The sequence below is a fragment of the Salvelinus namaycush genome, unplaced genomic scaffold (assembly GCF_016432855.1).
Source record: "Salvelinus namaycush isolate Seneca unplaced genomic scaffold, SaNama_1.0 Scaffold69, whole genome shotgun sequence".
NCBI lineage: Eukaryota > Metazoa > Chordata > Actinopteri > Salmoniformes > Salmonidae > Salvelinus > Salvelinus namaycush.
In genome coordinates this window covers 180,602-324,780 of record NW_024061408.1, presented here as the reverse complement: position 1 = coordinate 324,780, position 144,179 = coordinate 180,602, and the positions used below count along the sequence as shown (strand labels likewise).

General features: G+C 43.3%; 1 protein-coding gene and 1 gene segment (V, D, J or C); both read right to left on the bottom strand.

Annotated features, from left to right (window-relative positions):
- Positions 1-10,613: 10,613 nt before the first annotated feature.
- On the bottom strand, positions 10,614-11,805 carry LOC120042444 (the record flags this gene model as incomplete). The annotated part of the segment is given in 2 exon segments: positions 10,614-10,661; positions 11,482-11,805. Coding segments are annotated over 2 exon segments (372 nt in total), but the record flags the coding sequence as incomplete, so codon positions are not given.
- An 81,235-nt stretch (positions 11,806-93,040) lies between these two features.
- On the bottom strand, positions 93,041-137,333 carry LOC120042446 (solute carrier family 2, facilitated glucose transporter member 1). Its single transcript, XM_038987285.1, has 10 exons — positions 137,319-137,333; positions 136,897-136,995; positions 130,885-131,045; positions 127,640-127,880; positions 122,060-122,222; positions 107,760-107,944; positions 106,558-106,662; positions 98,620-98,721; positions 95,972-96,175; positions 93,041-93,400 (listed from the first exon to the last, which is right to left on the bottom strand). Exons 1-10 carry the CDS (start codon positions 137,331-137,333, stop codon positions 93,221-93,223), a joined length of 1,455 nt encoding a protein of 484 aa, XP_038843213.1. The 3' UTR covers positions 93,041-93,220.
- Between the last annotated feature and the right edge of the window lie 6,846 nt (positions 137,334-144,179).

Genomic DNA, 144,179 nt, shown 5'->3' with positions numbered 1-144,179 from the left:
GATCACTGCTCATAGTTTTCTATCAGACAGGGTTTTTGTAGAGGAGAGGAGGTTCTCTACATCACTGTGTTGGCTGGCTGCACAGTAATACACTGCACTGTCTTCAGGTCCTCTCAGACTCAGTAGTTGAAGATAAGCCTCTTTCCTACCATTTCCACTCACTTTGAAGTGCTTTTCAAATGATTTCTCCATGGTTATTGACTCGGCATATGCATAACCAATGAGTTTCATAGCAGTGTCTCCTGTTGACTGTTGGTACCATAGTATCACATTGTAGTTTTGAATAGTATGGTTGCAGGTGAGTTGTACATTATCTTTAGATCCTTTAAGTATTGCAATAGGAGTCTGATGGACTTTGCTGCTAAGCGACTCCCCTGTTGACAGAGAGAGACAGAGAGACAGACAGAGAGACAGACAGAGAGGATATTTATTCAGTTTAATGACATTCATAGATTTGTTAGACTTCTCTTAATGAGTGATTTAATACCTGTCACCCAGAGTGGTAGAGCTGCCAGGTGAATCAGAACTCTGATCATAGTGAAGAAGACTTGATGGAGAAGATGAATATGTTTCCTCAGTGGAGGAGAGATATGAGTGTCTCCTGGATGAAGCTCTGAGGTGAAAGGAGAGGGGCTGATGTAGTAGCATATGTTATTTAGGGTGGTGGTTAGTGGGAGTGTCAGAAAGTCTCTACCGTAATGTTTGCTCATAGGACCTCACAGTGAACCTTTCTGATCATGACAATGAAATGAGACAGACATTATTAGAAGTAGAGTTAGAGGTCCCCCTACAGTACATGATGAGACCATCATCTCTTCAGATATTATATAATGTCCTATATCAACACTGGGGGTTTAGTACAGCTGTACTTGTTATATTATATCAACACTGGGGGTTTAGTACAGCTGTACTTGTTATATTATATCAACACTGGGGGTTTAGTACAGCTGTACTTGTTATATTATATCAACACTGGGGGTTAAGTGCAGCTGTACTTGTTATATTATATCAACACTGGGGGTTTAGTGCAGCTGTACTTGTTATATTATATCAACACTGGGGGTTTAGTACAGCTGTACTTGTTATATTATATCAACACTGGGGGTTTAATACAGCTGTACTTGTTATATTATATCAACACTGAGGGTTTAGTACAGCTGTACTTGTTATATTATATCAACACTGGGGGTTTAGTACAGCTGTACTTGTTATATTATATCAACACTGGGGGTTTAGTGCAGCTGTACTTGTTATATTATATCAACACTGGGGGTTTAGTACAGCTGTACTTGTTATACTATATCAACACTGGGGGTTTAGTACAGCTGTACTTGTTATATTGTATCAACACTGGAGGTTTAGTGCAGATGTACTTTTTATATTATATCAACACTGGGGGTTTAGTACAGCTGTACTTGTTATATTATATCAACACTGGGGGTTTAGTACAGCTGTACTTGTTATATTATATCAACACTGGGGGTTTAGCACAGCTGTACTTGTTATATTATATCAACACTGGGGGTTTAGTACAGCTGTACTTGTTATATTATATCAACACTGGGGGTTTAGTACAGCTGTACTTGTTATTTAATATCAACACTGGGGGTTTAGTACAGCTGTACTTGTTATATTATATCAACACTGGGGGTTTAGTACAGCTGTACTTGTTATATTATATCAACACTGGGGGTTTAGTACAGCTGTACTTGTTATATTATATCAACACTGGGGGTTAAGTACAGCTGTACTTGTTATATTATATCAACACTGGGGGTTTAGTACAGCTGTACTTGTTATATTATATCAACACTGGGGGTTTAGTGCAGCTGTACTTGTTATATTATATCAACACTGGGGGTTTAGTACAGCTGTACTTGTTATATTATATCAACACTGGGGGTTTAGTACAGCTGTACTTGTTATATTATATCAACACTGGGGGTTTAGTGCAGCTGTACTTGTTATATTATATCAACACTGGGGGTTTAGTACAGCTGTACTTGTTATATTATATCAACACTGGGGGTTTAGTACAGCTGTAGTTGTTATATTATATCAACACTGGGGGTTTTGTGCAGCTGTACGTGTTTTATTATATCAACACTGGGGGTTTAGTACAGCTGTACTTGTTATATTATATCAACACTGGGGGTTTAGTACAGCTGTACTTGTTATATTATATCAACACTGGGGGTTAAGTACAGCTGTACTTGTTATATTATATCAACACTGGGGGTTTAGTACAGCTGTACTTGTTATATTATATCAACACTGGGGGTTTAGTGCAGCTGTACTTGTTATATTATATCAACACTGGGGGTTTAGTACAGCTGTACTTGTTATATTATATCAACACTGGGGGTTTAGTACAGCTGTACTTGTTATATTATATCAACACTGGGGGTTTAGTGCAGCTGTACTTGTTATATTATATCAACACTGGGGTTTAGTGCCGCTGTACTTGTTATATTATATCAACACTGGGGGTTTAGTACAGCTGTACTTGTTATATTATATCAACACTGGGGGTTTAGTACAGCTGAACTTGTTATATTATATCAACACTGGGGGTTTAGTACAGCTGTACTTGTTATATTATATCAACACTTGGGGTTTAGTGCAGCTGTACTTGTTATATTATATCAACACTGGGGGTTTAGTACAGCTGTACTTATTATATTATATCAACAGTGGGGGTTTAGTACAGCTGTACTTGTTATATTATATCAACACAGGGGGTTAAGTACAGCTGTACTTGTTATATTATATCAACACTGGGGGTTTAGTACAGCTGTACTTGTTATATTATATCAACACTGGGGGTTTAGTACAGCTGTACTTGTTATATTATATCAACACTGGGGGTTTAGTACAGCTGTACTTGTTATGTTATATCAACACTGGGGGTTAAGTACAGCTGTACTTGTTATATTATATCAACACTGAGGGTTTAGTACAGCTGTACTTGTTATATTATATCAACACGGGGGGTTTAGTACAGCTGTACTTGTTATATTATATCAACACTGGGGGTTTAGTGCTGCTGTACTTGTTATATTATATCAACACTGGGGGTTTAGTACAGCTGTACTTGTTATTTAATATCAACACTGGGGGTTTAGTACAGCTGTACTTGTTATATTATATCAACACTGGGGGTTTAGTACAGCTGTACTTGTTATATTATATCAACACTGGGGGTTTAGTACAGCTGTACTTGTTATATTATATCAACACTGGGGGTTTAGTACAGCTGTACTTGTTATATTATATCAACACTGGGGGTTTAGTACAGCTGTACTTATTATATTATATCAACACTGGGGGTTTAGTACAGCTGTACTTGTTATATTATATCAACACAGGGGGTTAAGTACAGCTGTACTTGTTATATTATATCAACACTGGGGGTTTAGTACAGCTGTACTTGTTATATTATATCAACACTGGGGGTTTAGTACAGCTGTACTTGTTATATTATATCAACACTGGGGGTTTAGTACAGCTGTACTTGTTATGTTATATCAACACTGGGGGTTAAGTACAGCTGTACTTGTTATATTATATCAACACTGGGGGTTTAGTACAGCTGTACTTGTTATATTATATCAACACTGGGGGTTTAGTACAGCTGTACTTGTTATATTATATCAACACTGGGGGTTTAGTGCAGCTGTACTTGTTATATTATATCAACACTGGGGGTTTAGTACAGCTGTACTTGTTATATTATATCAACACTGGGGGTTTAGTACAGCTGTACTTGTTATATTATATCAACACTGGGGGTTTAGTACAGCTGTACTTGTTATATTATATCAACACTGGGGGTTTAGTACAGCTGTACTTGTTATATTATATCAACACTGGGGGTTTAGTGCAGCTGTACTTGTTATATTATATCAACACTGGGGGTTTAGTACAGCTGTACTTGTTATATTATATCAACACTGGGGGTTTAGTCCAGCTGTACTTGTTATATTATATCAACACTGGGGGTTTATGTACAGCTGTACTTGTTATATTATATCAACACTGGGGTTTTAGTACAGCTGTACTTGTTATATTATATCAACACTGGGGGTTTAGTACAGCTGTACTTGTTATATTATATCAACACTGGGGGTTTAGTGTAGCTGTACTTGTTATATTATATCAACACTGGGGGTTTAGTGTAGCTGTACTTGTTATATTATATCAACACTGGGGGTTTATTACAGCTGTACTTGTTATATTATATCAACACTGGGGGTTTTGTACAGCTGTACTTGTTATATTTTATCAACACTGGGGGTTTAGTACAGCTGTACTTGTTATATTATATCAACACTGGGGGTTTAGTACAGCTGTACTTGTTATATTATATCAACACTGGGGGTTTAGTGCAGCTGTACTTGTTATATTATATCAACACTGGGGTTTAGTGCCGCTGTACTTGTTATATTATATCAACACTGGGGGTTTAGTACAGCTGTACTTGTTATATTATATCAACACTGGGGGTTTAGTACAGCTGAACTTGTTATATTATATCAACACTGGGGGTTTAGTACAGCTGTACTTGTTATATTATATCAACACTTGGGGTTTAGTGCAGCTGTACTTGTTATATTATATCAACACTGGGGGTTTAGTACAGCTGTACTTATTATATTATATCAACACTGGGGGTTTAGTACAGCTGTACTTGTTATATTATATCAACACAGGGGGTTAAGTACAGCTGTACTTGTTATATTATATCAACACTGGGGGTTTAGTACAGCTGTACTTGTTATGTTATATCAACACTGGGGGTTAAGTACAGCTGTACTTGTTATATTATATCAACACTGGGGGTTTAGTACAGCTGTACTTGTTATATTATATCAACACGGGGGGTTTAGTACAGCTGTACTTGTTATATTATATCAACACTGGGGGTTTAGTGCTGCTGTACTTGTTATATTATATCAACACTGGGGGTTTAGTACAGCTGTACTTGTTATTTAATATCAACACTGGGGGTTTAGTACAGCTGTACTTGTGATATTATATCAACACTGGGGGTTTAGTACAGCTGTACTTGTTATATTATATCAACACTGGGGGTTTAGTACAGCTGTACTTGTTATATTATATCAACACTGGGGGTTTAGTACAGCTGTACTTGTTATATTATATCAACACTGGGGGTTTAGTACAGCTGTACTTATTATATTATATCAACACTGGGGGTTTAGTACAGCTGTACTTGTTATATTATATCAACACAGGGGGTTAAGTACAGCTGTACTTGTTATATTATATCAACACTGGGGGTTTAGTGCAGCTGTACTTGTTATATTATATCAACACTGGGGGTTTAGTACAGCTGTACTTGTTATATTATATCAACACTGGGGGTTTAGTACAGCTGTACTTGTTATATTATATCAACACTGGGGGTTTAGTACAGCTGTACTTGTTATATTATATCAACACTGGGGGTTTAGTACAGCTGTACTTGTTATATTATATCAACACTGGGGGTTTAGTGCAGCTGTACTTGTTATATTATATCAACACGGGGGGTTTAGTACAGCTGTACTTGTTATATTATATCAACACTGGGGGTTTAGTGCTGCTGTACTTGTTATATTATATCAACACTGGGGGTTTAGTACAGCTGTACTTGTTATTTAATATCAACACTGGGGGTTTAGTACAGCTGTACTTGTTATATTATATCAACACTGGGGGTTTAGTACAGCTGTACTTGTTATATTATATCAACACTGGGGGTTTAGTACAGCTGTACTTGTTATATTATATCAACACTGGGGGTTTAGTACAGCTGTACTTGTTATATTATATCAACACTGGGGGTTTAGTACAGCTGTACTTATTATATTATATCAACACTGGGGGTTTAGTACAGCTGTACTTGTTATATTATATCAACACAGGGGGTTAAGTACAGCTGTACTTGTTATATTATATCAACACTGGGGGTTTAGTACAGCTGTACTTGTTATATTATATCAACACTGGGGGTTTAGTACAGCTGTACTTGTTATATTATATCAACACTGGGGGTTTAGTACAGCTGTACTTGTTATGTTATATCAACACTGGGGGTTAAGTACAGCTGTACTTGTTATATTATATCAACACTGGGGGTTTAGTACAGCTGTACTTGTTATATTATATCAACACTGGGGGTTTAGTACAGCTGTACTTGTTATATTATATCAACACTGGGGGTTTAGTGCAGCTGTACTTGTTATATTATATCAACACTGGGGGTTTAGTACAGCTGTACTTGTTATATTATATCAACACTGGGGGTTTAGTACAGCTGTACTTGTTATATTATATCAACACTGGGGGTTTAGTACAGCTGTACTTGTTATATTATATCAACACTGGGGGTTTAGTACAGCTGTACTTGTTATATTATATCAACACTGGGGGTTTAGTGCAGCTGTACTTGTTATATTATATCAACACTGGGGGTTTAGTACAGCTGTACTTGTTATATTATATCAACACTGGGGGTTTAGTCCAGCTGTACTTGTTATATTATATCAACACTGGGGGTTTATGTACAGCTGTACTTGTTATATTATATCAACACTGGGGTTTTAGTACAGCTGTACTTGTTATATTATATCAACACTGGGGGTTTAGTACAGCTGTACTTGTTATATTATATCAACACTGGGGGTTTAGTGTAGCTGTACTTGTTATATTATATCAACACTGGGGGTTTAGTGTAGCTGTACTTGTTATATTATATCAACACTGGGGGTTTATTACAGCTGTACTTGTTATATTATATCAACACTGGGGGTTTTGTACAGCTGTACTTGTTATATTTTATCAACACTGGGGGTTTAGTACAGCTGTACTTGTTATATTATATCAACACTGGGGGTTTAGTACAGCTGTACTTGTTATATTATATCAACACTGGGGGTTTAGTGCAGCTGTACTTGTTATATTATATCAACACTGGGGTTTAGTGCCGCTGTACTTGTTATATTATATCAACACTGGGGGTTTAGTACAGCTGTACTTGTTATATTATATCAACACTGGGGGTTTAGTACAGCTGAACTTGTTATATTATATCAACACTGGGGGTTTAGTACAGCTGTACTTGTTATATTATATCAACACTTGGGGTTTAGTGCAGCTGTACTTGTTATATTATATCAACACTGGGGGTTTAGTACAGCTGTACTTATTATATTATATCAACACTGGGGGTTTAGTACAGCTGTACTTGTTATATTATATCAACACAGGGGGTTAAGTACAGCTGTACTTGTTATATTATATCAACACTGGGGGTTTAGTACAGCTGTACTTGTTATGTTATATCAACACTGGGGGTTAAGTACAGCTGTACTTGTTATATTATATCAACACTGGGGGTTTAGTACAGCTGTACTTGTTATATTATATCAACACGGGGGGTTTAGTACAGCTGTACTTGTTATATTATATCAACACTGGGGGTTTAGTGCTGCTGTACTTGTTATATTATATCAACACTGGGGGTTTAGTACAGCTGTACTTGTTATTTAATATCAACACTGGGGGTTTAGTACAGCTGTACTTGTGATATTATATCAACACTGGGGGTTTAGTACAGCTGTACTTGTTATATTATATCAACACTGGGGGTTTAGTACAGCTGTACTTGTTATATTATATCAACACTGGGGGTTTAGTACAGCTGTACTTGTTATATTATATCAACACTGGGGGTTTAGTACAGCTGTACTTATTATATTATATCAACACTGGGGGTTTAGTACAGCTGTACTTGTTATATTATATCAACACAGGGGGTTAAGTACAGCTGTACTTGTTATATTATATCAACACTGGGGGTTTAGTGCAGCTGTACTTGTTATATTATATCAACACTGGGGGTTTAGTACAGCTGTACTTGTTATATTATATCAACACTGGGGGTTTAGTACAGCTGTACTTGTTATATTATATCAACACTGGGGGTTTAGTACAGCTGTACTTGTTATATTATATCAACACTGGGGGTTTAGTACAGCTGTACTTGTTATATTATATCAACACTGGGGGTTTAGTGCAGCTGTACTTGTTATATTATATCAACACTGGGGGTTTAGTACAGCTGTACTTGTTATATTATATCAACACTGGGGGTTTAGTCCAGCTGTACTTGTTATATTATATCAACACTGGGGGTTTATGTACAGCTGTACTTGTTATATTATATCAACACTGGGGTTTTAGTACAGCTGTACTTGTTATATTATATCAACACTGGGGGTTTAGTACAGCTGTACTTGTTATATTATATCAACACTGGGGGTTTAGTGTAGCTGTACTTGTTATATTATATCAACACTGGGGGTTTAGTGTAGCTGTACTTGTTATATTATATCAACACTGGGGGTTTATTACAGCTGTACTTGTTATATTATATCAACACTGGGGGTTTTGTACAGCTGTACTTGTTATATTTTATCAACACTGGGGGTTTAGTACAGCTGTACTTGTTATATTATATCAACACTGGGGGTTTAGTCCAGCTGTACTTGTTATATTATATCAACACTGGGGGTTTAGTACAGCTGTACTTGTTATATTATATCAACACTGGGGGTTTAGTGTAGCTGTACTTGTTATATTATATCAACACTGGGGGTTTAGTGTAGCTGTACTTGTTATATTATATCAACACTGGGGGTTTTGTACAGCTGTACTTGTTATATTATATCAACACTGGGGGTTTAGTACAGCTGTACTTGTTATATTATATCAACACTGGGGGTTTAGTACAGCTGTACTTGTTATATTATATCAACACTGGGGGTTTAGTGCAGTTTGTCTCCTGTGTGAGTTTGTCTCCTGTGTGATTTCTTGAGACTTAGTGTTACTGTGATCCTTCTGTTACCGTTTCTCAGTAAAGTATTTACGTTTATTCTTAAACCACTGATTCCTCATCTGGTCTCTTCTCTGCACCTGGATCCAACCTCACCACGTCACAGAGTGTGATTCCAAGTTGAAGATGAGTACATGATTTCATTATATGTTTGTTGTCCCCTTCGACTACAGACACCCGACACAGCTGCGAGAGGCTAACTACGCTGTAACACATCTGGCCCGACTTGGAGTTGAGGAGAGCCCAGCAGCCAGCCATCAACTACCGTACCAGCCATTGATGACCGACTACTGGACCAGTCCGTGACTAACGGACCCTGCTCGGGTAGAGCTGAACAAACTATGGAACATCAACCAATGCTCTGTGAGGGAAGCAACCGCTGTGTTAGGTTTGCCCTGTACTCATAGTGCTGGGGTTACTGCTAGTCCTAACTCCTCCCTATACATTCTAACTGTGCTCATAGTGTTACTGCTAGTCCTAACTCTTAGTCTGCCTATACATTCTGACTGTTATCTGAGTGTTACTGCTAGTCCTAACACTTAGTCTGACTATACATTCTGACTGTTATCTTAGTGTTACTGCTAGCCCTAACATTTAGTCTGCCTATACATTCTGACTGTGCTCTTAGTGTTACTGCTAGTCCTAACTCCTCCCTATACATTCTAACTGTGCTCATAGTGTTACTGCTAGTCCTAACTCCTCCCTATACATTCTAACTGTGCTCATAGTGTTACTGCTAGTCCTAACTCCTAGTCTGTCTATACATTCTGACTGTTATCTGAGTGTTACTGCTAGTCCTAACACTTAGTCTGACTATACATTCTGACTGTTATCTTAGTGTTACTGCTAGTCCTAACTCTTAGTCTGTCTATACATTCTGACTGTTATATTAGTGTTACTGGTAGTCCTAACTCTTAGCCTGCCTATACGGTCTGACTAGGCGATTAGTAACTTTCAAATCATTGAAACAAATGCTTTTTTTGCTTTTTTTGTTTGTTTTAAAGTACCTTTTAACCTGGCCTTTTTCTGTGGTTGTTTGCCGTGGGATTTTATAACTCTGTGTTTGACAGATTATACAAGCTCATAGATAATCAAAGTGACAGCTCACTCAGGATAGTTATCAATTATCTAGATGCATCCCAAGTCGAACCCTATTCCCTATATTGCACCCTACTTTTGACCAGGGACCCTATGCAGCCCCTTTTCCATGTCAGTGTGGAGAACCACTGCCTCCTTGGTGGAGAAGTGAGGAAGTGCTGCAGCTGAACCCTCTAAACCAGCCACTTATAACAGTATTATTACCATCTGTTTGATATCTAATGGTTCATAGCAAAGTGTTGTTGAAGTGGTTGAAGACAGGTGCAGGTGTATAGAGCTGTAGTCAGTATTATATGAGAGGATCAGAGAGGGTTTTTGTAGAGGAGAGAGGGTATAGTGAAACACTGTGCATAAGAAGCAGCACAGAAATACACTGCACTGTCTTCAGTTCCTCTCAGTTTGGGAATATGTAGATACGCCATTTTCCCAGTTGCAGCATCTCCACTCACAGTAAAACGCTCTTTAAAGGAATCTTCCATGGTAGGATTGGTGAGTAGCACATACCCAATGAGTTTCAGAGCAGTGTTTTGTGCTGCCTGCTGGTACCACAGTATAGTGTTGTAGCTTGGAATAGTATGGCTGCAGTTCAGTTGAACATTATCTTCAGGTCCTTTTAGTATTGCAGTAGGAGTCTGCTGGACGTTGTCTGGTTGTGACAGCCCTGTGGATGAAAACAGAACAACTAAAATCTACAGTATTACTCAACATATTGACAGCAATATATTTAGTAGTAGTAAATATCTTTCATCTGAACAGTGGTTTAGTACCTGTCACCCACAGTGGTAGAGTTGCAACATGTATGAGAAGCTTGATCATGTTGATGGTTCTGGAGAGAAATATCACATGAAAAAGGAGAAAAGGGTTTTCAGATAGTCACAGATGTGATGTCATCTAGTGGGAGTGTCAAATGTATTGTTTGCATCCCAAATGGCACCCTATTCCCTATATAGTACACTACTTTAGACCAGGTCCCTATGGCACCCTATTCCCTATATAGTGCACTACTTTAGACCAGGGCCCTATGACAACCTATTCCCTATATAGTGCACTACTTTAGACCAGAGTCCTATTGCACCCTACTCCGTATTTAGTGCACTACTTTTGCCCACAATCCATAGGGGTTTACACCAAAATAATGTCTCTCCGGTCAAGAGTTTGGCCACTAAAATGTTTTGCCAAAGGGATGGGGTCTTCCAGCCAAATCTCGCTTAGGTCCCCAAAAGGCTAGAGAAACGGGATATGACATTGTAACCGCATAATTTATGTTAATTAGTAATGGCACTAAACTGTAAATACTGTTATACTGTACTAGTCCAGATACGATCAACTTGCTTATGCTGTAATCCATCTCTTTATTAATTGGCTCTGAACCAAACTCAAACCTCAGATGCAGGTGTTGTGATCACTGCTCATAGTTTTCTATCAGACAGGGTTTTTGTAGAGGAGAGGAGGTTCTCTACATCACTGTGTTGGCTGGCTGCACAGTAATACACTGCACTGTCTTCAGGTGCTCTCAGACTCAGTAGATGAAGATACGCCTCTTTCGAACCATCTCCACTCACATTGAAGTGCTTTTCAAATGATTTCTCCATGGTTATTGACTTGTATTGTGCATAACCAATGAGTTTCATAGCAGTGTCTCCTGTTGACTGTTGGTACCAGAGTATTGTATCGTAGTTTTGAATAGTATGGTTGCAGGTGAGTTGTACATTATCTTTAGATCCTTTAAGTATTGCAGTAGGAGTCTGATGGACTTTGTTGCTAAGAGACTGCCCTGTGGACAAAGAAAGAGAGAGAGAGAGAGAGAGAAAGAGGGAGAGAGAGAGAGAGGAATAAAGAGAGAGAGACAGAGAGAGCGAGAGAGAAAGAAAGAGATAGAAAGAGACAAATAGAGACAGAGTAAGAGACGATATTTATTCATTTTAATGACATTCCTATATTTGTTAGACTTCTCTTAATGAGTGATTTAATACCTGTCACCCAGAGTGGTAGAGCTGCCAGGTGAATCAGAACTCTGATCATAGTGAAGAAGACTTGATGGAGAAGATGAATATGTTTCCTCAGTGGAGGAGAGATATGAGTGTCTCCTGGATGAAGCTCTGAGGTGAAAGGAGAGGGGCTGATGTAGTAGCATATGTTATTTAGGGTGGTGGTTAGTGGGCGTGTCAGAAAGTCTGTACTGTAATGTTTGCTCATAGGACCTCACAGTGAACCTTTCTGATCATGACAATGAAATGAGACAGACATTATTAGAAGTAGAGTTAGAGGTCCCCCTACAGTACATGATGAGACCATCATCTCTTCAGATATTATATGCTGTCCTATATCAACACTGGGGGTTTAGTACAGCTGTACTTGTTATATTATATCAACACTGGGGGTTTAGTACAGCTGTACTTGCTATATTATATCAACACTGGGGGTTTAGTACAGCTGTACTTGTTATATTGTATCAACACTGGGGGTTTAGTGCAGCTGTACTTGTTATATTATACCAACTCTGAGGGTTTAAGTACAGCTGTACTTGTTATATTATATCAACACTGGGGGTTTAGTACAGCTGTACTTGTTATATTATATCAACACTGGGGGTTTAGTACAGCTGTACTTGTTATATTATATCAACACTGGGGGTTTAGTACAGCTGTACTTGTTATATTGTATTAACCCTGGGGGTTTAGTACAGCTGTACTTGTTATATTATATCAACACTGGGGGTTTAGTACAGCTGTACTTGTTATATTATATCAACACTGGGGGTTTAGTGCAGCTGTACTTGTTATATTATATCAACACTGGGGGTTTAGTACAGCTGTACTTGTTATGTTATATCAACACTGGGGGTTTAGTACAGCTGTACTTGTTATATTATATCAACACTGGGGGTTTAGTACAGCTGTACTTGTTATATTATTTCAACACTGGGGGTTTAGTACAGCTGTACTTGTTATATTATATCAACACTGGGGGTTTAGTACAGCTGTACTTGTTATATTATATCAACACTGGGGGTTTAGTACAGCTGTACTTGTTATATTATATCAACACTGGGGGTTTAGTACAGCTGTACTTGTTATATTATATCAACACTGGGGGTTTAGTGCAGCTGTACTTGTTATATTATATCAACACTGGGGGTTTAGTACAGCTGTACTTGTTATATTATAACAACACTGGGGGTTTAGTACAGCTGTACTTGTTATATTATATCAACACTGGGGGTTTAGTGCAGCTGTACTTGTTATATTATATCAACACTGGGGGTTTAGTACAGCTGTACTTGTTATATTATATCAACACTGGGGGTTTAGTACAGCTGTTCTTGTTATATTACATCAACACTGGGGGTTTAGTACAGCTGTACTTGTTGTATTATATCAACACTGGGGGTTTAGTACAGCTGTACTTGTTATATTATATCAACACTGGGGGTTTAGTGCAGCTGTACTTGTTATATTATATCAACACTGGGGGTTTAGTACAGCTGTACTTGTTATATTATATCAACACTGGGGGTTTGGTACAGCTGTACTTGTTATATTATATCAACACTGGGGGTTTAGTACAGCTGTACTTGTTATATTATATCAACACTGGGGGTTTAGTGCAGATGTACTTGTTATATTATATCAAAACTGGGGGTTTAGTACAGCTGTACTTGTTATATTATATAAACCGTGGGGTTTTATAACAGATAATACAAGATCATGGATGATCAAAATGACAACTCACTCAGGATTGTTAACAATTCTCTTACTGCATCAAAAGGCAAATTTCTTGTTTCATCCCAAGTTTCACCCTATTCCCTATTTAGCACCCTGCTTTTGACCAGGGACCCTATGCAGCCCCTTTTCCATGTCAGTGTGGAGAACCACTGCCTCCTTGGTGGAGAAGTGAGGAAGTGCTGCAGCTGAACCCTCTAAACCAGCCACTTATAACAGTATCATTACCATCTGTTGATATCTAATGGTTCATAGCAAAGTGGTGTTGAAGTGGTTGAAGACAGGTGCAGGTGTATAGAGCTGTAGTCAGTATTATATGAGAGGATCCGAGAGGGTATTTGTAGAGGAGAGAGGGTATAGTGAAACACTGTGCATAAGAAGCAGCACAGAAATACACTGCACTGTCTTCAGTTCCTCTCAGTTTAGGAATATGTAGATACGCCATTTTCCCAGTTGCAGCATCTCCACTCACAGTAAAACGCTCTTTAAAGGAATCTTCCACGGTAGGATTGGTGAGTGGCACATACCCAATGAGTTTCAGAGCAGTGTTTTGTGCTGCTTGCTGGTACCACAGTATAGTGTTGTAGCTTGGAATAGTATGGCTGCAGTTCAGTTGAACGTTATCTTCAGGTCCTTTTAGTATTGCAGTAGGAGTCTGCTGGACGTTGTCTGGTTGTGACAGCCCTGTGGATGAAAACAGAACAACTAAAATCTACAGTATTACTCAACATATTGACAGCAATATATTTAGTAGTAGTAAATATCTTTCATCTGAACAGTGGTTTAGTACCTGTCACCCACAGTGGTAGAGTTGCAACATGTATGAGAAGCTTGATCATGTTGATGGTTCTGGAGAGAAGAGTCACATGAACAAGGAGAAAAGGGTTTTCAGATAGTCACAGATGTGATGTCATCTAGTGGGAGTGTCAAATGTATTGTTTGCATCCCAAATGGAGCCCTATTCCCTATATAGTGCACTACTTTAGACCAGGGCCCTATGGCACCCTATTCCCTATATAGTGCACTACTTTAGACCAGGGCCCTATGGCAACCTATTCCCTATATATTACACTACTTTTGACAACAATCCATAGGGGTTTACACCAAAATAATGTCTCTCCAGTCAAGAGGTTGGCCACTAAAATGTTTTGCCAATGGGATGGGGGTCTTCCAGCCAAATCTCGCTTAGGTCCATAAAAGGCTAGAGAAACGGGATATGAGATTGTAACCACATAATTTATGTTATTTAGTAATGACACTAAACTGTAAATACTGTTATACTGTACTAGTCCAGCTACGATCAACTTGCTTATGCTGTAATCCATCTCTGTATTCATTGGCTCTGAACCAAACTCAAACCTCAGATGCAGGTGTTGTGATCACTGCTCATAGTTTTCTATCAGACAGGGTTTTTGTAGAGGAGAGGAGGTTCTCTACATCACTGTGTTGGCTGGCTGCACAGTAATACACTGCACTGTCTTCAGGTGCTCTCAGACTCAGTAGATGAAGATACGCCTCTTTCACACCATCTCCACTCACATTGAAGTGCTTTTCAAATGATTTCTCCACGGTTATTGACTTGTAATATGCATAACCAATGAGTTTCATAGCAGTGTCTCCTGTTGACTGTTGGTACCATAGTATCACATTGTAGTTTTGAATAGTATGGTTGCAGGTGAGTTGTACATTATCTTTAGATCCTTTTAGTATTGCAGTAGGAGTCTGATGGACTTTGCTGCTAAGAGACTGCCCTGTTGACAAGGAAAGAGAGAGAGAGAGAGAGAGAGAGAGAGGAAGAAAGAGAGCGAGAAAGAGAGAGTGAGAGAGAAAGAAAGAGATAGAAAGAGACAAATAGAGACAGAGTAAGAGACGATATTTATTCAGTTTAATGACATTCATATATTTGTTAGACTTCTCTTAATGAGTGATTTAATACCTGTCACCCAGAGTGGTAGAGCTGCCAGGTGAATCAGAACTCTGATCATAGTGAAGAAGACTTGATGGAGAAGATGAATATGTTTCCTCAGTGGAGGAGAGATATGAGTGTCTCCTGGATGAAGCTCTGAGGTGAAAGGAGAGGGGCTGATGTAATAGCATATGTTATTTAGGGTGGTGGTTAGTGGGAGTGTCAGAAAGTCTCTACCGTAATGTTTGCTCATAGGACCTCACAGTGAACCTTTCTGATCATGACAATGAAATGAGACAGACATTATTAGAAGTAGAGTTAGAGGTCCCCCTACAGTACATGATGAGACCATCATCTCTTCAGATATTATATGCTGTCCTATATCAACACTGGGGGTTTAGTACAGCTGTACATGTTATATTATATCAACACTGGGGGTTTAGTACAGCTGTACTTGTTATATTATATCAACACTGGGGGTTTAGTACAGCTGTACTTGTTATATTATATCAACACTGGGGGTTTAGTACAGCTGTACTTGTTATATTATATCAACACTGGGGGTTTAGTACAGCTGTACTTGTTATATTATATCAACACTGGGGGTTTAGTACAGCTGTACTTGTTATATTATATCAACACTGGGGGTTTAGTACAGCTGTACTTGTTATATTATATCAACACTGGGGGTTTAGTACAGCTGTACTTGTTATATTATATCAACACTGGGGGTTTAGTACAGCTGTACTTGTTATATTATATCAACACTGGGGGTTTAGTACAGCTGTACTTGTTATATTATATCAACACTGGGGGTTTAGTACAGCTGTACTTGTTATATTATATCAACACTGGGGGTTTAGTACAGCTGTACTTGTTATATTATATCAACACTGGGGGTTTAGTACAGCTGTACTTGTTATATTATATCAACACTGGGGGTTTAGTACAGCTGTACTTGTTATATTATATCAACACTGGGGGTTTAGTACAGCTGTACTTGTTATATTATATCAACACTGGGGGTTTAGTACAGCTGTACTTGTTATATTATATCAACACTGGGGGTTTAGTACAGCTGTACTTGTTATATTATCAACACTGGGGGTTAAGTACAGCTGTACTTGTTATATTATATCAACACTGGGGGTTTAGTACAGCTGTACTTGTTATATTATATCAACACTGGGGGTTTAGTGCAGCTGTACTTGTTATATTATATCAACACTGGGGGTTTAGTACAGCTGTACTTGTTATATTATATCAACACTGGGGGTTTAGTACAGCTGTACTTGTTATATTATATCAACACTGGGGTTTTAGTACAGCTGTACTTGTTATATTATATCAACACTGGGGGTTTAGTACAGCTGTACTTGTTATATTATATCAACACTGGGGGTTTAGTACAGCTGTACATGTTATATTATATCAACACTGGGGGTTTAGTACAGCTGTACTTGTTATATTATATCAACACTGGGGGTTTAGTACAGCTGTACTTGTTATATTATATCAACACTGGGGGTTTAGTACAGCTGGACTTGTTATATTATATCAAGACTGGGGGTTTAGTACAGCTGTACTTGTTATATTATATCAACACTGGGGGTTTAGTACAGCTGTACTTGTTATATTATATCAACACTGGGGGTTTAGTACAGCTGTACTTGTTATATTATATCAACACTGGGGGTTTAGTACAGCTGTACTTGTTATATTATATCAACACTGGGGGTTTAGTACAGCTGTACTTGTTATATTATATCAACACTGGGGGTTTAGTACAGCTGTACTTGTTATATTATATCAACACTGGGGGTTTATTACAGCTGTACTTGTTATATTATATCAACACTGGGGGTTTAGTACAGCTGTACTTGTTATATTATATCAACACTGGGGGTTTAGTACAGCTGTACTTGTTATATTATATCAACACTGGGGGTTTACTACAGCTGTACTTGTTATATTATATCAACACTGGGGGTTTAGTCCAGCTGTACTTGTTATATTATATCAACACTGGGGGTTTATGTACAGCTGTACTTGTTATATTATATCAACACTGGGGTTTTAGTACAGCTGTACTTGTTATATTATATCAACACTGGGGGTTTAGTACAGCTGTACTTGTTATATTATATCAACACTGGGGGTTTAGTACAGCTGTACTTGTTATATTATATCAACACTGGGGGTTTAGTACAGCTGTACTTGTTATATTATATCAACACTGGGGGTTTAGTGTAGCTGTACTTGTTATATTATATCAACACTGGGGGTTTAGTACAGCTGTACTTGTTATATTATATCAACACTGGGGGTTTTGTACAGCTGTACTTGTTATATTTTATCAACACTGGGGGTTTAGTACAGCTGTACTTGTTATATTATATCAACACTGGGGGTTTAGTCCAGCTGTACTTGTTATATTATATCAACACTGGGGGTTTAGTACAGCTGTACTTGTTATATTATATCAACACTGGGGGTTTAATGTAGCTGTACTTGTTATATTATATCAACACTGGGGGTTTAGTGTAGCTGTACTTGTTATATTATATCAACACTGGGGGTTTAGTACAGCTGTACTTGTTATATTATATCAACACTGGGGGTTTAGTACAGCTGTACTTGTTATATTATATCAACACTGGGGGTTTAGTACAGCTGTACTTGTTATATTACATCAACACTGGGGGTTTAGTGCAGCTGTACTTGTTATATTATATCAACACTGGGGGTTTAGTACAGCTGTACTTGTTACATTATATCAACACTGGGGGTTTAGTACAGCTGTACTTGTTATATTATATCAACACTGGGGGTTTAGTACAGCTGTACTTGTTATATTATATCAACACTGGGGGTTTAGTACAGCTGTACTTGTTATATTATATCAACACTTGGGGTTTAGTGCAGCTGTACTTGTTATATTATATCAACACTGGGGGTTTAGTACAGCTGTACTTATTATATTATATCAACACTGGGGGTTTAGTACAGCTGAACGTGTTATATTATATCAACACAGGGGGTTAAGTACAGCTGTACTTGTTATATTATATCAACACTGGGGGTTTAGTACAGCTGTACTTGTTATATTATATCAACACTGGGGGTTTAGTACAGCTGTACTTGTTATATTATATCAACACTGGGGGTTTAGTACAGCTGTACTTGTTATGTTATATCAACACTGGGGGTTAAGTACAGCTGTACTTGTTATATTATATCAACACTGGGGGTTTAGTACAGCTGTACTTGTTATATTATATCAACACTGGGGGTTTAGTACAGCTGGACTTGTTATATTATATCAACACTGGGGGTTTAGTGCAGCTGTACTTGTTATATTATATCAACACTGGGGGTTTAGTACAGCTGTACTTGTTATTTAATATCAACACTGGGGGTTTAGTACAGCTGTACTTGTTATATTATATCAACACTGGGGGTTTAGTACAGCTGTACCTGTTATATTATATCAACACTGGGGGTTTAGTACAGCTGTACTTGTTATATTATATCAACACTGGGGGTTTAGTACAGCTGTACTTGTTATATTATATCAACACAGGGGGTTAAGTACAGCTGTACTTATTATATTATATCAACACTGGGGGTTTAGTACAGCTGTACTTGTTATATTATATCAACACTGGTGGTTTAGTACAGCTGTACTTGTTATATTATATCAACACTGGGGGTTTAGTACAGCTGTACTTGTTATGTTATATCAACACTGGGGGTTTAATGTAGCTGTACTTGTTATATTATATCAACACTGGGGGTTTAGTGTAGCTGTACTTGTTATATTATATCAACACTGGGGGTTTAGTGTAGCTGTACTTGTTATATTATATCAACACTGGGGGTTTAGTACAGCTGTACTTGTTATATTATATCAACACTGGGGGTTTAGTACAGCTGTACTTGTTATATTATATCAACACTGGGGGTTTAGTACAGCTGTACTTGTTATATTACATCAACACTGGGGGTTTAGTGCAGCTGTACTTGTTATATTATATCAACACTGGGGGTTTAGTACAGCTGTACTTGTTACATTATATCAACACTGGGGGTTTAGTACAGCTGTACTTGTTATATTATATCAACACTGGGGGTTTAGTACATCTGTACTTGTTATATTATATCAACACTGGGGGTTTAGTACAGCTGTACTTGTTATATTATATCAACACTGGGGGTTTAGTACAGCTGTACTTGTTATATTATATCAACACTGGGGGTTTAGTACAGCTGTACTTGTTATATTATATCAACACTGGGGGTTTAGTACAGCTGTACTTGTTATATTATATCAACACTGGGGGTTTAGTACAGCTGTAATTGTTATATTATATCAACACTGGGGGTTTAGTACAGCTGTACTTGTTATATTATATCAACACTGGGGGTTTAGTACAGCTGTACTTGTTATATTATATCAACACTGGGGGTTTAGTACAGCTGTACTTGTTATATTATATCAACACTGGGGGTTTAGTACAGCTGTACTTGTTATATTATATCAACACTGGGGGTTTAGTACAGCTGTACTTGTTATATTATATCAACACTGGGGGTTTATTACAGCTGTACTTGTTATATTATATCAACACTGGGGGTTTAGTACAGCTGTACTTGTTATATTATATCAACACTGGGGGTTTAGTACAGCTGTACTTGTTATATTATATCAACACTGGGGGTTTAGTACAGCTGTACTTGTTATATTATATCAACACTGGGGGTTTAGTACAGCTGTACTTGTTATATTATATCAACACTGGGGGTTTATTACAGCTGTACTTGTTATATTATATCAACACTGGGGGTTTAGTACAGCTGTACTTGTTATATTATATCAACACTGGGGGTTTAGTACAGCTGTACTTGTTATATTATATCAACACTGGGGGTTTAGTACAGCTGTACTTGTTATATTATATCAACACTGGGGGTTTAGTACAGCTGTACTTGTTATATTATATCAACACTGGGGGTTTAGTGCAGCTGTACTTGTTATATTATATCAACACTGGGGGTTTAGTACAGCTGTACTTGTTATATTATATCAACACTGGGGGTTTAGTACAGCTGTACTTGTTATATTATATCAACACTGGGGGTTTAGTACAGCTGTACTTGTTATATTATATCAACACTGGGGGTTTAGTACAGCTGTACTTGTTATATTATATCAACACTGGGGGTTTAGTACAGCTGTACTTGTTATATTATATCAACACTGGGGGTTTAGTACAGCTGTACTTGTTATATTACATCAACACTGGGGGTTTAGTGAAGCTAAACTGCTGTGTTAGTGTTGCCCTCTACTCATAGTGCTATTGTTACTGCTCGTCATAACATTTAGTCTGTCTATACATTCTGACTGTTATCTTAGTGTTACTGCTAGTCCTAACTCTTAGTCTGTCTATACATTCTGACTGTTATCTTAGTGTTACTGCTCGTCCTAACACTTAGTCTGTCTATACATTCTGACTGTTATCTTAGTGTTACTGCTAGTCCTAACACTTAGTCTGATTATACATTCTGACTGTTTTCTTAGTGTTACTGCTCGTCCTAACACTTAGTCGGTCTATACATGCTGACTGTTATCTTAGTTTTACTGCTAGTCCTAACTCTTAGTCTGACTATACATTCCGACTGTTATCTTAGTTTTACTGCTAGTAATAACACTTAGTCTGTCTATACATTCTGACTGTTATCTTAGTGTTACTGCTAGTCCTAACTCTTAGTCTGTCTATACATTCTGCCTGTTATCTTAGTGTTACTGCTAGTCCTAACTCTTAGTCTGATTATACATTCTGACTGTTATCTTAGTGTTACTGCTAGTCCTAACACTTAGTCTCTCTATACATTCTGACTGTTATCTTAGTGTTTACTGCTAGTCCTAACTCTTAGTCTGTCTATATATTCTGACTGTTATCTTAGTGTTACTGCTAGTCCTAACACTTAGTCTGTCTATACATTCTGCCTGTTATCTTAGTGTTACTGCTAGTCCTAACTCTTAGTCTGTCTATACATTCTGACTGTTATCTTAGGGTTACTGCTAGTCCTAACTCTTAGTCTGATTATACATTCTGACTGTTATCTTAGTGATACTGCTAGTCCTAACACTTAGTCTGTCTATACATTCTGACTGTTATCTTAGGGTTACTGCTAGTCCTAACTCTTAGTCTGATTATACATTCTGACTGTTATCTTAGTGTTACTGCTAGTCCTAACACTTAGTCTGTCTATACATTCTGACTGTTATCTGAGTGTTACTGCTAGTCCTAACTCTTAGTCTGTCTATACATTCTGACTGTTATCTTAGTGTTACTGCTAGTCCTAACTCTTAGTCTGTCTATACATTCTGACTGTTATCTTAGTGTTACTGCTAGTCCTAACACTTAGTCTGTCTATACATTCTGACTGTTATCTTAGTGTTACTGCTAGTCCTAACTCTTAGTCTGTCTATACATTCTGACTGTTATCTTAGTGTTACTGCTAGTCCTAACACTTAGTCTGACTATACATTCTGACTGTTATCTTAGTGTTACTGCTAGTCCTAACTCTTAGTCTGTCTATACATTCTGACTGTTATCTTAGTGTTACTGCTAGTCCTAACACTTAGTCTGTCTATACATTCTGACTGTTATCTTAGTGTTACTGCTAGTCCTAACTCTTAGTCTGATTATACATTCTGACTGTTATCTTAGTGTTACTGCTAGTCCTAACACTTAGTCTGTCTATACATTCTGACTGTTATCTTAGTGTTACTGCTAGTCCTAACTCTTAGTCTGATTATACATTCTGACTGTTATCTTAGTGTTACTGCTAGTCCTAACACTTAGTCTGTCTATACATTCTGACTGTTATCTTAGTGTTACTGCTAGTCCTAACTCATCCCTATACATTCTAACTGTGCTCTTAGTGTTACTGCTAGTCCTAACTCCTCCCTATACATTCTAACTGTGCTCTTAGTGTTACTGCTAGTCCTAACTCTTAGCCTGCCTATACATTCTGACTTATCTTAGTGTTACTGCTATTCACAACTCTTAGCCTGCCTATACGGTCTGACTAGGCGATTAGTAACTTTCAAATCATTGAAACGAATGCTTTTTTGGCTATTGTCACTTTTGTAAAGTTTGAATAAAATAAAGTACCTTTTAAACTGGCCTTTTTCTGTGGTTGTTTGCCGTGGGATTTTATAACTCTGTTTTTGACAGATTATACAAGCTCATAGATAATCAAAGTGACAGCTGACTCAGGATAGTTATCAATTATCTAACTGCATCCCAAGTCGAACCCTATTCCCTATATAGCACCCTACTTTTGACCAGGGACCCTATGCAGCCCCTTTTCCATGTCAGTGTGGAGAACCACTGCCTCCTTGGTGGAGAAATGAGGAAGTGCTGCAGCTGAACCCTCTAAACCAGCCACATATAACAGTATCATTACCATCTGTTGATATCTAATGCTTCATAGCAAAGTGGTGTTGAAGTGGTTGAAGACAGGTGCAGGTGTATAGAGCTGTAGTCAGTATTATATGAGAGGATCAGAGAGGGTTTTTGTAGAGCATAGAGGGTGTAGTGAAACACTGTGCTTTACTAGCAGCACAGAAATACACTGCACTGTCTTCAGTTCCTCTCATTTTGAGAATATGTAGATACGCCATTTTCCCAGTTGCAGCATCTCCACTCACAGTAAAACGCTCTTTAAAGGAATCTTCCATGGTTGGATTGGTGAATAGCACATACCCAATGAGTTTCAGAGCAGTGTTTTGTGCTGCCTGCTGGTACCACAGTATCATGTTGTAGCTTGGAATAGTATGGCTGCAGTTCAGTTGAACATTATATTCAGGTCCTTTTAGTATTGCAGTAGGAGTCTGTTGGACGTTGTCTGGTTGTGAAAGCCCTGTGGATGAAAACAGAACAACTAAAATCTACAGTATTACTCAACATATTGACAGCAATATATTTAGTAGTAGTAAATATCTTTCATCTGAACAGTGGTTTAGTACCTGTCACCCACAGTGGTAGAGTTGCAACATGTATGAGAAGCTTGATCATGTTGATGGTTCTGGAGAGAAGAGTCACATGAACAAGGAGAAAAGGGTTTTCAGATAGTCACAGATGTGATGTCATCTAGTGGGAGTGTCAAATGTATTGTTTGCATCCCAAATGGAGCCCTATTCCCTATATAGTCAACTACTTTATACCAGAGCCCTATGGCACCCTATTCCCTATATAGTGCACTACTTTAGACCAGGGCCCTATGGCACCCTATTCCCTATATAGTGCACTACTTTAGACCAGGGCCCTAAGGCAACCTATTCCCTATATAGTACACTACTTTAGACCAGGGCCCTATGGCAACCTATTCCCTATATAGTACACTACTTTAGACCAGGGCCCTATGGCACCCTATTCCGTATATAGCGCACTACTTTAGACCACAATACATAGGGGTTTACACCAAAATAATGTCTCTCCAGTCAAGAGGTTGGCCACTAAAATGTTTTGGCAATGGGATGGGGGTCTTCCAGCGAAATCTCGCTTAGGTCCATAAAAGTCTAGAGAAACGGGATATGACATTGTAACCACATAATTTATGTTAATTAGTAGTGACACTAAACTGTAAATACTGATATTCTGTACTAGGCCAGATACTATCAACTTGCTTATGCTGTAATCCATCTGTTTATTCATTGGCTCTGAACCAAACTCAAACCTCAGATGCAGGTGTTGTGATCACTGCTCATAGTTTTCTATCAGACAGGGTTTTTGTAGAGGAGAGGAGGTTCTCTACATCACTGTGTTGGCTGGCTGCACAGTAATACACTGCACTGTCTTCAGGTGCTCTCAGACTCAGTAGGTGAAGATACGCCTCTTTCGAACCATCTCCACTCACATTGAAGTGCTTTTCAAATGATTTCTCCACGGTTATTGACTTGTATTGTGCATAACCAATGAGTTTCATAGCAGTGTCTCCTGTTGACTGTTGGTACCAGAGTATTGTATAGTAGTTTGTAATAGTATGGTTGCAGGTGAGTTGTACATTATCTTTAGATCCTTTTAGTATTGCAATAGGAGTCTGATGGACTTTGCTGCTAAGAGACTGCCCTGTTGACAAAGAGAGAGAGAGAGAGAGAGAGAGAGAGAGAGAGAGAGAGAGAGAGAGAGAGAGAGAGAGAGAGAGAGAGAGAGAGAGAGAGAGAGAGAGAGAAAGAGAGAGAGTAAGACAGGATATTTATTCATTTTAATGACATTCATAGATTTGTCAGACTTCTCTTAATGAGCGGTTTAATACCTGTCACCCAGAGTCGTAGAGCTGCCAGGTAAATCAGAACTCTGATCATAGTGAAGAAGACTTGATGAGGAAGATGAATATGTTTCCTCAGTGGAGGAGAGATATGAGTGTCTCCTGGATGAAGCTCTGAGGTGAAAGGAGAGGGGCTGATGTAGTAGCATATGTTATTTAGGGTGGTGGTTAGTGGGAGTGTCAGAAAGTCTGTACTGTAATGTTTGCTCATAGGACCTCACAGTGAACCTTTCTGATCATGACAATGAAATGAGACAGACATTATTAGAAGTAGAGTTAGAGGTCCCCCTACAGTACATGATGAGACCATCATCTCTTCAGATATTATATGCTGTCCTATATCAACACTGGGGGTTTAGTACAGCTGTACTTGTTATATTATATCAACACTGGGGGTTTAGTTCAGCTGTACTTGTTATATTATATCAACACTGGGGGTTTAGTGCAGATGTACTTGTTATATTATATCAACACTGGGGGTTTAGTACAGCTGTACTTGTTATATTATATCAACACTGGGGGTTTAGTACAGCTGTATCTGTTATATTATATCAACACTGGGGGTTTAGTACAGCTGTACTTGTTATATTATATCAACACTGGAGGTTTAGTACAGCTGCACTTGTGATATTATATCAACACTGAGGGTTTAGTGCAGCTGTACTTGTTATATTATATCAACACTGGGGGTTTAGTACAGCTGTACTTGTTATATTATATCAACACTGGGGGTTTAGTACAGCTGTACTTGTTATATTATATCAACACTGGGGGTTTAGTACAGCTGTATTTGTTATATTATATCAACACTGAGGGTTTAGTACAGCTGTACTTGTTATATTATATCAACACTGGGGGTTTAGTACAGCTGCACTTGTTATATTATATGAACACTGGGGGTTTAGTGCAGCTGTACTTGTTATATTATATCAACACTGGGGGTTTAGTACAGCTGTACTTGTTATATTATATCAACACTGGGGGTTTAGTACAGCTGTACTTGTTATATTATATCAACACTGGGGGTTTAGTACAGCTGTACTTGTTTTATTATACCAACACTGGGGGTTTAGTGCAGCTGTACTTTACGGAAAAAGCACACCATGCTATAATCTGAGAACAGCGCTCAGAGCCCAAATAAGCCATAAAGATATCCACCATGTTTTGGAGTAAACATAAGTCAGAAATAGTATTATAAATATTCACTTACCTTTGATGATCTTCATCAGAATGCACTCCCAGGAATCCCAGTTCCACAATAAATGTTTGTTTTGTTCGATATAGTCCATCATTTATGTCCAAATACATTCATTTTGTTTGCGCGTTCAGTCCAGTAATCCACATTCATGACGCGCAGGTCAAACGAAAAGTCAAACAGTTCCATTATAGTTTGTAGAAACATGTCTAACGATGTATAGAATCAATCTTTAGGATGTTTTTAACATAAATCTTCAATAATATTTCAACAGGAGAATTGCTTTGTCTTCAGAAATGCGATGGAAAGCAGGTTGCTCTCACGTGAGAGCGCATGTTCAGCTCGTGCCAGACACCTGACTCAAAGAGCTCTCCTTCCCTCATTTTTCACAGTAGAAGCATCAAACAAGGTTCTAAAGACTGTTGACATCTAGTGGAAGAATTAGGAAGTGCAATATGACCAATATCCCACTGTATATTGGATAGGCAAACCTACAAACCTCAGATTTCCCACTTCCTGGTTGGATATTTTCTCAGGTTTTTACCTGCCATATGAGTTCTGTTATACTCACAGACATCATTCAAACAGTTTTAGAAGCTTCAGAGTGTTTCCTATCCAAATGTACTAATAATATGCATATCTTAGCCTCTGAGCCTGAGTAGCAGACAGTTTACTCCAGGCACCTTTTCACCAAAGCTAATCAATTCTGCCACCCAGCCATAAGAAGTTAAAACAGCGACATGTTCTGTACATCTACACATGGCAAAATGTGTAGATGTGTAGAAATTTACTTTAAGACAAAAATAATTCTCTCCAGTCAAGAGTTTGGCCACTAAAATGTGTTGCCGTTAGGATGGGGGTCCCCCAGCCAAATCTCACTAAAGTCCACAAAAGGCTAGAGAAACAGGATATGACATTGTAACCACATAATTTATGTTAATTAGTAATGACACTAAACTGTAAATACTGTTATACTGTACTAGGCCAGATACGATCATCTTGCTTATGCTGTAATCCATCTCTTCATTCATTGGCTCTGAACCAAACTCAAACCTCAGATGCAGGTGTTGTGATCACTGCTCATAGTTTTCTATCAGACAGGGTTTTTGTAGAGGAGAGGAGGTTCTCTACATCACTGTGTCGGCTGGCTGCACAGTAATACACTGCACTGTCTTCAGGTGCTCTCAGACTCAGTAGATGAAGATACACCTCTTTCCTACCGTCTCCACTCACATTGAAGTGCATTTCAAACGATTTCTCCACGGTTATTGTCTTGTAATATGCATAACCAATGAGTTTCATAGCAGTGTCTCCTGTTGACTGTTGGTACCAGAGTATTGTATCGTAGTTTTGAATAGTATGGTTGCAGGTGAGTTGTACATTATCTTTAGATCCTTTAAGTATTGCAGTAGGAGTCTGATGAACTTTGCTGCTAAGTGACTGCCCTGTGGACAAAGAGAGAGAGAGAGAGAGAGATAGAGAGAGAGATAGAGAGAGAAAGAGAGAGAGAGAGAGAGAGAGAGAGAGATAGAGCGAGAGAGACAAATAGAGACAGAATAAGAGACGATATTTATTCAGTTTAATGACATTCATAGATTTGTTAGACTTCTCTTAATGAGTGATTTAATACCTGTCACCCAGAGTGGTAGAGCTGCCAGGTGAATCAGAACTCTGATCATAGTGAAGAAGACTTGATGGAGAAGATGAATATGTTTCCTCAGTGGAGGAGAGATATGAGTGTCTCCTGGATGAAGCTCTGAGGTGAAAGGAGAGGGGCTGATGTAGTGGCATATTTTATTTAGGGTGGTGGTGAGTGGGAGTGTCAGAAAGTCTGTACCGTAATGTTTGCTCATAGGACCTCACAGTGAACCTTTCTGATCATGACAATGAAATGAGCCAGATATTATTAGAAGTAGAGTTAGAGGTCCCCCTACAGTACATGATGAGACCATCATCTCTTCAGATATTATATGCTGTCCTATATCAACACTGGGGGTTTAGTACAGCTGTACTTGTTATATTATATCAACACTGGGGGTTTAGTGCAGCTGTACTTGTTATATTATATCAACACTGGGGGTTTAGTACAGCTGTACTTGTTATATTATATCAACACTGGGGGTTTAGTACAGCTGTACTTGTTATATTATATCAACACTGGGGGTTTAGTGCAGCTGTACTTGTTATATTATATCAACACTGGGGGTTTAGAGCAGCTGTACTTGTTATATTATATTAACACTGGGGGTTTAGTACAGCTGTACTTTACGGAAAAAGCACACCATGCTATAATCTGAGAACAGCGCTCAGAGCCCAAATAAGCCATAAAGATTTCCGCCATGTTTTGGAGTCAACAGAAGTCAGAAATAGTATTATAAATATTCACTTACCTTTGATGATCTTCATCAGAATGCACTCCCAGGAATCCCAGTTCCACAATAAATGTTTGTTTTGTTCGATATAGTCCATCATTTATGTCCAAATACATTCATTTTGTTTGCGCGTTCAGTCCAGTAATCCACATTCATGACGCGCAGGTCAGACGAAAAGTCAAACAATTGCATTATAGTTTGTAGAAACATGTCTAACGATGTATGGAATCAATCTTTAGGATGTTTTTAACATAAATCTTCAATAATGTTTCAACAGGAGAATTGCTTTGTCTTCAGAAATGCGATGGAAAGCAGGTCGCTCTCACGTGACCGCACATGTTCAGCTCATGCCAGACACCTGACTCAAAGAGCTCTCCTTCCCTCATTTTTCACAGTAGAAGCATCAAACAAGGTTCTAAAGACTGTTGACATCTAGTGGAAGAATTAGGAAGTGCAATATGACCAATATCCCACTGTATATTGGATAGACAAACCTCAGATTTCCCACTTCCTGGTTGGATTTTTTCTCAGGTTTTTGCCTGCCATATGAGTTCTGCTATACTCACAGACATCATTCAAACAGTTTTAGAAACTTCAGAGTGTTTTCTATCCAAATCTATCAATATGCATATCTTAGCTTCTGGGCCTGAGTAGCAGGCAGTTTACTCAGGGCACCTTATTCATTCAAGCTACTCAATATTGCCCAAAGCCATAAGAAGCTAAAGCAACAAAAATTCTCTCCAGTCAAGAGGTTGGCCACTAAAATGTTTTGCCATTAGGATGGGGGTACCACAGACAAATCTCGCAAAGGTCCCCAAAAGGCTAGAGAAACAGGATATGAGGTTGTAACCACATAATTTATGGTAATTGGTAATTACACTAAACTGTAAATTCTGTTATACTGTAAAAGGCCAGACACGATCAATTTGCTTATGCTGTAATCCATCTCTTTATTCATTGGCACTGAACCAAACTCAAACCTCAGATGCAGGTGTTGTGATCACTGCTCATAGTTTTCTATCAGACAGGGTTTTTGTAGAGGAGAGGAGGTTCTCTACATCACTGTGTTGGCTGGCTGCACAGTAATACACTGCACTGTCTTCAGGTGCTCTCAGACTCAGTACATGAAGATACGCCTCTTTCACACCGTCTCCACTCACATTGAAGTGCTTTTCAAATGATTTCTCCATGGTTATTGACTTGTAATATGCAAAACCAATGAGTTTCATAGCAGTGTCTCCTGTTGACTGTTGGTACCAGAGTATTGTATCGTAGTTTTGAATAGTATGGTTGCAGGTGAGTTGTACATTATCTTTAGATCCTTTTAGTATTGCAATAGGAGTCTGATGGACTTTGCTGCTAAGTGACTGCCCTGTGGACAGAGAGAGATAGAGAGAGGGAGAAAGAGAGAGAGACAGAGAGTAAGAGAGGATATTTATTCAGTTTAATGACATTCATAGATTTGTTAGACTTCTCTTAATGAGTGATTTAATACCTGTCACCCAGAGTGGTAGAGCTGCCAGGTGAATCAGAACTCTGATCATAGTGAAGAAGACTTGATGAGGAAGATGAATATGTTTCCTGAGTGGAGGAGAGATATGAGTGTCTCCTGGATGAAGCTCTGAGGTGAAAGGAGAGGGGCTGATGTAGTAGCATATGTTATTTAGGGTGGTGGTTAGTGGGAGTGTCAGAAAGTCTCTACCGTAATGTTTGCTCATAGGACCTCACAGTGAACCTTTCTGATCATGACAATGAAATGAGACAGACATTATTAGAAGTAGAGTTAGAGGTCCCCCTACAGTACATGATGAGACCATCATCTCTTCAGATATTATATGCTGTCCTATATCAACACTGGGGGTTTAGTACAGCTGTACTTGTTATATTATATCAACACTGGGGGTTTAGTACAGCTGTACTTGTTATATTATATCAACACTGGGGGTTGAGTACAGCTGTACTTGTTATATTATATCAACACTGGGGGTTTAGTACAGCTGTACTTGTTATATTATATCAAAACTGGGGGTTTAGTTCAGCTGTACTTGTTATATTATATCAACACTGGGGCTTTAGTACAGCTGTACTTGTTATATTATATCAACACTGGGGGTTTAGTACAGCTGTACTTGTTATATTATATCAACACTGGGGGTTTAGTACAGCTGTACTTGTTATATTATATCAACACTGGGGGTTTAGTACAGCTGTACTTGTTATATTATATCAACACTGGGGGTTTAGTGCAGCTGTACTTGTTATATTATATCAACACTGGGGGTTTAGTACAGCTGTACTTGTTATATTATATCAACACTGGGGGTTTAGTACAGCTGTACTTGTTATATTATATCAACACTGGGGGTTTAGTACAGCTGTACTTGTTATATTATATCAACACTGGGGGTTTAGTACAGCTGTACTTGTTATATTATATCAACACTGGGGGTTTAGTACAGCTGTACTTGTTATATTATATCAACACTGGGGGTTTAGTACAGCTGTACTTGTTATATTATATCAACACTGGGGGTTTAGTACAGCTGTACTTGTTATATTATATCAACACTGGGGGTTTAGTACAGATGTATCTGTTATATTATATCAACACTGGGGGTTTAGTACAGCTGTACTTGTTATATTATATCAACACTGGGGGTTTAGTACAGCTGTACTTGTTATATTATATCAACACTGGGGGTTTAGTACAGCTGTACTTGTTATATTATATCAACACTGGGGGTTTAGTACAGCTGTACTTGTTATATTATATCAACACTGGGGGTTTAGTACACCTGTACTTGTTATATTATATCAACACTGGGGGTTTAGTGCAGCTGTACTTGTTATATTATATCAACACTGGGGGTTTAGTGCAGCTGTACTTGTTATATTATATCAACACTGGGATTTTATAACATATTATACAAGATCATGGATGATCAAAATGACAACTCACTCAGGATTGTTATCAATTCTCTTACTGCATCAAAAGGCAAATTTCTTGTTTCATCCCAAGTTTCACCCTATTCCCTATTTAGCACCCTGCTTTTGACCAGGGACCCTATGCAGCCCCTTTTCCATGTCAGTGTGGAGAACCACTGCCTCCTTGGTGGAGAAGTGAGGAAGTGCTGCAGCTGAACCCTCTAAACCAGCCACTTATAACAGTATCATTACCATCTGTTTGATATCTAATGGTTCATAGCAAAGTGGTGTTGAAGTGGTTGAAGACAGGTGCAGGTGTATAGAGCTGTTGTCAGTATTATATGAGAGGATCAGAGAGGGTATTTGTAGAGGAGAGAGGGTATAGTGAAACACTGTGCATAAGAAGCAGCACAGAAATACACTGCACTGTCTTCAGTTCCTCTCAGTTTAGGAATATGTAGATACGCCATTTTGCCAGTTGCAGCATTTCCACTCACAGTAAAACGCTCTTTAAAGGAATCTTCCACGGTAGGATTGGTGAGTAGCACATACCCAATGAGTTTCAGAGCAGTGTTTTGTGCTGCCTGCTGGTACCACAGTATCATGTTGTAGCTTGGAATAGTATGGCTGCAGTTCAGTTGAACATTATCTTCAGGTCCTTTTAGTATTGCAGTAGGAGTCTGCTGGACGTTGTCTGGTTGTGACAGCCCTGTGGATGAAAACAGAACAACTCAAATCTACAGTATTACTCAACATATTGACAGCAATATATTTAGTAGTAGTAAATATCTTTCATCCGAACAGTGGTTTAGTACCTGTCACCCACAGTGGTAGAGTTGCAACATGTATGAGAAGCTTGATCATGTTGATGGTTCTGGAGAGAAATATCACATGAAAAAGGAGAAAAGGGTTTTCAGATAGTCACAGATGTGATGTCATCTAGTGGGAGTGTCAAATGTATTGTTTGCATCCCAAATGGCACCCTATTCCCTATATAGTGCACTACTTTAGACCAGGGCCCTATGGCAACCTATTCCCTATATAGTGCACTACTTTAGACCAGAGTCCTATTGCACCCTGTTCCGTATATAGTGCACTACTTTAGACCACAATCCATAGGGGTTTACACCAAAATAATGTCTCTCCAGTCAAGAGTTTTGCCACTAAAATGTTTTGCCAATGGGATGGGGTTCTTCCAGCTAAATCTCGCTTAGGTCCATAAAAGGCTAGAGAAACAGGATATGACATTGTAACCACATAATTTATGTTAATTAGTAATGACACTAAACTGTAAATACTGTTATACTGTACTAGGCCAGATATGATCAACTTGCTTTTGCCGTAATCCATCTCTTTATTCATTGGCTCTGAACCAAACTCAAACCTCAGATGCAGGTGTTGTGATCACTGCTCATAGTTTTCTATCAGACAGGGTTTTTGTAGAGGAGAGGAGGTACTCTACATCACTGTGTTGGCTGGCTGCACAGTAATACACTGCACTGTCTTCAGGTGCTCTCAGACTCAGTAGATGAAGATACGCCTCTTTCGAACCATCTCCACTCACATTGAAGTGCTTTTCAAATGATTTCTCCATGGTTATTGACTTGTATTGTGCATAACCAATGAGTTTCATAGCAGTGTCTCCTGTTGACTGTTGGTACCAGAGTATTGTATAGTAGTTTGTAATAGTATGGTTGCAGGTGAGTTGTACATTATCTTTAGATTCTTTAAGTATTGCAATAGGAGTCTGATGAACTTTGCTGCTAAGAGACTGCCCTGTGGACAAAGAAAGAGAGAGAGAGAGAGAGAGAGAGGAAGAAAGAGAGAGAGAAAGAGAGAGTGAGAGAGAAAGAAAGAGATAGAAAGAGACAAATAGAGACAGAGTAAGAGACGATATTTATTCAGTTTAATGACATTCATATATTTGTTAGACTTCTCTTAATGAGTGATTTAATACCTGTCACCCAGAGTGGTAGAGCTGCCAGGTGAATCAGAACTCTGATCATAGTGAAGAAGACTTGATGGAGAAGATGAATATGTTTCCTCAGTGGAGGAGAGATATGAGTGTCTCCTGGATGAAGCTCTGAGGTGAAAGGAGAGGGGCTGATGTAGTAGCATATGTTATTTAGGGTGGTGGTTAGTTGGCGTGTCAGAAAGTCTCTACTGTAATGTTTGCTCATAGGACCTCACAGTGAACCTTTCTGATCATGACAATGAAATGAGACAGACATTATTAGAAGTAGAGTTAGAGGTCCCCCTACAGTACATGATGAGACCATCATCTCTTCAGATATTATATGCTGTCCTATATCAACACTGGGGGTTTAGTACAGCTGTACTTGTTATATTATATCAACACTGGGGGTTTAGTACAGCTGTACTTGTTATATTGTATCAACACTGGGGGTTTAGTACAGCTGTACTTGTTATATTATATCAACACTGGGGGTTTAGTACAGCTGTACTTGTTATATTATATCAACACTGGGGGTTTAGTACAGCTGTACTTGTTATAGTATATCAACACTGGGGGTTTAGTACAGCTGTACTTGTTATATTATATCAACACTGGGGGTTTAGTACAGCTGTACTTGTTATAGTATATCAACACTGGGGGTTTAGTACAGCTGTACTTGTTATACTATATCAACACTGGGGGTTTAGTACAGCTGTACTTGTTATAGTATATCAACACTGGGGGTTTAGTGCAGCTGTACTTGTTATACTATATCAACACTGGGGGTTTAGTACAGCTGTACTTGTTATAGTATATCAACACTGGGGGTTTAGTACAACTGTACTTGTTATATTATTCATCCGGACGTGAAAATACTGCCCCCTATCCCAAACAGGTTAACAGTCATTAAACCGTCCCAACTGTGGGAGAGAGAGTGTGGTTCTGGCTATCTGTCAGCCATTTGCCAAGCTCATCTGGCACCTTTGATCCTCACCAAGGAGTGAGAGTCATTACAGTCATAATGATGGAACTACAGTGCATTCAGAAAGTATTCACACCGCTTGACGTTTTCCACTTGTTGTTGTTACAGCATGAATAAAATAATTGATTAAAATTTGATTTTGTGGCCTCCCGGATGGCGCAGTGGTCTAGGGCACTGCATCTTAGCGCTAGCTGTGCCACCAGAGACTCTGGGTTCGCGCCCAGGCTCTGTCGCAGCCTGGGCACGCACAATTGGCCTAGCGTCGTCCGGGTTAGGGAGGGTTTGGCCGGTAGGGATATCCTTGTCTCATCGCGCACCAGCGACTCCTGTGGCGGGCCGGGCGCAGTGCGCGCTAACCAAGGGGGCCAGGTGCACGGTGTTTCCTCCGACACATTGGTGCGGCTGGCTTCCGGGTTGGAGGCGTGCTGTGTTAAGAAGCAGTGCGGCTTGGTTGGGTTGTGCTTCGGAGGATGCATGGCTTTCGACCTTCGTCTCTCCTGAGCCCGTACGGGAGTTGTAGCGATGAGACAAGATAGTAATTACTAGCGATTGGATACCACGAAAATTGGGGAGAAAAGGGGGTAAAATTTAAAAAAAAAAATAATAATAATAATTCGATTTTGTGTCAGAGTTCTACACACAATATCCCACAATGTCAAAGTAGAATTATTATTTTTTGATATGATTACAAATTAATGAAATCTTTTCAAAAATACTCTCATACTTAATAATATACTTTACACAACACTTAGATGTAAACTTGACATATGGAATATATGTAGGCACACACAATATCCCATAATGTCTAGGTAGAATTATATTTAAAAAAAACATTTTTACAAATTAATGAAAAATAAAAAGCTGAAAAGTAAGAGTCAATAAGTATTTAATCCCTTTGTTATGGCAAGCTTACAGAAATTCAGAAGTAAACATTTGCTGAGCAAGTCACATAAAAAGTTGCATGAACTCACACTGTATCACGGTTGTCGTAAAAACGGGACCAAGACGCAGCGGATATTGAGTTCCACATATTTATTCCAAAAGTGAAACATAAGCCAGAACAATAAATCAAATAAACGAACAACGGAACGTGACTACATGATGCACAAATACAAAATATAATATCCCACCAACACAGGTGGGAAAAATAGCTACTTAATATGATCCCCAATTAGATACAACGATTACCAGCTGCGTCTAATTGGGAATCATACAAAACACCAACATAGAAAATATAAACTAGAACACAGCATAGAAATGATCAACTACAATACCCCCTATTCACGCCCTGTCCTACTACACCTTAGAGAAACAAGGGCTCTCTATGGTCAGGGCGTGACACACTGTGTCCAATAATACTGTTCAACATGATTTTTGAATGACTACCTCAACTCTGTACCCAACACAAACAATGATCTGTAAGGTCCCACAGTTGAGCAGTGAATTTCAAACACAGATTCAACCACAAATACCAGGCAGGTTTTCCAATGCTTTGCAAAGAAGGGCACCTATTGGCAGATGGGTTAAAAAAACACTGAATATCTGTTTAATTACGGTGAAGTTATTTATTACACTTTGAATGGTGTGTCAATACACCCTTTCACTACACAGTTACAGGCATCGTTCCTAAATCAGTTGCCGCAGAGTAAGGAAACTACTCAGGGATTTTACCATGAGAACAATGGCAACTTTAAAACAGTTACAGAGTTTATGCATAGTGGTTGAGAGAATGCCAAGAGTGTTCAATCCTGTCATCAAGGCAAAGTGTGGCTACTTTGAAGAATCTCAAATATAAAATATACTTTGATTTGTTTAACACTTTTTTGGTTACAATATGATTCCATATGTGTTATTTAATAGTTTGAATGTCTTCACTATTATTCTACAATGTAGAAAATAGTTTAAAATAAAGAAAAATCCCGAAATGAGTAGGTGTATCCACACTTTTGGCTGGTACTGTATATAAAACACAACAAAATCAAGTTTTAACCTGCACTGAACTTTCAAAGAGCAAAACCTTATTTACTCCCCGTGGCAAATTGTGAAGAATTGCAGGAAATGTACTTTAAAACCAAAACAAATGTCTTTCCAATCAAGAGGTTGACCACTAAAAATGTTTTGTAGTTAAGATGGGGGTCCCCCAGCCAAATCTCGCTTAGGTCCCCAAAAGGCTAGCAAAATGGGATGTGAAATTATTACCATATAGTTTATGTTAATTAGTAATGACACTAAACTGTAAATACTGTTATACTGTACTAGGCCAGATACTATCAACTTGCTTATGCTGTAATCCATCTCTGCATTCATTGGCTCTGAACCAAACTCAAACCTCAGATGCAGGTGTTGTGATCACTGCTCATAGTTTTCTATCAGACAGGGTTTTTGTAGAGGAGAGGAGGTTCTCTACATCACTGTGTTGGCTGGCTGCACAGTAATACACTGCACTTTCTTCAGGTGCACTCAGTAGATGAAGATACGCCTCTTTCGAACCATCTCCACTCACATTGAAGTGCTTTACAAACGATTTCTCCATGGTTATTGACTTGTAATATGCAAAACCAATGATTTTCATAGCAGTGTCTCCTGTTGACCGTTGGTACCAGAGTATTGTATAGTAGTTTTGAATAGTATGGTTGCAGGTGAGTTGTACATTATCTTTAGATTCTTTAAGTATTGCAATAGGAGTCTGATGGACTTTGCTGCTAAGAGACTGCCCTGTGGACAAAGAGAGAGAGAGAGAGAGAGAGAGAGAGAGAGAGAGAGAGAGAGAGAGAGAGAGAGAGAGAAAGAGAGAGTGAGAGAGAAAGAAAGAGATAGAAAGAGACAAATAGAGATAGAGTAAGAGACAATATTTATTCAGTTTAATGACATTCATAGATTTGTTAGACTTCTCTTAATGAGTGATTTAATACCTGTCACCCAGAGTGGTAGAGCTGCCAGGTGAATCAGAACTCTGATCATAGTGAAGAAGACTTGACGGAGAAGATGAATATGTTTCCTCGGTGGAGGAGAGATATGAGTGTCTCCTGGATGAAGCTCTGAGGTGAAAGGAGAGGGGCTGATGTAGCAGCATATGTTATTTAGGGTGGTGGTTAGTGGGAGTGTCAGAAAGTCTCTACCGTAACGTTTTGCTCATAGGACCTCAGAGTGAACCTTTCTGATCATGACAATGAAATGAGACAGACATTATTAGAAGTAGAGTTAGAGGTCCCCCTACAGTACATGATGAGACCATCATCTCTTCAGATATTATATGCTGTCCTATATCAACACTAGGGGTTTAGTACAGCTGTACTTGTTATATTATATCAACACTGGGGGTTTAGTGCAGCTGTACTTGTTATATTATATCAACACTGGGGGTTTATTGCAGCTGTCCTTGTTATCCTTTTTGGGCTAGGGGGCAGTATTCCGAATTTCGGATGACTGACGTGCCCAATGTTAACTGCCTGTTACTCAGGCCCAGAAGCTAGGATATGCATATAATTGAAAGCATTGGATAGAAAACACTCAGTGTCTAAAACTGTTAACCTCTCTAGGGTACGTGAGACGTTAGCGTCCCACCTCTTCAACAGCCAGTGAATCTGCTGGGCGCCAAATTGAAATACAGAAATACTCATTATAAAAAATCTGAAAACAAACATATTTTACATAGGTTTAAAGATTAACTTCTTGTGTATCCAACCACGGTGTCAGATTTAAAAAATGCTTTAAGGCGAAAGCATACCTTACGATTACTTGAGAACATAGCCCAGCAGACAAATCATTACAAACAGTAACCAGTCAAGTAGAAGAGTTACACAAGTCAGAAATAGAGATAAAATTAATCCCTTACCTTTGATGATCTTCATATGGTTGCACTCAGCAGACATTCATTTACTCAATAAATGTTCCTTTTGTTAGATAAAGTCTCTTTATATCCAAAAACCACAGTTTTGTTCGCGCGTTTTTTTCAGTAATCCACAGGCTCAAACGCAGTCGAAACAGGCTGCGTTTTTAGCCTAAATAATCGATAATATTTCAACCGGACAATAACATCGTCAATATAAAAGGTAAATAAGAAAGGCAATCTCTCGGTCGTGCGCATGAAAAAGCTCTGTGACACTTTAGGGTCCACTCATTCAGATTGCTCTTACTCCCTCATTTTTCAAAATACAAGCCTGAAACAATTTCTTAAGACCGTTGACATCTAGTGGAAGGCATAGGAATTACAATTTGAGTCCGAAGTCAATGGATACTGTAATGGCATTGAATAGAAAACTACACAACCCCCAAAAAATACTTCCTGAATGGATTTTTCTCAGGTTTTCGCCTGCCAAATAACAGACACTATTTTAACAGTTTTGGAAACTTTAGAGTGTTTTCTATCCAAATCTACCAGTTATATGCATATCATATCTTCTGGGCCCGAGAAGCAGGCAGTTTAATTTGGGCATGCATTTCATCCAAAATTCTGAATGCTGCCCCCTACCCTAGAGAAGTTAAGCACTCTGGACAAAGGGGGCATTTCTGAGCTCACTTGGGCGTGTCTACTGACTGTGCATAGCTTCTATGAAAAACAATTATCTCATTAGAAAACTAAAATGACATTTCTATCTTTTCAAAAATACTCTGATACTTAATAATAAACTTTACACAACACTTAGATATAAACTTGACTGATAGAATCTAATTCCTTCCTAAGTTACAGTTACTTTGTTATACCATTATTAATGACATCACAAAATAATCAACAATGTGACAGGATTATTCTTTACATCCCCTCGAACCATTCTTAACATTCCTGTCTTATGAATATTGTTCCAAAGTTAATTTTCTTGGAAAAAAAGGTTTTGGCGGCAAAAGCCTCTCTGTAACAAAGAGAGTTATTTTCCAATACTGCAGGGCAAAAAAGTGTCAGTGTGTACTAGGCCAGATACGATCAACTTGCTTATTCTGTAATCCATCTGTTTATTCATTGGCACTGAACCAAACTCAAACCTCAGATGCAGGTGTTGTGATCACTGCTCATAGTTTTCTATCAGACAGGGTTTTTGTAGAGGAGAGGAGGTTCTCTACATTACTGTGTCGGCTGGCTGCACAGTAATACACTGCACTGTCTTCAGGTGCTCTCAGACTCAGTAGATGAAGATACGCCTCTTTCCCACCGTCTCCACTCACATTGAAGTGCTTTTCAAATGATTTCTCCATGGTTATTGACTTATAAAATGCATAACCAATGAGTTTCATAGCAGTGTCTCCTGTTGACTGTTGGTACCACAGTATTGTAAAGTAGTTTTGAATAGTATGGTTGCAGGTGAGTTGTACATTATCTTTAGATTCTTTTAGTATTGCAGTAGGAGTCTGATGGACTTTGCTGCTAAGAGACTGCCCTGTGGACAAAGAGAGAGAGAGAGACAGAGAGACAGAGAGAGGAATAAAGAGAGAGAGACAGAGAGAGCGAGAGGGAAAGAAAGAGATAGAAAGAGACAAATAGAGATAGAGTAAGAGACGATATTTATTCAGTTTAATGACATTCATAGATTTGTCAGACTTCTCTTAATGAGTGATTTAATACCTGTCACCCAGAGTGGTAGAGCTGCCAGGTGAATCAGAACTCTGATCATAGTGAAGAAGACTTGATGGAGAAGATGAATATGTTCAGTGGAGGAGAGATATGAGTGTCTCCTGGATGAAGCTCTGAGGTGAAAGGAGAGGGGCTGATGTAGTAGCATATGTTATTTAGGGTGGTGGTTAGTGGGAGTGTCAGAAAGTCTGTACTGTAATGTTTGCTCATAGGACCTCACAGTGAACCTTTCTGATCATGACAATGAAATGAGACAGACATTATTAGAAGTAGAGTTAGAGGTCCCCCTACAGTACATGATGAGACCATCATCTCTTCAGATATTATATGCTGTCCTATATCAACACTAGGGGTTTAGTAGGGGTTTAGTGCAGCTGTACTTGTTATATTATAACACTGGGGGTTTAGTGCAGCTGAACTTGTTATATTATATTAACACTGGGGGTTTAGTATAGCTGTACTTGTTATATTATATCAACACTGGGGGTTTAGTACAGCTGTACTTGTTATATTATATCAACACTGGGGGTTTAGTGCAGCTGTACTTGTTATATTATATCAACACTGGGGGTTTAGTACAGCTGTACTTGTTATATTATATCAACACTGGGGGTTTAGTACAGCTGTACTTGTTATATTATATCAACACTGGGGGTTTAGTACAGCTGTACTTGTTATATTATATCAACACTGGGGGTTTAGTACAGCTGTACTTGTTATATTATATCAACACTGGGGGTTTAGTACAGCTGTACTTGTTATATTATATCAACACTGGGGGTTTAGTACAGCTGTACTTGTTATATTATATCAACACTGGGGATTTAGTACAGCTGTACTTGCTATATTATATCAACACTGGGGGTTTAGTACAGCTGTACTTGTTATATAATATCAACACTGGGGGTTTAGTACAGCTGTACTTGTTATATTATGTCAACACTGGGGGTTTAGTACAGCTGTACTTGTTATATTATATCAACACTGGGGGTTTAGTACAGCTGTACTTGTTATATTATATCAACACTGGGGGTTTAGTACAGCTGTACTTGTTATATTATATCAACACTGGGGGTTTAGTACAGCTGTACTTGTTATATTATATCAACACTGGGGGTTTAGTACAGCTGTACTTGTTATGTTATATCAACACTGGGGGTTAAGTACAGCTGTACTTGTTATATTATATCAACACTGGGGGTTTAGTACAGCTGTACTTGTTATATTATATCAACACTGGAGGTTTAGTACAGCTGTACTTGTTATATTATTTCAACAATGGGGGTTTAGTACAGCTGTACTTGTTATATTATATCAACACTGGGGGTTTAGTACAGCTGTACTTGTTATGTTATATCAACACTGGGGGTTAAGTACAGCTGTACTTGTTATATTATATCAACACTGGGGGTTTAGTACAGCTGTACTTGTTATATTATATCAACACTGGGGGTTTAGTACAGCTGTACTTGTTATATTATATCAACACTGGGGGTTTAGTACAGCTGTACTTGTTATATTATATCAACACTGGGGGTTTAGTACAGCTGTACTTGTTATATTATATCAACACTGGGGTTTTAGTACAGCTGGACTTGTTATATTAAATCAACACTGGGGGTTTAGTACAGCTGTACTTGTTATATTATATCAACACTGGGGGTTTAGTACAGCTGTACTTGTTATATTATATCAACAGTGGGGGTTTAGTACAGCTGTACTTGTTATATTATATCAAAACTTGGGGTTTAGTGCAGCTGTACTTGTTATTTTATATCAACACTGGGGGTTTAGTACAGCTGTACTTGTTATATTATATCAACACTGGGGGTTTAGTACAGCTGTACTTGTTATATTATATCAACACTGGGGGTTAAGTACAGCTGTACTTGTTATATTATATCAACACTGGGGGTTTAGTACAGCTGTACTTGTTATATTATATCAACACTGGGGGTTTAGTACAGCTGTACTTGTTATATTATATCAACACTGGGGGTTTAGTACAGCTGTACTTGTTATGTTATATCAACACTGGGGGTTTAGTACAGCTGTACTTGTTATATTATATCAACACTGGGGGTTTAGTACAGCTGTACTTGTTATATTATATCAACACTGGGGGTTTAGTACAGCTGTACTTGTTATATTATATCAACACTGGGGGTTTAGTGCAGCTGTACTTGTTATATTATATCAACACTGGGGGTTTAGTACAGCTGTACTTGTTATATTATATCAACACTGGGGGTTTAGTACAGCTGTACTTGTTATATTATATCAACACTGGGGGTTTAGTACAGCTGTACTTGTTATATTATATCAACACTGGGGTTTTAGTACAGCTGGACTTGTTATATTATATCAACACTGGGGGTTTAGTACAGCTGTACTTGTTATATTATATCAACACTGGGGGTTTAGTACAGCTGTACTTGTTATATTATATCAACACTGGGGGTTTAGTACAGCTGTACTTGTTATATTATATCAACACTGGGGGTTTAGTACAGCTGTACTTGTTATATTATATCAACACTGGGGGTTTAGTACAGCTGTACTTGTTATATTATATCAAAACTGGGGGTTTAGTACAGCTGTACTTGTTATATTATATCAACACTGGGGGTTTAGTACAGCTGTACTTGTTATATTATATCAACACTGGGGGTTTAGTGCAGCTGTACTTGTTATATTATATCAACACTGGGGGATTAGTACAGCTGTACTTGTGATATTATATCAACACTGGGGGTTTTTGTACAGCTGTACTTGTTATATTTTATCAACACTGGGGGTTAAGTACAGCTGTACTTGTTATATTATATCAACACTGGGGGTTTAGTACAGCTGTACTTGTTATATTATATCAACACTGGGGGTTTAGTACAGCTGTACTTGTTATATTATATCAACACTGAGGGTTTAGTACATCTGTACTTGTTATATTATATCAACACTGGGGGTTTAGTACAGCTGTACTTGTTATATTATATCAACACTGGGGGTTTAGTACAGCTGTACTTGTTATATTATTCATCCGGACGTGAAAATACTGCCCCCTATCCCAAACAGGTTACAGTCATAAAACCGTCCCAGCTGTGGGAGAGAGAGTGGGGTTCTGGCTATCTGTCAGCCATTTGCCAAGCTCATCTGGCACTTTTGATCCTCACCAAGGAGTGAGAGTCATTACAGTCATAATGATGAACCTACAGTGCATTCAGAAAGTATTCACACCGCTTGACGTTTTCCACTTGTTGTTGTTACAGCATGAATAAAATAATTGATTAAAATTAGATTTTGTGGCCTCCCGGATGGCGTAGTGGTCTAGGGCACTGCATCTTAGCGCTAGCTGTGCCACCAGAGACTCTGGGTTCGCGCCCAGGCTCTGTCGCAGCCTGGGCACGCACAATTGGCCTAGCGTCGTCGACGCACAATTGGCCTAGCGTCGTCGACGCACAATTGGCCTAGCGTCGTCGACGCACAATTGGCCTAGCGTCGTCCGGGTTAGGGAGGGTTTGGCCGGTAGGGATATCCTTGTCTCATCGCGCACCAGCGACTCCTGTGGCGGGCCGGGCGCAGTGTGCGCCAACCAAAGGGGCCAGGTGCATGGTGTTTCCTCCGACACATTGGTGCGGCTGGCTTCTGGGTTGGAGGTGCGCTGTGTTAAGAAGCAGTGCGGCTTGGTTGGGTTGTGCTTCGGAGGACGCATGGCTTTCGACCTTCGTCTCTCCCGAGCCCGTACGGGAGTTGTAGCGATGAGACAAGATAGTAATTACTAGCGATTGGATACCACGAAAATTGGGGAGAAAAGGGGGTCAAATTTAAAAAAAGAAAAAATAATAATAATTCGATTTTGTGTCAGAGTTCTACACACAATATCCCACAATGTCAAAGTAGAATTATTATTTTTTGATATGATTACAAATTAATGAAATCTTTTCAAAAATACTCTCATACTTAATAATATACTTTACACAACACTTAGATGTAAACTTGACATATAGAATATATGTAGGCACACACAATATCCCATAATGTCTAGGTAGAATTATATTTAAAAAAAACATTTTTACAAATTAATGAAAAATAAAAAGCTGAAAAGTCAGAGTCAATAAATATTTAATCCCTTTGTTATGGCAAGTTTACAGAAATTCAGAAGTAAACATTTGCTGAGCAAGTCACATAAAAAGTTGCATGAACTCACACTGTGTCACAGTTGTCGTAAAAACGGGACCAAGACGGAGCGGATATTGAGTTCCACATATTTATTCCAAAAGTGAAACATAATCCAAAACAATGAATCAAATAAACGAACAACGGACCGTGACTACATGATGCACAAATACAAAATATAATATCCCACCAACACAGGTGGGAAAAATAGCTACTTAATATGATCCCCAATTAGATACAACGATTACCAGCTGCGTCTAATTGGGAATCATACAAAACACCAACATAGAAAATATAAACTAGAACACAACATAGAAATTATAAACTAGAATACCACCTAGTCACGCCCTGTCCTACTACACCTTAGAGAAACAAGGGCTCTATGGTCAGGGCGTGACACACTGTGTCCAATAATACTGTTCAACATGATTTTTGAATGACTACCTCAACTCTGTACCCAACACAAACAATGATCTGTAAGGTCCCACAGTTGAGCAGTGAATTTCAAACACAGATTCAACCACAAATACCAGGCAGGTTTTCCAATGCTTTGCAAAGAAGTGCACCTATTGGCAGATGGGTTAAAAAAACACTGAATATCTGTTTAATTACGGTGAAGTTACTTATTACACTTTGAATGGTGTGTCAATACACCCTTTCACTACACAGTTACTGTCACGTTCCTGACCTGTTTTATGTTATTTTTGTATGTGTTTAGTTGGTCAGGGCGTGAGTTGGGGTGGGCATTCTATGTTTTGTGTTTCTATGTTTTGGTCACTTGTAATTAGCCTTATATGGTTCTCAATCAGGGACAGGTGTTTGACGTTTTCCTCTGATTGAGAACCATATATAGGTTGGCTGTTCACAATGTTTGTTTGTGGGTGATTGTCTTCCGTGTCTGTGTCTGTGCACCACACGGGACTGTTTCGGTTTGTTCGTTCGTTTGATGTAGTCTGTTCCTGTTCGTGAGTTCTTCGTGTCTTTATGTAAGTTCCATGTTCAGGTTTCGTCTACGTCGTTTTATTATTTTGTAGTTTGTTGAAGTGTTGTCGGTTTTCGTATTTACTTTAATAAACTTAATTATGTATTCACAACCCGCTGCATTTTGGTCCTCCGATCCTTCTCTCCTCTCCTCGTCTGAGGAGGAGGAAGAACTAGACACCCGTTACAGTTACAGGCATCGTTCCTAAATCAGTTGCCGCAGAGTAAGGAAACTGCTCAGGGATTTTACCATGAGAACAATGGCAACTTTAAAACAGTTACAGAGTTTATGCATAGTGGTTAAGAGAATGCCAAGAGTGTTCAAACCTGTTATCAAGGCAAAGTGTGGCTACTTTGAAGAATCTCAAATATAAAATATACTTTGATTTGTTTAACACTTTTGTGGTTACAACATGATTCCATATGTGTTATTTAATAGTTTGAATGTCTTCACTATTATTCTACACTGTAGAAAATAGTAAAAAATTAAGAAAAATCCTGAAATGAGTAGGTGTATCCACACTTTTGGCTGATACTGTATATAAAACACAACAAAATCAAGTTTTAACCTGCACTGAACTTTCAAAGAGCAAAACCTTATTTACTCCCCATGGCAAAATGTGTAGAATTGCAGGAAATGTACTTTAAAACCCAAAAAATGTCTTTCCAATCAAGAGGTTGACCACTAAAAATGTTTTGTAGTTAAGATGGGGGACCCCCAGCCAAATCTCGCTGAGTTCCCCAAAAGGCTTGAGAAACAGGATATGACATTGTAACCGCATAATTTATGTTAATTAGTAATGACACTAAACTGTAAATAGTGTTATACTGTACTAGGCCAGATACAATCAACTTGCTTATGCTGTAATCCATCTCTGCATTCATTGGCTCTGAACCAAACTCAAACCTCAGATGCAGGTGTTGTGATCACTGCTCATAGTTTTCTATCAGACAGGGTTTTTGTAGAGGAGAGGAGGTACTCTACATCACTGTGTTGGCTGGCTAAACAGTAATACACTGCACTGTCTTCAAGTGCTCTCAGACTCAGTAGATGAAGATACGCCTCTTTCGAACCATCTCCACTCACATTGAAGTGCTTTTCAAATGATTTCTCCATGGTTATTGACTTGTATTGTGCATAACCAATGAGTTTCATAGCAGTGTCTCCTGTTGACACCATAGTATCATATTGTAGTTTTGAATAGTATGGCTGCAGGTGAGTTGTACATTATCTTTAGATCCTTTTAGTACTGCAATAGGAGTCTGATGGACTTTGCTGCTAAGAGACTGCCCTGTGAACAAAGAAAGAGAGAGAGAGAGAGAGAGAGAGAGAGGAAGAAAGAGAGAGAGAAAGAGAGAGTGAGAGAGAAAGAAAGAGCTGGAGTAAGAGACAATATTTATTCAGTTTAATGACATTCATAGATTTGTTAGACTTCTCTTAATGAGTGATTTAATACCTGTCACCCAGAGTGGTAGAGCTGCCAGGTGAATCAGAACTCTGATCATAGTGAAGAAGACTTGATGGAGAAGATGAATGTTTCCTCAGTGGAGTAGAGATATGAGTGTCTCCTGGATGAAGCTCTGAGGTGAAAGGAGAGGGGCTGATGTAGTAGCATATGTTATTTAGGGTGGTGGTTAGTGGGAGTGTCAGAAAGTCTGTACTGTAATGTTTGCTCATAGGACCTCACAGTGAACCTTTCTGATCATGACAATGAAATGAGACAGACATTATTAGAAGTAGAGTTAGAGGTCCCCCTACAGTACATGATGAGACCATCATCTCTTCAGATATTATATGCTGTCCTATATCAACACTGGGGGTTTAGTGCAGCTGTACTTGTTATATTGTATCAACACTGGGGGTTTAGTACAGCTGTACTTGTTATATTATATCAACACTGGGGATTTAGTACAGCTGTACTTGTTATATTATATCAATACTGGGGGTTTAATGCAGCTGTACTTGTTATATTATATCAACACTGGGGGTTTAGTACAGCTGTACTTGTTATATTATATCAACACTGGGGGTTTAATACAGCTGTACTTGTTATATTATATCAACACTGGGGGTTTAGTACAGCTGTACTTGTTATATTATATCAACAGTGGGGGTTTAGTACAGCTGTACTTGTTATATTATATCAACACTGGGGGTTTAGTACAGCTGTACTTGTTATATTATATCAACACTGGGGGTTTAGTACAGCTGTACTTGTTATATTATATCAACACTGGGGGTTTAGTACAGCTGTACTTGTTATATTATATCAACACTGGGGGTTTAGTACAGCTGTACTTGTTATATTATATCAACACTGGGATTTTATAACAGATAATACAAGATCATGGATGATCAAGATGACAGTTTCCTCAGGATAGGTGTCAATTAAACCTCTGTATCCCAAGTCGAACCCTATTTCCTATATAGCACCCTGCTTTTGACCAGGGACCCTATGCAGCCCCTTTTCCATGTCAGTGTGGAGAACCACTGCCTCCTTGGTGGAGAAGTGAGGAAGTGCTGCAGCTGAACCCTCTAAACCAGCCACTTATAACAGTATCATTACCATCTGTTTGATATCTAATGGTTCATAGCAAAGTGGTGTTGAAGTGGTTGAAGACAGGTGCAGGTGTATAGAGCTGTAGTCAGTATTATATGAGAGGTTCAGAGAGGGTTTTTGTAGAGGAGAGAGGGTATAGTGAAACACTGTGCATATGTAGCAGCACAGAAATACACTGCACTGTCTTCAGTTCCTCTCAGTTTGGGAATATGTAGATACGCCATTTTCCCAGTTGCAGCATCTCCACTCACAGTAAAACGCTCTTTAAAGGAATCTTCCATGGTTGGATTGGTGAATAGCACATACCCAATGAGTTTCAGAGCAGTGTTTTGTGCTGCCTGCTGGTACCACAGTATAGTGTTGTAGCTTGGAATAGTATGGCTGCAGTTCAGTTGAACATTATCTTCAGGTCCTTTTAGTATTGCAGTAGGAGTCTGCTGGACGTTGTCTGGTTGTGACAGCCCTGTGGATGAAAACAGAACAACTCAAATATATAGTATTACTCAACATATTGACAGCAATATATTTAGTAGTAGTAAATATCTTTCATCTGAACAGTGATTTAGTACCTGTCACCCACAGTGGTAGAGTTGCAACATGTATGAGAAGCTTGATCATGTTGATGGTTCTGGAGAGAAGAGTCACATGGACAAGGAGAAAGGGTTTTCAGATAGTCAGAGATGTGATGTCAGCTAGTGGGAGTGTCAAATGTATTGTTTGCATCCCAAATGGAGCCCTATTCCCTATATAGTGCACTACTTTAGACCAGAGCCCTATTCCCTATATAGTGCACTACTTTAGACCAGAGCCCTATTCCCTATATAGTGCACTACTATAGACCACAACCCATACGGGTTTACACCAAAATAATGTCTCTCCAGTCAAGAGGTTGGCCACTAAAATGTTTTGCCAATGGGATGGGGGTCTTCCAGCCAAATCTAGCTTAGGTCCCCAAAAGTCTAGAGAAACGGGATATGACATTGTAACCGCATAATTTATGTTAATTTGTAATGACACTAAACTGTAAAAACTGTTATACTGTACTAGGCCAGATACGATCAACTTGCTTATAAAGCTGTAATCCATCTCTTTATTCATTGGCTCTGAACCAAACTCAAACCTCAGATGCAGGTGTTGTGATCACTGCTCATAGTTTTCTATCAGACAGGGTTTTTGTAGAGGAGAGGAGGTTCTCTACATCACTGTGTTGGCTGGCTGCACAGTAATACACTGCACTGTCTTCAGGTGCTCTCAGACTCAGTAGATGAAGATACGCCTCTTTCACACCATCTCCACTCACATTGAAGTGCTTTTCAAATGATTTCTCCACGGTTATTGACTTGTATTGTGCATAACCAATGAGTTTCATAGCAGTGTCTCCTGTTGACTGTTGGTCCAACAGTATTGTATTGTAGTCTTGAATAGTATGGTTGCAGGTGAGTTGTACATTATCTTTAGATCCTTTTAGTATTGCAGTAGGAGTCTGATGGACTTTGCTGCTAAGAGACTGCCCTGTGGACAAAGAGAGAGAAAGAGAGAGAGAGAGAGAGAGAGAGAGAGAGAGAGAGAGAGAGAGAGAGAGAGAGAGATAGAGCGAGAGAGAGAGAGAGAGAGAGAGAAAGAGAGAGAGTAAGACAGGATATTTATTCATTTTAATGACATTCATAGATTTGTCAGACTTCTCTTAATGAGCGGTTTAATACCTGTCACCCAGAGTGGTAGAGCTGCCAGGTGAATCAGAACTCTGATCATAGTGAAGAAGACTTGATGAGGAAGATGAATATGTTTCCTCAGTGGAGGAGAGATATGAGTGTCTCCTGGATGAAGCTCTGAGGTGAAAGGAGAGGGGCTGATGTAGTAGCATATGTTATTTAGGGTGGTGGTTAGTGGGAGTGTCAGAAAGTCTGTACCATAATGTTTGCTCATAGGACCTCACAGTGAACCTTTCTGATCATGACAATGAAATGAGACAGACATTATTAGAAGTAGAGTTAGAGGTCCCCCTACAGTACATGATGAGACCATCATCTCTTCAGATATTATATGCTGTCCTATATCAACACTGGGGGTTTAGTACAGCTGTACTTGTTATATTATATCAACACTGGGGATTTAGTACAGCTGTACATGTTATATTATATCAACACTGGGGGTTTAGTGCAGCTGTACTTGTTATATTATATCAACACTGGGGATTTAGTACAGCTGTACTTGTTATATTATATCAACACTGGGGGTTTAGTACAGCTGTACTTGTTATATTATATCAACACTGGGGGTTTAGTACAGCTGTACTTGTTATATTATATCAACAATGGGGGTTTAGTACAGCTGTACTTGTTATATTATATCAACACTGGGGGTTTAGTACAGCTGTACTTGTTATATTATATCAACACTGGGGGTTTAGTACAGCTGTACTTGTTATATTATATCAACACTGGGGGTTTAGTACAGCTGTACTTGTTATATTATATCAACACTGGGGGTTTAGTGCAGCTGTACTTGTTATCCTTTTTGGGCTAGGGGGCAGTATTCCGAATTACGGATGACTTTAGTGCCCAATGTTAACTGCCTGTTACTCAGGCCCAGAAGCTAGGATATGCATATAATTGGAAGCATTGGATAGAAAACACTCAGTTTCTAAAACTGTTAACCTGTCTGGCACCAGGGTTCAGCTAGCGGAACTCTTCCCACATTCCACTGAAAAGGCAGAGTGCGAAATTCAATTTTTTTTTGAGAAAAATATTTAACTTTCACACATTAACAAGTCCAATACAGCAAATGAAAGATACATCCAGTCAACATGTCCGATTTTTAAAATGTTTTACAGCGAAAACACCACATATATTTATGTTAGCTCACCACCAAATACAAAAAAGGACAGACATTTTTCACAGCACAGGTAGCATGCACAAAGCCAACCTAACTAACCAAGAACCAACCAAACTAACCAAGAAACAACTTCATCAGATGACAGTCTTATAACATGTTATACAATAAATCTATGTTTTGTTCGAAAAATGTGCATATTTGAGGTATAAATCAGTTTTACATTGCAGCTACCATCACAGCTACCGTCAGAAATAGCACCGAAGCAGCCAGAGTAATTACAGACACCAACGTCAAATACCTAAATACTCATCATAAAACATTTCTGAAAAATCGATGGTGTACAGCAAATTAAAGACAAACATCTTGTGAATCCAGCCAATATTTCCGATCTTTTAAGTGTTTTACAGCGAAAACACAATATAGCATTATATTAGCTTACTACAATAGCCTACCACACTACCGCATTCATTCATCAAGGCACGTTAGCGATAGCAATAGGCACGTTAGCGATAGGGAATAAACCAGCAAAAGATATTCATTTTCACTAACCTTCATAAACCTTCATCAGATGACAGTCCTATAACATCAGGTTATACATACACTTATGTTTTGTTCGGAAATGTGCATATTTAGAGCTGAAATCAGTGGTTATACATTGTGCTAATGTAGCATCTTTTTCCCAGAATGTGCGGATATTTTTATGACACTCAACTATTCTGACCAAATAACTATTCATAAACGTTACTGGAAAATACATGTTGTATAGGAAATGATAGATACACTAGTTCTTAATGCAATCGCCGTGTTAGAATTCTAAAAATAACTTCATTACGACATCCAGCTTAGTTATAGCGAGAGCGTGCCCAAAATCTGGGCGCAAACTACTAGTACAACATTTTCGACAGATATATGAAATAGCATCATAAAATGGGTCCTACTTTTGATGATCTTCCATCAGAATGTTGTACAAGGGGTCCTTTGTCCAGAACAATCGTTGTTTGGTTTTAGAATGTCCTCTTCTCCAGTCAATTAGCACGGAAAGCTAGCAAAGTAGCGCAAAGTTCTCCTTCCTGAACAAAGGCACACAACGCAACACGCCTAACGTCCCGAATAAATTTCAATAATCTAATAAAACTATATTGAAAAAACATACTTTACGATGATATTGTCACATTTATCAAATAAAATCAAAGCCGGAGATATTAGTCGTCTATAACGACAGCTTTTCAGAAGGCAATACCAGGTCCCTTCGCGCGCTCTCCAGAAAACAGGAAACTGGAGACACGTCATAAAAAGAGCTTTTATTTCGACCCCAGATCAAGTTATACACTCCATTTCTTCTCTCACTGCCTGTCGACATCTAGTGGAAGACGTATGAAGTGCATGTATACTAATAAATATCAAGGACATTTATAGGCAGGCCCTAGAACAGAGCATCGATTTCAGATTTTCCACTTCCTGTTAGGAAGTTTGCTGCAAAATGAGTTCTGTTTTACTCACAGATATAATTAAAACGGTTTTAGAAACTAGAGAGTGTTTTCTATCCAATAGTAATAATAATATGCATATTGTACGAGCAAGAATTGAGTACGAGGCCCCAAAGTGAAAACAGCGCCCTCTGTCCTCAACAGGTTAACCTCTCTAGGGTACGTGAGACGTTAGCGTCCCACCTCTTCAACAGCCAGTGAATCTGCTGGGCGCCAAATTCAAATACAGATATACTCATTATAAAAATTCTGAAAACAAACATATTTTACATAGGTTTAAAGATTAATTTCTTGTGTATCCAACCACGGTGTCAGATTTAAAAAATGCTTTAACTTCTACTTCCTCCCAATCCCGGGTCCGGGAGCACCCCCATCAGTAAAAAAGCTGACTAGCATAGCCTAGCATAGCGTCACAAGTAAATAGTAGCATCTAAATATCATTAAATCACAAGTCCAAGACACCAGATGAAAGATACACATCTTGTGAATCCAGCCATCATTTCTGATTTTTAAAATGTTTTACAGGGAAGACACAATATGTAAATCTATTAGCTAACCACGTTAGCAAAAGACACCACTTTTTTTACTCCACCATTTTCTTACTGCATCAGTAGCTATCACAAATTCGACCAAATAAAGATATAAATTGCCACTAACCAAGAAACAACTTCATCAGATGACAGTCTGATAACATATTTATTGTATAGCATATGTTTTGTTAGAAAAATGTGCATATTTCAGGTATAAATCATAGTTTACCATTGCAGCCACCATCACAACTCTCACCAAAGCAACTAGAATAACTACAGAGACCATCGTGTATTACCTAATTACTCATCATAAAACATTTCTTAAAAATACACAGCGTACAGCAAATGAAAGACAAACATCTTGTGAATCCAGCCAATATTTCAGATTTTCTAAGTGTTTTACAGCGAAAACACAATATAGCGTTATATTAGCTTACCACAATAGCAAACATCACAACAGCATTGATTCAAGCCAAAAATAGCGATAACGTATAAACCACCAAAATATATTAATTTTTTCACTAACCTTCTCAGAATTCTTCAGATGACAGTCCTATAACATCATATTACACAATGCATATAGAGTTTGTTCAAAAATGTGCATATTTAGCGGCACAAATCGTGGTTATACAATGAGAAAAGTAGCCAAGCTGCCCAGAAAATGTGGGGAGAAATCTTTGGAGAGGCACCTATTCTAATCAGTAACTAATCCTAAACTTGACTAAAAAATACAGGTTGGACAGCAAATGAAAGACAAATTAGTTCTTAATGCAATCGCTGTGTTACATTTTTAAAATTAACGTTACTTCAACATACAGCGTGCGTTAAAGCGAGGCTGCACTGAAATTAATGGCGGCTTATGCAATTTACATTTTTCAACAGAACAACGAATTATCAGCATAAATAGTTCTTACTTTTTGATTAACTCCCATCAGAATCTTGGGAAAGGTGTCCTTTGTCCAAAAGAATTGTTGCTCGGTTGTAGAACGTCCTCTTCAACGTTGCAATTAGCAGTAAACATTAGCATTTGAGACAGAGATACCCAACTCCCTAGAACGCCACAAAAATAAATACCCGAAAATCGCAATATACTGACATAAACTGATATAATTCGGTTTAAAATAACAACATTATGATGTCTTTAAAGCCTATATCGAATAAAAACACAGCCGGAAATTTCTAAGAGCTATGACCGAAGGTTCTAGTACGATATGCCAAGGTCCTCCGTGCGTCAGAGCGAAGAGGGAAAAGACCAGACACTTCCTTGCCAAGCTATTTATAACCTTTCAGATCTACGTAGAGACTCCATTTCAAGTCTCCCTATTCGCTAACATCCAGGGGAAGGCGTATGCAGTGCATCTCAACCAATAGAAGACAGGCAGATTTATAAACAGATCTGAGAACAGCCAGCAAAATTTTGCATTATCACATCCACATAGGAAAATTGCTCTAAGTCCAGTTCTGTTTCACTCACATATATAATTCAAACGGTTTTAGAAACTAGAGAGTGTTTTCTATCCAATAGTAATAAGAATATGCATATTGTACGAGCAATAATTGAGTACGAGGCAGTTTAATTTGGGAACGTAATTATTACAAAGTGCCAACAGCACCCCCTATTGAAAGCGAAAGCATACCTTACTATTACTTGAGAACATAGCCCAGCAGACAAATCATTACAAACAGTAACCAGCCAAGTAGAAGAGTTACACAAGTCAGAAATAGAGATAAAATGAATCCCTTACCTTTGATGATCTTCATATGGTTGCACTCAGCAGACATTCATTTACTCAATAAATGTTCCTTTTGTTCGATAAACTCTCTTTATTTCCCCAAAACTTTTTTTTGCGCGTTTTCTTCAGTAATCCACAGGCTCAAACGCAGTCAAAACAGGCTGCGTTTTTAGCCTAAATAATCGATAATATTTCAACCGGACAATAACGTTGTTAATATAAAAGGTAAATAAGAAAGGCAATCTCTCGGTCGTGCGCATGAAAAAGCTCTGTGACACTTTAGGGTCCACTCATTCAGATTGCTCTTACTCCCTCATTTTTCAAAATACAAGCCTGAAACAATTTCTTAAGACTGTTGCCATCTAGTGGAAGGCATAGGAACTACAATTTGAGTCCGAAGTCAATGGATACTGTAATGGCATTGAATAGAAAACTACACAACCCCAAAAAAATACTTCCTGAATGGATTTTTCTCAGGTTTTCGCCTGCCAAATCACAGACACTATTTTAACAGTTTTGGAAACTTTAGAGTGTTTTCTATCCAAATCTACCAGTTATATGCATATCATATCTTCTGGGCCCCGAGAAGCAGGCAGTTTAATTTGGGCATGGTTTTCATCCAAAATTCTGAATGCTGCCCCCTACCCTAGAGAAGTTAAGCACTCTGGACAAAGGGGGCATTTCTGAGCTCACTTGGGCATGTCTACTGACTGTGCATAGCTTCTATGAAAAACAATTATCTCATTAGAAAACTAAAATCACATTTCTATCTTTTCAAAAAAACTCTGATACTTAATAATAAACTTTACACAACACTTAGATATAAACTTGACTGATAGAATGTAATTCCTTCCTAAGTTACAGTTACTTTGTTATACCATCCTTAATGACATCACAAAATAATCAACAATGTGACAGGATTATTCTTTACATCCCCTCGAACGATTCCTGTCTTTCCTGTCTTATGAATATTGTTCCAAAGTTCATTTTCTTGGAAAAAAAGGTTTTGTCGGCAAAAGCCTCTCTGTAACAAAGAGAGTTATTTTCCAATACTGCAGGGCAAAAAAGTGTCACGCCTGCTCCCGCTCCCCTCTCTGGCATTCATGGGTGCCAGGCTGCCCTTTAATATTCACACCTGTCACCATCATTATGCAAAGCTGTGCAATATTGGACTCACCTGGACTCCATTACTTTGTTGATTACCCCCTCTATATCTGTCTGCTCCTCAGTTTGATCCCTGTGTCAGCATTGATGTCGTTATTTTTCCCCTGTCCAGACGCTGTTCCTGTTCTGTTTCATTAAATGTTCACTCCCTGTACCTGCTCTTCGTCTCCAGCGTCGATCCTCACAGAATGCTGACACCACTAAAGGAAGCATCAGGGAGTTTTTGGTTTTTGTTGGTGACGTCATGTCCAGGTGCCATCGACGATGGAACTGGGGGTGCCTCAGCTAGCTCGTCGGGATTCCACGGCGTAGCTGGCTCGAGAGGTCTTCTTGCCTCGGTTTGCTCTGCAGACGCCCATCCCACGTCATGCTTCAGACGGCCCATCAGGCTCCCACACCTCACCCGGTTCGTTGTGCTCCCACGCCTTAGCCGGTTCATCGGGCTCCCACGTCCCAGCCGGTATGTCAGGCTCCCACTCCCCAGCCGGTTCGTTGTGCTCCCACGCCTCAGCTGGTTCATTGGGCTCCCACACCTCAGCCTGTTTGTCGGGCTCCCACGCCTCAGCAAGTTCGTCGGGTTCCCACGACTCTGCCATCTCGTCGGGCTTCTACGCCTAAGCCGGCTTGTCCAGCGCCCATGCCTCAGACGGCCCATCAGGCTCATCCAGGTGGGACGCCGAGTGGCGCCCCTAGAGGGGGGTGTACTGTCACGCCTGCTCCAGCTCCCCCTCTCTGGCATTCATGGATGCCAAGCTACCCTTCATTACACACACCTGTCACCATCATTACTCACAGCTGCACAATATTGGACTCACCTGGACTCCATTACTTTGTTGATTACCCCCTCTATATCTGTCTGCTCCTCAGTTTGATCCCTGTGTCAGCATTGATGTCGTTATTTTTCCCCTGTCCAGACGCTGTTCCAGTTCTGTTTCATAATTGATTAAATTGAGATTTTGTGTCAGAGGCCTACACACATAATCCCACAATGTCAAATTATATATATATTTTTTTAACATTTTAACAAATGAATGAAAAATGAAAAGATGAAAAGTCTACAGTCAATAAGTTATTTAACCCCTTTGTTATGGCAAGCTTACAGAAGTCCAGGAGTAAGCGTTTGCTGAGCAAGTCACACGATTTTTTGTATGAACTCACACTGTGTGCAATAATGCAATAATACTGTTCATGAATGATTTAAAAAAAAAAAAAAAATATTATATATATTTTTTTAGGGGTGGATCAGCTTAATATTGCGGAAAGAATGTTGCTTCCAATGTAAATGTCTGCATCATTTCCAATCCCCCATATTTTTTTTGTAAATATATCTATACACATATGCATACATATACACATATATACATACACATACCTATATAGACATACAATTTTTTTAAAAGAATATACCTTTATTATTATTCCCCGCAAACCCTACCACCCTTCCCCCAATTGGAGTAAACTAATAAACACTTCTGCTTCTACCTTCAATTTATACATCTTATACACATTTTACAGACACAGTCTACTTTACAATAGTTCTCTCTTGTTTGTTCTTAGTCCTTCCTCTATTTCTGATGTCCATTGAGTTTGATTTCCACTTGTAACTGTGCTATTTCACAAAAGCTCCGAACCTATACACATTTCACAGATCCCGTATGCCCTACATTGTTTATCTTGTTATTAGTCTCACCCTTCAGCTCCATTCAACCCTTCCCATCTATCGTCCAACATCATCCATTTCGTATTTTTATTTGCCATATATTTTTCAACTGTGCTGTGATGCCTTCCTATTCTCATAGCTTCTACAGATTGTAAATTAAAAAAAAAATGTTTTGCTAAAATAATTATTATATTATTGATTGATTGACTATGGCTTTTCAAATCCCCCAGTATTGCCATCTGTAGCATTAGTTCTAGGCAAATGTTGCAATTCTTCAGCCATTCCTGGACCTGTGACCAAAAACGAGCTACATATGGACAATACCAAAATAAATGATCTAATGACTCTGCCTCCTCACAGCAGAATCTGCAGAACTGGGAAGATTGTATCCCCCATATATATAACATTCATGAATGATTTTTGATATACCTCATCTCTGTACCCAACACATACAATTATCTATAAGGTAAATGTAGCGATAATCCAATTAGGCACATTTGGGCACACTTGAAACAGTATTTTGAACAGAAATGCAATGGTTCATTGGATCAGTCTAAAAATGTACACATACACTGTGCCTAAACTGGAATAATACAATGTGGCCTTTCTCTTGCATTTCAAAGATGATGGAACACCAAAAATAGTTGTTTTCAAATGTTTTTTCTTTGTATTATCTTTTACCAGATCTAATGCGTTATATTCTCCTACATTTATTTCCCATTTCCACAAACTTCAAAGTGTTTCCTTTCAAATGGTATCAAGAATATGCATATCCTTGCTTCCGGTCCTGAGCTACAGGAAGTTAGATTTGGGTATGTCATTTTAGATGAAAGTTGAAATAAAGGGTCTGATCCTTTTTATTAAAAGAGTTACAGAGTTTATGCGTAGTGGTTGAGAGAATGCCAAGAGTGTTCAGACCTGTCATCAAGGCAAAGTGTGCCTACTTTGAAGAATCTCAAATATGAAATACATTTTGATTTGTTTAACACTTTTTTGGTTACTACATGATTCCATATGTGTTATTGAATAGTTTGGTTGTCTTCACTATTAATCTACAATGTAGAAAATAGTTTAAAAAAATGAAAAATCCTGAAATGAGTAGGTGTATCCACACTTTTGACTGGTACTGTATATAAAATATAGCAAAATCAGGATTTTAACTGCACTGAACTTCCAAAGGGCAAAACATTATTTACTACCCATGGCAAAATGTGTAGAATTGCAGGAATTGTACTTTAAAACCCCCAAAAAATGTCTCTCCAGTCAAGAGGTTGGCCACTAAAATGTTTTGCCAATGGGATGGGGGTCTTCCAGCTAAATCTCGCTTAGGTCCATAAAAGGCAAGAGAAACGGGATATGATATTGTAACCACATAATTTATGTTATTTAGTAATGACACTAAACTGTAAATACTGTTATACTGTACTAGTCCAGCTACGATCAACTTGCTTATGCTGTAATCCATCTCTGTATTCATTGGCTCTGAACCAAACTCAAACCTCAGATGCAGGTGTTGTGATCACTGCTCATAGTTTTCTATCAGACAGGGTTTTTGTAGAGGAGAGGAGGTTCTCTACATCACTGTGTTGGCTGGCTGCACAGTAATACACTGCACTGTCTTCAGGTGCTCTCAGACTCACTAGATGAAGATACGTCTCTTTCCTACCGTCTCCACTCACATTGAAGTGCTTTTCAAATGATTTCTCCATGGTTATTGACTTGTAATATGCATAACCAATGAGGTTCATAGCAGTGTCTCCTGTTGACTGTTGGTACCATAGTATCATATTGTAGTTTTGAATAGTATGGTTGCAGGTGAGTTGTACATTATCTTTTGATCCTTTTAGTATTGCAGTAGGAGTCTGATGGACTTTGCTGCTAAGAGACTGCCCTGTGGACAAAGAGAGAGAGAGAGAGAGAGAGAGAGCGAAAGATAGAGAGAGAGAGAGTAAGACAGGATATTTATTCAGTTTAATGACATTCATAGATTTGTTAGACTTCTCTTAATGAGTGATTTAATACCTGTCACCCAGAGTGGTAGAGCTGCCAGGTGAATCAGAACTCTGATCATAGTGAAGAAGACTTGACGGAGAAGATGAATATGTTTCCTCAGTGGAGGAGAGATATGAGTGTCTCCTGGATGAAGCTCTGAGGTGAAAGGAAAGGGGCTAATGTAGTAGCATATGTTATTTAGGGTGGTGGTTAGTGGGAGTGTCAGAAAGTCTCTACCGTAATGTTTGCTCATAGGACCTCACAGTGAACCTTTCTGATCATGACAATGAAATGAGACAGACATTATTAGAAGTAGAGTTAGAGGTCCCCCTACAGTACATGATGAGACCATCATCTCTTCAGACATTATATGCTGTCCTATATCAACACTGGGGTTTAGTACAGCTGTACTTGTTATATTATATCAACACTGGGGGTTTAGTACAGCTGTACTTGTTATATTATATCAACACTGGGGGTTTAGTACAGCTGTACTTGTTATATTATATCAACACTGGGGCTTTAGTACAGCTGTACTTGTTATATTATATCAACACTGGGGGTTTAGTGCAGCTGTACTTGTTATATTATATCAACACTGGGGGTTTAGTACAGCTGTACTTGTTATATTATATCAACACTGGAGGTTTAGTACAGCTGTACTTGTTATATTATATCAACACTGGGGGTTTAGTACAGCTGTACTTGTTATACTATATCAACACTGGGGGTTTAGTACAGCTGTACTTGTTACATTATATCAACACTGGGGGTTTAGTGCAGATGTACTTGTTATATTGTATCAACACTGGGGGTTTAGTACAGCTGTACTTTTTATAGTATATCAACACTGGGGGTTTAGTACAGCTGTACTTGTTATAGTATATCAACACTGGGGGTTTAGTACAGCTGTACTTGTTATAGTATATCAACACTGGGGGTTTAGTACAGCTGTACTTGTTATATTATATCAACACTGGGGGTTTAGTGAAGCTGTACTTGTTATATTATATCAACACTGGGGGTTTAGTACAACTGTAGAAGTTATATAATATCTAATAATCCATGGTATATATTGTATTTAAATACATTTCATGTTCAATCAATTGAGTTCCATTTTGCTACTTGCCTTCTTGGCCAATGGGCTTCTGCCTTCCTGGCCTTCTGCCTTCTTGGCCACTGGGCTTCTGCCTTCCTAACCACTGGGCTTCTGCTTTCCTGGCCTTCTACCTTCCTGGCCACTGGTCTTCTGCCTTCCTGGCCACTGGGCTTCTGCCTTCCTGGCCACTGAGCTTCTGACTTCCTGGCCACTGGGCTTCTGCCTTCCTGGCCACTGAGCTTCTGACTTCCTAACCACTGGGCTTATGCCTTCCTGGGCTTCTGTCTTCCTGGCCACTGGGCTTCTGCCTTCCTGGCCACTGGGCTTCTACCTTTCGGCCACTGGGCTTCTACCTTCCTGGCCACTGGGATTCTGCCTTTCTGGCCACTGGGCTTCTGCCTTCCTGGCCTTCTGCCTTCCTGGCCACTGGGCTTCTGCCTTCCTGGCCACTGGGCTTCTACCTTTCGGCCACTGGGCTTCTACCTTCTTGGCCACTGGGCTTCTACCTTCTTGGCCACTGGGCTTCTGCCTTCCTAACCACTGGGCTTCTACCTTCCTGGCCACTGGGCTTCTGCCTTCCTGGCCACTGGTCTTCTACCTTCCTGACCACTGTGTTTCTGCCTTCCTGGCCTTCTGCCTTCTTGGCCACTGGGCTTCTGCCTTCCTAACCACTGGGCTTCTGCCTTCCTGGCCTTCTGCCTTCCTGGCCACTGGGCTTCAGCCTTCCTGGCCACTGGGCTTCTGCCTTCCTGGCCACTGGGCTTCTGCCTTCCTGGCCACTGAGCTTCTGACTTCCTAACCACTGGGCTTATGCCTTCCTGGCCTTCTGTCTTCCTGGCCACTGGGCTTCTGCCTTCCTGGCCTTCTGCCTTCCTAACCACTGGGATTCTGCCTTCCTGGCCACTGGGCTTCTGCCTTCCTGGCCACTGGGCTTCTACCTTCCTAACCACTGGGCTTCTGCCTTCCTAACCACTGGTCTTCTGCCTTCCTGGCCACTGGGCTTCTGCCTTCCTGGCCACTGGGCTTCTGCCTTCCTAACCACTGGGCTTCTGCCTTCCTAACCACTGGTATTCTGCCTTCCTGGCCACTGGGCTTCTGCCTTCCTGGCCACTGGGCTTCTGCCTTCCTAACCACTGGGCTTCTACCTTCCTAACCACTGGGCTTCTGCATTCCTAGCCACTGTGCTTCTGCCTTCCTGGCCACTGGGCTTCTGCCTTCCTGGCCACTGGGCTTCTGCCTTCCTGGCCACTGGGCTTCTGCCTTCCTGGCCACTGGGCTTCTGCCTTCCTGGCCACTGGGCTTCTGCCTTCCTGGCCACTGGGCTTCTGCCTTTCTGGCCACTGGGCTTCTGCCTTCCTGGCCACTGGGATTCTGCCTTCCTGGCCACTGGGTTTCTGCCTTCCTGGCCACTGGGCTTCTACCTTCTTGGCCACTGGGTTTCTGCCTTCCTGGCCACTGGGCTTCTGCCTTCCTGGCCACTGGGCTTCTGCCTTCCTGACCACTGGGCTTCTGCCTTCCTGACCACTGGGCTTCTGCCTTCCTGGCCACTGGGCTTCTGCCTATGCATTGGTTTGTCTTTGGGTTTTTGTAGTATGCCTTTGTTACAGTATGCCTGTTTTACAGTATGCCTTTGTTACAGTATGCCTTTGTTACAGTATGCCTTTGTGTCTTTGTTACAGTATGCCTTTGTTACAGTATGCCTTTGTGCCTTTGTTACAGTATGCCTTTGTTACAGTATGCCTGTGTTACAGTATGCCTTTGTTACAGTATGCCTTTGTTACAGTATGCCTTTGTTACAGTATGCCTGTGTGCCTTTGTTACAGTATGCCTTTGTTACAGTATGCCTTTGTTACAGTATGCAATGTAAAAAGTGCTTTTTAAAATAAAACCTTTCTTCTTGTGATGCTCCTATCTACACTCCAATGTGCCCTCAGAAGAACCCATGCTACTGTAGAAGACATTATCAGTCAATCAGCAATGTGGTATTTAAACTAACTGGAGTCCTATTCTTAGCTGAGATGATATCTCTCTCTTCTTCTAGTCGTTAGCTGCAGGTGTAGAGAGAGAGAGAGAGAGAGAGAGAGAGAGAGAGAGAGAGAGAGAGAGAGAGAGAGAGAGAGAGAGAGAGAGAGAGAGAGAGAGAGAGAGAGAGAGAGAGAGAGAGAGAGAGAGAGAGAGAGAGAGAGAGAGAGAGAGAGAGAGAGAGAAGAGAGAAGAGAGAGAGGCCTCATTTCTCAGTTGTGGTGTAACTTAAGCATTACGATGATTGTACCAGATGCATCGTTATTTGCGAGCCAACTCGTAACTCCCAAACAAGCAGGTATACGGCACGTTTGTTAGACCCAAGTGCACTGTTCTCGGATCAGCTTTCTCCAATCAAATATTGAGGCATCTTATTCTAAATGCTTACCGTATAATAATGCACCAAATCAACATTTGGCATATCATTGCAAAAATATTTTTACACATCATGAAATATATAGAGGCAATAGCCTAGAATTACCAAAATGGAATAGTATAAATGAATTTAAAATGAATTTAAATGTGATTTAAATATATAGTTCTATGTAATCTATAATGTATTTATATTTTGCAGACATCTCATCTCGGCTTTGTCACATGTTTGTAACAATTGCAAAGACATTGGCAACTTTGTATTGGTACTTCAACTTCCTTCTGAACCTATCAGAGCTCACAGAGAGACAGATACACCTCTGTATTCTGTGTTTAGTGGAGATCTTCTGTGTGTAAAGAGACACAGAGGGGCAAAAAATAATCCAACGAATTAATTTAGCTGTTCAAGTGGTCTGAAGACGGTCAGAAAATAGCAAACGTTTTCAAGTGCAACTGTAGTAACGATGGTTTTGGGAAACAGCTCGGCTACTAAAGATACATCGTAAGTTGGTTCTGATGATTGTAACGTCTGCTTCCAGCTCACACTCTCAAACACGTAGATCCCCTGAACGCAGCTCACTCTCCAGCTCACACTCTCAAACACGTAGATCCCCTGAATGCAGCTCACTCTCCAGATCCCAATCACCTGAATTCTGATCACCTGTTCACTCACCTGTATGTCATTATCACACACTATGTAGTTCAGTTTTTTGCACCCCATCATTGTGAGGTATTGTTTGTTTCTGTGACACACTTCTATTCGGAGCACTGGGTTTCCTGTAATTTAATCCTCCCGTGTATGATAGTTTTTGCCTGCCTCTCTAACGACACCTTTTGCCTATTCCCTGTCTGTACTTTAGCCGGATTTCCTGTTATCAACCTATTGCCTGATCTCCCAGACTATGTTACTAGCCTTTTCCCTGCCTGTACTGTTGTCCTTTTGGACCCTCTGTGTATGACCTTCTTCCTGCCCCCTGGACCCAGCTATCTTCCTCCTCCTGTGTATGACCTTCTGCCTGCCCCTGGACCCAGCTACCTGCCTCCTCCTGTGTATGACCTTCTGCCTGCCCCTGGACCCAGCTACCTGCCTCCTCCTGTGTATGACCTTCTACCTGCCCCTGGACCCAGCTACCTTCCTCCTCATGTGTATGACCTTCTGCCTGCCCCTGGACCCAGCTACCTGTCTCCTCCTGTGTATGACCTTCTGCCTGCCCCTGGACCCAGCTACCTTCCTCCTCCTGTGTATGACCTTCTGCCTGCCCCTGGACCCAGCTACCTGTCTCCTCCTGTGTATGACCTTCTGCCTGCCCCTGGACCCAGCTACCTTCCTCCTCCTGTGTATGACCTTCTGCCTGCCCCTGGACCCAGCTACCTGTCTCCTCCTGTGTATGACCTTCTGCCTGCCCCTGGACCCAGCTACCTTCCTCCTCCTGTGTATGACCTTCTGCCTGCCCCTGGACCCAGCTACCTGTCTCCTCCTGTGTATGACCTTCTGCCTGCCCCTGGACCCAGCTACCTGTCTCCTCCTGTGTATGACCTTCTGCCTGCCCCTGGACCCAGCTACCTTCCTCCTCCTGTGTATGACCTTCTGCCTGCCCCTGGACCCAGCTACCTGCCACCTCCTGTGGTCCTTTACAATAAACACCTGCTGCGCCCTGAAGCTTGAAACCAGCTCTCTGTCTCCCATCGTGTTCATTACAAGGATGATCTTAATGCTATGAAGGCTCTAGTGTAACAAGGCCCAGTTCTGCTGAACAGACAACCAGAGGCTCAGACAGAGAAGGGTTTTTGTAGAGAGTGGAGGGTATTCTGCTGTACATAAATACACAGCGCTGGCTTCTGGCTTCAGACCATAGCTACGACCATCTCCCTGGGCGCTGATCTTCCTTTTCACATATTCTTCTGGATGGACATAATTCAGATTGAGATATCCCAGTCTGTTGCTGTCTTGTTTGTACCAGAGCATGCGATCATAGTTGACCATAGAGTGTGAACAGTGGATCTCTTGATCAGCAGAGCTTCCATTGTTCTTGATGAGAGCAGAAGGAGACTGGTGAACTATACGTACAGAGGAACCAAGAGAGAGAGAGAGAGCAGAAGAGAAGGGAAATTATTGACACAGCAAAGATCACCGGTCAAATGTCAATCTCTCTCGCAGCTTTGTTGTCCTCACTGCTGGTCCATGGCAGACAGAGAGACTAAAAAGACCAGAATGATCACGATTACGCTAAATCAATGATCTTGTAATCAGGTAGATGTAATCTATAACTATCTGTGATAACGTTTTACTACTCAGTAATAATATGTGGCTAATTTCACATTAATTTCAACGTTAATCTCATTGAAAAGACGTGGAAATGACGTTGATTCAACCAGTGTGTGCCCAGCGGGATAGTTCTGCTGTACGAAGGTCACTCACTGTTTAAAGGGGCAAACCTTAGCTCAATACATTCATTTTCAACAGATACAGTAAATTCATGATATGTACCCATTGATTCTTGAAGAATATAACTTTTATAAATAAGCTTAGTTCAACTGTTGTACTCCATCAGAACACAAAATATACGTTGTTTTTTTTAACTCCGATGTTTGTCGATAAAGTAAATGTAAAAAACGACTGTATAGCCTAGAAGTACGGTTCAAACTATCATGTTGATATCGTGGATGGTCAGTCCTTGCATCCATAGATAGCTCTGTCTATGAATTTGAGACATAGCAACCTGCATCACGCTGCTGGTTGGCAACATAGCAACCTGCATCCCGCTGCTGGTTAGCAACATAGCAACCTGCATCCCACTGCTGGTTGGCAACATAGCAACCTGCATCACGCTGCTGGTTGGCAACATAGCAACCTGCATCCCGCTGCTGGTTAGCAACATAGCAACCTGCATCACGCTGCTGGTTGGCAACATAGCAACCTGCAGCCCACTGCTGGTTGGCAACATAGCAACCTGCATCACGCTGCTGGTTGGGAACATAGCAACCTGCATCCTGCTGCTGGTTAGCAACATAGCAACCTGCATCCCACTGCTGGTTAGCAACATAGCAACCTGCATCCTGCTGCTGGTTGGCAACATAGCAACCTGCATCCTGCTGCTGGTTAGCAACATAGCAACCTGCATCACGCTGCTGGTTGGCAACATAGCAACCTGCATCCCGCTGCTGGTTAGCAACATAGCAACCTGCATCACGCTGCTGGTTGGCAACATAGCAACCTGCAGCCCACTGCTGGTTGGCAACATAGCAACCTGCATCACGCTGCTGGTTGGCAACATAGCAACCTGCATCCCGCTGCTGGTTGGCAACATAGCAACCTGCATCCCGCTGCTGGTTAGCAACATAGCAACCTGCATCCCGCTGCTGGTTGGCAACATAGCAACCTGCATCCCGCTGCTGGTTGGCAACATAGCAACCTGCATCCCGCTGCTGGTTGGCAACATAGCAACCTGCATCCCGCTGCTGGTTAACAACATAGCAACCTGCATCCCACTGCTGGTTGGCAACATAGCAACCTGCATCCCACTGCTGGTTGGCAACATAGCAACCTGCATCCCGCTGCTGGTTGGCAACATAGCAACCTGCATCCCGCTGCTGGTTAGCAACATAGCAACCTGCATCCCGCTGCTGGTTGGCAACTTAGCAACCTGCATCCCACTGCTGGTTAGCAACATAGCAACCTGCATCACGCTGCTGGTTGGCAACATAGCAACCTGCATCCCGCTACTGGTTGGCAACATAGCAACCTGCATCCCGCTGCTGGTTAGCAACATAGCAACCTGCATCCCACTGCTGGTTGGCAACATAGCAACCTGCATCCCGCTGCTGGTTGGCAACATAGCAACCTGCATCACGCTACTGGTTGGCAACATAGCAACCTGCATCCCGCTGCTGGTTAGCAACATAGCAACCTGCATCACGCTGCTGGTTGGCAACATAGCAACCTGCATCCCGCTGCTGGTTAACAACATAGCAACCTGCATCCCGCTACTGGTTGGCAACTTAGCAACCTGCATCACTCTGCTGGTTGGCAACATAGCAACCTGCATCACTCTGCTGGTTAGCAACATAGCAACCTGCATCACTCTGCTGGTTAGCAACATAGCAACCTGCATCACGCTGCTGGTTGGCAACATAGCAACCTGCAGCCCACTGCTGGTTGGCAACATAGCAACCTGCATCACGCTGCTGGTTGGCAACATAGCAACCTGCATCCCACTGCTGGTTGGCAACATAGCAACCTGCATCCCGCTGCTGGTTGGCAACATAGCAACCTGCATCACGCTACTGGTTGGCAACATAGCAACCTGCATCCCGCTGCTGGTTAGCAACATAGCAACCTGCATCACGCTGCTGGTTGGCAACATAGCAACCTGCATCCCGCTGCTGGTTAACAACATAGCAACCTGCATCCCGCTACTGGTTGGCAACTTAGCAACCTGCATCACTCTGCTGGTTGGCAACATAGCAACCTGCATCACTCTGCTGGTTAGCAACATAGCAACCTGCATCACTCTGCTGGTTAGCAACATAGCAACCTGCATCACGCTGCTGGTTGGCAACATAGCAACCTGCAGCCCACTGCTGGTTGGCAACATAGCAACCTGCATCACGCTGCTGGTTGGCAACATAGCAACCTGCATCCTGCTGCTGGTTAGCAACATAGCAACCTGCATCCCGCTGCTGGTTAGCAACATAGCAACCTGCATCCCGCTGCTGGTTGGCAACATAGCAACCTGCATCCCGCTGCTGGTTAGTAACATAGCAACCTGCATCCCGCTGCTGGTTAGCAACATAGCAACCTGCATCACGCTGCTGGTTAGCAACATAGCAACCTGCATCCCGCTGCTGGTTGGCAACATAGCAACCTGCATCCCGCTGCTGGTTGGCAACATAGCAACCTGCATCCCGCTGCTGGTTAGCAACATAGCAACCTGCATCCCACTGCTGGTTAGCAACATAGCAACCTGCATCCCGCTGCTGGTTGGCAACATAGCAACCTGCATCACGCTGCTGGTTGGCAACATAGCAACCTGCATCCCGCTGCTGGTTAGCAACATAGCAACCTGCATCCCACTGCTGGTTGGCAACATAGCAACCTGCATCACGCTGCTGGTTGGCAACATAGCAACCTGCATCCCGCTGCTGGTTAGCAACATAGCAACCTGCATCACGCTGCTGGTTGGCAACATAGCAACCTGCAGCCCACTGCTGGTTGGCAACATAGCAACCTGCATCACGCTGCTGGTTGGCAACATAGCAACCTGCATCCTGCTGCTGGTTAGCAACATAGCAACCTGCATCCCACTGCTGGTTAGCAACATAGCAACCTGCATCCTGCTGCTGGTTGGCAACATAGCAACCTGCATCCTGCTGCTGGTTAGCAACATAGCAACCTGCATCACACTGCTGGTTGGCAACATAGCAACCTGCATCCCGCTGCTGGTTAGCAACATAGCAACCTGCATCACGCTGCTGGTTGGCAACATAGCAACCTGCAGCCCACTGCTGGTTGGCAACATAGCAACCTGCATCACGCTGCTGGTTGGCAACATAGCAACCTGCATCCCACTGCTGGTTGGCAACATAGCAACCTGCATCCCACTGCTGGTTGGCAACATAGCAACCTGCATCACGCTGCTGGTTGGCAACATAGCAACCTGCATCCCGCTGCTGGTTAGCAACATAGCAACCTGCATCCCACTGCTGGTTGGCAACATAGCAACCTGCATCACGCTGCTGGTTGGCAACATAGCAACCTGCATCCCGCTGCTGGTTAGCAACATAGCAACCTGCATCACGCTGCTGGTTGGCAACATAGCAACCTGCATCCCGCTGCTGGTTAGCAACATAGCAACCTGCATCACGCTGCTGGTTGGCAACATAGCAACCTGCATCCCGCTGCTGGTTAACAACATAGCAACCTGCATCCCGCTACTGGTTGGCAACTTAGCAACCTGCATCACTCTGCTGGTTGGCAACATAGCAACCTGCATCACTCTGCTGGTTAGCAACATAGCAACCTGCATCACTCTGCTGGTTAGCAACATAGCAACCTGCATCACGCTGCTGGTTGGCAACATAGCAACCTGCAGCCCACTGCTGGTTGGCAACATAGCAACCTGCATCACGCTGCTGGTTGGCAACATAGCAACCTGCATCCTGCTGCTGGTTAGCAACATAGCAACCTGCATCCCGCTGCTGGTTAGCAACATAGCAACCTGCATCCCGCTGCTGGTTGGCAACATAGCAACCTGCATCCCGCTGCTGGTTAGTAACATAGCAACCTGCATCCCGCTGCTGGTTAGCAACATAGCAACCTGCATCACGCTGCTGGTTAGCAACATAGCAACCTGCATCCCGCTGCTGGTTGGCAACATAGCAACCTGCATCCCGCTGCTGGTTGGCAACATAGCAACCTGCATCCCGCTGCTGGTTAGCAACACAGCAACCTGCATCCCACTGCTGGTTAGCAACATAGCAACCTGCATCCCGCTGCTGGTTGGCAACATAGCAACCTGCATCACGCTGCTGGTTGGCAACATAGCAACCTGCATCCCGCTGCTGGTTAGCAACATAGCAACCTGCATCCCACTGCTGGTTGGCAACATAGCAACCTGCATCACGCTGCTGGTTGGCAACATAGCAACCTGCATCCCGCTGCTGGTTAGCAACATAGCAACCTGCATCACGCTGCTGGTTGGCAACATAGCAACCTGCAGCCCACTGCTGGTTGGCAACATAGCAACCTGCATCACGCTGCTGGTTGGCAACATAGCAACCTGCATCCCACTGCTGGTTGGCAACATAGCAACCTGCATCCCGCTGCTGATTGGCAACATAGCAACCTGCATCACGCTGCTGGTTAGCAACATAGCAACCCGCATCCCGCTGCTGGTTGGCAACATAGCAACCTGCATCACTCTGCTGGTTAGCAACATAGCAACCTGCATCCCGCTGCTGGTTGGCAACATAGCAACCTGCAGCCCACTGCTGGTTGGCAACATAGCAACCTGCATCACTCTGCTGGTTGGCAACATAGCAACCTGCATCACTCTGCTGGTTAGCAACATAGCAACCTGCATCACTCTGCTGGTTAGCAACATAGCAACCTGCATCACGCTGCTGGTTGGCAACATAGCAACCTGCATCCCACTGCTGGTTGGCAACATAGCAACCTGCATCCTGCTGCTGGTTAGCAACATAGCAACCTGCATCCCGCTGCTGGTTAGCAACATAGCAACCTGCATCCCACTGCTGGTTGGCAACATAGCAACCTGCATCCCACTGCTGGTTGGCAACATAGCAACCTGCAGCCCGCTGCTGGTTAGCAACATAGCAACCTGCATCCTGCTGCTGGTTGGCAACATAGCAGCCTGCATCCCGCTGCTGGTTAGCAACATAGCAACCTGCATCCCGCTGCTGGTTGGCAACATAGCAACCTGCATCCCGCTGCTGGTTAGCAACATAGCAACCTGCATCCCGCTGCTGGTTGGCAACATAGCAACCTGCATCCCACTGCTGGTTGGCAACATAGCAACCTGCATCCCACTGCTGGTTGGCAACATAGCAACCTGCATCCCGCTGCTGGTTAGCAACATAGCAACCTGCATCCCGCTGCTGGTTGGCAACATAGCAACCTGCATCCCACTGCTGGTTAGCAACATAGCAACCTGCATCCCACTGCTGGTTAGCAACATAGCAACCTGCATCCCACTGCTGGTTAGCAACATAGCAACCTGCATCCCGCTGCTGGTTGGCAACATAGCAACCTGCATCCCGCTGCTGATTGGCAACATAGCAACCTGCATCACGCTGCTGGTTGGCAACATAGCAACCTGCATCCCACTGCTGGTTAGCAACATAGCAACCTGCATCACGCTGCTGGTTGGCAACATAGCAACCTGCATCCCACTGCTGGTTAGCAACATAGCAACCTGCATCCCTCTGCTGGTCGGCAACATAGCAACCTGCATCCCGCTGCTGATTGGCAACATAGCAACCTGCATCACGCTGCTGGTTGGCAACATAGCAACCTGCATCCCGCTGCTGGTTGGCAACATAGCAACCTGCATCCCACTGCTGGTTGGCAACATAGCAACCTGCATCCCGCTGCTGATTGGCAACATAGCAACCTGCATCCCGCTGCTGGTTGGCAACATAGCAACCTGCATCACTCTGCTGGTTGGCAACATAGCAACCTGCATCCCACTGCTGGTTGGCAACATAGCAACCTGCATCCCACTGCTGGTTGGCAACATAGCAACCTGCATCACGCTGCTGGTTGGCAACATAGCAACCTGCATCCCTCTGCTGGTTAGCAACATAGCAACCTGCATCCCGCTGCTGGTTGGCAACATAGCAACCTGCATCCCGCTGCTGGTTAGCAACATAGCAACCTGCATCCCACTGCTGGTTGGCAACATAGCAACCTGCATCACGCTGCTGGTTGGCAACATAGCAACCTGCATCACGCTGCTGGTTGGCAACATAGCAACCTGCATCACGCTGCTGGTTGGCAACATAGCAACCTGCATCCCACTGCTGGTTGGCAACATAGCAACCTGCATCACGCTGCTGGTTAGCAACATAGCAACCTGCATCCCGCTGCTGGTTGGCAACATAGCAACCTGCATCACGCTGCTGGTTGGCAACATAGCAACCTGCATCCCACTGCTGGTTGGCAACATAGCAACCTGCATCCCACTGCTGGTTGGCAACATAGCAACCTGCATCCCGCTGCTGGTTAGCAACATAGCAACCTGCATCCCGCTGCTGGTTGGCAACATAGCAACCTGCATCCCACTGCTGGTTGGCAACATAGCAACCTGCATCCCGCTGCTGGTTGGCAACATAGCAACCTGCATCCCACTGCTGGTTGGCAACATAGCAACCTGCATCCCGCTGCTGGTTAGCAACATAGCAACCTGCATCACTCTGCTGGTTGGCAACATAGCAACCTGCATCCCGCTGCTGGTTGGCAACATAGCAACCTGCATCCCGCTGCTGGTTAGCAACATAGCAACCTGCATCCCGCTGCTGGTTAGCAACATAGCAACCTGCATCCCGCTGCTGGTTAGCAACATAGCAACCTGCATCACACTGCTGGTTGGCAACATAGCAACCTGCATCACGCTGCTGGTTGGCAACATAGCAACCTGCATCCCGCTGCTGGTTGGCAACATAGCAACCTGCATCACACTGCTGGTTGGCAACATAGCAACCTGCATCACGCTGCTGGTTGGCAACATAGCAACCTGCATCACACTGCTGGTTGGCAACATAGCAACCTGCATCCCGCTGCTGGTTGGCAACATAGCAACCTGCATCCTGCTGCTGGTTAGCAACATAGCAACCTCATCCCACTGCTGGTTGGCAACATAGCAACCTGCATCCCGCTGCTGGTTAGCAACATAGCAACCTCATCCCACTGCTGGTTAGCAACATAGCAACCTGCATCCCGCTGCTGGTTAGCAACATAGCAACCTACATCACGCTGCTGGTTGGCAACATAGCAACCTGCATCCCGCTGCTGGTTGGCAACATAGCAACCTGCATCCCACTGCTGGTTGGCAACATAGCAACCTGCATCACGCTGCTGGTTGGCAACATAGCAACCTGCATCCTGCTGCTGGTTAGCAACATAGCAACCTGCATCCCTCTGCTGGTTAGCAACATAGCAACCTGCAGCCCCCTGCTGGTTAGCAACATAGCAACCTGCATCCCACTGCTGGTTAGCAACATAGCAACCTGCAGCCCCCTGCTGGTTAGCAACATAGCAACCTGCATCCTGCTGCTGGTTAGCAACATAGCAACCTGCATCACGCTGCTGGTTAGCAACATAGCAACCTGCATCCCACTGCTGGTTAGCAACATAGCAACCTGCAGCCCCCTGCTGGTTAGCAACATAGCAACCTGCATCCCCCTGCTGGTTTGCCTCTGAAGCTAAAGCAAGGTCAGTAACTGGATGGGAAACCAGATGTACCTGGAAGTGGTGAAAATAGCAGTTTAAAGGTTTAAAACTATCATGTAGGGATCTTCAGATATGGAGAGCTGTGAAAGCCTGTCTTACAGATGAAGAGGTCCACGTGAACGTCCCTAGAGACTGCCTGCACACCCTTATATGCCATGGGTGGTATGTCTACTGATGTTAGCACATGTTGTACACAACAATACAGTTAAAAGTCACAACAGAATATAGCCTCCAAAACGTGTTACAACTGGAGCAGGACAATCCTGCTCTGTAGGTGTGAAGGTGTGCTGGTTTCTGTTCCAGCCCTGCACTAACCGAACTGATTCAACTAATGAGTCGATATTAATAATGTGTATTTTATTGTTGGGCTGAAATAGGAATCTGCTCACCCAGTTGATCGGTGGAACAGCGTTCACCCCTGCTGGTACGGACTAGATTTTGTACAGCTGAGATTATGATTTAGTAATAATAGCCTACTTTCTACAGATGTCTAACATTGTCACGACTTCCGCTGGAAGTCGGTCCCTCTCCTTGTCCGGGCGGCGTTCGGCGGTCGACGTCGTCGACCTTCTAGCCATCGCTGATCCTCTTTTCATTTTCCATTGGTTTTGTCTTGTCTTGTATCACACCTGGTTCCAATCCCTTTCATTACATGTTGTGTATTTAACACTCTGTTCCCCCTCATTGTCCTTGTCGGTGATTGTTTGTTTGTAAGCTATGTGCAAGTTATGTTCTGGTGTGCGATGGGTTTTGTAGCCACTTGTATTGTTTTTGTATATTTTGGTTTTCTGAGTTTTTGAGCACTTATTAAACTGCTCCGTTTTATACCAAGTTCGTTCTCCTGCTCCTGACTTCTCTGCCACCAGCACGCACCCCCTGACAAACATTTACAAACGAGTTCGTTCTCCTGCTCCTGACTTCCTGCCACCAGCACGCACCCCCTTACAAACATTTACAAACGAGTTCGTTCTCCTGCTCCTGACTTCCTGCCACCAGCACGCACCCCCTGACAAACATTTACAAACGAGTTCGTTTATTTCTACATTTTGAAATGATATGTTGATTCTTTCAATGTTGATTTATTGAATTAAAGTCAATGTTCATTGATCACATATCACAATTCTGCAATAAAGAGGGGAAGGGGATCTGTCTCTAATTTCTCTGGGTTTTCAGTCTGTCTCTAATTTCTCTGGGTTTTCAGTCTGTCTCTAATTTCTCTGGGTTTTCAGTCTGTCTCTAATTTCTCTGGGTTTTCAGTCTGTCTCTAATTTCTCTGGGTTATCAGTCTGTCTCTAATTTCTCTGGGTTTTCAGTCTGTCTCTAATTTCTCTGGGTTTTCAGTCTGTCTCGGGATATCAGCTAGGTGAATCAATGTTGCAGCTTATCATAACGGCATGCATCACCAAACCAGCCGTAGACCTACAAATCTCTTTTCACCATCAACAACCAACAATCTCTGCAATCCTCCTCCATGCCATAGACCGAGTGAACTATGTTTCATGAATGGAAGAGTTTCAAGCAAACATATCCTCCTCAACTGATTGGTTAATTGCGGTGGATGCAGGAGAGGTAGCTGTACGAATCAACAGCGTTTGCATATTTCATTAGCATAATGCCTGCTTGTTACAGTAAGATCAAATAACTGGTCAAATAACTTCTACCCGTGCTCTTGCCCATACTCCTACCCGTGCTCCTGCCCGTGCTACTGCCTGTGCTCCTGCCCGTGCTCCTGCCCATGCTCCTGCCCGTGCTCCTACCCGTGCTCCTGCCCGTGCTCCTGCCTGTGCTCCTGCCCGTGCTACTGCCTGTGCTCCTGCCCGTGCTCCTGCCCGTGCTCCTGCCCGTGCTCCTGCCCGTGCTCCTGCCCGTGCTCCTACCCGTGCTCCTACCCGTGCTCCTACCCGTACTCCTACCCGTGCTCCTGCCCGTGCTCCTGCCCGTGCTCCTACCCGTGCTCCTACCCGTGCTCTTGCCCGTACTCCTACCCGTGCTCCTGCCCGTGCTACTGCCTGTGCTCTTGCCTGTGCTCCTGCCCGTGCTCCTGCCCGTGCTCCTGCCCGTGCTCCTACCCGTGCTCCTGCCCGTGCTCCTGCCTGTGCTCCTGCCTGTGTGTGTGTGTGCTCTAATTGTCTCTGAGTAGTGAGGTATGTAAGCATTGAAGTATAAAACTAACCAGCGTGCCATGAGCCTGAGTCTCTCCATTCCTCTCTATGCAAGCGTGACAAGACCTTGCCATTACCAACACACAAAGCGTTGTGTGTGTGTGGTGTGTGTGTTGTGTGTGGTGTGTGTGGTGTGTGTGGTGTGTGTGTGTTGTGTGTGGTGTGTGGTATGTGTGTGGTGTTTGCTGTGTGTGTGTGTGTGTGGTGTGTGTGTGGTTAGTGTGTGGTGTGTGTGTGTTGTTTGTGGTGTGTGTATGGTGTGTGCTATGTGTGGTGTGTGTGTGTGTGTGTGGTGTGTGTGTGTGTGTGGTGTGTGTGTTGTGTGGTCAGGGAGGGAATCTCCTCATCTCATAGGTACGAATGGTTTTCATTATCCAACTTAAAAGGGAGTTTGAAAAGACCCGTTAAGACATTCTGATATTTTTACAGGTCTAGTTAATTGAGCAGTAAAAAAAAAAGTATTGTTTGTATTTTTCCAGAATCGGTCTTGTGTTTTGTTCTGTTTTTCAGTTTTCCACTGCTAACGAGCGACTCGTAAGTCGATAATTAGTCAGCCTCGTTATAGACAAAACACACAACCAAATAACACATGATTCTGCTATCGTTGATCACTCAGAGTTCACTGTGTTGTGTCCTCAATACATTTGTAAAAACAAATCCCTCTTCGTGTTCAAATTAGCCCCTTCTAGTTTATAAGAATTCCTGCCTCTGGTCGACAAGCACTTTGGCTCCAAATTAGCTATGATGCAATTTATATACAGGGGTTTTGGGATTATAAGGTGACCCAATGCATGCTAATGATCTATAAATGCATCCTATATCATTTAACAACACTGAACAACATGAGAAAGACTAGAATGAGAAGTTGTCATGTACTGGGAATAGTATCATGTACCATCAGTACCAGGTTAGTGTCTAATAGTAGAACTGCATCCTGGGTTAGAGCACCCAGACATACAGTAAGGTGATCCTGTCTGTCTGTCTGTCTGTCTGTCTGTCTGTCTGTCTGTCTGTCTGTCTGTCTGTCTGTCTGTCTGTCTGTCTGTCTGTCTGTCTGTCTGTCTGTCTGTCTGTCTGTCTGTCTGTCTGTCTGTCTGTCTGTCTGTCTGTCTGTCTGTCTGTCTGTGTGTGTCTGTGTCTGTGTCTGTGTCTGTGTCTGTGTCTGTGTCTGTCTGTGTCTGTCTGTGCCTGCCTGCCTGCTGTCTCAATTCAAATTCAATTTCAATTTAAGGGGCTTTATTGGCATGGGAAACATATGTTTACGTTGCCAAAGCAAGTTAAATAGATAATAAACAAAAGTTAAATAAACAATAAAACATGTAGAGTAAACATTACACCAAAAGAATAAAGACATTTCAAATGTCATATTTTGTCTATATACAGTTTTTGTAATGATGTGCAAATAGTTAAAGTACAAAAGGGCAAAATCAACATAAATATAGGTTGTATTTACAATGGTGTTTGTTCTTCACTGGGTGCCCTTTTCTTGTGGTAACAGGTCACAAATCTCTCTCTCTCTCTGTCCGTAGTCTGGCTCCTCTCCTCTCTCCCCTCCTCTCTTCACTCCTCTCTCTTCTCCTCTCTTCTCTTCTCCTCTCTTCTCCTCTCTCCTCTCCCCTCCTGTCTTCTCTCTCCTCTCCTCTCCTCTCCTCTCCTCTCCTCTCCTCTCCTCTCCTCTCCTCTCCTCTCCTCTCCTCTCCTCTCCTCTCCTCTCCTCTCTTCTCTTCTCTTCTCTTCTCCTCTACACTCCTCTACCCTCCTCTCTTCTCTCGTTCAGGTTCCTGTCAACCACAATAGAACATGTTTAATAAAACATTTATCCACTTGGCAGTCCTGGATTTTCACAGGCACCTTACTGAGGTAAACAGCTCAGAGGGACACAGCTCAGAGGGACACAGTTCAGAGGGACACAGTTCAGAGGGACACAGTTCAGAGGGACACAGTTCAGAGGGACACAGCTCAGAGGGACACAGCTCAGAGGGACACAGTTCAGAGGGACACAGTTCAGAGGGACACAGTTCAGAGGGACACAGTTCAGAGGGACACAGTTCAGAGGGACACAGTTCAGAGGGACACAGTTCAGCGGGACACAGTTCAGAGGGACACAGTTCAGAGGGACACAGTTCAGAGGGACACAGTTCAGAGGGACACAGTTCAGAGGGACACAGTTCAGAGGGACACAGTTCAGAGGGACACAGTTCAGCGGGACACAGTTCAGAGGGACACAGTTCAGAGGGACACAGCTAAGAGGGACACAGTTCAACGGGACACAGCTCAGAAGGACACAGTTCAGAGGGATGCCAGATTTCACAAACCAATAATATTGTTGGAAAGAAAGAAAGGGTTGGTTCAGGGCCAGGGTCAGACTGAGAGGCTGGTGGGAGTTGGGAAGGGTGGTACACAACAGGGTCAGACTGAGAGGCTGGTGGGAGTTGGGAAGGGTGGTACACAACAGGGTCAGGCTGAGAGGCTGGTGGGAGTTGGGAAGGGTGGTACACAACAGGGTCAGACTGAGAGGCTGGTGGGAGTTGGGAAGGGTGGTACACAACAGGGTCAGACTGAGAGGCTGGTGGGAGTTGGGAAGGGTGGTACACAACAGGGTCAGACTGAGAGGCTGGTGGGAGTTGGGAAGGGTGGTACACAACAGGGTCAGACTGAGAGGCTGGTGGGAGTTGGGAAGGGTGGTACACAACAGGGTCAGACTGAGAGGCTGGTGGGAGTTGGGAAGGGTGGTACACAACGGGGTCAGGCTGAGAGGCTGGTGGGAGTTGGGAAGGGTGGTACACAACAGGGTCAGGCTGAGAGGCTGGTGGGAGTTGGGAAGGGTGGTACACAACGGGGTCAGGCTGAGAGGCTGGTGGGAGTTGGGAAGGGTGGTACACAACAGGGTCAGACTGAGAGGCTGGTGGGAGTTGGGAAGGGTGGTACACAACAGGGTCAGGCTGAGAGGCTGGTGGGAGTTGGGAAGGGTGGTACACAACAGGGTCAGACTGAGAGGCTGGTGGGAGTTGGGAAGGGTGGTACACAACAGGGTCAGACTGAGAGGCTGGTGGGAGTTGGGAAGGGTGGTACACAACGGGGTCAGACTGAGAGGCTGGTCGGAGTTGGGAAGGGTGGTACACAACAGGGTCAGACTGAGAGGCTGGTGGGAGTTGGGAAGGGTGGTACACAACAGGGTCAGACTGAGAGGCTGGTGGGAGTTGGGAAGGGTGGTACACAACAGGGTCAGGCTGAGAGGCTGGTGGGAGTTGGGAAGGGTGGTACACAACAGGGTCAGACTGAGAGGCTGGTGGGAGTTGGGAAGGGTGGTACACAACAGGGTCAGGCTGAGAGGCTGGTGGGAGTTGGGAAGGGTGGTACACAACAGGGTCAGACTGAGAGGCTGGTGGGAGTTGGGAAGGGTGGTACACAACAGGGTCAGACTGAGAGGCTGGTGGGAGTTGGGAAGGGTGGTACACAACGGGGTCAGACTGAGAGGCTGGTGGGAGTTGGGAAGGGTGGTACACAACAGGGTCAGACTGAGAGGCTGGTGGGAGTTGGGAAGGGTGGTACACAACAGGGTCAGGCTGAGAGGCTGGTGGGAGTTGGGAAGGGTGGTACACAACAGGGTCAGGCTGAGAGGCTGGTGGGAGTTGGGAAGGGTGGTACACAACAGGGTCAGACTGAGAGGCTGGTGGGAGTTGGGAAGGGTGGTACACAACAGGGTCAGACTGAGAGGCTGGTGGGAGTTGGGAAGGGTGGTACACAACGGGGTCAGACTGAGAGGCTGGCGGGAGTTGGGAAGGGTGGTACACAACGGGGTCAGGCTGAGAGGCTGGTGGGAGTTGGGAAGGGTTGGTTCAGGGCCAGGGTCAGACTGAGAGGCTGGTGGGAGTTGGGAAGGGTGGTACACAACAGGGTCAGACTGAGAGGCTGGTGGGAGTTGGGAAGGGTGGTACACAACAGGGTCAGACTGAGAGGCTGGTGGGAGTTGGGAAGGGTGGTACACAACAGGGTCAGGCTGAGAGGCTGGTGGGAGTTGGGAAGGGTGGTACACAACGGGGTCAGACTGAGAGGCTGGTGGGAGTTGGGAAGGGTGGTACACAACAGGGTCAGACTGAGAGGCTGGTGGGAGTTGGGAAGGGTGGTACACAACAGGGTCAGGCTGAGAGGCTGGTGGGAGTTGGGAAGGGTGGTACACAACAGGGTCAGGCTGAGAGGCTGGTGGGAGTTGGGAAGGGTGGTACACAACAGGGTCAGGCTGAGAGGCTGGTGGGAGTTGGGAAGGGTGGTACACAACAGGGTCAGACTGAGAGGCTGGTGGGAGTTGGGAAGGGTGGTACACAACAGGGTCAGACTGAGAGGCTGGTGGGAGTTGGGAAGGGTGGTACACAACAGGGTCAGACTGAGAGGCTGGTGGGAGTTGGGAAGGGTTGGTTCAGGGCCAGGGTCAGACTGAGAGGCTGGCGGGAGTTGGGAAGGGTGGTACACAACAGGGTCAGACTGAGAGGCTGGCGGGAGTTGGGAAGGGTTGGTTCAGGGCCAGGGTCAGACTGAGAGGCTGGTGGGAGTTGGGAAGGGTGGTACACAACAGGGTCAGACTGAGAGGCTGGTGGGAGTTGGGAAGGGTTGGTTCAGGGCCAGGGTCAGACTGAGAGGCTGGCGGGAGTTGGGAAGGGTGGTACACAACAGGGTCAGACTGAGAGGCTGGCGGGAGTTGGGAAGGGTTGGTTCAGGGCCAGGGTCAGACTGAGAGGCTGGCGGGAGTTGGGAAGGGTGGTACACAACAGGGTCAGGCTGAGAGGCTGGTGGGAGTTGGGAAGGGTGGTACACAACGGGGTCAGGCTGAGAGAATGGCGGTTGTTGGGAAGGGCCCTGTTACAGGGCATTCATATATAACAATTTCTATGTTATTTCTGGTGGTGAAGTGAAATGCATTTACATCACATGTGTACAGAGCCAGATGAGGCTGTTCCTGTGAGGCTGTTCCTGTGAGGCTGTTCCTGTGAGGCTGTTCCTGTGAGGCTGTTCCTGTGAGGTTGTTCCTGTGAGGCTGTTCCATCTAACTTTATAATAAGGTACCCTTTGTAAATGGTCTATAAAGAGCTTGTAATGATGTTATTCATTGTTTTTTTAAGCATTTGCAAATCCATTATAAACCATTTATGAACTGTTATAACATATTGGTCAAAAAAAATGCGAAAGCTGGTCAGTGCTTGACAAATAGTGAGCCAGTATTTACCTCGTTATTAACCATTTATGAATGCACTTACAAATGCTAATCAGATGAGCACGTATGCACCATCACGCGTCCTTATTTTCAATCGACTAACAGGAATTATTTTCTCACTTTTGGGTGTCATGCATTGGTCCTCTGGCCCGTGAACTGAGAGGGGTTTTACAGACCAACGGTCCTCTGGCCCGTGAACTGAGAGGGGTTTTTCAGACCAATGGTCCTCTGGCCTGTGAACAGAGAAGGGTTTTTCAGACCAACGGTCCTCTGGCCCATGAACAGAGAGGGGTTTTTCAGACCAACGGTCCTCTGGCCCGTGAACTGAGAGGGGTTTTTCAGACCAATGGTCCTCTGGCCCGTGAACTGAGAGGGGTTTTTCAGACCAATGGTCCTCTGGCCGGTGAACTGAGAGGGGTTTTTCAGACCAATGGTCCTCTGGCCCGTGAACTGAGAGGGGTTTTTCAGACCAACGGTCCTCTGGCCTGTGAACTGAGAAGGGTTTTTCAGACCAATGGTCCTCTGGCCCCTGAACTGAGAGGGGTTTTTCAGACCAATGGTCCTCTGGCCGGTGAACTGAGAGGGGTTTTTCAGACCAATGGTCCTCTGGCCCGTGAACTGAGAGGGGTTTTTCAGACCAACGGTCCTCTGGCCTGTGAACTGAGAAGGGTTTTTCAGACCAACGGTCCTCTGGCCCGTAAACAGAGTGGGGTTTTTCAGACCAATGGTCCTCTGGCCCGTGAACAGAGAGGGGTTTTTCAGACCAACGGTCCTCTGGCCCGTGAACTGAGAGGGGTTTTTCAGACCAATGGTCCTCTGGCCCGTGAACTGAGAGGGGTTTTTCAGACCAATGGTCCTCTGGCCGGTGAACTGAGAGGGGTTTTTCAGACCAATGGTCCTCTGGCCCGTGAACTGAGAGGGGTTTTTCAGACCAATGGTCCTCTGGCCTGTGAACTGAGAAGGGTTTTTCAGACCAATGGTCCTCTGGCCCCTGAACTGAGAGGGGTTTTTCAGACCAATGGTCCTCTGGCCTGTGAACTGAGAAGGGTTTTTCAGACCAACGGTCCTCTGGCCCGTGAACTGAGAGGGGTTTTTCAGACCAATGGTCCTCTGGCCTGTGAACAGAGAGGGGTTTTTCAGACCAACGGTCCTCTGGCCTGTGAACTGAGAAGGGTTTTTCAGACCAACGGTCCTCTGGCCCGTAAACAGAGTGGGGTTTTTCAGACCAATGGTCCTCTGGCCTGTGAACAGAGAGGGGTTTTTCAGACCAACGGTCAACTCCCGTAAACAGAGAGGGTTTTTTCAGACCAACGGTCAACTCCCGTAAACAGAGAGGGGTTTTTCAGACCAACGGTTAACTCCCGTGAACAGAGAGGAGTTTTCAGACCAACGGTCCTCTGGCCCGTGAACTGAGAAGGGTTTTTCAGACCAATGGTCCTCTGGCCTGTGAACTGAGAAGGGTTTTTCAGACCAACGGTCCTCTGGCCCGTGAACTGAGAGGGGTTTTTTCAGACCAATGGTCCTCTGGCCTGTGAACTGAGAAGGGTTTTTCAGACCAATGGTCCTCTGGCCCGTGAACTGAGAGGGGTTTTTCAGACCAATGGTCCTCTGGCCTGTGAACCATGAGGGGTTTTTCAGACCAACGGTCCTCTGGCCCGTAAACAGAGAGGGGTTTTTCAGACCAACGGTCCTCTGGCCCGTAAACAGAGAGGGGTTTTTCAGACCAACGGTCCTCTGGCCCGTGAACTGAGAGGGGTTTTTCAGACCAACGGTCCTCTGGCCCGTGAACTGAGAGGGGTTTTTCAGACCAATGGTCCTCTGGCCCCTGAACTGAGAGGGGTTTTTCAGACCAATGGTCCTCTGGCCCGTGAACTGAGAGGGGTTTTTCAGACCAATGGTCCTCTGGCCCGTGAACTGAGAGGGGTTTTTCAGACCAATGGTCCTCTGGCCTGTGAACAGAGAAGGGTTTTTCAGACCAAAATCCTCTGGCCCGTGAACTGAGAGGGGTTTTTCAGACCAATGGTCCTCTGGCCTGTGAACAGAGAGGGGTTTTTCAGACCAACGGTCCTCTGGCCTCTGAACAGAGAGGGGTTTTTCAGACCAATGGTCCTCTGGCCTGTGAACTGAGAAGGGTTTTTCAGACCAACGGTCCTCTGGCCTGTGAACTGAGAAGGGTTTTTCAGACCAACGGTCCTCTGGCCCGTGAACTGAGAGGGGTTTTTCAGACCAATGGTCCTCTGGCCTGTGAACAGAGAGGGGTTTTTCAGACCAACGGTCCTCTGGCCTGTGAACAGAGAGGGGTTTTTCAGACCAATGGTCCTCTGGCCTGTGAACTGAGAAGGGTTTTTCAGACCAACGGTCCTCTGGCCTGTGAACTGAGAAGGGTTTTTCAGACCAACGGTCCTCTGGCCCGTAAACAGAGTGGGGTTTTTCAGACCAATGGTCCTCTGGCCTGTGAACAGAGAGGGGTTTTTCAGACCAACGGTCAACTCCCGTAAACAGAGAGGGTTTTTTCAGACCAACGGTCAACTCCCGTAAACAGAGAGGGGTTTTTCAGACCAACGGTTAACTCCCGTGAACAGAGAGGAGTTTTCAGACCAACGGTCCTCTGGCCCGTGAACTGAGAAGGGTTTTTCAGACCAACGGTCCTCTGGCCTGTGAACTGAGAAGGGTTTTTCAGACCAATGGTCCTCTGGCCCGTGAACTAAGAGGGGTTTTTCAGACCAATGGTCCTCTGGCCTGTGAACTGAGAAGGGTTTTTCAGACCAACGGTCCTCTGGCCCGTGAACTGAGAGGGGTTTTTCAGACCAATGGTCCTCTGGCCTGTGAACTGAGAAGGGTTTTTCAGACCAATGGTCCTCTGGCCCGTGAACTGAGAGGGGTTTTTCAGACCAATGGTCCTCTGGCCTGTGAACCATGAGGGGTTTTTCAGACCAACGGTCCTCTGGCCCGTAAACAGAGAGGGGTTTTTCAGACCAACGGTCCTCTGGCCCGTAAACAGAGAGGGGTTTTTCAGACCAACGGTCAACTCCCGTAAACAGAGAGGGGTTTTTCAGACCAACGGTTAACTCCCGTGAACAGAGAGGAGTTTTCAGACCAACGGTCCTCTGGCCCGTGAACTGAGAAGGGTTTTTCAGACCAACGGTCCTCTGGCCTGTGAACTGAGAAGGGTTTTTCAGACCAATGGTCCTCTGGCCCGTGAACTAAGAGGGGTTTTTCAGACCAATGGTCCTCTGGCCTGTGAACTGAGAAGGGTTTTTCAGACCAACGGTCCTCTGGCCCGTGAACTGAGAGGGGTTTTTCAGACCAATGGTCCTCTGGCCTGTGAACTGAGAAGGGTTTTTCAGACCAATGGTCCTCTGGCCCGTGAACTGAGAGGGGTTTTTCAGACCAATGGTCCTCTGGCCTGTGAACCATGAGGGGTTTTTCAGACCAACGGTCCTCTGGCCCGTAAACAGAGAGGGGTTTTTCAGACCAACGGTCCTCTGGCCCGTAAACAGAGAGGGGTTTTTCAGACCAACGGTCCTCTGGCCCGTGAACTGAGAGGGGTTTTTCAGACCAACGGTCCTCTGGCCCGTGAACTGAGAGGGGTTTTTCAGACCAATGGTCCTCTGGCCCCTGAACTGAGAGGGGTTTTTCAGACCAATGGTCCTCTGGCCCGTGAACTGAGAGGGGTTTTTCAGACCAATGGTCCTCTGGCCCGTGAACTGAGAGGGGTTTTTCAGACCAATGGTCCTCTGGCCTGTGAACAGAGAAGGGTTTTTCAGACCAAAATCCTCTGGCCCGTGAACTGAGAGGGGTTTTTCAGACCAATGGTCCTCTGGCCTGTGAACAGAGAGGGGTTTTTCAGACCAACGGTCCTCTGGCCCGTGAACTGAGAGGGGTTTTTCAGACCAATGGTCCTCTGGCCTGTGAACTGAGAAGGGTTTTTCAGACCAATGGTCCTCTGGCCCGTGAACTGAGAGGGGTTTTTCAGACCAATGGTCCTCTGGCCTGTGAACAGAGAGGGGTTTTTCAGACCAACGGTCCTCTGGCCCGTAAACAGAGAGGGGTTTTTCAGACCAACGGTCCTCTGGCCCGTAAACAGAGAGGGGTTTTTCAGACCAACGGTCCTCTGGCCCGTGAACTGAGAGGGGTTTTTCAGACCAATGGTCCTCTGGCCCGTGAACTGAGAGGGGTTTTTCAGACCAATGGTCCTCTGGCCCCTGAACTGAGAGGGGTTTTTCAGACCAATGGTCCTCTGGCCCGTGAACTGAGAGGGGTTTTTCAGACCAATGGTCCTCTGGCCCGTGAACTGAGAGGGGTTTTTCAGACCAATGGTCCTCTGGCCTGTGAACAGAGAAGGGTTTTTCAGACCAATGGTCCTCTGGCCCGTGAACTGAGAGGGGTTTTTCAGACCAATGGTCCTCTGGCCTGTGAACAGAGAGGGGTTTTTCAGACCAACGGTCCTCTGGCCTCTGAACAGAGAGGGGTTTTTCAGACCAATGGTCCTCTGGCCTGTGAACTGAGAAGGGTTTTTCAGACCAACGGTCCTCTGGCCTGTGAACTGAGAAGGGTTTTTCAGACCAACGGTCCTCTGGCCCGTGAACTGAGAGGGGTTTTTCAGACCAATGGTCCTCTGGCCTGTGAACAGAGAGGGGTTTTTCAGACCAATGGTCCCCTGGCCCGTAAACAGAGTGGGGTTTTTCAGACCAATGGTCCTCTGGCCTGTGAACAGAGAGGGGTTTTTCAGACCAACGGTCAACTCCCGTAAACAGAGAGGGGTTTTTCAGACCAACGGTTAACTCCCGTGAACAGAGAGGAGTTTTCAGACCAACGGTCCTCTGGCCCGTGAACTGAGAAGGGTTTTTCAGACCAACGGTCCTCTGGCCTGTGAACTGAGAAGGGTTTTTCAGACCAACGGTCCTCTGGCCCGTGAACTGAGAGGGGTTTTTCAGACCAACGGTCCTCTGGCCCGTGAACTGAGAGGGGTTTTTCAGACCAGTGGTCCTCTGGCCCGTAAACAGAGAGGGGTTTTTCAGACCAATGGTCCTCTGGCCCGTAAACAGAGAGGAGTTTTTCAGACCAATGGTCCTCTGGCCCGTAAACAGAGAGGGGTTTTTCAGACCAATGGTCCTCTGGCCCGTGAACAGAGAGGGGTTTTTCAGACCAACGGTCAACTCCCGTGATGTGTCCTGCCCCATGTTTGAAATCCTGATGCCTTGGCCAGATTTACAACCCATATTCAATGATATAATTCCTATCATATTACCCCTTACCAGATTATGTTAACGCTTCAGTATAAGAAGTCCTTATTACAGTGTAATTACATATGTAAATACACTGTAACAAGTATTGTAGTTAATTGTAATAATTCATAGTTACACTGTAATAATAACATGTAATTGCAGTATGTCATTACAGAGGTAAAAACAACTAATTCTTGTTACCGTGCTTGTTACAAATGGGCCAGTTTCTGATATATTTTCCATATATCACAACACACAATATTTCAGCCTGCACAAACAACATGATACAGTGGCTTGCGAAAGTATTCACCCCCCTTGGCATTTTTACCAATTTTGTTGCCTTACAACCTGGAACAAAAAATTGATATTTTGGGGGTTTGTATCCTTTGATTTACACAACATGCCTACCACTTTGAAGATGCAAAAAAAAATTCTGGGGTGAAATTAACAAGAAATAAGACAAAAAATCTGAAAACTTGAGCGTGCATAACTATTCACCCGCCCAAAGTCAAATCTTTGAAGACCCACCTTTTGCAGCAATTACAGCTGCAAGTCTCTTGGGGTATGTCTCTATAAGCTTGGCACATCTAGCCACTGGGATTTTTGCCCATTCTTCAAGGCAAAACTGCTCCAGCTCATTCAAGTTGGATTGATTCCACTGGTGTACAGCAATCTTTAAGTCATACCACAGATTCTCAATTGGATTGAGGTCTGGGCTTTGACTGGGCCATTCCAAGACAGTTAAATGTTTCCTCTTAAACCACTTGAGTGTTGCTTTAGCAGTATGCTTAGGGTCATTGTCTTGCTGGATGGTGAACCTCTGTCCCAGTCTCAAATCTCTGGAAGACTGAAAGAGGTTTCCCTCAAGAATTTCCCTGTATCTAGCACCATCCATCATTGGTTCAATTCTGATCAGTTTCCCAGTCCCTGCTAATGAAAAACATCCCCACAGCATGATGCTGCCACCACCATGCTTCACTGTGGGGATGGTATTCTCAGGGTGATGAGAGGTGTTGAGTTTGCGCCAGACAGCGTTTTCCTTGATGGCCAAAAAGCTCAATTTTAGTCTCATCTGACCAGAGTACCTTCTTCCATATGTTTGGGGAGTCTCCCACATGCTTTTTGGCGAACACCAAACATGTTTGATTATTTTTTCTTTAATGGCTTTTTTCTGGCCACTCTTCCATAAAGCCCAGCTCTGTGGAGTGTACAGCTTAAAGTGGTCCTCTGGACAGATACTCCAATCTCCGCTGTGGAGCTTTGCAGCTCCTTCAGGGTTATCTTTGGTCTCTTTGTTGCCTCTCTGATTAATGCCCTACTTGCCTGGTCCGTGAGTTTTGGTGGGCGGCCCTCTCTTGGTGGGTTTGTTGTGGTGCCATATTCTTTCCATTTTTTTATAATGGATTTAATGGTGCTCCATGGGATGTTCAAAGTTTCAGATATTATTTTGTAACCAAACCGTGATCTGTACTTCTCCACAACTTTGTCCCTGATCTGTTTGGAGAGCTCCTTGGTCTTCATGGTGCCGCTTGCTTGGTGGTGCCCCTTGCTTAGTGATGTTGCAGACTCAGGGGCCTTTCAGAACAGGTGTATATATACTGAGATCATGTGACAGATCATGTGACACTTAGATTGCACACAGCTGGAATTTATTTAACTAATTATGTGACTTCTGAAGGTAATTGGTTGCAACAGATCTTATTTAGGGGCTTCATAGCAAAGGGGGTGAATACATATGCACGCACCACTTTTCAGTTTTAAATAATACAATAATTTTTTTCATTTCACTTCAACAATTTTTGGAATATTTTATGTATGTCCATTACTTGAAATCCAAATAAAAATAAATTTAAATTACAGGTTGTAATTCAACAAAATAAGAAAAATGCCAAGGGGGATGAATAATTTCGCAAGGCACTGTACATCACAAGAAAGAGAAGAAAGATAACTTAATTTTGATGGGTATGAATTTTTTCTCAAAGTAATGTTTACGACAACAAGCAACCCTGTGTTTACAAACGTGGATATCGGCTTTGCCACAGCATTCTTTTGTGGCACAATGGATGGCAGTAGGTTGGGGTTTCGCCACCACAGAGGAGCTCTCCCTGCCTGTCTCATACGATCAGCTGCCAACTATGACCAGCTAGGGGGAAATCAGATTTGTATGCCATTTTTATAATTATATAAAATATATGCAACTAATTTCCCACCAACATATTTCTGTGCCAGTGCACCACACAATCAATAAACAAATCATACGGACTTCGGGAACTTCAATATCATGGTTTGCATTTTCAACACCAGAATAAATAGACCATGTCAATCTCAACAAACAGAAAATACATCCCTCCCTACGTTGTACGTCTACCCAGTATTGAAGGCTTGACAATCCCTTGAATGTTATTCAACTGTTTGGTGTTATCTAAGAGATGATTCTTTCCATTCTGTCACGATCGTCTTCTTGAGAGAGATTGGACCAAGGCGCAGCGTGTGCAAAATACATCTCTTTATTGTGGAAGAGAGAAAAACACGAAAACGAACACTATACACAAACTAACAAAACAACAAACGACCGTGAAGCTAAATAACGTAAGTGCACAAACAAGCAACAAACGTTCAACATAGACAATTACCCACAAACACATGATGCCCATGGCTGCCTTAAATATGGCTCCCAATTAGAGACAATAAACCACAGCTGTCTCTAATTGAGAACCAATCCAGGCAGCCATCGACATACAAACACCTAGACAAGCCTTACCCCATTAAACCTACAAACCCCTAGACAAACCAAAACACATACTTCCCCATGTCACACCCTGACCTAACTAAAATAATAATGAAAACAAAGATAACTAAGGCCAGGGTGTGACATAACCCCCCCCTTAAGGTGCGAACTCCGGGCGCACCAGCATAAAGTCTAGGGGAGGGTCTGGGTGGGCGTCTGTCCACGGTGGCGGCTCTGGCACTGGTCGTGGTCCCCACCCCACCATAGTCACTACCCGCTTTCGTAGCCTCCTCCAAATGACCACCCGCCAACTTAACCCCACTGGATTAAGGGGCAGCACCGGACTAAGGGGCAGTACCGTACTAAGGGGCAGCACCAGGATAAGGGGCAGCACCAGGATAAGGGGCAGCACCAGGATAAGGGGCAGCACCAGGATAAGGGGCAGCACCAGGATAAGGGGCAGCACCAGGATAAGGGGAAGTACCAGGATAAGGGGCAGTACCAGGATAAGGGGCAGCACCAGGATAAGGGGCAGCACCAGGATAAGGGGCAGCACCAGGATAAGGGGCAGCTCCGGACTGAGGGACGGCAGCTCCGGACTGAGGGACAGCACCGGACTGAGGGGCAGCACCGGACTGAATGGCGGATCCTGGCTGGCTGGCTCTGGCGGATCCTGGCTGGCTGGCGGATCCTGGCTGGCTGGCTCTGGCGGATCCTGGCTGGACGGCTCTGGCGGATCCTGGCTGGACGGCTCTGGCGGATCCTGGCTGGACGGCTCTGGCGGATCCTGGCTGGACGGCTCATGGCTGGCTGACGGATCTGGCTGCTCATGGCTGGCTGACGGATCTGGCTGCTCATGGCTGGCTGACGGATCTGGCTGCTCATGGCTGGCTGACGGATCTGGCTGCTCATGGCTGGCTGACGGATCTGGCTGCTCATGGCTGGCTGACGGATCTGGCTGCTCATGGCTGGCTGACGGATCTGGCTGCTCCTGGCTGGCTGGCGGCTCTGGCAGATCCTGGCTGGTTGGCGGCTCTGGCAGATCCTGGCTGGTTGGCGGCTCTGGCAGATCCTGGCTGACTCTAGCGGCTCCTGACTGACGAACGGCTCTGACGGCTCGGGACAGACGGGCGGCTCTAATGGCTCGGGACAGACGGATGGCTCAGATGGCGCTGGGCAGACGGATGGCTCAGATGGCGCTGGGCAGACGGATGGCTCAGATGGCGCTGGGCATACGGATGGCTCAGATGGCGCTGGGCAGACGGATGGCTCAGATGGGGCTGGGCAGACGGGCAGTTCAGGCGCCGCTGGGCAGACGGCAGACTCTGGCCGGCTGAGGCGCACTGTAGGCCTGGTGCGTGGTGCCGGAACTGGTGGTACCGGGCTGGGGACACGCACCTGAAGGCTAGTGCGGGGAGAAGGAACAGGGCATACTGGACCCTGGAGACGCACATTAGGCCTAGTGCGTGGTGCCGGAACTGGTGGTACCGGGCTGGGGACACGCATCTCAGGGCTAGTGCGGGGAGCAGCAACAGGACGCACAGGACTCTGGAGACGCACAGGAGGCTTGGTGCGTGGTGCCGGAACTGGTGGTACCGGGCTGGAGACACGCACCATAGGGCGAGTGCGTGGAGGAGGAACAGGGCTCTGGAGACACACTGGAAGCCTGGTGCGTGGTGTAGGCACTGGTGGTACTAGGCTGGGGCGGGGAGGTGGCGCCGGAAATACCGGACCGTGCAGGCGTACTGGCTCCCTTGAGCACTGAGCCTGCCCAACCTTACCTGGTTGTATGCTCCCCGTCGCCCGACCAGTGCGGGGAGGTGGAATAACCCGCACCGGGCTATGTAGGCGAACCGGGGACACCATGCGTAAGGCTGGTGCCATGTAAGCCGGCCCGAGGAGACGCACTGGTGGCCAGATGCGTTGGGCCGGCTTCATGACATCCGGCTCAATCCTCAATCTAGCCCTGCCAATGCGGGGAGGTGGAATAACCCGCACCGGGCTATGAACACGTACAGGAGACACCATGCGCTCTACTGCGTAACACGGTGTCTGCCCGTACTCTCGCTCTCCACGGTAAGTACAGGGAGTATGCGCAGGTCTCCTACCTGACTTCGCCACACTCCCTTTTAGCCCCCCTCCCAAGAAATTTTTGGGTTGTACTCGCGGGCTTCCAGCCTTGCTTCCGTGCTGCCTCCTCATATCGCCTCCTCTCGGCTTTAGCTGCCTCCAGCTCTTCACGAGGGAGGCGATATTCTCCCGGTTGTGCCCAAGGACCCTTTCCATCCAGTATCTCCTCCCATGTCCATGAATCCTTTGTGTATTGTTCCTGTTGCTGCTTTACACGCCGCTTGGTCCGATTCTGGTGGGTAATTCTGTCACGATCGTCATAATAAGCGGACCAAGGCGCAGCGTGAGAGACATACATCTTCCTTTTATTAGACGAAGACGAAACACGAAACACTCTTACAAAACTAACAAAACAATAAACGACCGTGAAGCTATAAACGAAAGTGCACACACAAGCTACTAACGTTCAACATAGACAATTACCCACAAACACCTAAAGCCTATGGCTGCCTTAAATATGGCTCCCAATCAGAGACAACAATAAACAGCTGTCTCTGATTGAGAACCAAATCAGTCAACCATAGACTTTCCTAAACACCTACACTGAACACAACCCCATACATACTACAAAACCCCCTAAACAATACACACACCCCAAACTAGACAAAAACACACAAACATCCCATGTCACACCCTGACCTAACTAAACTAATAAAGAAAATCAATATAACAAAGGCCAGGGTGTGACATAAACACTCCATTTCTTCTCTCACTGCCTCTTGACATCTAGGGGAAGGTGTATGACGTGCATGTATACTAATACGTATCATGCCCATTTATAGGCAGGACCTAGAACAGAGAATAGTTTTCAGACTTTCCACTTCCTGGTCAGGAAGTTTGTGCCAAATGAGTTCTGTTTTACTCACAGATATAATTCAAACGGTTTTAGAAACTAGAGAGTGTTTTCTATCCAATAGTAATAATAATATGCATATTGTACGAGCAAGAATTGAGTACGAGGCCATTTGAAATGGGCACCTTTTATCAGAGCTACTCAATACTGCCCCTGCAGCCAGAAGTTAAAAGAAAATGTTTGTCAACCCTCCCCCACCACCCAGACCCTCCCCCACCACCCAGACCCTCCCCCACCACCCAGACCCTCCCTCACCACCAGACCCACCCCCACCACCCAGATCCTCCCCCACCACCCAGACCCTCCCTCACCACCCAGACCCTCCCTCACCACCCAGACCCTCCCCCACCACCCAGACCCTCCCTCACCACCCAGACCCTCCCCCACCACCCAGACCCTCCCCCACCACCCAGACCCTCCCCCACCACCCAGACCCTTCCCCACCACCCAGACCCTCCCTCACCACCCAGACCCTCCCCCACCACCCAGACCCTCCCCCACCACCCAGACCCTCCCCCCACCACCCAGACCCTTCCCCACCACCCAGACCCTCCCTCACCACCCAGACCCTCCCTCACCACCCAGACCCTCCCCCACCAGCCAGACCCTCCCCCACCACCTAGCAACAGTCACAATAAACTGTCATGTGGGAAATCATAAGTGGCTTATTTCAGCTAGTTTCATCTTGTTCTTGATACCATGTCTTGTTTTGAGGTGTTGTGACTGATTTCATGTCAATGCTAACATGGCTAAACATTCGCTAGCTAGCTAACCGAACAACTGTAAAGATGTATTTGAGAGACAACAAGTGCTCATTTGTGCAAATGTATTTATGTCTTCAATAAACATTAGAGACAAAATATAGTTTACATGTTGTAAAACATTCTAAGCCAACCACGTCTGTTTTGCTCCGTAATTGTGCACGTTTCAGTTTTGTTGCTAAACAACCAACCTGTCTATAGCCTTGGTATATAAGGGACTCGGGGCTCTATGTGTTCTCTGGAAAATAATCTAACTCCTTGGAAGTTAAGTTCCACGTCGTTCATTATTTTCCGAAATAACGCATAGCCCCTCGTTGATTACCCCTTACTTTATAATGGTTTATATTGCATTTACAAATGCTTAAATAATCACTAATAGAGTCATTATAAAAACCTTTATAGACCCTTTACAAATGGTACCTTACTGTAAAGTGTTAACCTTACTGCTTAGGTGAAGCTGCTCAGAGGCAGATAGTTGTGAGTGATGCTTCTGTCCAATGGAGGAGATCCACGCCACAAGAAGTTCAATGTTTCATCAGGTACAAGAGCTTCAGGCTCTTATATACTCTTATATACAGGAGCTTCAGACTCTTATAAACTCTTATACACGGGAGCTTCAGACTCTTATAAACTCTTATAGACAGGAGTTTCAGACTCTTATAAACTCTTATACACGGGAGCTTCAGACTCTTATAAACTCTTATAGACAGGAGTTTCAGACTCTTATAAACTCTTATAGACAGGAGCTTCAGACTCTTATAAACTCTTATGTATAGGAGCTTCAGACTCTTATAAACTCTTATGTACGGGAGCTTCAGACTCTTATAAACTCTTACATTCGGGAGCTTCAGACTCTTATAAACTCTTATAGACAGGAGTTTCAGACTCTTATAAACTCTTATATACAGGAGTTTCAGACTCTTATAAACTCTTATAGACAGGAGTTTCAGACTCTTATAAACTCTTATAGACAGGAGCTTCAGACTCTTATAAACTCTTATAGACAGGAGCTTCAGACTCTTATAAACTCTTATAGACAGGAGCTTCAGACTCTTATAAACTCTTATAGACAGGAGCTTCAGACTCTTATAAAATCGTATACATAGGCGCTTCACTCTTAATATTCAATGATATGGATCCTCAATGCCTCAATCCAACAATACAGATAATAATATTTATCCATTTTATGATACATATGCGTGACTACTACAGGAACAGAGGCAATCGTATTGTTGATGTTTAGAAATGTACATGTCATCAGAAAACGGACAACACTGAGGGAAGCCACCACCTGAAGTCCTGTATCAGTCCCATCATGTGTTTCCCTTGTGTTAGAGGTTGTCTTCTGACTACCTGGTTAAACAAAAGGTTAAATAAAATTAAAACATTTGTCCCCACGCGAAGGTTGAACACAATAAGACCTCCGTGACCCCCAGTACAACTTCCGACCTCCAGGGGGGGGTCAGGGGTAAGGTGAGAGGGGCCAGGACGTTCAGGTCAGGGGTAAGGTGAGAGGGGCCAGGACGTTCAGGTCAGGGGAAGGTGAGAGGGGCCAGGACGTTCAGGTCAGGGGAAGGTGAGAGGGGCCAGGACGTTCAGGTCAGGGGAAGGTGTTGAAACCAGTCTTATTGTGCAGGGGGATGCCCTCGGACTCTCGGAACTCGGCGGCGATGTCATCGAAGGTGCGTCCCTTGGTCTCAGGTAGGCGTCTCCAAGTGAAGCTGAAGGCTGTCAGAGCCACGGTCGTGAAGAGGAGATACACGTAAGCACCACACAGTTTCTACAGAGAGACACACACACACACACACACACAGACACAGACACAGACACACACACAGACACACACACACACACACACACACACACACACACACACACACACACACACACACACACACAGTTAACACAACTGGAAATTGCAGTACATTTCATTTTAGAAGATAGTCCTATCTATGATATCAAACCAGCCATACTGTCATGTACCATTGGTGCTGTATTGTCATGTACCATTGGTGCCACTATGTCATGTACCATTGGTGCCATATTGTCATGTACCATTGGTGCCATACTGTCATGTACCATTGGTGCCATACTGTCATGTACCATTGGTGCCATATTGTCATGTACCATTGGTGCCATATTGTCATGTACCATTGGTGCCACTATGTCATGTACCATTGGTGCCATATTGTCATGTACCATTGGTGCCATATTGTCATGTACCACTGGTGCCATATTGTCATGTACCATTGGTACCATTGGTGCCATATTGTCATGTACCATTGGTGCCATACTGTCATGTACCATTGGTACCATTGGTGCTGTATTGTCATGTACCATTGGTGCCATATTGTCATGTACCATTGGTGCCATACTGTCATGTACCATTGGTGCCATACTGTCATGTACCATTGGTACCATTGGTGCCATATTGTCATGTACCATTGGTACCATTGGTGCCACTATGTCATGTACCATTGGTACCATTGGTGCCATATTGTCATGTACCATTGGTGCCATAATGTCATGTACCATTGGTACCATTGGTGCCATATTGTCATGTACCATTGGTGCCATATTGTCATGTACCATTGGTGCCATTATGTCATGAACCATTGGTGCCACTATGTCATGTACCATCGGTGCCATATTGTCATGTACCATTGGTGCCACTATGTCATGTACCATTGGTGCCACTATGTCATGAACCATTGGTGCCACTATGTCATGTACCATTGGTGCCACTATGTCATGTACCATTGGTGCCATACTGTCATGTACCATTGGTGCCATATTGTCATGTACCATTGGTGCCATATTGTCATGTACCATTGGTGCTGTATTGTCATGTACCATTGGTGCCATATTGTCATGTACCATTGGCGCTGTATTGTCATGTACCATTGGTGCCATATTGTCATGTACCATTGGTGCCATTAAGTCATGTACCATTGGTGCCATATTGTCATGTACCATTGGTGCTGTATTGTCATGTACCATCGGTGCCATATTGTCATGTACCATTGGTGCCATATTGTCATGTACCATTGGTGCCACTATGTCATGTACCATTGGTGCTGTATTGTCATGTACCATCGGTGCCATATTGTCATGTACCATTGGTGCCATATTGTCATGTACCATTGGTGCCATATTGTCATGTACCATTGGTGCCACTATGTCATGTACCATTGGTGCCATATTGTCATGTACCATTGGTGCCATATTGTCATGTACCATTGGTGCCACTATGTCATGTACCATTGGTGCCACTATGTCATGTACCATTGGTGCCACTATGTCATGTACCATTGGTACCATTGGTGCCATATTGTCATGTACCATTGGTGCCACTATGTCATGTACCATTGGTGCCACTATGTCATGTACCATTGGCGCCATATTGTCATGTACCATTGGTACCATTGGTGCCATATTGTCATGTACCATTGGCGCTGTATTGTCATGTACCATTGGTACCATTGGTGCCACTATGTCATGTACCATTGGTGCCATATTGTCATGTACCATTGGTGCCATATTGTCATGTGCCATTGGTGCTGTATTACAGCTATCCTATGACACAGGCTATGTTAAACGTACCAGTGGTGGATGGAAGAGCAGGACTAGTACATACCAGTAGTGGAGGGAAGAGCAGGACTAGTACGTACCAGTAGTGGAGGGAAGAGCAGGACTAGTATATACCAGTAGTGGAGGGATGAGCAGGACTAGTACATACCAGTAGTGGAGGGAAGAGCAGGACTAGTACGTACCAGTAGTGGAGGGAAGAGCAGGACTAGTACGTACCAGTAGTGGAGGGGAGAGCAGGACTAGTACATACCAGTAGTGGAGGGAAGAGCAGGACTAGTACACACCAGTAGTGGAGGGAAGAGCAGGACTAGTACACACCAGTAGTGGAGGGAAGAGCAGGACTAGTACATACCAGTAGTGGAGGGAAGAGCAGGACTAGTACATACCAGTAGTGGAGGGAAGAGCAGGACTAGTACACACCAGTAGTGGAGGGAAGAGCAGGACTAGTACATACCAGTAGTGGAGGGAAAAGCAGGACTAGTATGTACCAGTAGTGGAGGGAAGAGCAGGACTAGTATGTACCAGTAGTGGAGGGAAGAGCAGGACTAGTACATACCAGTAGTGGAGGGAAGAGCAGGACTAGTACATACCAGTAGTAGAGGGAAGAGCAGGACTAGTACATACCAGTAGTGGAGGGAAGAGCAGGACTAGTACATACCAGTAGTGGAGGGAAGAGCAGGACTAGTACGTACCAGTAGTGGAGGGAAGAGCAGGACTAGTACGTACCAGTAGTGGAGGGAAGAGCAGGACTAGTACGTACCAGTAGTGGAGGGAAGAGCAGGGCCAGCATGAACTTCCCTCCCCAGTTGAGCATGCTGGTGAAGGCCATGGCGATTGGTCTGGCTGGCTGGTCAAACAGCTCTGCAGCGATGAACCAGGAAATAGGGCCAGGTCCCACCTCATAGGCTGAGATCAGGAAGAACACGACCAACACCTGCAGGTTACGCAGCTCTGGGACAAGGAACTACAGGGCAGATCAATCAGTCAATCAATCTTATATTGGTCAGGGAGGATGGGTGACCGTAAACCCCGACAGTCTAGCAATCCAAAGGCTGCCTGTTCGAGTCACATCGGGAAAATTGTAGCATTTTAGCTAACCCTTATTCTAAATTTAAGCCAATTCTCCGAACCTTTGTCGTTAGTTCCCCTAACTGCCAACATAAATGCTTCTTGTAATTCTTCTTTGTTGTTACTGCCTAACAAGCAGCCTGGTCTCAGATAAATATGTGCAATGCTATTCATGGGTTGCATGTCTCATCGCAATATTGTTTTGAACGTGTGTTATTGGACTGATGCCCGACTGAGTATTCTACTCAATGCTTCGTCAATTAGCGCTGATGAAAATGTTATCCAACATCCATTGCAATGGCTTGGAATTATAATGACATTCAAATAATTGGTAGGAAAACCTTTGCCATCATTTTGATGTCACAAGATTGACTTTAGATGCAGTATAACGTTAGCTAGCTAGTGAAGATTGAGGGGAGGCCACCAGATTGACTTTAGATGCAGTATAACGTTAGCTAGCTAGTGAAGATTGAGGGGAGGCCAACGGCAAATATGTTTCCTACAAAATATTTTGTACAAAAAAATATTGTATTTCCTGGCACTATAGTGTTATTTAGACTAAACAGTAGTTATCCTCCGTCCAGAATGACTGGGCTCACAACCCCCTTTAAGGCACTATGACTGCGCTGACAGAGGGCGGCTTGAGAACGTTCATAACAATGGCATGACGCAACGAGTGACGGAGGTGCAATCTATATGACATCCTCCAAGACATATGATAAATGACATCATCCAAGACGTATGATAAATGACATCATGCAAGACGTATGATAAATGACATCATCCAAGACGTATGATAAATGACATCATCCAAGACGTATGATAAATGACATCATCCAAGACATATGATAAATGACATCATCCAAGACGTATGATAAATGACATCATCCAAGACGTATGATAAATGACATCATCCAATTCGTATGATAAATTACCTCCTCCAAGACGTATGATAAATGACATCATCCAAGACGTATGATAAATGACATCATCCAAGACGTATGATAAATGACATCATGCAAGACGTATGATAAATGACATCATCCAATTCGTATGATAAATTACCTCCTCCAAGACGTATGATAAATGACATCATCCAAGACGTATGATAAATGACATCATCCAAGACGTATGATAAATGACATCATGCAAGACGTATGATAAATGACATCATCCAATTCGTATGATAAATTACCTCCTCCAAGACGTATGATAAATGACATCATCCAAGACGTATGATAAATGACATCATCCAAGACGTATGATAAATGACATCATCCAAGACGTATGATAAATGACATCATCCAAGACGTATGATAAATGACATCATCCAATTTCGTATGATAAATTACCTCCTCCAAGACGTATGATAAATGACATCATCCAAGACGTATGATAAATGACATCATCCAAGACGTATGATAAATGACATCATCCAAGACGTATGATAAATGACATCATCCAAGACGTATGATAAATGACATCATCCAAGACGTATGATAAATGACATCATCCAAGACGTATGATAAATGACATCATCCAAGACGTATGATAAATTACATTATCCAATTCGTATGATAAATTACCTCCTCCAAGACGTATGATAAATGACATCATCCAAGACGTATGATAAATGACATCATCCAATTCGTATGATAAATTACCTCCTCCAAGACGTATGATAAATGACATCATCCAAGACGTATGATAAATGACATCATCCAAGACGTATGATAAATGACATCATCCAAGACGTATGATAAATTACATCATCCAAGACGTGTGATAAATTACATCATCCAAGACGTATGATAAAATACATCATCCAAGACATATGATAAATGACATCATCCAAGACGTATGGTAAATTACGTCATCCAATTCGTATGATAAATTACTTCCTCCAAGACGTATGGTAAATTACGTAATCCAATTCGTATGATAAATTACGTCCTCCAAGATTTATGGTAGATTAAATCATCCAATTCGTATGCTATTGTACAACCAGGTAAGATGTACAGTATGATACTATACCTCCTCTAATTCAGATGTTATTGTGTGACAGCTGTTCCATTCATAATGTAACTTAACGTAACATATCATACTAAATGGAATGTCATAGATTTACATACAGAATAATATAAATTGTCCTTAGACCATGTTGAATAACAGCATCATAATGTACTACACCTGCAGGTAGAGAGAGACAGTCACCAACAAGGTACGCTGAGATAGACAATACTCAGATGGACAATACTCAGATGGACAACACTCAGATGGACAATCGTATAATATAATAGATTGATAATTTAGGTTTAGTATAGGTGTGGTTAGAGTTACCAGGACTGAGTCTATGACGGTCATGGAGAGGTTGCACACAGCTAGACACAGGAAGCCAGTCAACAGCAGTTTCCTACGCCCCGCCCTCTCCATCAGGAAGAACTGCGGAGGAAAAACAGACACAAAATCACAGGTGAGTCTCCATACTTCATAATAGGTGAGATTACAGGTGAGTCTCCATACCTCATTCCAGGTGAGATTACAGGCGAGTCTCCATATCTCATACCAGGTGAGATTACAGGTGAGTCTCCATACCTCATAACAGGTGATATTACAGGTGAGTCTCCATACTTCATAACAGGTGAGATTACAGGCGAGTCTCCATATCTCATACCAGGTGAGATTACAGGTGAGTCTCCATACCTCATACCAGGTGAGATTACAGGTGAGTCTCCATACCTCATAACAGGTGATATTACAGGTGAGTCTCCATACCTCATAACAGGTGATATTACAGGTGAGTCTCCATACCTCATACCAGGTGAGATTACAGGTGAGTCTCCATACTTCATAACAGATTATATTACAGGTGAGTCTCCATACTTCATAACAGATTAACTTACAGGTGAGTCTCCATACCTCATACCAGGTGAGATTACAGGTGAGTCTCCATACTTCATAACAGATTAGATTACAGGTGAGTCTCCATACCTCATAACAGGTGAGATTACAGGTGAGTCTCCATACTTCATACCAGGTGAGATTACAGGTGAGTCTCCATACTTCATAACAGATTAGATTACAGGTGAGTCTCCATACCTCATACCAGGTGAGATTACAGGTGAGTCTCCATACTTCATAACAGATTAGATTACAGGTGAGTCTCCATACCTCATAACATGTGAGATTACAGGTGAGTCTCCATACCTCACAACAGGTGAGATTACAGGTGAGTCTCCATACCTCATAACAGGTGAGATTACAGGTGAGTCTCCATACCTCATACCAGGTGAGATTACAGGTGAGTCTCCATGCCTCATAACAGGTGAGATTACAGGTGAGTCTCCATACCTCATACCAGGTGAGATTACAGGTGAGTCTCCATACTTTATAACAGGTGAGATTACAGGTGAGTCTCCATACCTCATAACATGTGAGATTACAGGTGAGTCTCCATACTTCATAACAGATTATATTACAGGTGAGTCTCCATACTTCATAACAGATTAGATTACAGGTGAGTCTCCATACCTCATAACATGTGAGATTACAGGTGAGTCTCCATACCTCATACCAGGTGAGATTACAGATGAGTCTCCATACTTCATAACAGATTATATTACAGGTGAGTCTCCATACTTCATACCAGGTGAGATTACAGGCGAGTCTCCATACCTCATACCAGGTGAGATTAAAGGTGAGTCTCCATACCTCATAACAGGTGAGATTACAGGTGAGTCTCCATACCTCATAACAGGTGAGATTACAGGTGAGTCTCCATACCTCATACCAGGTGAGATTACAGGTGAGTCTCCATACCTCATAACAGGTGAGATTACAGGTGAGTCTCCATACCTCATAACAGGTGATATTACAGGTGAGTCTCCATACTTCATACCAGGTGAGATTACAGGTGAGTCTCCATACCTCATACCAGGTGAGATTACAGGTGAGTCTCCATACCTCATACCAGGTGAGATTACAGGTGAGTCTCCATACCTCATAACAGGTGAGATTACAGGTGAGTCTCCATACCTCATAACAGGTGATATTACAGGTGAGTCTCCATACTTCATACCAGGTGAGATTACAGGTGAGTCTCCATACCTCATACCAGGTGAGATTACAGGTGAGTCTCCATACCTCATACCAGGTGAGATTACAGGTGAGTTTCCATACCTCATGCCAGGTGAGATTACAGGTGAGTCTCCATACCTCATAACAGGTGAGATTAAAGGTGAGTCTCCATACCTCATAACAGGTGATATTACAGGCGAGTCTCCATACTTCATACCAGGTGAGATTACAGGTGAGTCTCCATACCTCATACCAGGTGAGATTACAGGTGAGTCTCCATACCTCATACCAGGTGAGATTACAGGTGAGTTTCCATACCTCATAACAGGTGAGATTACAGGTGAGTCTCCATACCTCGTACCAGGTGAGATTACAGGTGAGTCTCCATACCTCATAACAGGTGAGATTAAAGGTGAGTCTCCATACTTCATAACAGGTGAGTTTACAGGTGAGTCGCCATACCTCATAACAGGTGAGATTACAGGTGAGTCTCCATACCTCATAACAGGTGAGATTACAGGTGAGTCTCCATACTTCATAACAGGTGAGATTACAGGTGAGTCTCCATACCTCATAACATGTGAGATTACAGGTGAGTCTCCATACTTCATAACAGATTATATTACAGGTGAGTCTCCATACTTCATAACAGATTAGATTACAGGTGAGTCTCCATACCTCATAACATGTGAGATTACAGGTGAGTCTCCATACCTCATACCAGGTGAGATTACAGATGAGTCTCCATACTTCATAACAGATTATATTACAGGTGAGTCTCCATACTTCATACCAGGTGAGATTACAGGCGAGTCTCCATACCTCATACCAGGTGAGATTACAGTTGAGTCTCCATACTTCATAACAGATTATATTACAGGTGAGTCTCCATACTTCATACCAGGTGAAATTACAGGCGAGTCTCCATACCTCATAACAGGTGAGATTACATGTGAGTCTCCATACCTCATACCAGGTGAGATTACAGGTGAGTCTCCATACCTCATAACAGGTGAGATTACAGGTGAGTCTCCATACTTCATAACAGATTATATTACAGGTGAGTCTCCATACTTCATACCAGGTGAGATTACAGGTGAGTCTCCATACCTCATAACAGGTGAGATTACAGGTGAGTCTCCATACTTCATAACAGATTATATTACAGGTGAGTCTCCATACTTCATACCAGGTGAGATTACAGGCGAGTCTCCATACCTCATACCAGGTGAGATTAAAGTTGAGTCTCCATACCTCATAACAGGTGAGATTAAAGGTGAGTCTCCATACCTCATAACAGGTGAGATTACAGGTGAGTCTCCATACCTCATACCAGGTGAGATTACAGGTGAGTCTCCATACCTCATAACAGGTGAGATTACAGGTGAGTCTCCATACTTCATAACAGGTGAGTTTACAGGTGAGTCGCCATACCTCATAACAGGTGAGATTACAGGTGAGTCTCCATACCTCATACCAGGTGAGATTACAGGTGAGTCTCCATACTTCATAACAGGTGAGATTACAGGTGAGTCTCCATACCTCATAACATGTGAGATTACAGGTGAGTCTCCATACTTCATAACAGATTATATTACAGGTGAGTCTCCATACTTCATAACAGATTAGATTACAGGTGAGTCTCCATACCTCATAACATGTGAGATTACAGGTGAGTCTCCATACCTCATACCAGGTGAGATTACAGATGAGTCTCCATACTTCATAACAGATTATATTACAGGTGAGTCTCCATACTTCATACCAGGTGAGATTACAGGCGAGTCTCCATACCTCATACCAGGTGAGATTACAGTTGAGTCTCCATACTTCATAACAGATTATATTACAGGTGAGTCTCCATACTTCATACCAGGTGAAATTACAGGCGAGTCTCCATACCTCATAACAGGTGAGATTACATGTGAGTCTCCATATCTCATACCAGGTGAGATTACAGGTGAGTCTCCATACCTCATAACAGGTGATATTACAGGTGAGTCTCCATACTTCATAACAGGTGAGATTACAGGCGAGTCTCCATATCTCATACCAGGTGAGATTACAGGTGAGTCTCCATACCTCATACCAGGTGAGATTACAGGTGAGTCTCCATACCTCATAACAGGTGATATTACAGGTGAGTCTCCATACCTCATAACAGGTGATATTACAGGTGAGTCTCCATACCTCATACCAGGTGAGATTACAGGTGAGTCTCCATACTTCATAACAGATTATATTACAGGTGAGTCTCCATACTTCATAACAGATTAACTTACAGGTGAGTCTCCATACCTCATACCAGGTGAGATTACAGGTGAGTCTCCATACTTCATAACAGATTAGATTACAGGTGAGTCTCCATACCTCATAACATGTGAGATTACAGGTGAGTCTCCATACTTCATACCAGGTGAGATTACAGGTGAGTCTCCATACTTCATAACAGATTAGATTACAGGTGAGTCTCCATACCTCATACCAGGTGAGATTACAGGTGAGTCTCCATACTTCATAACAGATTAGATTACAGGTGAGTCTCCATACCTCATAACATGTGAGATTACAGGTGAGTCTCCATACCTCACAACAGGTGAGATTACAGGTGAGTCTCCATACCTCATAACAGGTGAGATTACAGGTGAGTCTCCATACCTCATACCAGGTGAGATTACAGGTGAGTCTCCATGCCTCATAACAGGTGAGATTACAGGTGAGTCTCCATACCTCATACCAGGTGAGATTACAGGTGAGTCTCCATACTTTATAACAGGTGAGATTACAGGTGAGTCTCCATACCTCATAACATGTGAGATTACAGGTGAGTCTCCATACTTCATAACAGATTATATTACAGGTGAGTCTCCATACTTCATAACAGATTAGATTACAGGTGAGTCTCCATACCTCATAACATGTGAGATTACAGGTGAGTCTCCATACCTCATACCAGGTGAGATTACAGATGAGTCTCCATACTTCATAACAGATTATATTACAGGTGAGTCTCCATACTTCATACCAGGTGAGATTACAGGCGAGTCTCCATACCTCATACCAGGTGAGATTAAAGGTGAGTCTCCATACCTCATAACAGGTGAGATTACAGGTGAGTCTCCATACCTCATAACAGGTGAGATTACAGGTGAGTCTCCATACCTCATACCAGGTGAGATTACAGGTGAGTCTCCATACCTCATAACAGGTGAGATTACAGGTGAGTCTCCATACCTCATAACAGGTGATATTACAGGTGAGTCTCCATACTTCATACCAGGTGAGATTACAGGTGAGTCTCCATACCTCATACCAGGTGAGATTACAGGTGAGTCTCCATACCTCATACCAGGTGAGATTACAGGTGAGTCTCCATACCTCATAACAGGTGAGATTACAGGTGAGTCTCCATACCTCATAACAGGTGATATTACAGGTGAGTCTCCATACTTCATACCAGGTGAGATTACAGGTGAGTCTCCATACCTCATACCAGGTGAGATTACAGGTGAGTCTCCATACCTCATACCAGGTGAGATTACAGGTGAGTTTCCATACCTCATGCCAGGTGAGATTACAGGTGAGTCTCCATACCTCATAACAGGTGAGATTAAAGGTGAGTCTCCATACCTCATAACAGGTGATATTACAGGCGAGTCTCCATACTTCATACCAGGTGAGATTACAAGTGAGTCTCCATACCTCATACCAGGTGAGATTACAGGTGAGTCTCCATACCTCATACCAGGTGAGATTACAGGTGAGTTTCCATACCTCATAACAGGTGAGATTACAGGTGAGTCTCCATACCTCGTACCAGGTGAGATTACAGGTGAGTCTCCATACCTCATAACAGGTGAGATTAAAGGTGAGTCTCCATACTTCATAACAGGTGAGTTTACAGGTGAGTCGCCATACCTCATAACAGGTGAGATTACAGGTGAGTCTCCATACCTCATAACAGGTGAGATTACAGGTGAGTCTCCATACTTCATAACAGGTGAGATTACAGGTGAGTCTCCATACCTCATAACATGTGAGATTACAGGTGAGTCTCCATACTTCATAACAGATTATATTACAGGTGAGTCTCCATACTTCATAACAGATTAGATTACAGGTGAGTCTCCATACCTCATAACATGTGAGATTACAGGTGAGTCTCCATACCTCATACCAGGTGAGATTACAGATGAGTCTCCATACTTCATAACAGATTATATTACAGGTGAGTCTCCATACTTCATACCAGGTGAGATTACAGGCGAGTCTCCATACCTCATACCAGGTGAGATTACAGTTGAGTCTCCATACTTCATAACAGATTATATTACAGGTGAGTCTCCATACTTCATACCAGGTGAAATTACAGGCGAGTCTCCATACCTCATAACAGGTGAGATTACATGTGAGTCTCCATACCTCATACCAGGTGAGATTACAGGTGAGTCTCCATACCTCATAACAGGTGAGATTACAGGTGAGTCTCCATACTTCATAACAGATTATATTACAGGTGAGTCTCCATACTTCATACCAGGTGAGATTACAGGTGAGTCTCCATACCTCATAACAGGTGAGATTACAGGTGAGTCTCCATACTTCATAACAGATTATATTACAGGTGAGTCTCCATACTTCATACCAGGTGAGATTACAGGCGAGTCTCCATACCTCATACCAGGTGAGATTAAAGTTGAGTCTCCATACCTCATAACAGGTGAGATTAAAGGTGAGTCTCCATACCTCATAACAGGTGAGATTACAGGTGAGTCTCCATACCTCATACCAGGTGAGATTACAGGTGAGTCTCCATACCTCATAACAGGTGAGATTACAGGTGAGTCTCCATACTTCATAACAGGTGAGTTTACAGGTGAGTCGCCATACCTCATAACAGGTGAGATTACAGGTGAGTCTCCATACCTCATACCAGGTGAGATTACAGGTGAGTCTCCATACTTCATAACAGGTGAGATTACAGGTGAGTCTCCATACCTCATAACATGTGAGATTACAGGTGAGTCTCCATACTTCATAACAGATTATATTACAGGTGAGTCTCCATACTTCATAACAGATTAGATTACAGGTGAGTCTCCATACCTCATAACATGTGAGATTACAGGTGAGTCTCCATACCTCATACCAGGTGAGATTACAGATGAGTCTCCATACTTCATAACAGATTATATTACAGGTGAGTCTCCATACTTCATACCAGGTGAGATTACAGGCGAGTCTCCATACCTCATACCAGGTGAGATTACAGTTGAGTCTCCATACTTCATAACAGATTATATTACAGGTGAGTCTCCATACTTCATACCAGGTGAAATTACAGGCGAGTCTCCATACCTCATAACAGGTGAGATTACATGTGAGTCTCCATACCTCATACCAGGTGAGATTACAGGTGAGTCTCCATACCTCATACCAGGTGAGATTACAGGTGAGTCTCCATACCTCATACCAGGTGAGATTACAGGTGAGTTTCCATACCTCATAACAGGTGAGATTACAGGTGAGTCTCCATACCTCGTACCAGGTGAGATTACAGGTGAGTCTCCATACCTCATACCAGGTGAGATTACAGGTGAGTCTCCATACCTCATAACAGGTGATATTACAAGTGAGTCTCCATACCTCATACCAGGTGAGATTACAGGTGAGTCTCCATACCTCATAACAGGTGAGATTACAGGTGAGTCTCCATACCTCATACCAGGTGAGATTACAGGTGAGTCTCCATACTTCATAACAGGTGATATTACTTGTGAGTCTCCATACCTCATAACAGGTGAGATTACAAGTGAGTCTCCATACCTCATAACAGGTGAGATTACAGGTGAGTCTCCATACCTCATAACAGGTGATATTACAGGTGAGTCTCCATACCTCATACCAGGTGAGATTACGGGTGAGTCTCCATACCTCATACCAGGTGAGATTACAGGTGAGTCTCCATACCTCATAACAGGTGATATTACAAGTGAGTCTCCATACCTCATAACAGGTGATATTACAGGTGAGTCTCCATACCTCATAACAGGTGATATTACAGGTGAGTCTCCATACCTCGTACCAGGTGAGATTACAGGTGAGTCTCCATACCTCGTACCAGGTGAGATTACAGGTGAGTCTCCATACTTCATAACAGGTGAGATTATAGGTGAGATTACTCTAGTGTACTCTACTCACCGCCACCAGAGTGAAGGCCACATTCACGGCCCCCACCCCCAGGGTTAGATACTTGGCTTCGTCAAAGTTAGCCTTGTCAAACATCTTGGTGGAATAATTGATGATCTGGAAAATGAGAAGTGGGGTATATGTTTAACCTCAGTGTGTTGCCTGTCTTTCCTTTAGCCTCAGGTTCCCTACTGAGCTGCAGCATAGCCTGAAGAACCATACTGACACAATGCCGCAGAATCAACTCTGGAAAGAGGAGAGGGTTTAGCAAATAACTGCAAGTCTGCTAGTCTGGTAGTCTGCTGCTAGTCTGCTAGTCTGGTAGTCTGCTGCTAGTCTGCTGCCAGTCTGGTAATATGCTACTAGTATGGTAGTCTGGTGCTACGCTGCTAGTCTGCAGCTAGTCTGCTAGTCTGGTAGTTTGGTAGTCCAGTAGTTTGCTTGTCTGCTAGTCTAGTAGTCTGCTAGTCTGGTAGTCTAGTAGTCAGCTAGTCTGGTAGTCTGCTAGTCAGCTAGTCTGCTAGTCTGGTAGTCTAGCAGTCTGCTAGTCTAGTAGTCAGCTAGTCTGCTAGTCTAGTAGTCAGCTAGTCTGCTAGTCTAGTAGTCAGCTAGTCTGCTAGTCTAGTAGTCTGCTGCTAGTCTGGTAGTCTGCTGCTAGTCTGGTAGTCTGCTGCTGGTCTGGTAGTCTGGTAGTCTGCTGCTAGTCTGGTAGTCTGCTGCTAGTCTGGTAGTCTGCTGCTAGTCTGTTACTAGTCTGCTAGTAGTCTGGTAGTATTCTTTTTGTCTGCTAATCTGCTGTTAGTCTGGTAGTCTGTTAGTCTCATAGTCTAGTAGTATAAAAGTCTGCTAGTCTGCTTCTTGTCTGGTAGTCTGCTAGTCTGCTAGTCCAGTAGACTGGCAGTCTGGTAGTCTGCTGCTAGTCGTCTAGTCTGCTGCTAGTCTGGTAGTCTGCTGCTAGTCTGTTAGTCTGCTAATCTGGTAGTCTAGTAGCCTGCTAGTCTAGTAGTCTGCTTGTCTGCTAGTCTGTTAGACCATAGAGAACACATTACTCACGACAAAATGTTCAGGTCTCAATAAATACCCCATAGAAAACTCATTACTCACTACATAATGTTCAGGTCTCTTTTGCAAAAGAGTTTCTTTTCTCAATGAGACAGACCTGGAAAAATGCATTTTCAATAAAACTACTCAGTCTTTTATCTAAAACAACATACCGCGTTGAAGCCTGCGAGCTGGGAGCCCAGGTTAACGATGAGGACGATGATGATTGGCTGTCGGTAGGAGCGTTTCGTGAAGAACTCCTTGACGGTGAGGGCTGATTGGGTGTGAGCCGCCTCCTGCTTCATCTCCTCCAGCTCCGTGAACACCTCGTCTGACAGGCCTCTCAGACGCCACAGGGCTGGGGTCAACAACAACAAAACAACACGAATATCATCGTCAACATCGTGGATCTACTGCTGACCTGATTGAATCCCGGCCTAAGATTACTGTGTGACAGCACTACCTATCCGCCTCTGTCTGGGTCTCCTGGACCCTGTTGATAGTAAAGTTTACTGTGTGTGACAGTACTATCTACCCGCCTCTGTCTGGGTCTCCTGGACCCTGTTGATAGTAAAGTTTACTGTGTGTGACAGTAGTATCTACCCGCCTCTGTCTGGGTCTCCTGGACCCTGTTGATAGTAAAGTTTACTGTGTGTGACAGTAGTATCTACCCGCCTCTGTCTGGGTCTCCTGGACCCTGTTGATAGTAAAGTTTACTGTGTGTGACAGTAGTATCTACCCGCCTCTGTCTGGGTCTCCTGGACCCTGTTGATAGTAAAGTTTACTGTGTGTGACAGTAGTATCTACCCGCCTCTGTCTGGGTCTCCTGGACCCTGTTGATAGTAAAGTTTACTGTGTGTGACAGTACTATCTACCCGCCTCTGTCTGGGTCTCCTGGACCCTGTTGATAGTAAAGTTTACTGTGTGTGACAGTACTATCTACCCGCCTCTGTCTGGGTCTCCTGGACCCTGTTGATAGTAAAGTTTACTGTGTGTGACAGTAGTATCTACCCACCTCTGTCTGGGTCTCCTGGACCCTGTTGATAGTAAAGTTTACTGTGTGTGACAGTAGTATCTACCCACCTCTGTCTGGGTCTCCTGGACCCTGTTGATAGTAAAGTTTACTGTGTGTGACAGTACTATCTACCCACCTCTGTCTGGGTCTCCTGGACCCTGTTGATAGTAAAGTTTACTGTGTGTGACAGTAGTATCTACCCGCCTCTGTCTGGGTCTCCTGGACCCTGTTGATAGTAAAGTTTACTGTGTGTGACAGTACTATCTACCCGCCTCTGTCTGGGTCTCCTGGACCCTGTTGATAGTAAAGTTTACTGTGTGTGACAGTAGTATCTACCCGCCTCTGTCTGGGTCTCCTGGACCCTGTTGATAGTAAAGTTTACTGTGTGTGACAGTACTATCTACCCGCCTCTGTCTGGGTCTCCTGGACCCTGTTGATAGTAAAGTTTACTGTGTGTGACAGTACTATCTACCCACCTCTGTCTGGGTCTCCTGGACCCTGTTGATAGTAAAGTTTACTGTGTGTGACAGTACTATCTACCCACCTCTGTCTGGGTCTCCTGGACCCTGTTGATAGTAAAGTTTACTGTGTGTGACAGTAGTATCTACCCGCCTCTGTCTGGGTCTCCTGGACCCTGTTGATAGTAAAGTTTACTGTGTGTGACAGTACTATCTACCCGCCTCTGTCTGGGTCTCCTGGACCCTGTTGATAGTAAAGTTTACTGTGTGTGACAGTACTACCCACCCGCCTCTGTCTGGGTCTCCTGGACCCTGCTATTTTTTTTATAATCTATTTTTTAAAAGATTATATTTGTTTGTACAATAGATATTGACAATAGACAACTTAACAAGTCACAGACATTGATCCAGTAAACTAGACATGACATTGTCTGGGACTTAATGCCAAACCTTCAGCATAAAGAAACAAGATGAATAAAGACTAAAACTCCTGGTTTTCATCCAGTGGATATTTCTAGGGCTTGTAAGCACTGGGTTGAATTAATACCATTTTAATGTGTGTGATAATGTGTAATATGTGTGAGTGTGATTGTGTGTAATGTGTGTGATAATGTGTAATGTGTGTGAGTGTGATAATGTGTAATGTGTGTGATAATGTGTAATGTGTGTGATAATGTGTAATGTGTGTGATAGTGTGTAATGTGTGTGATAATGTGTAATGTGTGTGATAGTGTGTAATGTGTGTGAGTGTGATAATGTGTAATGTGTGTGATAATGTGTAATGTGTGTGATAATGTGTAATGTGTGTGATAGTGTGTAATGTGTGTGAGAGTGATAATGTGTAATGTGTGTGATAATGTGTAATGTGTGTGATAATGTGTAATGTGTGTGATAGTGTGTAATGTGTGTGAGTGTGATAATGTGTAATGTGTGTGATAATGTGTAATGTGTGTGATAATGTGTAATGTGTGTGATAGTGTGTAATGTGTGTGAGTGTGATAATGTGTAATGTGTGTGATAATGTGTAATGTGTGTGATAATGTGTAATGTGTGTGATAGTGTGTAATGTGTGTGAGAGTGATAATGTGTAATGTGTGTGATAATGTGTAATGTGTGTGATAATGTGTAATGTGTGTGATAGTGTGTAATGTGTGTGAGTGTGATAATGTGTAATGTGTGTGATAATGTGTAATGTGTGTGATAATGTGTAATGTGTGTGATAGTGTGTAATGTGTGTGAGTGTGATAATGTGTAATGTGTGTGATAATGTGTAATGTGTGTGATAATGTGTAATGTGTGTGATAATGTGTAATGTGTGTGAGTGTGATAATGTGTAATGTGTGTGATAATGTGTAATGTGTGTGATAATGTATAATGTGTGTGATAGTGTGTAATGTGTGTGATAATGTGTCATGTGTGTGAGTGTGATAGTGTGTAATGTGTGTGATAGTGTGTAATGTGTGTGATAATGTGTAATGTGTGTAATAATGTGTAATGTGTGTGATAATGTGTAATGTGTGTGATAGTGTGTAATGTGTGTGATAATGTGTAATGTGTGTGATAGTGTGTAATGTGTGTGATAGTGTGTAATGTGTGTGAGTGTGATAATGTGTAATGTGTGTGATAGTGTGTAATGTGTGTGAGTGTGATAATGTGTAATGTGTGTGATAATGTGTAATATGTGTGATAGTGTGTAATATGTTTGATAGTGTGTAATGTGTGTGATAGTGTGTAATGTGTGTGATAATGTGTAATGTGTGTGATAGTGTGTAATATGTGTGATAGTGTGTAATATGTGTGATAGTGTGTAATGTGTGTGATAGTGTGTAATGTGTGTGATAATGTGTAATGTGTGTGATAGTGTGTAATGTGTGTGATAATGTGTAATGTGTGTGATAGTGTGTAATGTGTGTGATAGTGTGTAATGTGTGTGATTGTGTGTAATGTGTGTGATAATGTGTAATGTGTGTGATTGTGTGTAATGTGTGTGATAGTGTGTAATGTGTGTGATTGTGTGTAATGTGTGTGATAGTGTGTAGTGTGTGTGATAGTGTGTAATGTGTGTGATAGTGTGTAATGTGTGTGATAGTGTGTAATGTGTGTGAGTGTGATAATGTGTAATGTGTGTGATAGTGTGTAATGTGTGTGAGTGTGATAATGTGTAATGTGTGTGATAATGTGTAATATGTGTGATAGTGTGTAATATGTTTGATAGTGTGTAATGTGTGTGATAGTGTGTAATGTGTGTGATAATGTGTAATGTGTGTGATAGTGTGTAATATGTGTGATAGTGTGTAATATGTGTGATAGTGTGTAATGTGTGTGATAGTGTGTAATGTGTGTGATAATGTGTAATGTGTGTGATAGTGTGTAATGTGTGTGATAATGTGTAATGTGTGTGATAGTGTGTAATGTGTGTGATAGTGTGTAATGTGTGTGATTGTGTGTAATGTGTGTGATAATGTGTAATGTGTGTGATTGTGTGTAATGTGTGTGATAGTGTGTAATGTGTGTGATTGTGTGTAATGTGTGTGATAGTGTGTAGTGTGTGTGATAGTGTGTAATGTGTGTGATAGTGTGTAATGTGTGTGATTGTGTGTAATGTGTGTGATAGTGTGTAGTGTGTGTGATAGTGTGTAATGTGTGTGATTGTGTGTAATGTGTGTGATAGTGTGTAGTGTGTGTGATAGTGTGCATTGTGTTAATGTGTAGGTTGGCCTAGCCCCCAAAATTACTAATCAACTGTAGTCTTAGGAATGCAGCATTCTCTGTGTTGTTTTAGGAATTCATCATTCTCTGTGTTGTTTTAGGAATTCAGCATTCTCTGTGTTGTTTTAGGAATTCATCATTCTCTGTGTTGTTTTAGGAATTCAGCATTCTCTGTGTTGTTTTAGGAATGCAGCATTCTCTGTGTTGTTTTAGGAATTCATCATTCTCTGTGTTGTTTTAGGAATGCAGCCTCCTCTGTGTTGTTTTAGGATGTCATCATTCTCTGTGTTGTTTTAGGAATGCAGCATTCTCTGTGTTGTTTTAGGAATTCATCATTCTCTGTGTTGTTTTAGGAATGCAGAATTCTCTGTGTTGTTTTAGGAATGCAGAATTCTCTGTGTTGTTTTAGGAATTCATCATTCTCTGTGTTGTTTTAGGAATTCATCATTCTCTGTGTTGTTTGAGGATGTCATCATTCTCTGTGTTGTTTTAGGAATTCAGCATTCTCTGTGTTGTTTTAGGAATTCATCATTCTCTGTGTTGTTTTAGGAATACATCATTCTCAGTGTTGTTTTAGGAATTCATCATTCTCTGTGTTGTTTTAGGAATTCATCATTCTCTGTGTTGTTTTAGGAATTCATCATTCTCTGTGTTGTTTTAGGAATGCAGCATTCTCTGTGTTGTTTTAGGATGTCATCATTCTCTGTGTTGTTTTAGGAATTCATCATTCTCTGTGTTGTTTTAGGAATTCAGCATTCTCTGTGTTGTTTTAGGAATTCAGCATTCTCTGTGTTTTTTTAGGAATTCAGCATTCTCTGTGTTGTTTTAGGAATTCAGCATTCTCTGTGTTGTTTTAGGAATTCAGCATTCTCTGTGTTGTTTTAGGAATTCAGCATTCTCTGTGTTGTTTTAGGAATTCAGCATTCTCTGTGTTGTTTTAGGAATTCAGCATTCTCTGTGTTGTTTTAGGAATTCATCATTCTCTGTGTTGTTTTAGGAATTCATCATTCTCTGTGTTGTTTTAGGAATTCATCATTCTCTGTGTTTTTTCAGGAATTCAGCATTCTCTGTGTTGTTTCAGGAATTCATCATTCTCTGTGTTGTTTTAGGAATTCAGCATTCTCTGTGTTGTTTTAGGAATTCAGCATTCTCTGTGTTGTTTTACTGGGTTGGAGTTGGAGCGAGTAGTCGCACTTCGCTTCGCTCCACAGGTAATATTACATTTCATTACAGTACAACGGTTTGATTTGTTTGATCTGACCAATTTTTCTTAGATAGCTACATAGCCGTCTTTGTATCAAAGATAATTATGTAGTTTAGAGTAATTATCGAGGTTAGCTAGCCAGCTATTTTCGTCCTTCTAACGTAGTCAACACTGCTAGCTAGCCAGCTAGCCAACTTCTACCGAATAGCAGCACTGTAGAAACTATTACATTACAACGGAACGACTTGATTAGTGTAGTGTTAGCTAGCTACATAGTTGTCTTTGCTGTCTTTGTATCTAAGATAATTGTGTAGTTTAGAGTAATTATCGAGGTTAGCTAGCCAGCTATTTTCGTTCGCCGCGCCGCGCCGCGCCACCGTTCTCCTACCTAGTCAACAACTGCTAGCTAGCTAGTCAACTTCTACCGACTAGCAGCACTGTAGAAACTAATACATTACAACGGAACGACTTGATTAGTGTAGTGTTAGCTAGCTACATAGTTGTCTTTGCTGTCTTTGTATCTAAGATAATTGTGTAGTTTAGAGTAATTATCGAGGTTAGCTAGCCAGCTATTTTCGTCCGCCGCGCCGCGCCACCGTTCTCCTACTAAGTCAACAACTGCTAGCTAGCTAGTCAACTTCTACCGACTAGCAGCACTGTAGAAACTAATAAATACATTACAACGGAACGATTTGATTAGTGTAGTGTTTGCTAGCTACATAGTTGTCTTTGCTGTCTTTGTATCTAAGATAATTGTGTAGTTTAGAGTAATTATCGAGGTTAGCTAGCCAGCTATTTTCGTCGCCGCGCCACCGTTCTCCTACCTAGTCAACAACTGCTAGCTAGCTAGTCAACTTCTACCGACTAGCAGCACTGTAGAAACTAATAATACACTACAACGGAACGATTTGATTAGTGTAGTGTTAGCTAGATACATAGTTGTCTTTGCTGTCTTTGTATCTAAGATAATTGTGTAGTTTAGAGTAATTATCGAGGTTATCGAGGTTACCTAGCCAGTTATCGAGGTTACCTAGCCAGCTACACTTTCAAACAAAGTCAACAACGCAGCCACTGCTAGCTAGCCTACTTCACCAGCCAGCAGTACTGTATCATTTTAATCATTTTAGTCAATAAGATTTTTGCAACGTAAGCTTAACTTTCTGAACATTCGAGACGTGTAGTCCACTTGTCATTCCAATCTCCTTTGCATTAGCGTAGCCTCTTCTGTAGCCTGTCAACTATGTGTCTGTCTATCCCTGTTCTCTCCTCTCTGCATAGACCATACAAACGCTTCACACCGTGTGGCCGCTGCCACTCTAACCTGGTGGTCCCAGCGCGCACGACCCACGTGGAGTTCCAGGTCTCCGGCAGCCTCTGGAACTGCTGATCTGCGGCCAACAAGGCAGAGTTCATCTCAGCCTATGCTTCCCTCCAGTCCCTCGACTTCTTGGCACTGACGGAAACATGGATTACCACAGATAACACTGCTACTCCTACTGCTCTCTCCTCGTCGGCCCACGTGTTCTCGCACACCCCGAGAGCTTCTGGTCAGCGGGGTGGTGGCACTGGGATCCTCATCTCTCCCAAGTGGACATTCCCTCTTTCTCCCCTGACCCATCTGTCTATCGCCTCCTTTGAATTCCATGCTGTCACAGTTACCAGCCCTTTCAAGCTTAACATCCTTATCATTTATCGCCCTCCAGGTTCCCTTGGAGAGTTCATCAATGAGCTTGACGCCTTGATAAGTTCCTTTCCTGAGGATGGCTCACCTCTCACAGTTCTGGGTGACTTTAACCTCCCCACGTCTACCTTTGACTCATTCCTCTCTGCCTCCTTCTTTCCACTCCTCTCCTCTTTTGACCTCACCCTCTCACCTTCCCCCCCTACTCACAAGGCAGGCAATACGCTTGACCTCATCTTTACTAGATGCTGTTCTTCCACTAATCTCATTGCAACTCCCCTCCAAGTCTCCGACCACTACCTTGTATCCTTTTCCCTCTCGCTCTCATCCAACACTTCCCACTCTGCCCCTACTCGGATGGTATCGCGCCGTCCCAACCTTCGCTCTCTCTCCCCCGCTACTCTCTCCTCTTCCATCCTATCATCTCTTCCCTCTGCTCAAACCTTCTCCAACCTATCTCCTGATTCTGCCTCCTCAACCCTCCTCTCCTCCCTTTCTGCATCCTTTGACTCTCTATGTCCCCTATCCTCCAGGCCGGCTCGGTCCTCCCCTCCTGCTCCGTGGCTCGACGACTCATTGCGAGCTCACAGAACAGGGCTCCGGGCAGCCGAGCGGAAATGGAGGAAAACTCGCCTCCCTGCGGACCTGGCATCCTTTCACTCCCTCCTCTCTACATTTTCCTCTTCTGTCTCTGCTGCTAAAGCCACTTTCTACCACTCTAAATTCCAAGCATCTGCCTCTAACCCTAGGAAGCTCTTTGCCACCTTCTCCTCCCTCCTGAATCCTCCTCCCCCTCCCCCCCCTCCTCCCTCTCTGCGATGACTTCGTCAACCATTTTGAAAAGAAGGTCGACGACATCCGATCCTCGTTTGCTAAGTCAAACGACACCGCTGGTTCTGCTCACACTGCCCTACCCTGTGCTTTGACCTCTTTCTCCCCTCTCTCTCCAGATGAAATCTCGCGTCTTGTGACGGCCGGCCGCCCAACAACCTGCCCGCTTGACCCTATCCCCTCCTCTCTTCTCCAGACCATTTCCGGAGACCTTCTCCCTTACCTCACCTCGCTCATCAACTCATCCTTGACCGCTGGCTACGTCCCTTCCGTCTTCAAGAGAGCGAGAGTTGCACCCCTTCTGAAAAAACCTACACTCGATCCCTCCGATGTCAACAACTACAGACCAGTATCCCTTCTTTCTTTTCTCTCCAAAACTCTTGAACGTGCCGTCCTTGGCCAGCTCTCCTGCTATCTCTCTCAGAATGACCTTCTTGATCCAAATCAGTCAGGTTTCAAGACTAGTCATTCAACTGAGACTGCTCTTCTCTGTGTCACGGAGGCGCTCCGCACTGCTAAAGCTAACTCTCTCTCCTCTGCTCTCATCCTTCTAGACCTATCGGCTGCCTTTGATACTGTGAACCATCAGATCCTCCTCTCCACCCTCTCCGAGTTGGGCATCTCCGGCGCGGCCCACGCTTGGATTGCGTCCTACCTGACAGGTCGCTCCTACCAGGTGGCGTGGCGAGAATCTGTCTCCGCACCACGTGCTCTCACCACTGGTGTCCCCCAGGGCTCTGTTCTAGGCCCTCTCCTATTCTCGCTATACACCAAGTCACTTGGCTCTGTCATATCCTCACATGGTCTCTCCTATCATTGCTATGCAGACGACACACAATTAATCTTCTCCTTTCCCCCTTCTGATAACCAGGTGGCAAATCGCATCTCTGCATGTCTGGCAGACATATCAGTGTGGATGACGGATCACCACCTCAAGCTGAACCTCGGCAAGACGGAGCTGCTCTTCCTCCCGGGGAAGGACTGCCCGTTCCATGATCTCGCCATCACGGTTGACAACTCCATTGTGTCCTCCTCCCAGAGTGCTAAGAACCTTGGCGTGATCCTGGACAACACCCTGTCGTTCTCAACTAACATCAAGGCGGTGACCCGTTCCTGTAGGTTCATGCTCTACAACATTCGCAGAGTACGACCCTGCCTCACACAGGAAGCGGCGCAGGTCCTAATCCAGGCACTTGTCATCTCCCGTCTGGATTACTGCAACTCGCTGTTGGCTGGGCTCCCTGCCTGTGCCATTAAACCCCTACAACTCATCCAGAACGCTGCAGCCCGTCTGGTGTTCAACCTTCCCAAGTTCTCTCACGTCACCCCGCTCCTCCGCTCTCTCCACTGGCTTCCAGTTGAAGCTCGCATCCGCTACAAGACCATGGTGCTTGTCTACGGAGCTGTGAGGGGAACGGCACCTCCGTACCTTCAGGCTCTGATCAGGCCCTACACCCAAACAAGGGCGCTGCGTTCATCCACCTCTGGCCTGCTCGCCTCCCTACCTCTGAGGAAGTACAGTTCCCGCTCAGCCCAGTCAAAACTGTTCGCTGCTCTGGCACCCCAATGGTGGAACAAACTCCCTCACGACGCCAGGTCAGCGGAGTCAATCACCACCTTCCGGAGACACCTGAAACCCCACCTCTTTAAGGAATACCTAGGATAGGATAAAGCAATCCTTCTAACCCCCCCCCCCCTTAAAAGATTTAGATGCACTATTGTAAAGTGGTTGTTCCACTGGATATCATAAGGTGAATGCACCAATTTGTAAGTCGCTCTGGATAAGAGCGTCTGCTAAATGACTTAAATGTAAATGTAAATGTTTTAGGAATTCATCATTCTCTGTGTTGTTTTAGGAATTCAGCATTCTCTGTGTTGATCTCTCCAACCCCCATTGTCTCCCCTCTGAGAAGCAGAGGTTACTTCCTGTAGGTCTGATATCTGATTGGAGGTTAACTTTACACTAATACTATTGGTCTACAACTCAGATGTTTATAAAAGGTTCTTAGATTCATTCTTCTTTCTCTTATGTTCCTGAGTTGTTGTGGTGAGAAACCTCCACTCTTTCTCTCCCTCTGGCTATGAGCCATGGCTATGGGCCATGCTTTCCTTTGTCTCTCTCTCTCTCTTTGACCATGTTTGGAATAATGCCTCGAAATTCTTGTAACTGAAGCTTTATGCCCTGTATGGCAATCTGTTTATTTTACAAAGTAATTAAATACACTGAGGTTTTCAAAGGAGAAGTCATCTGAGGAGGTTTAGTGAAATCAAGATCACCCATAAACGTCTCGGACAGATTGACCATGGTGGGATCGAAGGACATCCTCCTCAACACTAAACTTTCTTTCATTGATACGTGTAACGAAACACGCTGGGAACACTTTAGATAACCCATCAGGTTCCACTACTCTGGGTTCCTTACGAACGACAGGATTTGTTACGACCTTCCCTTCAGCCAAATCGTTTCCCAATATGAATGAGATCACCCTTCACCGGTAGGCTAGGCCTCACTCCAACAACAACAGAACCAGAAATAAGATCAGACTCAAGATCCACATTATACAAAGGAACTTCCATGCAACCCATTTCCATGCCTTGTACTAACACACTGTAACCAGTTGCTGAAGTGTCAGACAAAGGTAAAACATCTTCCTAAATGATGGACTGGACCTCCCGCAGTGTCTCGCAGTATCTCCAACGACTGCTTATCAGTATCGCCACTCTGCAGAGACACGAACCGCAGAGTGAAGGAAAAGCAGCCAATAAGTGCTCAGCATATGTGGGAACTTCTTTAATTAAGACTGTTGGAAAAAACAAATCCAGCTGAAACTGGTTGAGAGAATGCCAAGAGTGTGCAAAGCTGTCATCAAGGCAAAAGTTGGATACTTTGAAGAATCTAAAATCTAAAATATATTTTGATTTGTTTAATTTTTTGGTTACTGTATGTATAACGATCACATGATGGCGAATATGCAAGCAATTGATATTTTGGATTTATGGGAATTGACTCTTCTGAATGATTTGATCAAAAAGGATAAGAAAGGTCTTACATTTGAATCGACTAGGGATTAAAGTCTTCATGACTGGCTGTATATTGGCAGGCAAAATAAAAAAAATCTAAGAACATGTTAATACGTCACCTTGTTGTGTTTTTACTTGGGAAGAATGAAATGCGACACAGCAAACTAGGGTCGAACATGCTTGAAACGACTGTGAAGTCCCAGAGGACATCAGTGTAAAATAGAGCAGTTCAAATCAGAACTTCAAGCATCTGAAAAAGGACATGATTTGACCAGGCTATCTCTACATGATTTAACCAGGCTATCTCTACATGATTTAACCAGGCTATCTCTACATGATTTAACCAGGCTATCTCTACATAATTTGACTAGGCTATCTCTACATGATTTAACCAGGCTATCTCTACATGATTTAAACAGGCTATCTCTACATGATTTAACCAGGCTATCTCTACATGATTTAAACAGGCTATCTCTACATGATTTAACCAGGCTATCTCTACATGATTTAACCAGGCTATCTCTACATGATTTAACCAGGTCATTTCTACATGATTTGACCAGGTAATTTCTACATAATTTGACTAGGCTATCTCTACATGATTTACCAGGCTATCTCTACATGATTTAACCAGGTCATTTCTACATGATTTGACCAGGTCATTTCTACATGATTTGACCAGGTCATTTCATCATGATTTGACCAGGTAATTTCAACCTGATTTGACCAGGCTATCTCTACATGATTTGACCAGGTCATTTCCACCTGATTTGACCAGGTAATTTCCAGCTGATTTGACCAGGCGATCTCTACATGATGTGACCAGGATATTTCTACATGATTTGACCAGGTAATTTCCACATGATTCGACCAGGACATCTCTACATGATTTGACCATGTCATTTCTACATGATTTTACCATGTCATTTCTACATAATTTGACCAGGTCATTTGACCAGGTCATTTCCATACGATTTGACCAGGTCATTTCTACATGATTTGACCAGGTCATTTCTACATGATTTGACCAGGTAATTTCCACCTGATTTGACCAGGTCATTTCTACATGATTTGACCAGGCTATCTCTACATGATGTGACCAGGATATTTCTATATGATTTGACCAGGATATTTCTACATGATTTGACCAGGTCATTTCTACATGACTTGACCAGGTCATATCTAGATGATTTGACAAGGTCATTTCCACATGATTTGACGAGGATATTTCTACATGATTTGACCAGGTCATTTCTACATGATTTGACCAGGTCATTTCTACATGACTTGACCAGGTATTATCTACATGATTTGACCAGGTCATTTCCACATGATTTGACCAGGACATCTCTACATGATTTGACCAGGTCATTTCTACATGATTTGACCAGGTCATTTCCACATGATTTGACCAGGTCATTTCCACATGATTTGACCAGGTCATTTCTACATGATTTGACCAGGTCATTTCTACATGATTTGACCAGCTCATATCTACATGATTTGACCAGGTCATTTCTACATGATTTGACCAGGCTATCTCTACATCATGTGACCAGGATATTTCTACATGATTTGACCAAGTCATTTCCACATGATTTGACCAGGTCATTTCCACATGATTTGACCAGGTCATTTCCACATGATTTGACCAGGTCATTTCTACATGATTTGACCAGGTCATTTCCATACGATTTGACCAGGTCATTTCTACATGATTTGACCAGGTCATTTCTACATGATTTGACCAGGTCATTTCTACATGATTTGACCAGGTAATTTCTACATGATTTGACCAGGTAATTTCTACATGATTTGACCAGGTCATTTCTACATGATTTGACCAGGTCATTTCTACATGATTTGACCAGGTCATTTCTACATGATTTGATCAGGTCATTTCTACTTGATTTGACCAGGTCATTTCTACATGATTTGACCAGGTCATTCTACAAGATTTGACCAGGTCATTTCTACATGATTTGACCAGGTCATTTCTACATGATTTGACCAGGTCATTTCTACATGATTTGACCAGGTCATTTCTACATGATTTGACCAGGTCATTTCTACATGATTTGACCAGGTCATTTCCACATGATTTGACTAGGTCATTTCCACATGATTTGACCAGGTCATTTTCATACGATTTGACCAGGTCATTTCTACATGATTTGACCAGGTCATTTCTACAAGATTTGACCAGGTCATTTCTACATGATTTGACCAGGTAATTTCTACATGATTTGACCAGGTCATTTCTACATGATTTGACCAGGTCATTTCCACATGATTTGACCAGGTCTTTTCTACATGATTTGACCAGGATATTTCTACATGATTTGAGCAGGTCATTTCTACATGATTTGACCAGGTCATTTCCACATGATTTGACCAGGTCATTTCCATACGATTTGACCAGGTCATTTCCACATGATTTGACCAGGTCATTTCCATACGATTTGACCAGGTCATTTCTACATGATTTGACCAGGTCATTTCCACATGATGTGACCATGTCATTTCTACATGATTTGACCAGGTAATTTCCACATGATTTGACCAGGTCATTTCTACATGATTTGACCAGGTCATTTCCACATGATTTGACCAGGTCATTTCTACATGATTTGACCAGGATATTTCTACATGATTTGAGCAGGTCATTTCTACATGATTTGACCAGGTCATTTCCACATGATTTGACCAGGTCATTTCCATACGATTTGACCAGGTCATTTCCACATGATTTGACCAGGTCATTTCCATACGATTTGACCAGGTCATTTCTACATGATTTGACCAGGTCATTTCCACATGATGTGACCATGTCATTTCTACATGATTTGACCAGGTAATTTCCACATGATTTGACCAGGTCATTTCTACATGATTTGACCAGGTCATTTCCACATGATTTGACCAGGCTATCTCTACATGATTTGACCAGGTCATTTCCATACGATTTGACCAGGTCATTTCCACATGATTTGACCAGGTCATTTCTACATGATTTGACCAGGTAATTTCTACATGATTTGACCAGGTCATTTCTACATGATTTGACCAGGTCATTTCCACATGATTTGACCAGGTCATTTCTACATGATTTGACCAGGTCATTTCTACATCATTTGACCAGGTCATTTCCACATGATTTGACCAGGACATCTCTACATGATTTGACCAGGTCATTTCTAGATGAGTTGACCAGGTCATTTCCACATGATTTGACCAGGTCATTTCTACGTGACGTGCAGAGATTCGCTAGGACAGAGCACAAATCATCTCAAAGGTTACTTGTCTGTCTCGTAATGAAATAAACTTGTATTTAGAATTAGATTCTCAGACATTTCTTCCCTGCCTAGTATTGTAACTCTATGGTGTTCTTAAATATTGCTAAATAATCTTTATGTAATCAGATAACTCATTAAATGGGCTAATTGCGTAGTCTTATTACGAGTCGCATGTGATGTATATATAATTAACTGCATATACACATATAAAATATTACTACACTACAATAGTGTGTACTGTGTGACAGCGCTACCCACCAGTCTCTGCCTGGCTCTCCTGGCCCCGGTTGATGAGGAGGTATCTGGGGCTCTCAGGGCAGAAGGGGAGGGCCAGGTACTGTAGCAGGGCAGGTATCAGAGACAGGGATAACATCATAGCCCACAGCTCTTTTGTCCCCAGCACTGTTTCAAGACCAGCTACCTAGAAATAACAACACACAGAGAAACAACATCATCTCAAAGCCATCTAGAGTCAACAACAACACCACTCACTGTTAACCCTGCCACCTGCAGTCTAACAACACTACTGTTAACCCTGCCACCTGCAGTCTAACAACACTCACTGTTAACCCTGCCACCTGCAGTCTAACAACACTCACTGTTAACCCTGCAGTCTAACAACACTCACTGTTAACCCTGCCACCTGCAGTCTAACAACACTACTGTTAACCCTGCCACCTGCAGTCTAACAACACTACTGTTAACCCTGCAGTCTAACAACACTCACTGTTAACCCTGCTACCTACAGTCTATCAACACTCACTGTTAACCCTGCCACCTACAGTCTAACAACACTCACTGTTAACCCTGCCACCTACAGTCTAACAACACTCACTGTTAACCCTGCTGTCTAACAACACCCACTGTTAACCCTGCCACCTGCAGTCTAACAACACTCACTGTTAACCCTGCCACCTACAGTCTAACAACACTCACTGTTAACCCTGCCACCTACAGTCTAACAACACTCACTGTTAACCCTGCTGTCTAACAACACCCACTGTTAACCCTGCCACCTGCAGTCTAACAACACTCACTGTTAACCCTGCAGTCTAACAACACTCACTGTTAACCCTGCTGTCTAACAACACGCACTGTTAACCCTGCCACCTATAATCTAACAACACTACTTTTAACCCTGCTGTCTAACAACACTCACTGTTAACCCTGCTGTCTAACAACACTACTGTTAACCCTGCTACCTGCAGTCTAACAACATGCACTGTTAACCCTGCTGTCTAACAACACTCACTGTTAACCCGGCCACCTACAGTCTAACAACACTCACTGTTAACCCTGCTGTCTAACAACACTACTGTTAACCCTGCTGTCTAACAACACTCACTGTTAACCCTGCCACCTATAATCTAACAACACTACTGTTAACCCTGCCACCTGCAGTCTAACAACACTCACTGTTAACCCTGCTACCTACAGTCTAACAACACTCACTGTTAACCCTGCTGTCTAACAACACTCACTGTTAACCCTGCCACCTACAGTCTAACAACACTCACTGTTAACCCTGCCACCTGCAGTCTAACAACACTCACTGTTAACCCTGCTACCTACAGTCTAACAACACTCACTGTTAACCCTGCAGTCTAACAACACTCACTGTTAACCCTGCTGTCTAACAACACGCACTGTTAACCCTGCTGTCTAACAACACTACTGTTAACCCTGCTACCTGCAGTCTAACAACACTCACTGTTAACCCTGCTGTCTAACAACACTCACTGTTAACCCTGCTGTCTAACAACACTACTGTTAACCCTGCCACCTACAGTCTAACAACACTCACTGTTAACCCTGCTGTCTAACAACACTCACTGTTAACCCTGCTACCTGCTGTCTAACAACACTCACTGTTAACCCTGCTACCTGCAGTCTAACAACACTCACTGTTAACCCTGCCACCTGCAGTCTAACAACACTCACTGTTAACCCTGCTGTCTAACAACACTCACTGTTAACCCTGCTACCTGCAGTCTAACAACATGCACTGTTAACACTGCTGTCTAACAACACTACTGTTAACCCTGTACCTGCAGTCTAACAACACTCACTGTTAACCCTGCCACCTAGAGTCTAACAACACTCACTGTTAACCCTGCTGTCTAACAACACTCACTGTTAACCCTGCCACCTGTAGTCTAACAACACTACTGTTAACCCTGCCACCTGCAGTCTAACAACACTCACTGTTAACCCTGCTGTCTAACAACACTCACTGTTAACCCTGCTACCTGCTGTCTAACAACACTCACTGTTAACCCTGCCACCTGTAGTCTAACAACACTACTGTTAACCCTGCCACCTGCAGTCTAACAACACTCACTGTTAACCCTGCTGTCTAACAACACTCACTGTTAACCCTGCTGTCTAACAACACTCACTGTTAACCCTGCTACCTGCAGTCTAACAACACTCACTGTTAACCCTGCCACCTACAGTCTAACAACACTCACTGTTAACCCTGCCACCTACAGTCTGACAACACTCACTGTTAACCCTGCTACCTACAGTCTAACAACACTCACTGTTAACCCTACTGTCTAACAACACTCACTGTTAACCCTGCTACCTACAGTCTAACAACACTCACTGTTAACCCTGCCACCTACTGTCTAACAACACTCACTGTTAACCCTGCCACCTACAGTCTAACAACACTCACTGTTAACCCTGCTGTCTAACAACACTCACTGTTAACCCTGCTACCTGCTGTCTAACAACACTCACTGTTAACCCTGCTGTCTAACAACACTCACTGTTAACCCTGCTGTCTAACAACACGCACTGTTAACCCTGCCACCTATAATCTAACAACACTACTGTTAACCCTGCTGTCTAACAACACTCACTGTTAACCCTGCAGTCTAACAACACTCACTGTTAACCCTGCTGTCTAACAACACTCACTGTTAACCCTGCCACCTACAGTCTAACAACACTACTGTTAACCCTGCTGTCTAACAACACTCACTGTTAACCCTGAAGTCTAACAACACTCACTGTTAACCCTGCCACCTGCAGTCTAACAACACTACTGTTAACCCTGCAGTCTAACAACACTCACTGTTAACCCTGCTGTCTAACAACACTCACTGTTAACCCTGCTACCTGCAGTCTAACAACACTACTGTTAACCCTGCTGTCTAACAACACTCACTGTTAACCCTGCTACCTGCAGTCTAACAACACTCACTGTTAACCCTGCTGTCTAACAACACTCACTGTTAACCCTGCTGTCTAACAACACTACTGTTAACCCTGCCACCTACAGTCTAACAACACTCACTGTTAACCCTGCTGTCTAACAACACTCACTGTTAACCCTGCTACCTGCTGTCTAACAACACTCACTGTTAACCCTGCTGTCTAACAACACTCACTGTTAACCCTGCTACCTGCAGTCTAACAACACTACTGTTAACCCTGCTGTCTAACAACACTACTGTTAACCCTGCTGTCTAACAACACTACTGTTAACCCTGCTACCTACAGTCTAACAACACTCACTGTTAACCCTGCCACCTACAGTCTAACAACACTACTGTTAACCCTGCTGTCTAACAACACTCACTGTTAACCCTGAAGTCTAACAACACTCACTGTTAACCCTGCCACCTGCAGTCTAACAACACTCACTGTTACTACAGTCTAACAACACTCACTGTTAACCCTGCCACCTACAGTCTAACAACACTACTGTTAACCCTGCCACCTACAGTCTAACAACACTACTGTTAATCCTGCCACCTACATTCTAACAACACTCACTGTTAACCCTGCTGTCTATGTTTCAGAAATAATTCAGTAATGTTCCATTAATGCCCCAGTAATGTTTCAGTAATAATTCAGTAATGTCCCAGTAATGTTTCAGTAATAATTCAGTAATGTTCCAGTAATGTTCCAGTAATGTTTCAGTAATAATTCAGTAATGTACCAGTAATGTTTCAGTAATAATTCAGTAATGTCCCAGTAATGTTTCAGTAATAATTCAGTAATGTTTCAGTAATAATTCAGTAATGTTTCAGTAATGTCCCAGTAATGTTTCAGTAATGTTTCAGTAATAATTCAGTAATGTTTCAGTAATAATTCAGTAATAATTCAGTAATGTTTCAGTAATAATTCAGTAATGTCCCAGTAATGTTTCAGTAATGTTCCAGTAATGTTTCAGTAATAATTCAGTAATGTTCCAGTAATGTTTCAGTAATGTCCCAGTAATGTTTTGGTAATAATTCAGTAATGTTTCAGTAATAATTCAGTAATTTTCCAGTAATGTTTCAGTAATAATTCAGTCATGTTTCAGTAAAAGTTCAGTAATGTCCCAGTAATGTTCCAGTAATAATTCAGTAATGTTTCAGTAATAATTCAGTAATGTCCCAGTAATGTTTCAGTAATGTTTCAGTAATGTTTCAGTAATGTTTCAGTAATAATTCAGTAATGTTCCAGTAATAATTCAGTAATAATTCAGTAATGTTCCAGTAATGTTCCAGTAATAATTCAGTAATGTGTCAGTAATATTCCAGTAATGTTTCAGTAATAATTCAGTAATAATTCAGTAATGTCCCAGTAATGTTTCAGTAATAATTCAGTAATGTTTCAGTAATAAATCAGTAATGTCCCAGTAATGTTTCAGTAATAATTCAGTAATGTTTCAGTAATAATTCAGTAATGTTCCAGTAATGTTCCAGTAATGTTTCAGTAATGTTCCAGTAATGTTTCAGTAATAATTCAGTAATGTTCCAGTAATGTTTCAGTAATAATTCAGTAATGTTCCAGTAATGTCCCAGTAATGTTTCAGTAATAATTCAGTAATGTTTCAGTAATAATTCAGTAATGTTCCAGTAATGTTCCAGTAATGTTTCAGTAATGTTCCAGTAATGTTTCAGTAATAATTCAGTAATGTTCCAGTAATGTTCCAGTAATGTTTCAGTAATGTTTCAGTAACGTTTCGGTTATAATTCAGTAATGTTTCAGTAATGTTTCAGTAATGTTCCAGTAATGTTAAGGTAATGTTTCAGTAATGTTTCTGCTACAAATTAAATCTGCTTTCTTTCTTTTTCTTTTCTTTGCCACTCTGAGAGCTCCTCATTGTTACACCTGTCCCCTTCTGAAAGCTCCTCATTGCTGCAGCTTCATTTCAATGTTGGTAGTCATATCGTGTGAAACAATGCACAGGATCTCTCTCAGGGTGGAATAGTCCATTATTATGAACCAGTAAGGGTGGAATAGTCCATTATTATGAACCAGTAAGGGTGGAATAGTCCATTATTATGAACCAGACAGGGTGGAATAGTCCATTATTATGAACCAGTAAGGGTGGAATAGTCCATTATTATGAACCAGACAGGGTGGAATAGTCCATTATTATGAACCAGTAAGGGTGGAATAGTCCATTATTATGAACCAGACAGGGTGGAATAGTCCATTATTATGAACCAGACAGGGTGGAATAGTCCATTATTATGAACCAGTAAGGGTGGAATAGTCCATTATTATGAACCAGACAGGGTGGAATAGTCCATTATTATGAACCAGACAGGGTGGAATAGTCCATTATTATGAACCAGACAGGGTGGAATAGTCCATTACTATGAACCAGTCAGGGTGGAATAGTCCATTATTATGAACCAGACAGGGTGGAATAGTCCATTATTATGAGCCAGACCGTTGGTGATTAATGATGCTTGTTTTTACTATTATGAGAAAAAAACTTGGATTAAATTCATATTGATATGAAAAATATGTATATATATGGACGTAAATGATTAATCTATTATGAAATAGGTTGCATTGGAGACTCAGGCAGACAACGTCTATTCTCACCATGCCCAGGAGTATGCCCGTAGCGAAAGAGACCTGGTTGAGGGTAGCGAAGGCCCCTCTGAGGTTGGTGGGGGAGACTTCCTGGATGTAGAGAGGGTTGAGACTCATCACAAGGCCACAGAACAGACCGAACACCAGCCGGCCAACGATCAGCATCTCAAATGACTCATTGGCCTTAGAGGCAAACATCAGACAGGCTCCCACCACCGACAAGGCATTCACTATCAGGATGGAGTTACGCCTGGAAAGAAGGAAGAGGGAATCAATCAATCAGTCAATCAATCAACCAATCAGTCAATCAGTCACTATCAGGATGGAGTTACGCCTGGAAAGAAGGAAGAGGGAATCAATCAATCAGTCAATCAATCAACCAATCAACCAATCAGTCAATCAATCAACCAATCAGTCACTATCAGGATGGAGTTACGCCTGAGGCGAGGGAAAAGGGATTCAATCAACCAATCAATCAGTCTATCGATCAATCAATCGAGATAAGTATCCTCTCTAGCTTTCCCCAAATTCACAATTTTTCCAGAAATTCCAGTTGGAAGATTCCTGGAATAAATGAGGGAATTAGACGGAAATACAGGAATCCGTGGATTTCTGGAACACCTGGGAATTTTGGGAAAGTTACTAGAATATTGCAACACTAGGTAGAACCCACCTGCCGAAGCAACACCAGGTAGAACCCACCTGCCGAAGCAACACCAGGTAGAACCCACCTGCCGAAGCAACACCAGGTAGAACCCACCCGCCGAAGCAACACCAGGTAGAACCCACCTGCCGAAGCAACACCAGGTAGAACCCACCTGCCGAAGCAACACCAGGTAGAACCCACCCGCCGAAGCAACACCAGGTAGAACCCACCCGCCGAAGCAACACCAGGTAGAACCCACCCGCCGAAGCAACACCAGGTAGAACCCACCTGCCGAAGCAACACCAGGTAGAACCCACCTGCCGAAGCAACACTAGGTAGAACCCACCCGCCGAAGCAACACCAGGTAGAACCCACCCGCCGAAGCAACACCAGGTAGAACCCCCCCACCGTAGCAACACTAGGTAGAACCCACCTGCCGAAGCAACACTAGGTAGAACCCACCTGCCGAAGCAACACCAGGTAGAACCCACCTGCCGAAGCAACACCAGGTAGAACCCACCTGCCGAAGCAACACTAGGTAGAACCCACCTGCCGAAGCAACACTAGGTAGAACCCACCTGCCGAAGCAACACCAGGTAGAACCCACCCGCCGAAGCAACACCAGGTAGAACCCACCCGCCGAAGCAACACTGGGTAGAACCCACCCGCCGAAGCAACACTGGGTAGAACCCACCTGCCGAAGCAACACTGGGTAGAACCCGCATGCTGACGCAACACCAGGTAGAACCCACCTGCCGAAGCAACACTAGGTAGAACCCACCTGCCGAAGCAACACCAGGTAGAACCCACCTGCCGAAGCAACACTAGGTAGAACCCACCCGCCGAAGCAACACTAGGTAGAACCCACCTGCCGAAGCAACACTAGGTAGAACCCACCTGCCGAAGCAACACCAGGTAGAACCCACCTGCCGAAGCAACACCAGGTAGAACCCACCTGCCGAAGCAACACTAGGTAGAACCCACCTGCCGAAGCAACACCAGGTAGAACCCACCTGCCGAAGCAACACCAGGTAGAACCCACCTGCCGAAGCAACACTAGGTAGAACCCACCCGCCGAAGCAACACTAGGTAGAACCCACCTGCCGAAGCAACACTGGGTAGAACCCGCATGCTGACGCAACACCAGGTAGAACTCACCTCCCGAAGCAACACTAGGTAGAATCCACCTGCCGAAGCATCACAGGGTAGAACCCACATGCTGACGCAACACCAGGTAGAACCCACCTCCCGAAGCAACACCAGGTAGAACCCACCCGCCGAAGCAACACTAGGTAGAACCCACCCGCCGAAGCAACACTAGGTAGAACCCACCTGCCGAAGCAACACTGGGTAGAACCCACCTGCCGAAGCAACACTGGGTAGAACCCACCTGCCGAAGCAACACCAGGTAGAACCCACCTTCCGAAGCAACACTAGGTAGAACCCACCTGCCAAAGCAACATTAGATAGAACCCACCTGCCGAAGCAACACCAGGTAGAACCCACCTGCCGAAGCAACACTAGGTAGAACCCACCTGCCGAAGCAACACTAGGTAGAACCCACCTGCCGAAGCAACACCAGGTAGAACCCACCTGCCGAAGCAACACTAGGTAGAACCCACCTGCCGAAGCAACACTAGGTAGAACACACATGCTGACGCAACACCAGGTAGAACCCACCTGCCGAAGCAACACTAGGTAGAACACACATGCTGACGCAACACCAGGTAGAACCCACCTCCCGAAGCAACACTAGGTAGAACCCACCTGCCGAAGCAACACTAGGTAGAACCCAAATGCCGAAGCAACACTAGGTAGAACCCACCTGACGAAGCAACACTGGGTAGAACCCGCATGCTGACGCAACACCAGGTAGAACCCACCTCCCGAAGCAACACTAGGTAGAACCCACCTGCCGAAGCAACACTAGGTAGAACACACATGCTGACGCAACACCAGGTAGAACCCACCTCCCGAAGCAACACTAGGTAGAACCCACCTGCCGAAGCAACACTAGGTAGAACCCACATGCCGAAGCAACACTAGGTAGAACCCACCTGCCGAAGCAACACTGGGTAGAACCCGCATGCTGACGCAACACCAGGTAGAACTCACCTCCCGAAGCAACACTAGGTAGAACCCACCTCCCGAAGCAACACTAGGTAGAACCCACCTGCCGAAGCAACACTAGGTAGAACACACATGCTGACGCAACACCAGGTAGAACCCACCTCCCGAAGCAACACTAGGTAGAACCCACCTGCCGAAGCAACACTAGGTAGAACCCACCTGCCGAAGCATCACAGGGTAGAACCCACATGCTGACGCAACACCAGGTAGAACCCACCTCCCGAAGCAACACCAGGTAGAACCCACCTGTCGAAGCAACACTAGGTAGAACCCACCTGCCGAAGCAACACTGGGTAGAACCCGCATGCTGACGCAACACCAGGTAGAACCCACATGCCGAAGCAACACTAGGTAGAACCCACCTGCCGAAGCAACACTGGGTAGAACCCGCATGCTGACGCAACACCAGGTAGAACTCACCTCCCGAAGCAACACTAGGTAGAACCCACCTGCCGAAGCAACATTAGGTAGAACCCACCTGCCGAAGGTGTCAGCCAGACACTTGACCCCTAGTGACCCCAGCAGGGCTCCAAAGTCCTTGATGCTGACGGAGAGGGACCACAGGAAGGTCAGGCTGTGATCTGGCATCGACTGATTATGTCTGGACCACCAGGTGTGGTTGAAGAACTCCTCGATGATCTGAACAAGAGAGGTCATAAGTAAAAACGGAAACAAATTGATTTGTCACATGCTTTGTAAACAACCGATGTAGACTAATAGTGAAAATCTTAACTCCGGGCCCTTCCCAACCATGTAGAGAGAAAAATATAATTAAAATTTACAACGTAGGTGCACACAGGTCGAAAGCAACATTTGAGGTGACAACGGCGGGTCTCGTTGGCAATGAATTAGTTAAAAAAAATGGTGAAACCAAAGCTTACCATAGCCAGCTAGCTAACATAGCATCCCTCTGTTTGAGAAAAAAAATGACGAAATGTCTCTCTCTCTCTGTGTACAGTAAGTATATGGAAGGGGGTGAGAACCATGAGCCTCCTAGGTTTTGTATTGAAGTCAATGTACCCAGAGGAGGATGGAAGCTAGCTGTTCTCCGGCTACACCATGGTGCTACCCTACAGAGTGCTGTTGAGGCTACTGTAGACATTCATTGCAAAACAGTGTGTTTTAACCTGTGAATATATTTAGTCTAGTTTTATCAACAACAAAAAAAAGGATAACTTTTTAAGTGTTTCCCTTCCTCCTCTGAGGAGCCACCAATGCTATATACCCGGGGGTACCTACTGAGTCAATGTCCAGGGGTACTAGGTAATAACTTGGCTATATACACAGGGTACCAGTACTGAGTCATTGTGTTTCCCTTCCTCCTCTGAGGAGCCACCAATGCTATATACACGGGGTACCAGTACCGAGTCGATGTCCAGGGGTACTAGGTAACAACTTGGCTATATACACGGGGTACCAGTACTGAGTCAATGTCCAGGGGTACTAGGTAATAACTTGGCTATATACACAGGGTACCAGTACTGAGTCAATGTCCAGGGGTACTAGGTAATAACTTGGCTATATACACGGGGTACCAGTACCGAGTCCATGTCCAGGGGTACTAGGTAACAACTTGGCTATATACACAGGGTACCAGTACTGAGTCGATGTCCAGGGGTACGAGATAATTGAGGTAGATGGTAACATATAGGTAGTAACTAGGCAACAGGATAGATGGTAACCAGTAGCAGCAGCGTATGTGACGAGTCAAAAGGGTCAATGCAGATAGTCCAGGTAGCTATTGGTCAACTCTTTATCAGGCTTATGGCTTGGTGGTGGAAGTTGTCAGGGTCCTACTGGTTCTAGATTTGGTGCATTAGTACCGCTTGTCGTGCGGTAGCAGAGAGAACAGTCCATGACTTGGGTGGCTGGAGCCTTGGACAATTTTTACGGCCTTCCTCATGACACCGCCTGGTATAGAAGTCCTGGATGGCAGCTCAGCAGTGATATACTGGGCTGTACGCACTACCCTCTGTAGTGCCTTTCTGTCAGATGCCAAGCAGTGACCATACCAAGCAGTGATGCAGCCAGTCATTATGCTCTCAATGGTGCAGCTGTAGAACGTTTTGAGTTTCTGAGGGCCCCAAGCCAAATATTTTCAGCCTCCGGAAGAGGAAGTGCTGTTGTCTTGCCTTCTTCACAACTTTCTTGGTGTGAGAGGACCATGTTAATTCCTTAGTGATGTGGACACCGAGGAACTTGAAGCTCTTGACCCGCTTCACTTCAGCCCCCATCAATGTGGATCGGGGTGCTCTCGGCCCTCCGTTTCCTGTGGTCTTACAATCATCTCCTTTGTCTTGCTGACCGTTGAAGAAGAGGTTGTTGTCCTGGCACCAACACTGCCAGGTCTCTGACCTCCTCCCTATAGGCTGTCTCATCGCCATCGGTGATCAGGCCTACCACCAACGTGTCGTCAGCAAACTTAATGATGGTGTTGGAGTCGTGCGTGGCCACCCAACAGTAAACAATTAAGTAAGCCTTGTCTGAGCCAGAACGGCCCATAGGGCAGGGGCCTCTCCTGATTCTGTAGCGTGAGGCAGCCAGAACGGCCCATAGGGCAGGAGCCTCTCCTGATTCTGTAGTGTGAGGCAGCCAGAACGGCCCATAGGGCAGGAGCCTCTCCTGATTCTGTAGTGTGAGGCAGCCAGAACGGCCCATAGGGCAGGAGCCTCTCCTGATTCTGTAGTGTGAGGCAGCCAGAACGGCCCATAGGGCAGGAGCCTCTCCTGATTCTGTAGCGTGAGGCAGCCAGAACGGCCCATAGGGCAGGAGCCTCTCCTGATTCTGTAGTGTGAGGCATCTTGATGTATAAGTACACCATAGAGATCCTATTAAACTAAAGTTCTAATATGTAATTATTTGAAGTGGACAGGACACTAGTCAGAGAAAATAACATATTATTAACCTTATTATAAGACAATATAAAGGCTCATACATGCTTATAACAAGTTATGAAGCATTATAACCATTAAAGCATTATAGAAGAGGTGTTAGCAGCTCTCCAGGTGTCCCTTATAATAATAATAATAATAATAATAATGTATTAAACTTCTATATTAAACTTTACAGACATATTCTCAAAGTGCTTGTAAAGCAAAATAAATAACAAGAATTCATTGAAGTGAAGAAATATAGGCTACAACAGTGGGCTCGATCAAGTCTGTTTGAGTGTTTCTTGAAGCGTCCAGCAGATGGACAGCCGTGTGGTAATGAGAGGATCAGGAAGCTACAGGTGCCTTCAGAAGGTACTCAAACCCCTTGACTTATTCCACATTTTGTTGTGTTACAACCTGAATTCACAATGGATTAAATATATGTTTCTCTCACCCCATCTAGACACAATACCCCATAATGGCAAAGTGAAAACGTGTTTTTAGAAATGTTTGCAAATGTATTAAAAATGAAATGCAGAAATATCTCATTTAAGTATTCACACCTCTGTGTCAATACCTTATAGAAGCATCGTTGGCAGCGATTACAGCTGTGAGTGTTTCTGGGTCAGTCTCTAAGAGTGATTACAGCTGAGAGTGTTTCTGGGTAAATCTCAAAGAGTGATTACAGCTGAGAGTGTTTCTGGGTAAATCTCTAAGAGTGATTACAGCTGTGAGTGTTTCTGGGTAAATCTCTAAGAGTGATTACAGCTGTGAGTGTTTCTGGGTCAGTCTCTAAGAGTGATTACAGCTGAGAGTGTTTCTGGGTAAATCTCAAAGAGTGATTACAGCTGAGAGTGTTTCTGGGTAAATCTCTAAGAGTGATTACAGCTCAGAGTGTTTCTGGGTAAACCTCTAAGAGCTTTCTACATCTGGAGTGTACAATATTTGCCCTTTATTATTTGTATAATTCTTCAAGCTGTGTCAAATTGGTTGTTGATCATTGCTAGACAACCATTTTCAGGTCTTGCCATAGATTTTTCAAGTATAATTAATAAAGTCAAAACTTTAACTAGGCCACTCAGGAACATTCACTGTCTTCTTGGTAACAACCCTTGTGTTTTAGGTTATTGTCTTGCTGAAAAGTGAATTTATCTCCCAGTGTCTGGTGAAAAGCAGACACTCAGCTTTTCCTCGTTCGCCTGTATCTTTGTAGTGACTGGGTGTATTGATACACCATCAACAGTGTAATTAATAACTTCACCATGCTCAAAGGGATATTCAATGTCTGCTTCTTTTTTTTACCCATCTAATAAATATGTTCCCTTCTTTGCGAGGCATTGGAAAACCTCCCTGGTCTTTGTGGTTGGAATCTGTGTTTGAAATTCACTACTCGACTGAGATTAGTGGGGTACAGAGACGAGGTAGTCATTCAAAAATCATGTTAAACACTGTCACTGCATACAGAGTGAGTCCATGCAAATTATTATGTGACTTGTTAAGCAAAATGTTATTCCTGATCTTACAAAGAGGTTGAAAACATATTGACTGAATACACTTCACCTTTTCTGTTCTTATTAATTAAGAAAATCAAAATTAAAACATAATTCCACTTTGACATTATGGGGTATTGTGTGTAGGACAATGACACAAAATCTAAATTTAATCCATTTTAAATTCAGGCTGTAAGACACAAAATGTGGAAAAAGTCAAGGGGGTGTGAATATTTTCTGAAGGCACCATAGATTTGTCAGTGGAGGTGTGAAGTGGTGGCCAGCTCTGCATGTCCAAAGGCAGGCAGGCAGGCAGGCAGGCGGGCGGGCGGGCGGGCGGGCGGGCGGGCGGGCGGGCGGGCGGGCGGGCGGGCGGGCGGGCGGGCGGGCAGGCAGGCAGGCAGGCGGGCAGGCAGGCAGGCAGGCAGGCAGGCAGGCAGGCAGGCAGGCAGGCAGGTAGGCAGGCAGGCAGGCAGGTAGGCAGCTTCAGGTCGTCTCCCCCGTCTGCAGCTCTGCCTGTATTGGGAGTCTTGTTATGAAGTTTGAGCTCCCCACAGAGTACAGCCCATTCCTTACTTAGGAAGTATCCTCCTGAGCAATGAAAAACTCTGAATGCATCGCCTCCTCTTGGGTCACCGTGGGTGAAAAACTCTGAATGCATCGCCTCCTCTTGGGTCACCGTGGGTGAAAAACTGTCTATAGGTGTTGTGCAATTGAAAACGCACCTGCTAGCTACCATTAGCTCGTTTGTTGACAGCGCTAGATTTTCATCAAGTTACGGGCTTAAAATCCAATGAATGATATCAAATCATTATCGGCACTCATTTAGCTATTTGAACATTTAAAAGTTTATAAAAAAAATATTGACATAAAAATGTAGGCGCCATGGCAACTATAGAACTATAGGCTGTTTATACAGAGAAAGACGTTTAACATTCTGCTCAACGCTACGCCACGCCACAGATAGTGTTGTACCTGTTCACTACCTAACAACTCTAGTGCAGACTGATTAAAATGACTTACAGATGTCCCTGAACACTTTAATCATTACACGCAGAGAGAGAGAGAGAGAAAGAGAGAGAGACAGAGAGACAGAGAGACAGAGAGAGAGAGAGAGAGAGAAAGAGACAGAGAGAGAGAGAGAGAGACAGAGAGACAGAGAGAGACAGAGAGAGAGAGAGACAGGGAAAGAGAGAGAGAGAGAGAGAGAGAGAGAGAGAGAGAGAGAGAGAGCTGTCTGAATTGCATCAGCCCAATCACACCGTCCTCCTATAAGTCAGATGGATTTCATTATAAGTACATGTGTGCAAACAGTAAACCATCCAAAACCCTGCTTGCCTAGGAGTAAGACTGTCTGGGCCTGAATAGGAAAGTTGCATGAGATTGTTAAGTTTATTCAGTGTTTTATAGAAGCTGTGAGATGTTTGCATGCGGCTGGATGGGATGGAGGTACTACCTGGCTTCCCAGTGCTCTACCTACCCTCATCCTGCTACCCACTCGGAGCTCACCATGGCTCTGCCCTCCCCACCCTCCCCTCCTGGCTCTCACCCTGGCTCTGCCCTCCCTACCCTCCCCGTCTGGCTCTCACCATGGCTCTCCCCTCCCCACCCTCCCCGCCTGGCTCTCACCCTGGCTCTGCCCTCCCCACCCTCCCTGCCTGGCTCTCACCCTGGCTCTGCACTCCCCACCCTCCCCACCCTCCCCTCCTGGCTCTCACCCTGGCTCTGCCCTCCCCACCCTCCCCGCCTGGCTCTCACCATGGCTCTGCCCTCCCCACCCTCCCCGTCTGTCTCTCACCATGGCTCTGCCCTCCCCACCCTCCCCACCCTCCCCGCCTGGCTCTCACCATGGCTCTGCCCTCCCCACCCTCCCCGTCTGGCTCTCACCCTGGCTCTGCCCTCCCCACCCTCCCCCCCTGGCTCTCACCATGGCTCTGCCCTCCCCACCCTCCCCGTCTGGCTCTCACCCTGGCTCTGCCCTCCCCACCCTCCCCGCCTGGCTCTCACCCTGGCTCTGCCCTCCCCACCCTCCCCGCCTGGCTCTCACCCTGGCTCTGCCCTCCCCGCCCGGCTCTCACCCTGGCTCTGCCCTCCCCACCCTCCCCACCCGCCCCGCCTGTCTCTCACCCTGGCTGGGGCGTTGACATTGCCTGTGTGGTAGCCGATCTGGAGGGATCCGAACACAGCTGCCAGGATGGAGGTCAGGAGCGTGGCGGTCATCTGGCTCTGGTCAGGACCCGGTCAGTCAGGGAGAGAACACACAGGGGTTAAAGGTCAGGGGTCAGTTCACACATTGACCAATCACCTTGGGCCTAGCCATGGCACATGGCCTCTAGTCCCACACACTGACCAATCACCTTGGGCCTAGCCATGGCACATGACCTCTAGTCCCACACACTGACCAATCACATGACCTCGAGTCCAAAATAATTATCATGAACTGTACTGTCTCTCACATATATACTACAATATACTGTATTCTATACCTAAATAACCAAACACACTAATCCTGTTTTCAATCACATGATTTTCAAAAGTAGTAAACTAACCTCCTTGGACGCCATTAGGTTGAGTGAGATGTGATGTCTCTCCCTGAGGAAAGAAGGTGTACAGTGTAGCCTTTGTTTCTTATCTGTGAGTCAACACTGAGTTGGCACTTAGAAGTCAACACTGAGTTGGCACTTAGAAGTCAACACTGAGTTGGTACCTAGAAGTCAACACTGAGTTGGCACTTAGAAGTCAACACTGAGTTGGTCCTTAGAAGTCAACACTGAGTTGGCACTTAGAAGTCAACACTGAGTTGGCACTTAGAAGTCAACACTGAGTTGGCACTTAGAAGTCAACACTGAGTTGGCACTTAGAAGTCAACACTGAGTTGGTACTTAGAAGTCAACACTGAGTTGGTCCTTAGAAGTCAACACTGAGTTAGTACTTAGAAGTCAACACTGAGTTGGCATTTAGAAGTCAACACTGAGTTGGTCCTTGGAAGTCAACACTGAGTTGGTCCTTAGAAGTCAACACTGAGTTGGCACTTAGAAGCCAACACTGAGTTGGCACTTAGAAGTCAACACTGAGTTGGCACTTAGAAGTCAACACTGAGTTGGCACTTAGAAGTCAACACTGAGTTGGCACTTAGAAGTCAACACTGAGTTGGCATTTAGAAGTCAACACTGAGTTGGCACTTAGAAGTCAACACTGAGTTGGTCCTTAGAAGTCAACACTGAGTTGGCACTTAGAAGTCAACACTGAGTTGGCATTTAGAAGTCAACACTGAGTTGGCACTTAGAAGTCAACACTGAGTTGACATTTAGAAGTCAACACTGAGTTGGCACTTAGTGGTCAACACTGAGTTGGCACTTAGAAGTCAACACTGAGTTGGCACTTAGAAGTCAACACTGAGTTGGCATTTAGAAGTCAACACTGAGTTGGCATTTAGAAGTCAACACTGAGTTGGCACTAAGTGGTCAACACTGAGTTGGCACTTAGAAGTCAACACTGAGTTGGTACTTAGAAGTCAACACTGAGTTGGTCCTTAGAAGTCAACACTGAGTTGGCATTTAGAAGTCAACACTGAGTTGGCATTTAGAAGTCAACACTGAGTTGGTACTTAGAAGTCAACACTGCGTTAGTACTTAGAAGTCAACACTGCGTTAGTACTTAGAAGTCAACACTGAGTTGGCATTTAGAAGTCAACACTGAGTTGGCACTTAGAAGTCAACACTGAGTTAGTACTTAGAAGTCAACACTGAGTTGGTACTTAGAAGTCAACACTGAGTTGGTCCTTAGAAGTCAACACTGAGTTAGTACTTAGAAGTCAACACTGAGTTGGCATTTAGAAGTCAACACTGAGTTGGTCCTTGGAAGTCAACACTGAGTTGGTCCTTAGAAGTCAACACTGAGTTGACACTTAGAAGTCAACACTGAGTTGGCACTTAGAAGTCAACACTGAGTTGGCACTTAGAAGTCAACACTGAGTTGGCACTTAGAAGTCAACACTGAGTTGGCACTTAGAAGTCAACACTGAGTTGGTACTTAGAAGTCAACACTGAGTTGGCACTTAGAAGTCAACACTGAGTTGGCATTTAGAAGTCAACACTGAGTTGGCACTTAGTGGTCAACACTGAGTTGGCACTTAGAAGTCAACACTGAGTTGGCACTTAGTGGTCAACACTGAGTTGGCACTTAGAGGTCAACACTGAGTTGGCACTTAGAAGTCAACACTGAGTTGGCATTTAGAGGTCAACACTGAGTTGGCACTTAGAAGTCAACACTGAGTTGGCATTTAGAAGTCAACACTGAGTTGGCACTTAGTGGTCAACACTGAGTTGGCACTTAGAAGTCAACACTGAGTTGGCACTTAGAAGTCAACACTGAGTTGGTCCTTAGAAGTCAACACTGAGTTGGCACCTAGAAGTCAACACTGAGTTGGTACTTAGAAGTCCGTACTTAGAACTTCACTAATGGTTAAGGTTAGAATTGGAGGAGAGGAAACTTAACCCTGTAGCACAAATTTCCATGTACACTGAGTGTACAAAACATTAAGAACACCTTCCTAATACTGAGTTGCATCCCCAGAACAGCCTCAATTCGTCGGGCGTGAACTCTACAAGGTGTCGAAAGTTTTCCACAGGGTTGCTGGCCCATGTTGACTACAATGCTTCCCACAGTTGTGTCAAGTTGTCTGGATGTGTTTTGGGTGGTGGACCATTCTTGATACACGGGAAACTGTTGAGCGTGAAAAACTCAGCAGCGTTGCAGTTCTTGGCACAAACCGGTGCGTCTGGCACCTACTACCAAACCCCGTTCAAAGTCACACATCTTTTATCTTGCCCATTCACCCTCTAAATGGCACACACACACAATCCATGTCTCAATTGTCTTCCCACTGATGAAAGTGAATTTAAACAAGTGACATCAGTAAGGAATCATAGCTTTCACCCGGATTCACCTGGTCAGTCTATGTCATGGAAAGAGCAGGTGTTCTTAATATTTTGTCCGGTCAGTGTATGTTATAAGAAGTTCCAACGAGGAAATCACACCGGACAACCATGTGTTAAGTCACGGGTTGGCAGAGGGATGTTTATTAACACTGGCTGGTCTGACAGAGGAACCCTTTATTATGACGGGCTGGCCGTTTATCAGGTGGTAATACGAATAAAACAAATCACATTGATAGATAGCATCATTTACACTACCGGATCAGTGTAAATTGACTGGTAGATTTGACATCCGGTACTATAGCCAGACAGCCTACAATAAAACACAACACACATAATATCCCAAACTGAGTATTCTACACTAACTGATTATACTATATTTCTTCTATTCTTGGTGTCAAAGTAATTTCATGATCACAAAAATCAGATTTTTTTTTTCTTCTAGTGTTTCTACAATCAGATATTTAAGTATTGCAAAGGCTACAATCTATATTGCCTTCTGTCACAGGCTTCACGAAGTGAGTGAAGACTGCAGTCTACATGGTATAAGTACTATCAAGCTGTCCAGCTGGATCTTTGTGACACAAAACCTTAACTAACATCCCGTAACCTCCCAAGTCTTACCTGAGCCGTGGGGTGACCTGGGCTTCTTTCCCTTCCTAGAAGCCTATAATTGATGATATGATCAGTAATATTCAGTTATTAGTCTTTGCTGTTCTCACTTCTCCTGTGAACGTCCTGTGTTTGTCCGCTCTTCATCCCTCTCCTCTTACTGCAGCAGCAGAAGGTCTCCCATGTCCCCCCCCCCCCCCCTCCCTCCCACTACCCACAACCCTCCTGCTGCCCCACCACCGGTGTAGGATAAAGTTGTCTCTGAACAATGATCTTGGGTCGGTTTTGCATACTCACCACTAATGGTTAAGGTTAGGATTGATCGAATGGAAGCTGATCCTAGATCTGTACTTAAGGGAAAAGTTTAGCCCATGGGAACAGTGATGAAGTCACATCCAGCTGGTGAATTTGGGGCAAGCCTGAGAGAATGGTACAATGGTAGAGCTGGGCCTTCAGTGGTCAGAGGGAACAAGCAGAGACCCCCCCCCCCACCCACCCTGGCTGGGACACTGGGTACATGTAGAGTACCCAATGTACCACATTGTGCTTGTTTCACCCTGGCTGATCTGTCCACTGCTACAACGAACAACACAACAATCAAAGTATCTACAAAAAGGAAATCAGACATGGTTAGGAGAAATAATAATTTATGTAATGTCGAGTGCCACGACACATAGCTTAATAAAGTAAGAACACACAGAAGGTTTAAAATTAAATTATTGGTGTTCAATGCACTGATCAGCTTCATCCCGGAGGACTAAGAGCCCCACCCAGCCATCACACATAGGTGGAACTATTTCCAGGCACGAGGTTTTAATTGACTACCATGAGCTGGAATGGCGGGAACATCCTTTAAGGATTGTCAAAATGTGATTTAGCTACATACACCTGTCCAGAGCGATATCAGGGAGTGATTTACCTACATACACCTGTCTAGAGTCATATCAGGGAGTGATTTAGCTACATACACCTGTCCAGAGCCATATCAGGGAGTGATTTACCAACGCACTCCTGTCCAGAGCCATATCAGAAAGTGATTTACCTGTACACACCTGTCCAGAGCCATATCAGGGAGTGATTTACCTACACACACCTGTCCAGAGCCATATCAGGGAGTGATTTACCTACACACTCCTGTCCAGAGCCATATCAGGGAGTGATTTACCTACACACTCCTGTCCAGAGTCATATCAGGGAGTGATTTAGCAACATACACCTGTCCAGAGCCATATCAGGGAGTGATTTACCTGTACACACCTGTCCAGAGCCATATCAGGGAGTGATTTACCTACACACACCTGTCCAGAGCCATATATGGGAGTGATTTACCTACACACTCCTGTCCAGAGCCATATCAGGGAGAGAAGAGTGCACTGTGGTTTGCTGGTCATGTTTACAGACAGAATGACTCCCCTGCCGGTGAACTGATCCTTTGGTAACCATTGCATGGTGACCCTCATGAAGACAGCTTAGCTCTCAAAACACTCTCCAACCCTGTTCCTGGAGCGCTACTCTCCTGTAGGTTAACACCAGAGTTGCCCAAACCAGTTCCTGGAGAGAACCTGCCCCGTAGGTTTACACCAGAGCTGCCCAAACAAGTTCCTGGAGAGCTACCGTCCTGTAGGTTTACACCAGAGCTGCCCAAACCAGTTCCTGGAGAGCTACCTGTCACGTTCCTGACCTGTTTTATGTTATTTTTGTATGTGTTTAGTTGGTCAGGGCGTGAGTTGGGGTGGGCATTCTATGTTTTGTGTTTCTATGTTTAGGTGGTTGGTAATTAGCCTTATATGGTTCTCAATCAGAGACAGGTGTTTGACTTTTCCTCTGATTGAGAACCATATATAGGTTGGCTGTTCACACTGTTTGTTTGTGGGTGATTGTCTTCCGTGTCTGTGTCTATGCACCACACGGGACTGTTTCGGTTTGTTTGTTCGTTCATTCGTTTTGTTGTAGTCTGTACCTGTTCGTGCGTTCTTCGTGTTACATGTAAGTTCTCATAGTTCAGGTCTGTCTACGTTTTCGTTTTGTTATTTTGTAATCATTTCAAGTGTTCTTCGTGTTTCGTCTTCGTCTGTAATTAAATCATTATGTATTCACAACCCGCTGCATTTTGGTCCTCCGATCCTTCTCTCCTCTCCTCGTCCGAGGAGGAGGAAGAACTAGACACCCGTTACACTACCGTCCTGTAGGTTTACACCAGAGCTGCCCAAACCAGTTCCTGGAGAGCTACCGTCCTGTAGGTTTACACCAGAGCTGCCCAAACCAGTTCCTGGAGAGCTACCGTCCTGTAGGTTTACACCAGAGCTGCCCAAACCAGTTCCTGGAAAGCAGGCAAAAAGTGCTCAGCATATGTGGGAACTCCTTCAAGACTGTTGGAAAAGCATTCCAGGTGAAGCTGATTGAGATAATGCCAAGAGTGTGCAAAGCTGTCATCAAAGCAAAGGGTGACTATTTGAAGAATCTCAAATATATAATATATTTTGATTTGTTTAACACTTTTTTTGGTTTCTACATCATTCCATATGTGTTATTTCATAGTTGTGATGTCTTCACTATTATTCTACAATGTAGACAATAGTAAAAATAAAGAAAAACCCTTGAATGAGTAGGTGTTCTAAAACTTTTGACCGGTAGTGTATGTAGTTGCCCTGAATGAGGTGATCAATCAGATGATCAGCCACCCATCTTTCAGATACTTTTCATAGCAGTGGAAGAATGCTCATTGGTCGGTCATTTTCCACCAGTGTCGGGTCACCAGATTTTAAAACAGATATCACTGCAGCAGGCTTCCAAGCATTGGGGAAGAGCCCATATTTGATGGACAGATGAACTAGATGTACAATAGGGGCAATCAGAGAATATTTGTGTCTCTTCATGAATACAGTGTCTAGACCAAATACACATGTTGCTCTAGAGCTCCTGAAGAAGCTAATAATGCTGTCCACTGCTGACGCTGAGATTTCAGGAATTCTGAATATTGGTTTATTATTATCTATGGGAGTGAGAACTGTGGTGTTGGTTGAAAATCTTTGAACCAGTTCCTTGACAGAGTCAACAACAAAAATTGTTATATGTTATATGTTATATGTTATATGTTATATGTTATATGTTATATGAAATCAGAGTCTTCAATTAGAATCCCATTTAACCTTTAATTCAGTTTTTTTTTTTTGACTTTTCAGCTCCTCTCCTTGTTAGTTTGTTGAGATTTTCCCAGATCACTTTGCCATTTCCTTTTCCTTCATTGATCACTCTAAGAAAAAACTCTGATTTTGCTTTTTTAAATATTCCTAAACCACCTTCTTGCTCAGTGATGCAAATATACATCTGTCATCATTCTGACCAGACTTCAGTGCTTTTTTCAAGGAAAGATCCCGTTCTCACATCTGCCTCCAGAGGTCGTTGTTGAGCCGTAGTAGAGAGGTTTTCCGTCTTGGCTTATCATTGACATTTCCTAGTAAAAAAAGGTATCCACTTTGTCAATAGCTGACAGAAATGTTCTGTATCCAGACTATGGATCTTCATTGATTAACAAATCAGACCAGTCAATTTGACTTATAGCTGCTCACTTATCTGGATTTTTTAAAATTGTACTGTTGCACATTAATATGGTTCTTAAATGTATTTTTAGTGAGCTTTCTAACCACCAATGTAACATTGTGGTCAGATATGCCAGTTAGTAAGTTAGTGGACTTATTTATTTGACCAGGTCTGTTAGTAAACACCAGATCAATTTGAGTCTGGGGATGACTGTGTTACTCTGGCTGGACCCTTGTATTATTCGAGTCAGGTTGAAATAATCTGTGATTTCTGTTTTCCCAGTTTATATTGAAATCACCCATGAAGATAATCTCCTTCTTA

Bases quoted from the DNA above. Each gene is read 5' to 3' on its own strand.
- LOC120042446 (XM_038987285.1), bottom strand. The intron at 96,176-98,619 runs GTAACTCTAACC...TCTGCCCTGTAG, and splicing joins CCGTCATAGACTCAGTCCTG to TTCCTTGTCCCAGAGCTGCG. The intron at 93,401-95,971 runs GTACGTACTAGT...GTCTCTCTGTAG, and splicing joins TGCTCTTCCCTCCACTACTG to AAACTGTGTGGTGCTTACGT.